The sequence below is a fragment of the Anopheles marshallii genome, chromosome 2 (genome assembly GCF_943734725.1).
Source record: "Anopheles marshallii chromosome 2, idAnoMarsDA_429_01, whole genome shotgun sequence".
In the NCBI taxonomy this organism is placed as follows: Eukaryota; Metazoa; Arthropoda; class Insecta; order Diptera; family Culicidae; genus Anopheles; species Anopheles marshallii.
Window position 1 is genome coordinate 76,782,616 of NC_071326.1, and position 144,179 is coordinate 76,926,794.

Below are 144,179 nucleotides of genomic sequence, written 5' to 3' on the forward strand. Positions count from 1 at the left end.
CAAACAATCTAAATATTTAGTAACAGTTTAGCAGTAGTAATGGAGGTCCAAATCATAGCGCATGAAAAGATAAACATTCGTTTAATTTATGATCACACCATCCAGGAATATGGAGAAACAATATTTGAAAGCGCATTTCAATCGATGTTCAGATTTGCTGAGCCAGATTTTATCCTTTTGAACACCTTTCATAATAAAATTGAAAGAAACTTGTTACCATTTCAAGAGCCTTTTTCGAGCGAAGGATATTCATTTTTCGTGTGCTCGTGGAAGTGTGGCTTTTCTCCTATCTGTTCTAACGCTATTTTTACTCCATACTTACCCTCCTCGGTGTGCGGTATAAGAACAGGAAGGCTCCCGTTGTTTATCCACTTAAATGGCCGCATTAGATCACCAGAATGGATACACCTCGGTATCTAAACGGTAGATAGGTCTAAAGGAGCGTTTCTTCAGCCTTGTTCCGTGCCGAAAGGACAGATAGTATAAACATGATCGTCCTGAGCGCATTGTCTCACATTGCTTTTCTCAAAGGTATCGATTTTATAATCTCATCCATACTCTGAGGCAAACTGAATGATGTCATATCCAGAAAAGAAATACTTTTACAACAACACGGTTGTGCTGAATCCATCATTTGGAATGGGTCATTCATATGATTCTTCTTTCTAGAAGAGAAATTCGTATCATGAATGTGTTCTCTCAAAATTTTTGAATTATCGCATAGAAAAGTTGAACCAAAAAACTCAAATTTATCATTTTATTCTATAAAGTAATTGAATTTGTTTTAATGTAACCTTCGCGGAACATTTTTTTTTTTCAAAGTATTTCTTTTATACATAAACACAAGTAACCGTATGTTACGACTGTGTCAACTTTGGTGATCAACTCCGCAACTCCGAAAGTAGCATGAGTATTCCGTGAATCCTAAAACATTTAAGGTTTCTGAGTCTTTGGAGATTAATCCTTGTTATTCTTGAAGATTCTTCGAAGGTCTACGAATCTTAAGAGAGTTACTAATCTTTAGAGATTGGATGTATAAATATTTGAAGAATCATTGGCTAGTTTAAATGATCTGCAGGGATAACATAGTTTTGTTAATTACTTAGAAGCTCGTGCCTCTTTAGAGATATATTAAATCTTTGGAGATGTAGTACCATTCGAATTAATAGATCTGGGATTCAGATTTACCTCTATACGCACTAAGTGACTCCAGATTAAGCCAGTTCTGGGTCTTTCCTTGTCTATGTCTGGCTGAGATTTTTTACTGGTTCTGTCATGCTCAAAGCCCAAATATTACAAGAATGTAAAGCGTAACGAACGGCGATCGGTGCATTTGTGCAATGTATCGTGCTAAAGAACCGTCTTCGATGCATAATTCTAATCTCATTTGTGTCATATAGCAGACATGGGTGCCCCATAAACCCTATTCGGGTCCACACCAAATAAGGTAAAGCATCCGGGGCAAAACAGTCCAGCAGCCTCGGTAGTAGCCTCAGTTGTCCAGGACTTCAACCTAGAAAATACATTCAAAATATCACGTAACGAGTACAGCAACATTCAAACTTTAAGTTGGAATGTACCGAGTTGACCATTATAATAGAGCCTTGGAGTTGGACTTTCCCCAGGTGGCAAAAAAGGTTTCCGTGTGTGCGTGTGGAGCATTGATGTTTTTTTTTTATTCTACTCTTTATTGCATTAATATTAGTGTTTCCTCATTTTCCGTGTACCCCCCTACTGGTCATAATTCCACGATCTCTTTCGCTTCGGTGTGGGAGGGAAACATTTTTCCTCCCCCCCCCCCCCCCCCCCCCCCCGGATACCACACAAGCAATCGTATCGTGGAAAACGTGTATGCCCCTCACTTGCCGGAGCTGTAGCTTTAACCGTGCGGCAAAATGTTGGTCAAGACAAAATTGGATTTTCTGCTCACACTCCTTTCACCACTCGACAGCGAAACAGTCCCGGAAAAAGGCCAATAGAAAACGTATAAAAAGTATCATATCGAATGGAAATATCTCTTCATTAGCATGCATGGAATTACATCACATGTTGGGTTGAGGGGTTTTGCCCTTTTTTGGTACATATTAATTGATAAGAAGAAAGGGAAAACCCAGGCAGTGGTAAAGAAAAAACACATTTTTACACCACAGCCTAGCTTCTCCATTCTATTGCGTCCGATCAATCATTGTTGCTCTTCTAACCCATCTGTTTCCTCTGTGTGCCGTTCAATCACGTTTCGAATCCGCGTGTCAACATTAAATGTAATGATGAATCATCGACCGTTCGATAAGCGTCTCTTATCATGCCGTGCTGCAGAGAACCGGCCTGGTTTTTTTTTCTTTTGCCACCTTACTGTACAGCTCGATCGATCGCAGATTTTAACTGCGTGCTGGTGCGCTGCTGGGCTTTGACGGCGTACGTCATATCGTTGTTGTTACGGCGCATTTCCCAACGCCCAACGTCTTTCAAACGTAATGCAACCGCACCGCAAGAAGTCGTACAACGGCGGCGGAGTTTTATTTGCCAATTTTCCTTTACCTGTGCAGCACGGGAAATTGTGTGTGTGTGTGTGTGTGTGTGTGTGTGTGTATGTAGTGGTAAAAAAGGTGGTGTTGGGGAAGTTCCCCCCTCCCTCCCGTTTCTGTTTTCATGTCCTGAAACTTGAGCCTCACGTACTCCCCGTATCTAATTAGGTTTTGGGTGGTTTTGGGGGGGGGGGGGGGGGGTGGGTTGTAGGAAAATCTGTTTAATGAAGGCAGGTTTTTGTTGTTGTTGTATTTTGCCTTTGCTGCTTCTTTCTCTGCGAGTGTTTATGTGTGGGATAATCGTAGAAAAAGAAACCAACACACACACACATGCATGCGAAACAATAGAGAAAACGTGATGGAAACTCATATGATACGATAAGCAAGCAGAAATGGAAAAGGGGAAAATGGGAGATGGCGCGTGAGGCGCGAAACCACCGGCGGGGTGTATGTAAATTAGTCTCCTCATTGACAGCGGTGCATGATGGATCATGGATATGATGTTGCAATGTGGCACAATAAGCACGGTCCCAGGTAAGGTCAAGAGGAAGAATACAAAAAACGATTCAACATGGGTAATATTGTGGAAATTTGATCTAAAAATGTGCAGCCAAACTCCCCCAACTCACAGCGTGAAAGGAAATGACGTTGAGATAAACGCAAATACAGTAAAAAACGCGAGTTACGCAGTTAATTTGGTATGTGATTCGTAACGTGGGAATAAGTATTCGATCCCTTAATACGATATATAAACGTTGTAAACATCTTTAGAGGAAACTCGAGGTACGCGGATTCGAGAAACGCGTATTATTAGTTTATTTATTTTTTATTCATTTAATTTCCAGTATGACAGCTTCGACCGTATTATCAACACCGCTTGTGTTGAGTATATTACAAATGGTCCAAAGCATTTCCTCCGTGCAATTTGCCTTATCCCGGGCATGTTCGAATATGCCGAATAATTTAATTGTTTGGCAATTTAATTAAACAAGCACGATACTTTTTTTTTTGCTATAAAAACCTTTTTCTGGTAGTAAAAGTTTCAATTTTACAATAAAAAAAAAAATTTTGCACTGTGCTGCAATTTGGGACCACACTGTAAAACCCACTGGTAGCTTGCGCTCACTGTACTTGGCAGGCTTTCTTACGGTCACCAACACATGCACGAACCTTTGCCCAAAAAATCCTGTACGCTTCACGTGTGCGATGGTGGTGTGCGCGTTTCGCAGGGCTGCGTACGATCGACTTGCACCAGTTCCGCCTCCATGGCTGCGTCCATCACTCAAGGCGCCTGCTAATGCGCGCTGTGTGTATGTACGCGACACGGCAGCTCCACGCGCGGGTTTGTTTTGCTTGGATGCCCTCGCGATTGTGTTGGTGGTGTGCCATGAAAATGGCACACATTCCCCCCCCCCCCCCCCCCAACCGTTTGGTGGGGTGGGAGAGGGAGGCGGAAGGTTCAGGGCCGGGTGCTTGCGCGCGGTTTGATCGAGCCAAAACGCAACGCACATCCAATCGCTGTGTTGCGCGGTTCACGTTGTCGGGGCGCTATTTCGGAGGAGGAGAAGACCCGTGTCCGTGTGCGAGTGGCGCGGGTGCAGATGGAAGATAGGAAGCTTTCGCGTGAGCCTCGACCATCGGCAATCGATGCAGGTCGGTCTGTGCGGCAGTGTGCACACGTTTGCTTGGCTAGCGCGAAGCGAAAGGCAAGCAGAAGCGGCCCGCCTTTTGGTGCGAGCCTGCCGTCGTAGTTGGGTCGGGTCGTGTGCTGGTGAGTGCGTGGCCGTAGTGAGTTGGGTGGTGCAATTCATGTGGTGATGGGTACAATTGGGCCGCAACAGTTTCCCGGCGAACTACATCCGGGTACGATCAGTGATCTTCAGTGTCGATATCCTAGCCATGAGGATGAGTCGGCGGTCTGAGCTGGTGGAGTCTCTGATATACTCCGAGTTCTCCAAAGTCCGAACCATCTTCATTAGTGTTGTGAGACGATAAGATTTGAAATCGGTTTAGCACTATTGCTTCGCATCTCGAAAGTATCCAAAACGACCGATATTTTTTGTGTATTCGGTCGTAACACTCGCCGCGAGGTGCCTCCATTGATGAAGACCCACCATTCGCTTATCTCGCCACAAAACGGCCTTGCGCTAGTGGTGGTGGTGCACTAAGGTGATAATAGCCGCACGAAACTGTTTTCCTTCCACCGCAACCCGATTTTCCGCTGTTTTATCTGTACAGCACAACCTTCGGCACACGTACCACCACCATCCCTGCGGGCTGTGCGCGGACACCGCTTGACATAGTTTCTGTACGAAACCTCCCCACGATGTACGCGGCGGCAGATATGTGTACCAAACCATATCGCGCACACAGGTGTTTTGTGGCCCGGCTGTTTGCCACGGTGAGTCTGCTCAAACAGTGTCATCGGTGTGCCGCTGGCCTAGTGCACTGCGAACCGTCCGCCAGGGTCTACGGGGCGAATTGATGTAGATCTTTCCAGTGCCGTGATAAAGAATAAGGTGCCCAGAGAAAAAGGTTCTTTGTTCTTTCGTTTGTTCTACCTTGTCTTGGGGAAGTGTTTTGGGGGGGGTCGTGTTATTCTCCGGAGGTCCACACTGTAGCTGTGCTACCGATACCGATCGATGAAGTGCACTGCGTGACGTCTATACCGCGCGTACTACCTCGTTGGACGCTAGTTGGAAGTGCTTCACCATTCGTTTTTTCGCGATCCCACTTTCGCACCGTCAGTTAGTAATCACCCATCGCACCCCCGATTGCTGCGCCAGAGAGAAGCTGTGAATTTTCCATCCGTGTCAAGTGGAAACACATAAATAATCATGTGAAATTTATCACCCGCGCATCATTACAAGACGGCGAACCGACGGTGGAAAGGTGGCGTGGTGCTCCATCGATGCGGGCATGTGTCTGTGTGTGTGTATGCGTTGCCCACCCTCTACTAGGTCGTGATGAATGAGGTGTTGCTCAAATTTCTCAATTTTCCAGCCTGTTTGTTGTGTTGCTGTGTGTAGGAAAAATGAATTCCGGCTGCTTCAGCAGTGTTGAAGTCGTTTGCTAAGTACCAGGGGTGTTAAGTGAATGACGCCGATCTAGATGTGTGTGTGTGTGTGTGTATTGTAATTTATCGATCTGATTGTGATCTGAACTAATAGCGCCAACCTGTCCACAATTAAGTCCCGAACTGCGAAAGAGTGTCCACACACTGTTGGCATCCTTTGGGAGTGACTTCCTCACGGTGTGGTGGTTGGACGCGCTATGGACGGTGGTAGTGGTGGTGGTGGTCTAAGTAGTAGCCGCTTTACCAAAATGTGGACCACGGCCGTCCTGAATGCCATCACTAGCCGGGCAACATCGGCCTCGAAGAACCTCTCGGTGCGCTACTCGTCCATCCCCAGTAACGATGGGTCGTCGGCCGGTGGTCCGTCAGCGTCCGCCAGCAATCTCAGCAAGATAATGGGCGGTTCCGGCATCATACTGCCGCTGGATGTCGAGGAAACGGTAACGTGTTTCTGCAGGTTAGTCTTCGCCAATACAGCCAGGCATTGGGGAAGCAGCTCAAATGTGCTCCAACATCTTATGGAGATACCTCAACGCCATATCTCCGTGCTTCTTCAGGCCTTTCTGGAAAAGTTTCTTCATTGCACGCAGTTTTGTTGCGCAGTTTTTTGTACGCTGGTTTTCTTAAACTTCTTAATGCCCCACCCCGAAAACGTTCCATTCCGGGAAGTATTGTGCTCGCAATTATCATCATCAACATCGCTGATGGTTATTTTCAGCTTCGGGTGTAGCGATTCGATACTGCTCCTTGTTTTTTTTCTTGCCATTTGCCAAGAAGCAGCCAAATTAAACAACAGTTGCGAGCAGTTGCAAGTAAGTCAATTTTCAATTTCGTAACCTTCCTTTTGGGGAGAAAGAATCCTCCAAAAACCGTGTGTTTTGGTACAATTATCGTGCGAAGCGGTTAAGAAGCAGAACGTTACATCCTTCAGGGAGTAAAATAGTTTGCAAACTGGATAACAAACCGGAACTTTTTTGGGGGAAATTAATCAATAGATAACATTGTTTAAGAAAACTTTGATGCGGAAACAACTTGAGTTATACACAATGGTAAAGACTCTATTGGGGTTGGAGATGTTTTACGGGGGATCAGACATTGGAGGGTGTTTTTTTTTCCACCGTCTTGCAAATGTTCGAGTGTTTGTGTAAAAATTTAATTAGCTCGTTGAGTGAATGATGGCCGCGTGTCCTTAGCACATACAACATACCATACTACGCACCCGACTTGCGACCCAGAGAACCTTCCGCACGTTTGCGCGTCACCTACCGCTAATAACTCGAATGCAAAAATAGTTTCTGCCAATTCTCGCACGACACCTGACGGATGAGGCTTATTTAGGGATTCTCCGGCATACGGTGGTGTTTCTGTATTGTTGAGGGTGTATGTAGAACCGTACCGTAGGTTCGCAACATTGTGGGATGCACGTATCACGAAGCTGCAAAGAGAAGCCTTTTCCTTTCGGATGGTGAAAAATTTGCCTTGGGGTATTGTTTCGGTTCCTACGCCCCATTGCGGGCCTTCGCTACCGGAAGTGGACAACAGGAAAAGAAACGGAATTAGTCAACGTCCACGGGTTTGTGGGTGTATATAGTCGGTAAAGTGTCGGTCACCACCCCCCCGTTCGTAGACGTCCACGTGCCATTTTTCTGCCCAACAATCCCGGTGAATTATTTGCGCATGGTTTCGCGGTTGCCCACATCCGGGCAAGCCGGTGGGTTGATAATGAAATTCGATTAGGTTTGCCGGGAAGGTATTGTTATTGCGGTTTGGGGTTTTTTTTTTTCGTGTAATTTGTGTCCTGTGGTTCGAGCGGGTTTGGTTCAAAGGGGCAAATTATCTTAATTGAAACTTTAGTTACACACGTATGAAATAATATCACAAAATTTGAGGATTTTTTTTTAATAGGAGTATTTATTATAAGATCAGACATTGAATTTTATATAACAAAGATTGCGGCGACATGTTTAAAACCTCGTTAGAAAATTAGTTTTACAAATCTGATGGTTGGGGGAAGATTCGATCGCATGACCGTCGAAGTCCTATAATGTCGACCTAACACTCAGGGCCGTGCAACCCGTCTAGTAAGCAGTTGATTTTTTACACACTTAAAGTCTCGAAAGCGCTCTCTCTCTCTGTGACAAATACAAAGCAGTGGCAGCTTCGAGTTACTATATCGTTACACATGTAACACGTGTACTTTGTCCAAATCACTTATTGGCTTAAACATGGTGCTTCCATACAACGATAACGATAATGCCGGCAAGGACTATAAACTTTGTCCTTTTCAACTTGACTTATTGTTTCGAACGAGTAAATTAGCTACACTGAAACCAAAACAAGAATTGCATTCTTTTTCATTTGTTTCATTAGATCGCTCTGTTCGTATATTTGAACAATAAATTCTGTAAGGCGTACTTCTTTGCCTTCCGCTCAAGAACGTTTGGGAAGGTAGGGGCGACCCTTCAAGTGCCACCACCTGGAAGGTCATTTAAGGAAGTCTCGCCCACACACTCCACTGGTCAACTTCTATTTCAACGCGGGCGAACAACGCGTTCGTCTGTGAGGACGCAAAAGGCTTCATTTCGGCCTTCAATTGACTCATTATCCTTTCGGGTGTCCGGTTTTCCGCTCCGGTTTTGGTGGATCTTTCCACGCCCACGTTCGCATGCTTAATGAAAGGTGGCAAAAAAAACGTTCATAAAAATAAAGCTGAGTTGCCCACTTGTTAAGCCCATTAGTATTATTACTTCGAGTTATAAAAAGGGTTTTGTTTTTACTTTCATTTTGTGCTACAGTGGTGCATTGCTCTTTTTCTGTGTAATAAAAAATACGATATCACCATTTTTTCGGTATGTCAATCAGTTTTTCACCTGTTTCACCTTTCGAGGCAGAGAGTTAGCAAAAGCTGTGTGTGACCTTTATTTCTTTCTCCTGGCATTAACGTAGAGAAAAAGGGTAGTGTAGAAACAGAAGCATAATAACAAGCTGATATAATATGCGTTGGCGCGCGATGGCTCCTATTAAAACGATTTCAACCGGTAAAAAAGCATTTCCAACTAACAGTAATAAAAGACCGAATCTCGGCAACCTGAAAAAAAATATGGAAGAAAAACAAAACCTCACTTCGCACTTGTGTGGTGTTGTACCGTTCGTTTGGCAAACTTTGGGCGAAATAACAAAATTCGTTCACGATATGAACGGGTGAGCAAGTACCGAGAGTTTGGGAAAATGGTGTGGGTGGCCGAATGGCGGGGGCTGGGTCAAATATAAGTGGAAATCGCGTGCGATAAACAACAGTAGCGCTGCAGTAGCAGTTCACCAATTGGATGACGATACGCACCATATCCTACCAGTTTTTTTTTTGGTCGAAGTTAAATACACGCTCAGAATAACAGGAAATTACGTGTGATAAATCATTTTTAACAATGTTGTTCTGGTGTTGTTTTTTTTGAGGGTTTTCTTGTCTGATGATTTTTTTGTATCTGGTGTTTAGTCATTTTCGGTAATGTTCAGACAGGAAGAGTGTTCAGCTAACTGTCTCCCAGTGTTAGAATCAGTTTGCTTTACGGTGAATTCATGTTAGCTTTCTTATGTTTTGTTAGCTTTTGATTGCTCTTGGCAGCAATCACATGTATGTAAATCTGTTTAAATTATTCAATTTGTGTTTTTTTTTATATTTCTTACTTTCTATTTGCACTTTTTAATTAGTTTTTAATCTAAATCGGTATTCACGTTAATTTAATAACATTACCGGGTTTACAAGGGGCAAACGGTTATTTTTATTGATGATAGACTTTTTATGACTCTTTTATATTGTAAATCATCATTGTGTCATTGTTTAGTTGCGGGGATTTGTAAATAATATAAAAATTATAAATATTAAACATAACACATTCAAACATTGATATTGAAATGGAACACTTATGCGTTTAATTTCTCTGTAATTTTGCTTGGGGACGTCATTCTACCACTGTGCTAGAAGAATATTTTTCGTTTGATTGTAAACTAGGTCAAGGAGCGTCAATTATGTCATTACACTACACTTTGCAACGACAAACTTTCTTCCGATGCTTCGAGTCTCTCTGATGTGTAACACGTTCCGCGTAGCGGTTAAGTTTTTTGAAAGTTGCTCTTGTCGTTCATTTGCATACCTTGTTGGAAAGCGGGATGTGTTTTTTTTTTGCCCACTAAAAGAACATTCTCCTTCGAAAGGACGAAAGAAAGCGTTGGAATGCAAGCTGTTGCAGTGATAGAATGTTTTTTTTTCTTCTTTGCCGTTTTGTTTAAATTCGCATTCTCCGGTATCGCGAAAGTGTCTGATAACGAACACACACATAGATCCTTTCAATTGTTGCCTGAATAAATTATTCGACATGCATCCGTACCATCCGGGACAATAGTTTAAAAAAGGTTGCACTTTTTTTCAACATGATTTGTATTTGCATTATGGATAAATTACTCACAAAATGTCGATATAAAGTACCATTTTCAATCTCTAGCCTTTTCGCTATAAATAAACTGGTATTAGGGGGTTCAAAATATAAAATTTATTAATTCCTATGGGTTTTTGGACGAAACACCTGTGAGAATCGCAATTTTTAGGTTTTTTTAACATTTCAATGAAACCCCTGCAAAAATGTCAATTATTATGTGTGTGAATAAACAAATTCCGCACTTTTCATAGAATATCAGGTTAAAATACTCCTTGTCTAATATTTTAAATAGTGAATCTTTTCAAATAATGACCATATATATATTTTACCTGTATATTCATTTAAGAGTATTTTTTCTGATTTTTGTTGAAATATTTTTAAACTATGCACTCATTTGTTTGGATCTACCGTTGTCCGTTATTTGTTTTAACAAAGTAAATAAATAAAACAAACAAAAAAAAACAAGATAATCAAAACAATAAAATGGCTAAAAAGGAGATGATCCGCTCGGTGATATGGGATGTAGGTGTTTATTTCCTGTCGGTTTGTTTTTCATTCCAACAAAACGTTTTGCATTAGCAGTGTGAATTGTGCCGACAAAGCGTACCCATTCGATGGAAATGGAAGGAAATTCGTCAGGTTCCCATTGCGTAAATTATTCGGGCACAGATGGTAAGACTTTGCTGCATTGTGCGCGTCTAATTGGCCAAGATTGTGCTTTTTGTTGTCATTTTCTATAAATATTTACCTTACGTTCGGTTGGCCAAGTGCACGCGAACTTAAGCAACGTATTAATCCAACCGACGAAAAAAGAGACCGCTCACACAGCCAATCACTGTCTGACTGTCTGAAAGGATGAATTTGGAGCCAATTTTCATCTAAGCCCGGTAAATGCATCGATGAATGTCCGTGCAGTTGCAACGACTACAGAAAGAAGATAACATACACTGAAGATTAAGGTTTTTTTTTTAAAGAAAACACACAAATTTAGCGATAAAAGCATTACATTATTGCGTCATTTAATTCGTTTGACTTTTGACTTCGAAAGCCGACGGTAACACGGTAATCGATATTTTGATTCTGCAGCGGTCCAGATGTTTGTTTTTGATCAAAGCCAGATGTGGATTTTTTTGTTTTGTTTTGCGAAGCAAACTATGAACAAGCTGGGAAGTTGACTAATAAAAGATCATCTCGCGTCGCAAATTTGAAATTTCTTATTCAATTTTATTGAATTAGAAACAATGTTTTAATTCTATGCCCACAATGTCATGTTGCTACATTGCATATTGATTTGATAATTAGCATTACAAAAAAGTATTAAAAAGGTGTTTAAATAATTAAAAATATCAACCCCAAAAACATATGAAGGAGCAGTAATATGTCCATGTCCATAAACAATATCTGCTTCATTTATTTTAAGCTGGCCGATTTAAATTAACTGTTTTGTTACAATTTTATCCCTTGTTTGAACTTATTTCATTGCTGAACGTCTACAACATCCTTTCGACCATGAAACTCCATGTGAAATTCCCGTCGACAAGTTGCGCTACCCCACATGTGTCGGTCACCGGTTGGACGTGCCTACCGGTTGGAAATTAATTCGCAATCATCGTTCGTCATTCTAACGAGCGTAGGCAATTCTAACCATTACTGCTAAATGGGAACGGTTTCCGTGTCGCTGATATAGCGCTCAATCTAATGCCTTTCGCTTTTTTATTTTCTTGTTTTGGCCCGAAAAACATGTCCAACCAAATGGGGGTGGGGTAGTTCACGCAAACGTGCACACACGCAACCCATGCTTGCGAACGGCGATGTGCAGTTCGCGAAGGTTTTATGTTGCAGCATGCGTGTCTCTTTCGGTGTACGACTTAATTGGGATGCTTTCGAATGTTTTATTTTTGCATCTTTTTTTAAATACAAAAAAATTATGTTTGTAACCTTAAAATTGGCAGAGTTGTCATACATTGTCTATTTAGTGCATACATTCATAGTTATCTTTAGAATATAGATCCCGATAATAACCTTTGCTGACATTACAATTTTTCATATACCTTTACACCATATTCTTATGCCTTCTACCCTCTTGAAGCGTATTTTTTGGGTTCATTTTAAAAACATTAATTCAAAGTTAATTTAATTAGCACGTACTTTTTGGTTTGAATTTCTACGGCACAATATGAAATCCATTTCGATTAGTAATTGTAATATTATGCCTAGTTAACGTGACTTTCTTCCCTCTGGAACAAGAAATGTATTTCGCTGTTGGAATGTGTGACGTCGCAATTTTCCATTTTCCAACTTCACCGTCTCGATCTCATGCACAACCAAAACCCGGGTGGATGCTAAATGAAAATGCATCGACCAGGTTGTCTCGTCCTCTCCCCGATAGATTTGCTGCTAAAATTAGACGGAATCCGAATACATCTCTTCTGTTTCCGCGGAAGCAGGCAAACGAGAAACGTCCGCCGGAGTAAAATGAAGCACATCACGAGCGAAATAATCGATATCTGGCGACACTAAAAATAAGACGCATTCACGCAATGTTATATTTTAGCAGTGTCTCCAAGATATCTCCACTTGGATATTACGTCGACAATGGTTCATTGGTTGATGTTTTTTTTTTGGGGGGGATTTTGAATATTAATTAACGTTAGTTTGATGGGATTTATTCATGTTTTTACTTCTGGCCGTATGGTTCCCTTTTATTGTCCGGCATAATAACACAGTGTAATGAAATGTAATTGAAACCGTTATGGTATCAAGAGAATAATAATTTCTGTAATGGAAGAACGAAAAAAAAGACAACCTTGGTGCAACACTTCCCAAGACAACAGCTCCAATCACTGCCGGCTAGACGTAAATCTTTTCGCTCGAAACGTCCCGGTTCGGCGGTACGGCACGTTACGTACTCGTTAAAAAGTCGTAAAAATAAATATCACATCCACTCGACGTCACGCGGCTTCCTTTTTTTTTTTTTTACTTTGCTGCAACATCTATTATCTCCAGCGCGGTAGTTAAATCGACGGATTTCTGCTGGTTAAAGGTCCCCACGGACCAACCCCGAATGGCACGTCTGTCACTGGCAGTTCGACTGCCGTTTGGCAGTATCCATTACCACAAACGGTGGTCATCGAGGTTCTTTTTTCTTCCTTTTTTCAATGTGATGAAAATGACACAATATGTGTAGCGGATATGTTCGGGTTTATGGCATCAGGACGTTAAATTAATTTTAGTTGGGATGTGAAGATTGGAAGTGATTGGGATTGGGTCCAATTTCCCAGTCCAAGATGGTTTATTGGGAATTTCGTCTACGTTCTAGCAAGTTAGCATCTTTGAAGAACATCACCGACGGTTTACTAAATACTTTCGAGACTTACTTCTTCAAGAATTCCTTTCAGAATGTTATCTTAAAGTATTCGTTGGCCGTCGTAAATGGAGCCATCACACAACCAGGTAACGTCGGACGTCAAATCAAAAATAAATCTCAATAAATTTTCGGTAGCCATTCGGTGGGGTAGCGTACTTTTGATCCCTTGCCATTACCCGTTGCGAGTGTTGTATGCGCCCGAAGGACATGCCACCGGGGCGTGTGCGGCAAGGTACGTCTATTTCCATTTGCAAACCATCGATTTCCATCCGTCCTCTAGGCGAAGGGCCGGCAAAAGGTCACCACACCGCCCAGCATATGGTGTGGTGTGGTGGCGTCACTTTGGCGCTACATTTCGGATAGCCGGATTTGTGTACACGGCATGATGTTTCCACACTGGCCTTGGCTCACCGGCCTCACCCCTGCCTCTCTTTCTCTCGCTCTATCTTTCACGCGATTGGTAATGAAATTTATTGAATCTTGTCGCTCGGTGCAAATAGTCTAAAGATTGGTTTTGGCCATCGCGGGCAACATAAATTGGACAATAATCTGCTTTAAATCCTTGTTTGACGGGGTGTAATGTGTGGTTGAAATTGGCGGCTATTAATCGAACAATGATTTGGGTATCACGTGCACGGAGGAGAGTGCGTTGAATGTCGATTAAAATAATTGTGTTTAGCTAATGTGTAGTGCGCTGCGGCTTAGAACGGAAACAGTTCTTTATGGTCGTTGTTATTGATCCTGGATTTTTCTATCCTTCCAGCCAAAGAGTCGGAAATTTTATTTAAGATGTACAAATTAGACGGTCTTTTGATTACGATTTCAATTGTACCTCTGATCGAGCAGTATCAGTTAGCATTTAATATATTTAACTGGAACGAGTTTATGTAAATTATAAATAAGCTTAAAAAAGCCGGAAATAATCATAAGAAAATGAAATAGTTATACAAAATAAGAAAAACAAAAAACATAAAGTGGTAAACAAATGAAAAAAATCTAATCTAAACTAATTAAAACATGACAACATAAGAGATAAAACAACAAAAAGATAATAAATGAAATGAAAATTTCATGATAGGTGTTCTTTTGTAAGAAAAAGTTGAATATTAAACCTCAAACATGGGGAATCATTTATAAAAATTAGCAAAAAAAAAACAAATAAAACAACGTAAGAAAGTAAACCAAGAAAGTTAGTATATCGAGTTACGAAATGAATTCGTGAATGTTAATATTATAAAACAAACAATCAAAAACAGAAAAATATCTGTAAAGAGTTAGTAAAAAGATATCAAAACAAAACAAACGATCAATTTAACAAAGTAAGAAAATACCAGTGCAAAAGGAAAGAAAAAAAAATCATTTCGATTACCTTACCTCTGTAACGGGTATTGTAAAATGTTCAAACGAAATCAACTTAAACCAGCACAAGAAAAGAACATCTTGCAGATACCATTACATCATCTATTTTCCATCGTTTGCCGCACCATGCTATGAGGGCTGCGTCAACCAGATTCATCTTGGCGCTTGGATGGAAACGCCGTGATCTGTTTAGGTTTCCATCTGCGACGATGATGCCATTGATTGCATAATGTGTTTATTGAGTTTGAAGGCGATGGATGGCGCACATTAATGGGGTGTTATTCCGTTACCGGTCGCCAACCGTGCAGTGGAAATTTACTTCCAACGTGGCTACGTATTTGCTACTTGGCGCTTTAAATTGTTCACTTCGACGTGAAGAAGCTACTGCTGAAATTTGATTAGCTTTCTTCTTTGTTTATGCTTTCAAAATCCGTACAATATCCTTTCGTACGGGATTTTCCTCGGCAAAGAAGTGTAACGCAAAAAGAAACCTAATGGCGATCGAACAAACTTCCAGCAGTGACGATTTCATTGTGCATCACAACTTTTGATTGCGAAGAAATTAACTTCATGTAAACAAAATTGCCGGGGACCAATAAGATACGTGGCAAGAAAGGGAAGCTGGGACGGGAAGATGGTTGTTGTCCAGCGGAGAAAAACATCGATCTCTCGTTGAGTGGTGAATTCTTTCGCCACCCCCCAGGTACCATCGAGATTTATGGAACGTTGAAAGGACATCTCCACTGAGGATGAAGCGTACGTGTGAGGCATGCGATAGGTTGGCTGACGATGTGGAAACTTTTGTACCATCGGTTGTCATTATGGTAACCTTGAAAAATCGATCGCACGTGCTAGGCTGCAGGGGAACGACTTGGGGCACCGGTGCGGTTTTGATACAGTGTGTTGCCGAAAGGATTTCTTTAACTCGGCCTACTGTGCAACATCTGCACTGTATTGATGTCCGTTATTTCGTCTGGGGAACGTTAAATCCCCAGATTTTCACGTACAGAAACCCTTCTTCACTACTGAAGAATATTCAAAGAAGCAAATTCGAGCCCAACATTTAAAAATGATTAAATCTAAGTGAAGGTGGCAATGAACTGGATTAGAGAATGTGTTTTGCAAAGGGACACACATTTCAAATTGTCTGTTTGTGGTGTACTTTTTTTTTATCACCTATTTTTTCTCCTTTTTTGCTTTGCATAACATCATTGCCAAAACTCACGCCACCTCACCGACCCTAAAGCGCATGTCCATCGTTGGGCGCAGACGGTGTATTCTGCTGTGTGTGTTTGTGTGTAGCTTTCCCACCTTTCCCCTAAGATAAGTGATTCGCGATGGTCTTTTCATCTTCTCACCCTAGAGCAGGCGAGTGTTCCATCTCACGGTGAAAAGCACATTTGCTCACGCGCTCCGCTGTGCGTTGTAAAGCCTGGTGACAGTTGTGGGGCTCACTTGCTGTCATCCAATCATTTTCATACGGAATGGATGATACTCTAGCATTGGTGTGTGTGTGTGTAGTTTTCCCTCTTTCAGTTGTGTTTGTGTCAGAAGTGGAAAAATGAAGAGGGAAATCTCGTGCGTTCTCTTTCGTACCTTCGTTGTTCAAGTGGTTGTAGCAAATCAGCTGTTGTTTGTTTTTGCAGAGACTTTGGTCGGTTTCTCGGTGTTGTGTGGCTGAGCGCATGCGGGGGGAGGGGAGGGGGTGGGAGGGAGCGGGGGTTCCTTCGATTTACGATCCTGCGTGTTCCGTGTTGCAGTGATTAGTGCTCTATCTCTTTCAATCCCTTTTTCTATTTGTTTCTCACTGTTGTACAGGTTCATACGTAGTAACACTTTCATCCTGTCTCACTGATCGGAATGTACGGCGCATTATTATTTGTTAGATTTTTGTTTGATTACTGTTTAGAATAATGTAAATAAAATCTTCTTTTGTGTGAAAATGAAAAAAAAATTGTTCAAAACAACGAAAACTATAGCCTTAAACTTGAAGCTTTGTTTAAGTTCCAGTTTAAGCTCAAGTTTAAGCTCAACAGCTCTTTAAATAATAAATAATTCGACTTGCTAATGTTGATCAATAAATTCAAATGTCAAATAATGGCAAACTAATAACATTTTCTTTCTTTTCGATTTCATTTCAGGTAAGTGATGCTGGGTATTTTCTCATCAAATTGGAATCAATGAACGCCATTCTACTTCCCAACCGTAAATATGCGACACATTTAAACGCATTTTCCCTGCCACTGGTAGGCAAGTATATATTTCCTGTCAAATTATACATTGCTGCTTGTTTAAACAGATCAAGGTTCCTGCAATAGGGTAGGATAGGAACATCGTGGATAATGTTGCGTAAGTGTAGTTTAACTTTCGGTGCGTTTGTTTATCGGTCTCCCTGTTTTCTGTTCTCGATAAGACGAAATGCTTGAACCAGCACTACCATACCAATCGGTCACTGAACCGATCTTGAGTTGAACGTTTTTCGGGAGGGAGGTAAACAAACATTGAAAACCAAATATGCCCACAGTAATGGAAGCCGTCGATGGCAGTGGACCCCAAACCCATCCCAACTGCTTGTGGCTCGTCTAAGGCCCACCGGATGGGTGACCGTAGTCCCCGTTAAGAGTGTCAATGTCTCATCGGCGCTTTTGACGCAATGCCGCCCGTTGGTGTTCACCGACGATGACCTAACCTCACTACGGGACCGTAAATCACAGCTGGGTGGGTCAGGATGGTTGGCTGTTTGGAGCTTTTTTTTTTTTGGGAGGGGATGAGCTTGAATGGAAGATTTAGGAACCGTGTCTCTCGCACCCGGGAGAGTCGTCGCCTACGTTGATCGCGACATCGGAATTCAATCACCGTATCGTGCAGGGCGATCGTAAAGGTGTACTGGGTGAGAGATGGTCCCCGTTACTCATAAACACGTGCCCATGTCCCGGTGGGCACATTGCTCCGCAAGAATAGCCGTAGGCGCTACAGTGTGTCAGTAACGATATGTTACATAGCTAGGCTTCTTCATATAGGGTACCGGTTACTTGAACCACTGTCCCAAGAATGTTATCGGAAATAATGTACAGAGAAGTAAATTGTTTGTTGACGAACGTCATCAGCTGTGCCAGAACGTTAAGTTGTAGCTACCAACGCAGATTGTTTTCGGGTTTTAGCTATTTTTGCCTATTTCTACTAGCCTCTTACTACCCAAACATCGATCTAACTCCAGAATGCAACACCTATTCAAAATCGCTGTACTTCCTTTAATGTTACTCATCTACTCGTTGTGCTTTCTGTGACTTTCAGCGCTGTTTGTCGTCACAAATCAAAGAATTCCGAACATTAAAGGTACTTTAGTTCATCTCCGTCAACACGAAAGAGCAGCAATGTTAAGCATCACGGAAACTTTTCCAAAGTAGAGCAGACTCCCCCGGCTTCAGAGGTACTTTTCACCGACTAATCAGTCATGTCGTCATGTTGCCCTGCCGGCAGCGAGCAAGAAGGTTATGAAAAGTTTCCCTTCTCAGGAACTTACTCTCTAACTCGGCTAATTTCAAGTCATTTTTCCCGCGTGCTTTTTGCGTGCTGTTCGAGTGTATAGGTGTGTGTGTGCGCCATGAAAGCATATCTCTGGAAGAACGTCAGGCTAATGAAGAACTGTGAACCGTTTGTTACACGTTCCTCTTCCCTGCACCAGTCTCAAAACAAACTGCTCTACAAGGGACGAAGTCTCAACACCTTTTTTGAATTAAAAAAGGGACAGTGCGAACAAATTTCGTCACTGTGTGTGTGTGTGTGTGTGTGTGTGTGGGTTTCATGATAAGACTGTGTGGGAGACAGAAAAGAAAAATATAGAAATCGCAGTTTGGTCCCAGCCAGAAGATGAATGGTCCCGCATCTAATTCTGACGCCGGGCCAGCTTTGCTGCTGCTGTTGCCGCTTGCTGCAGGGGCTTAGTTTGCCAAGACGGCCGAGAATGCCTCTTGACAGGTCGGTAATAATTTCGTGTCGTTCGAGATCAAAGTGTCGGTGTCGGTGGAATAAACAGGCGTAAGATCCTCAGGACCAGGCAGGACCGTTTCTCAGCGCGTTTGTGTGCTGTACTAGCGGCGGAAGGTACAACTTTTCACCACACCATGGCAAGATTGTGCCATTTTATGTTGCTAAATGAAGCAAGAATAAAACGACAACACATGCTTTGTTTTTCGAGCTTTCGGCTGTGAATATTGGCAAAGTTTTCCAACCGCTCGGTACAACTGTTTGTAATTATTTTGCACAACAATATGTGCCACCCGTGGCACCCCCTGATGTGGTAATTACTTTCGAAGCATACTACCGAAATTAAGTGTGTATTCCGTTCCGTCACTACCTAAAAGGTACTGAACGGTCTTGTCAATTTGAGTGAATTATTTCAATTAAATTCCTAACTTTCCCTTTTTCCAATCCCTCCCTGTATAGGGCGTCATTCATGAAGTCACAAAACCTTAGACAAAATGAAAAGTTGAAACCTTGTGATGCAGCAAATTCCATTAGTCACACGTCGTCGAAGGCAAGAAATCAATTCACCGAAGATCCTGTGAAATAGAACGCGCGGTTCCGATCGAAAAATCGTTCAGCACTTTGCGTTCTTGCTTCGAGCGTGTCCCGCAAGCGGAACCCCTCCCCAGAACACTGATCATCCAGGTGCCGGCTGATTGAAGCCTTAGCAGCGGTTTGAAACACCGATGGAAATGGTTGGAAGGTTGGACAAAAAAAAAAAGGGACGTCCTTCTGCTGCTCGTATCTTCTGCAGGGTTGCTGGCCGCCACCTACAGCGTGGTTAATTTAATTGTACACTTATCGAAAGGACGGGATTTTCTCTGTCGGTCCTGCACAACACGAGATCAGGTTTCTGTTTTCTTGGCTAACCAACCTTGGCTAGGATAGGTTGGACCGAGATGAAATGTAACGTACGCGCTCGTGGCTATCGAGTTGATTTAGGTCGTTGATTTCAATTAATCGAAATGCTTTCAACCATGGCTAGGTTTGCATGATGCTTATTGAATGTATGGAAGACTTTTTGGGGCAGTCGATACACCTGAAATTTAATATAAATAATGATATAAAAATGTATTAAGGCACATATAAATAGATTGTTATTCTAAGCGCGACTATTAATTTAGTTTGCACAAACAAGTCATAAGTGAGTAAGTGATGATTTCTGTCCCTCCTGTGAGGAACTGGTGGTCGAAAATTAAATTCAATCGGATAAGCTCCCTTCCAGATTAGGTACCGTAAGATTGGATTTTCCAATTCTCGAATCCTTTTTAACTGAAAGCTCATTATTTTGATACCCTTTGCTATTTAGAGTTACTTCACTTCGAAAGAAAAAAAACGAAATAAAACAATGTCGCCATCCCGTAATCATTTCTTTACCGTAAAGCGATTGATTAAGGTTTGTACCTTTTCGATACTATCCCGACACATTATGCCAGTGCGGGAGATGGTCATTCAATGTTAGGGATCCTGGGTGTATCTTCCCGTTGCAGTTCTCAATGGGAAGTTATCTCCCGGACACCGGTTCCGTTCGAAGTCGAAACAAAGCGTATGGAACGAAATGTAGAAATAGCGCTACGCAAGACGTAGGGACCCGCAGTGTGGAGGGAAAGCTGCACAACGTAACAAAGTAATTTTGCTGACCTTTGGAAGATTCGGATGGAAAGAGCGGCTGCTGAATGACACACCAAAAAAAAGGACGTTAGAGAAAAAAAAATTTAACTCTATCGACTTCATGCCGATTCCTTTTTCTTTTTAATGTAACAGTTCGTAGTGTACGTCAGCGCGCTTCCTGAAAGTAGCGTTGTGTGTGTGTAATTGGACAGAGAAAATCAAACATATTTCTAAATAATAGGAAATTGTTTGCTGAACCAAGCTCTCGAATATGGTTTTTCTACGTTTCCAAGAATCGCCCAAGAATAAATTGCCGTAAAAGCGAGTGCAAAATGGTGTCCTCTTTGGAGTCGTATTTTTAAACCTTTGTGTATGTCCGGTTGCAAAAAAAAATGTATAAAAACCCAACAACAGAAACGGAAAATGGAAATATAAATATATTGGAGAGAAGGCAGCGCGAGTGCATCGTACACTTTTCCACCAGGTTTTGTTTGTTGTTTTATCCGTTTGCTTTTTTTTTTGCTATTCACTGATGTACAGGGTTAATTTTAACTTTGGCTATTTAGTTTTGCACTCTTCTGCACCATTTTTCTTATATTTATGTTTCCATTTGTATATATATATGTGTGTGTATGTATATTTATGTGCTTCCTTTCGAGACACACGAGGCTTTTAGAGGTTTTATTTTTGTTTGACGGATTTTTGTTTGTTTTCCACCCGTTCCATTAGTGCGCAGCGCGCAAAAAGGGTGCCAAGTTGAGAAACAATTTGTCCATAAATTCTGCCGAGTAACGATACACTTGTTTACCGAAAACGATACTTGGGTTTGATATACTATTTTTATTTTCTTTACGATTTCGTGTGTGTGGCATCCGGAAGAGACAATGGTTCCTATTTTTTTGTGTTTTTAATTTTTTTTTGTAGCAATGTTGAGTAATTGGCGATGAAAAAAGAAACCAATCTAGTGACATAAATGTAGCAACCTTCTGGTGCTTCTATTGGGACGGTACGGAACATCATAAAAGGCTATTTCGCATGAGGAAAGCGGAAAGCAAACAATGTACCCCGAGCTCATGTGATCGTACAATCGTTGTCCTGGAGCAAACATGACACCGTTAGTGCTATCGTTTAACATCCCGAAAACGGATGGGATCGGAATTGCGAATGCGAACAATTAGCACTATACATCGCGCGCTTGGGATGGAGTCTGTGGACACATCGCGGGTGGTTGATGTTTATCGATACATCGTAAACATCGTATGCTTGCTCTGTGACACAATCAGCCAGCCAAAGGAACAGCCTAATCCAGCGGAGAGATTTGTGTAATAAATTCTCACCTGTCATTGGAGCATGACATTACTTTTAGTAGCGGGCAGCCATTTTTGTTTGCTTGTGTAGTATTAAGATTGTCGGTTTATAATAATTTTAAGTAGTTTTTATAAATAAAATCGTTATGCTTCATAGGTTGAAAAAGCCGAATTTGGACATAACTGAATATGTTTTCCCTTAGTGCACATGATGAGAGAGTTCATTTGCTCAGAGTTATTTTTGAGGAGTAAAATGAGGAGAGCGATTTGGTTCATTTTCATCTCACCATAGTGAGCACGAGCCTCTTCTCACAAGCTGATTTGTTTATCTCACTCGAAGCATGTGCTCCACGGATGGACGTTGGATGTTTGTTGTGAAAAGGAATATTTATGTTTTAAATGCGTGTTTTCGTGTCGAATATTTCCATTTTAGTTCTCTTCTTCTAATAATTTTCTTTAAATTATTACAAAACCGCGTGTGCTTGCATTTGTGTAACATTGTAGATCAAACAATCACGCTGCCACTGATACATTCATTAAAGTGAGAGAAGCGAGTGAGTAACGGGTTTAATGAGAATGAGAAAGGGAAACAAGGGAGAAAGAGAGAGCGGGAAAGAGAGCGTTGAACGATGAAAACTCAATTTCTTGTGCATTTAGAAGCTGCTCGGTGAGATGACGCACCGAACCGCTCAGTTCATTTTGAGCCGTTGCGAGGATTGGTCGCGAGCCGCGTGTGAATGGTTTCCGTGGCATCGTGGTAATATTTTCCACCCGGTTTTCTGTGTGTGTTCTTTTTTTTTTTGGTTAAACCAGCTCGACCGATCGTGACCGATAGCGGCAATAATTGCAAATGCGTAGCGCTTAATGTACGTTTTTTCGTCGGTAAAAGGGTGTCAAATTTAACCATACGTAAATATTTTAGTGTGGAAAGTGACCAGTTGTGGGTTAAAACGGGTGCCTATAATGAAAATAGTTGTGAACCTGTGCAAAATGAATAATAATTTGTTGAAAGTGGGCCAGGAGGCGAAAAAAAAACCTTCGTACAAAATTTGTGCAAAAGCAAAAAAGCATTTACGATCATGATTTATACCGATCGATGGTGGTTGTGTTGAGGTTTTTTTTATACTATACTAATCGTACACTGTTACGTGTTGACGTACACTGTGTTGTGAGTTGTGGCATTTTAAGTGTGATTTAACACAAAATTTAGAAAACAAAAAGAATATAGTGCACAAACTCTGTCCGTCTGTCAGTAGTAATTAGGCCTGAATACGAGTGTGGTTTTCAGAGGTACAATAAAATCCATCCATCAAACGGTTTCCTCTAACGCACACACCTGTCGCATTACTCGCCTTTTGATCCCATCTCATCTGTTTCGTTTAGAACGCTGGCAAACCAATTCACTCACACGCGCACACACGGTGGAAAGACCGTCTGTATCCACAACCATTTCTGCAGCATCCGGCGTTGTTGTGTGTATATGTGCCGGTGGGTTGGAAAGTACGAGAGAAAAAATAAAACAGCTGGAGAAAATACGTTTGATGTGTGTGCTTGGAAGGAAAGTTCGATGATCGGACAACACATTACTGGTTCACTCACTGAACGGAAAAAGAAATAAGGTAGATTAAAACGAAGCAGTGAGTGATGAGAAGTTGTTCTACCACATCCAACCACTTGTTTCTTCTCATCCCGTCTCGCGGGGAAGCAAACAAACTCCGGAAGATCTTTTTTTAAAAGTGTGGTGAAATGATGTGAAAATTAACGTGCCTGTTAAGGTTGTTCTTCCTCGATCTGTTGTGTGTATCTCTGTGTAGTTTAAGTTCTTGCCATGGTTGGAGTAATACGTTTAACGAACCTGTTTTAAGTTGTCCTTTTAAATGGTGTTTCTAATTGCATTTGAATGCAATAGGCAGGCAAGAGAAGCGAAAAAAGAGGAAAAAGCTTTCCTTATACAATGTATATCCTTTCACACACACACTGGAAAAGCGAACGGTAACACCATCGTGTGGTGAACGACCGATTTAGCAGCAGTTGAAACAATAATAATCAAAATCATGCGAGAATAATTCATGCAACGAGTACGCCCCGGTGCGCGAGCACGGTTAAAATAAGAAACGCACAAAACCGAACGGTTGGGGGGGGAGAGAAAAAATCAAACGTCTTCGTCAAGAAAACAGGAACAGCAGGAAAAAAAAATACCGGCAACGGTCTCTGCTACCCCCGAAAAGCGATGTAGAAGTGCGCGAACGTCTGTTTGTGTGTGGGTTTATGTTTTTATTTCCTTTCGCCTTTGCAAAGCTTGCCGTTTTTTTTTTTTTTTGTTGAGCCATTTTGGACGAGGGGAGGCACATAAAAGTACAGCACCATTGGAAGGTGCAAAACAAAAATGAAGAAAAACGGATGATCAGACGCAAACGAGCTGGAACCATCGATCGTGGAATAATGCTTCCTTCATTTTCTTACACGGCAGTAACAATTTTGTGGTTGGAGGAAGTAGAAAAGAGCACAAAATAAAACTTGCCCACCCTCAGTTTTTTTTTGTTTAAGACTGAGCAAGAATGGGTGGTGATTGATCTTTATGTACCGTTTTGGTACAAATGATAAAAGGAGTACTAAAAATCACAATCAAAAAAAGGTAGTAACTCAACTCAGTGGTTCAAAAATTGCGATATGAGTTACTGATGAATGAAGCTGGTGGTTTTGTCCATTTGTTTCCAGATTCATCGTCCAGTGTTAAAAAGGGGTCACGGCGTTTAAATGAACGCCATAAATAATGCAATAAATCCCTTTTAATCAACGCCTCTGTTTGGGGCTTGAGCAAGGCGGGTAAAATGGTGCCGAAGGTTGCGGAAGCAATCTCACAATCGGAAAATCTCACCATTTCATAATTTCTCCCGCATATAGCAACGCAAAGTTCATGCTTCGGTTCATAGGTGATAAATTAATTTCCAAAAAGCATCCCATTTACCACTGGAGGGAAATACTGTGAGGATAAGGGGCGCCCCATAAAGAGTGTATATTTTTACCCACAAACAGGTCAAGTGCCGACACAAATTGATTGATGATTTAAGTCATATTTTAATGATGAAATGTTTGTATTGGGAAGAAATTTCTTCTCCAAATTTTCTTCATTAAAATTTCTTCCATCCTTAACAAATCCTAATCAAGAAACACCATGCCAGTCTGGAGATTATACTGCATGGTTTTAAACAAAAGGATAATTAAAACCTTCGCCTTTTCTCTACTGGCCCAAATATTAAACTGTTTTCCGATACACATATTCGTGGTGCAGAAAGCAAAATAGAAGATGAAACCGTAGCATCATTTTCAAGGCTCGCACGAATGGAGATGCAAAAACAAAAATGCAAATCTTGCGTTCACGCGGGACATCAATATTCATGCCTATCTTTTCGCCTATAGGTTAAACCTTCAACTCTCGGCATACGTAATAGTGAACCATGCCGAAAACTTCCGGTGCAAATATGAGATAATAGCTGGGAATTACATAAAATGAAGTATAAGTCATTTAAGTGTGGGACACCGTAGCAAGCAGATGGGGTTTGCTCTAAACATGCCCAAAAGAAACATCAACGAAACGATAAATGATAATGAGGAATCGTCTCGAAGTGGTATGGAAATCGCAAACTTCGTGGAACTAGCGAACATGTGATGAGGGTTTTGTTTTTTTGTTTTGGTCCTTACGGTTACCATTTTAAGCGTTTGTTTTTGGTTCAGATTCACTCTGGCACCAAATACGTGTCTATGCATATTTAAATGCATTTTATAATAATGGTTGATATTTAAGAAGATGTTGTACAAGCTTCTGCAGATAATCAAAATATAGTTGAACATAAATTATAACCTTTTATGTTTATAGTTTTAAATGCCAGCATACTATAACTAGCGTTTGTATCAACCGTTGCACTACAACCTCTGTTAGATAATTCATTTAAAATAATTTTGTACCACCATGGGTCTCAATTCCACGTGTTTAACCATTGCAGTTAAAAATTCATTCCTGTTCATTTTTTGTTACTTGGGCGGAGAAAAAACGGAACCCTATAGTCCGTAATCTTGCCTTGTTCAGTCGAAAGAAGAAGGTATCAGTTCATCCGTCCATCACAAACGCTTGCCATTGCATAATTGATAGAGCGCTGGAGCACTGGAGTTAGGGAAAATGATTTATCAAATATGGACGATGGTGTGGAAAAGGATTGACAACTACAGCGACAAAAAGAAGAACCACCACAAAGTGGGTCACCGATGAAGATGGTTTAGTCCCGCACAAAACCACCAGCGAGAGCCAGATAATGGACATTTTAGAATCTGTGGTTATTCCCCGTGTGACATCTTCCCGATCGACGTGTGGTTTTATAAATTAGAAATGGCCAGTTACCTTTGGGAAGGGGTTGGCTGTGACAATTTATTCAATTTGCTAGATAAAAAACATAAATCGACATCTATGGAGTACTAGTTTTTGTCGTCTTTCAAGCAATACACGCAAAAAAATGGTTGTTCACTTAGAGAACAAAAAAAAAAGACATAAGCCATAGATACCTTGTGCATCGTATCGGGAAGTTACATCACAGCAAGAAATCTCGCATCGGATGCACCGAATGGACGGCGGGGCAGCTCAGTCTGGGCAGCTTCCGAAAAAGGATTTGCGCTCTTTCTCCCGACCGTTTCACTGCACAGCAGTTGTTGAGCGTGTGTGGAGTTTGAAATTATTATGCGATTCATGCAGCTTTCATTAGGCACTTCGCCGCCTGTGTTGCTTCTGTTGTATCCGTTACCGCACGAGCCCGCACCCGCGCAACTGCATCGCCGAATGCCTCGAAAAGAGACCCATTTCGTTTGCCGAAAGGGAATGATTAAATTCAAAAACTAATCCAATCTACCCGCGTTCGGAAACTGTCAAACATTATTTATTTACACATCCCGTGCCATCCCCGGAATTTAATCTGATCTGATGATTCGGGTACTTTGATTTTCTTTTGGCACGGTTCGACCGCCAAACACCACCTTGCTCATTTGCAAAACCCCAATCCAGGACTGGCTTTTGGTTCGTTTTTCCACGCCTCGGAATGGACAAAAGAAGCCTTGAGGAGCTAATCAAATTAAGCATTATTGACCTCACACTTTCCACAATCTATCGTTTCGGGCTAAGCGCTCAAATCAACTTCGGATTATGAAGGTCGCTTTGTGTCGCTACACGGACGGCGGAAAGTTTGTTGTCGTTTTGGGGTTGGCGTGCCGACCGGAGTTTAATACCCTCCCGGCCCTGATGTGTCGTTTTCGGTTGACACTCTATGCGCACCCTGCAAAACCCCCTGCCTCGGCCGCGGTCAAACCTCCGGGGCTCAAGGGTCATCAATAAATCATGCTTATCCACGTTAAGTTTCGATAATGGAACACCCCAGCGGGATTGACCAGCACAGAAAATTCTGTTTGCGATTTGTGCTGTATTTAAATACCTTGCTTAGAACATCCTCGCAACGGTTGGAGCAAAAAGGTTTAATTTATGCAATGAGAATGTTGCAGCAAGTTACACGACTTTCCAGAAACGGCTGAGCACGACTTTGGCGGAAATTGTACCGCACCCCGCAAGAAAAACCCCCATCCACAAGCAAGGAAATGAAAATACAGGTCACCAAATGAGGGGGAGACGCTTTCTCTCCGCACCGTGGCCGGGTTTTTTTTTCATAATTTGTGGTGGGCAAATCATTTTCCATTTTCCCATTCAACACTGGCGACGGATTGGCCCAGGGTGACCGATCCAACCTGACCGGCTGTGGAGGAATTTTTCCCAAGTCAGTCACTGTTTTCCTGTTCGTGTTGTTTTTTTTTTTTTTTTTGCTTGAAACTCATCTTTCTTCATCGCGTGTAATGCCATTTTGGATCACGCGCTAATCGCGTCTGGGAATTAGAACATGAGAATTGGATCTCCGCGATACCGCGGTACCAGAGGGTGTCGTTTTTCGTTTGGTTTCTTACCAGTGGTGTGTTGGTTTCGGTTGTCTTTTCGGGTGGGAACGATACTGAACTGCTCGATCATTCGTCGTTTTTTTTTGTTGTTTTGGTTAACAACAATTAATCATGATAGATTAAGATGCTCTGAGATGGCGCGCGTTGAGAGGTCCAATAAATGGGCGTAAAGTGCGAGAAAATAATGAACTTCAAAAGTAAACCAACAGCAACCGTTTTTTTTGTTGTTGTTGTAGATTAATGTTGAGCTCTATGAGACTGTGTGCTAACAAAAAAAAAACGTTAGCATTGATTGTGCTTCATCGACCACCTCAACTATTTGCTAATTGCACCCCAGAGCCAGAAAGATATGCCGCACATTCTATTGTTGGCGCTCGATCATCAACTCGATAATACACAGGGGAGAGATACCTCGCGGAAAGGTGTTAAACAAAAAACCGATGGTGCAACCTAGCTGAACCGTTTGCACATTATATCACCCCATTGCGATACACCGATACAGATGGTGCATTGTGGAATGATCTATTTCTCGATCGCGCGATCTCAATGTCCACTGTTGCGCGGGAAAGAAATGCAGGGTTTTGGTAAATGGATTCCTTTTGGCAGGGTACGGTTTTATGTAAGCCCTTCGAATGGTCTCGTTCGGCGATGGAATATCTTTAAGAGATGGGCTTGGGCACTTTACCTTGCAGTGCCCTGAAGAGTTAGTCTTAGAATGGAATATAATTAGACATCAATTTTCATCTCCAAAACACCGTAACCTCTTGCTTCAAACTCCACTTTTTGTAATAATTTACAACTCTCCACCGTCGTTAGTACTGCTTCTGGCTGATTGCTAATCATTCGTCTGTTGATCTTTCAAGACTCTCTTATACCTACGTGAAGAAAAAGTTAAGCAGTGGCTGCATTATGGCAGTACTGCTGGACGGCACAACCGTGTGCAGCCATGCTTTCAATGTCACTAATTTACAACCCAACACTAAGCAGGCAAGCAAACATCTCCCAAATACTTCCACCCGTCCGAATGCGTTCCTTCTTACAATCTGTCTTGACGTTACTGCACGGGCCGCGTCAAAGCCCCGACTCGACAAGAAATGTGAAGTGCAGGGGGTTTGGTCAACCGCCACTCGGAAAACAATTACGGGCAGTTTTCGCGGTCATCCCAAACGATGTCCATCAGTGTCCGGCTGAAGTGGAAGGCGGTCATTCGGTTTTCCGTTGCCAATGCAACACCCCACCCCAACTACCGAGACGGGGCGGGCAAGCAGTTTAACCCAGTTAGATCTAGCCTTTCAAAATGCCAAACCACCTCATCCGATCGCAAGCAACCACCGATTGAGCCATTCCGGGTGGTGGTGGTGTTGCTGATGATGGTTTGTGTTTGGAGTTTGTTGTTTTACCGTTCACCGCAATTGGACATCCGAGAGCCCTCCGGGGCACCGCCGAGACTTGCTTTTGATCCGTTGTGTTGCGCTGGAGGTACTCTGTTGGCGACCGAGATCTCGTTGAATCTCCCCGGGTAGTAGCTACAATTGTGAAGTCGTGCGATCGGCTGCTCGAATTAAGCGGTACCTTATGAGCGGTTTCGTAGTTCCAATGCATTTCGAAGCGCCTGCAATACACTTTTGAAACCATAATCGAATTAAACTGGAACGGATCGAAATCGTCGGCAAAAACCCCATAACTCGTCAACGAGCGTCGACGATCACCCCGGCGCTATAGCTGTGTATCCAATTATTTCCCCAACTTTTCAGACTAGGAGATCATAGTGATCCACGGTTGTTAGGAACTATGTGACGTTTCCAGAGAACCGTGCATCTCAAGTTGTTATTATTTCCTAAGCAACTCCATGATCGCTATCCCTGGCAGAAAATCACGACCTACATCACGAGCTTCCAATACGAATCAATGATCTTGGCTTCTTTAGCCCAAAGTTTTACCCACCAGCGGACCAGAGTTTATGCTTAAGTGTAGCTTAAATCTTTTATATCCAGTTTTTTTTTTTATGTCGAAAATTGTTTCGGCAAACCTTACATTGCGACTTCCCCTTGGTCTTGGTCCGTCCGGATCCGTTTATCTTGTCGATCATTTCTCTTTCCACTGGCTCTTTGGCTCCGAAAAAAAAAACCGGTTTTCGCCAAAAGCTACCAACTGCAGAAGAACAGCCAGTGGTTTGGTCTCGTTGGCGCCTGTTCCAAAAATAATGCCTCCATCTCCAAATTGACCCCCGGTTGGCGCATTCTGTGCAGATATTCTTGCGCCGTCCACCGTCCTGATGGTTCGTTTGCTTCGCCTAAAGTTCGACGCGTATTTTTGCAACAATAACCAAGCATAAAGGAAGGTGGGCAATACATTACACTAAATCATCCCAAATAATCTGTCCGCGGGCGTAGCACAAGCCCCACTCCAACGTTGAAACGGCAGTACAGCCATTAGCCGATGGCAGCAATGAAGTGCAACGATCTAAACAATCACGCGTCGTACAATTTGTCTGCTGCTCAAGCTGCTGATTCATAATGGACCAGCCCAGCCAGCCTCCCTTTGAAGCGGGGGCACCTTTGCTGGTCGGAATTTTGGCAGGATCTTTGGGCGAGAGACAGCTCAAACGGTGCGGGCTTCAAACATCAATCATTTGGGATGAATTGATTCTCGGTAAACACGAGACGGTGATGATGAAACGTTTGTGTGGGAATGAAAGATGCCGGATGCGTGTCTGAAAGCGAAGCGACCGAAAGACAAAATGGTTTCATTTTCATCGGAATGTGTGTGGCTGGATAAAAAGAACAACCTGAAGCGTCTAGTTTGCAGTGATATGTTGTGTCTGAAACGATGGAACTGAAGAACTTCACAAGAACTCGACAGGCTTTTATTGAGAACTAAGCAAATGGTTTCAAACCTCGGATCTCTTTTATACAGGACTGGATGTTGATGAGGTTACACGTTTCTTCGGATCCTAAACTCAATCTGTCGTCCATCCTTTTGGCTAGGCTTGGACGAGCTGGACGTCTGGTCTGAAAACTTTGTGCCGATCAAGGCTCTATGTCGCCGTTTGCAAACCCCATCAGCAATGCTCGGGATGCAGCGTTACGCAATCCTTCACAACATCAACGGACACATTTGATGGAACGCGTTTGTTTAATGGCATAACAATTCGCTATCCTTGAGGGTAGCGTCACTGTGGGTTTGAGAAGCTTTTAATTACTGCGTCACGTGTCACGCCGCACCATCGCTACCCTTTGCCGGCAGCAGCAACAAAAAAGCTAATAACCTGGGCACGAATAAAAAAATCGCCACTAGATGATGCGCCACTAGCGCTGACTTTGCAGAAGCTTCCTCCTCGCCATGCGGGTAATTATGGATGTACTAGCAGGGTGTGCGTTTTTCTCTTCAGTTTTTCTTCACATCGAAGGATTTATGAGCGTGAGAGAATTGCTTGAAAATTACGTGTCGACGCAAAATAAACGGCGTGGCGTTCAGGGAAGGGAGAAGTTTCTAGTTTCGGTTTGGTTGACGACCTTACCGCGAACGCGTAGACAACACACGCGAAAAGAGGCTTGGCTTTCGCGTATGACCACGGTAACCTTGAAGCTTGTGGCGTGTGTGCTTCACTGTTGTGACAGTGCGGTGTCCGTCAGCAATTTAATTACATTTCTTGTCCAAGGTCCGTCTGGTGGTCATTACCAACCAGGGGGGGGGGGGGGGGGGGGGGAAGTGAAATTCATAATTGAATATTTGCGGATAATGTAATCAACAATTGATGGGGCCGCTGCTTACATGATCCGTTACAGTGTGTTTTGGGTACGGAAACATTTGAGGTTGCTTAACGTATGCATGACTCATTGGCATGTATGTCCTGAGTCCCATTTATCTAACCTCACCGATCATTTGGAGTTGGGCATTTTGTGGTATAACCAAAGATACCCATATAGCTCGACTGCTAGCTAACAGCTCCACGCTAACAAACGATCACGTTTCAGTCAGCAAGATCTACCCCAGATTAGCCGCCAGTTTCGGTCATAGGTGAAAGGGAAACAGAGTTACCGCGACGCAGCAGCAACGAATGACGCAGTACCGGGAATCGCAATCTGTACCCCGACCAGGGTTTACGGTGATGGCGATGAGGCCGATCGTGACGAGAAGTGTCTGATCAGTGCGCCATCGTCCAACACTGGCAAGGCAGCAGCAGCATCCGAGCAATATCCGAGAAGTGTCCGTAAAGAATTGTAGCAACGGACTGACTCTTCGTGTACAATGCGGGGAGTCCCTGCTGTGCTGGGTGCCATTGTTTGTCCGGGTGTTTCTTCTGCCAAAGGGCAATTAATCAGACTCCACTTGTGTTGTCTCGCATTCTGGACGTTTGATGTACAGTGCAGCAACGTCTTGGGGTTTTGCGAAGATGCGAGGTTATGCACGATTGTCTTAGGAGCGTTTGCCTGCCACGTACTGGCTCGCGCTAGACACAATGTCCAGTCCGGTTGGAGATACTGTCTGCACACGAGCGTGAGGTATGTTTCTTCACTTCCTTGACAGCGATCATTCACCGTGTGCCGTTGGGTGGCGGCTGTTGACTACCATCGACTTCGGACAAAAGACACCACAACCAGTACCATTATGCTGCGTCCAGCACACCGGCCAACAACTAGCCTTCCCCTGTATCGGACGGCCTAAGGTATTGGTTTGGGTTCTTCTCGCTTGCCTAGTCGAAGTGTCCAATCCCACCCCTAGCGGTTCCATAATCACCTACTCTCACTTTTACTTCTTGTTTTACGGATCGCAAGTAACAGAGTGGTGTTGGTTGTTGCTGTTGTTCATAATAGTGCTCTGTCCGCCCGTCGGTGTATCTACGTACGGAGGTGTACGTCTCTTTGTCCGGTTCGTAAACGACTTCCTCATTTGCTGTCGGGTGCTTCCCATTTTTGGTTTGCTCGGGGTGGTGGCGCAATGAACATTTGTAATTGTGCCTCGATGCCGGTCGGTTGTTGCCATATGTGCGATGTGAACGGGGATCATTCATTATCAAGAAATCCATGTTCCTGACGTCACGAGCTCGAAACATCCGCAATACTCGCAATGATTTGTGGTTTTTCCTTCTCTCGTTTTGTGTGAAGTTGGAGCCTGGAGCTACCAGGTGCAAGAATGGACAACACACTACCGGCTAAGGTTATTCAAAGGGTTTTTTTATGGGGATTTTGAAAACATTCGGCCCTTTTCAAATTTGGAATTTTTGATTCGCCAGTTAGAATGAATTGATGGAACGCTCCATACGGGGTTAGTGGTGTGGAATTTTGTTTGTAAAACTGACATAAGCAATTCTGTTCGACCAATGTTCGAGATGCTTTGATGGGGTTTTCATCCAAGGCATTCGTCTACCTGTTTCTGCCCTCTCTATTCGCGAGTCTGACTCGAGGCTTCGAATTTTCCACGGCACAATAATCCACGGGAGCGTAGTTGTTCCATGTTCCCACGAAATCGGAACGAATGTTGAAGCGATCCCGTTCGGTAAAGCAAATAATGTTCACCCCCCGGTGTGCGCTACGGTGCAGTGCTACCAACCAGGGCCAGGGTTTAATTCACGCGCAAGTTCTATAAACTAATTTGTTCCACCGTTTGGATGATCCTTGGACGAGTTGCTGCACTGCGGCTGATGAAATCGATGTTCTGGAGCAAATGGGATTACACGCCATCGGGATGGATCTTTGTCGCTACAATGTTTGCAGAACACTCAGAACAAATCAAACATTCGCGGATGATCATGATGGGATGGAGTTTTCCGTAATGGTGCCGTACATAACATTAATGCTTTGGTAGACATAGATTTTTTACATACATTTCCTATTTTCCGAAGGTCTCTTTGGGGGGATTTCGACAACTTTTTACGCAGCGTTTACAATGTTGCTCAGTCGACAGTCGACTCTACCTTGCATGGGTTTGTGTTTTTTTGTTTGCTATAATTGTAAACCAGTGGAACAAACGTACCATCCCTAAATTGCTGTGACTTGTCGGCGCGATGACCTCGAAACAGCTGTGTTACTAATAGTGACCTAGAAACTAACGTTTCCTATTTTTGTTTCCTAACAACAGCCAAAGCAAACAACAAGAAAGCCCAACAACATATCGACACAGTTGATTGTCATTGCAAAATGGTGAATTAACTGCGCTTACTTCAAATGGGAAGCGAGCTTAACAAAGTATTTTCTTATAACATGAATTGTTCCATCTAGTCCGGGAACTCTCGGACGAAATCTTCCCAAAAAAAACCCATTCCTAGTAGAGTTTGATTTATTTCGACTCCTGCTAAAACAACACGATCCAACGATCGTTTCAACAACCCTGTAGCAAACGGAGTGGCGATATATTATTTGCTATATTTTCCTTCTTCCTATATATTTGGCTCCATTTTTCCCGGTTCGTGCCGTAGCCGATGCGAGTTGGGCACGGTTTACATTTTGTAAACATTGCCTTTCCAAATAATATTGCTGGCCCTTTTTGGGTGATTAAAAAGCGGCAAATGAATGAATTTTATGGCGAGGATCGCCGCTGTTCACCCTGTTGGGTGGCAATTGTAGCGTGTTGATGAAGTAAATGTTGGTTGTTTTGCTTTTTGAAGTCACAGTTTATTGAAAGCTGGAAATTTGAGAGATAAATAGATAAGTTTCATTTTCACGGGAAAACGTTATAACTTACCATAAAGTTGCTGAAGGGATTTTATCGATTTGGTGACGTGTTGTGATTTAGACGAAATAATGCTTGGGTGATTTGTTTGTCTTATTACTGTCTTGTTTATTCCTATGTCTCAATATTGCAATTCATTTATTCATCTATTAGTTCATTTTCTTAGCTTCTTTGTGTTTTAAGACTGTCGTTTAAACTGGTCAATTCAGTTCTTATTCGAGTTCTTGTTGGTATTAGCTCTTATATCTCTGTTTTGTTATCACCTTCGTGAGCAGTACCAAATTCGAATCTTTTTCATAATTTATTGTATATCACTTGCATTTTTCAAAAAGTTTGGTACAATTTTAGAGGGGTTTTCATTGTGCTTTGTATCTTTCAATGAAATAAGATCTTAGTTTCAAATGTCCCTTTCGCAGTTGTTTATTTTTCAATTGTACTACCGTCAGTCTCAAGGTAAGATTGTATCTTATCACTTTACAATCACCCAAACAATGGTATACCTTCGTGTTCATGACGGTTGACAGCGCACGGCATGTCACCGAACGTTTCGACTTACTGCGGTGCATTTATACGACTTCCATTCTTTACTGGAACCTGACATAAAACAAAACCCCAACAAAACGCACAGTTAAACCATTCTCTCTGCGGGTAAAAGAGTGTGCGCGCGTGCGTGTGGTGCACTGCGCACAAACGAGGAAGTGGAAAGATTTCAATTTTTGGGGGGATTTTAAGTATCGTATTTTGCTAAAGTGTTTTTTTTTTGTGAGACGCCATTTGTAAACAAATCACTTGCTTTGCACGTGACATTGGGCACCGAGAAGGGGCTAAGGCGCGGATGGAGGAGTAGCAGGGTGAGCTGTAGTATATGCTCACCCCCGTTGTATCCATCTGCTGTGGAGCGAAGGTTTTGCCAGCTGCAGTGTACATGCGTACGGTGACAATAGTGAACGGGCTCAAGTAACTTACGCAAAGTAGCGTAACGATCATAAAGTCGCGCTCGTGTGGTGTGACATTGTGGTTAGTTTGTTTCAAACCGACAGTCTCGCCACATTCATCCGACCCGAAAGAGAGCCGCCTGTGTGCGGTTTATAAATGTCGACCCCAGAAGAACTAACTCCAAGCACCTCCCCCTCCATCGCCCCCTTCAGTGGCCTATCAGGGGGGATGCTCGGGTTTCGTGCGATGAAACGGTTCTATTGTTTCGAGCGATTTCTTAAGACCAGATTATGAACCGAGGCCCGAGGAAAAGGGAAAAAATGGTGGAAAATCATTCAAATCTCCCTTCAACAGTAGGCAGATTGTTGACAGATTGGTTAAAAGCGTGCGTTGTGCATAAGAGGGATTACTTTGCATTTAGCTTTGTTTTCTCAACTGTGTTTGCTTGCAGTGGAACGAAAAAGGGATTGTATATCCCCGAAACTAGGACAGAGATTATTTTGGAATTATGTATATTATTTTATACAGCGCTTCAAAAACGAAGCTTTTTTACAGGGTTTTTCATTTGTTTTTTTTTTCAAATATAATATTTTTTACGATCATCTATCGAAATACGTTTTTTTGAATGGTTTAATTTTCTTTAGGAAACACAAAGCAAATCACGACAATTGCAGGGTTAAGATGCATGAGAAAATATTAAGAACTCATTACTGCGTCAGATGTCGCACTTATGTAACTAACCAAATAGTCTCAGTAGGCTAGCTCTCCTTAAAATTTGGGCCACGAAAGGATTGTGCGAAAGTTGAAACAAATATCAAAGTAAGCCCTTCCACGTCAGCGCACTGTGGCGCCCCTGGTTTCGAGCGGTTAAAGTACAACAAAGTAAATCTCTTGCTCGTGATCATCGCTTCGTGCTCTGAGTAGAAATAGAAGTGAAAGAAGTGGTTCCTTATTGTACACCGATTCGTGACTACCCGTGAGCTCCAGCTCCGAGGTTTAGTGTTGCTGCCACGAACGTAAAGCGTTCCGTCAAAAAGGAGTACAATGTTCGATAACAAATCTTCTCCACGTATAAAAGTACGGAAGATACACTGTAAAACAATATGCCGCGATAGCAATTCTGTAAGTGCGAAAGTGTGTTTTGGACAACCCTGCGAAACGGTCGATAAAACAATCCCCCGGTTCTGGCTGCAAATAAGCGGTAGTGACGTAAAAACGGAACGTCTGCACTTCGTTTAGAAGCCACCCCTCCCATCTTATGGGATGAAGCAAGTAAATGTGCAAGAGCGTTGGCGAAAAAAACTAAACATGATGTGTGTCATATCGTGCTGCGCTGCAAGTGAAATTCAAACGAATGAAAACAATGGCCGCGATCTGTGGCCGTGTGTCTGTCGGACGGGGAAAAATGAATGAGTTAAGAAACGATAAACTGCATTGAATGTAAATAATGCGTACGGGCATATCTGTTTTCGCACTCCGTGCACTTCGTTAACGGCTTGCGGTCGTCTTGATATGGTGTGATATAATTTTCCTTTAATTTCTTACACCTTCTTTGTTTGCTACCGTGCACTACTTCTAGCCACATTGGAGCATTCATTCATTTTGAAGCACAACTTAGCTGCTGGGAAATTGGAAAGTGAGACACAAACACAACCAAACGTATCGCAAGTTTTCGATAGTGTTGTTTATTTTTTCTTCTGCCCACTTTGTTATCGTCTCTATTTTCTAGTTTGTTTGTTGCTCGTGTCTTCTCTTTACTGCTTTTAATTGTTCATTTTACATCCTATTTTCACTCTCCTTTTCTCTGAGCTGCTTTTAGCTGATGGCGAATGTTTTTTTTTTGCGTGTGTTGGAAAATGTTTGTTTTGTGTGCGTAGCTTATATGACATGCCAGAAGGTGGAAGTTGGTAAAATAAAAGCGCGAAATAAGTTATTAAATCGGAGATAATTTATAGTAAACATACAAAAATTGTAACTATAAAGGTAGCAATGACGGTGCAGGTGAAATATTCGTAAAAAGATAATTAAAATGATAACAAAAACCACCAAGAAGAGTAGAAATGTTGCCCGTGCCACAAACATATGCAGTGTACGTCAAAACAAAAACAGTAAAAATTATTGAAAAAAACAATACAATCGAACTGTTCGAATTTCCGTACGTTCTTTTCATTTCCTCAACGATACAATTTTATAATCATCCTCGGCCCTTTTCCACAGCAGTTCCGTGAGTGATCAAGTGCGAAAGAAAAATCAATAGAAAAACAAGTGAAAGTGGGGTGAAAATAAGAAAAGAAAGCAAAAGAAATTAAAAAAGAAATCTTCCCCACCCCCTCTCCCTTTTTGCCCGTTCGTTCGCCCGTCGGCGAGATGTGGAAGGCGGTGCCGGCAAACCCTGTGGAGTGATAAGTGGTGTGGTTCGTTTTTGTTTGTTTGTCGGTTTTGTTTTCTAGTATTTGTTTTGCTGCTGTGTTGTTTTTTTTACACCCCCGACACACGTGTTTTTGCGCGTTTTGATCTTTCGAGACAACTGCACGAACATCGTGCAGCATCCTGCTGAGATATTCCTTGCCCGCCGTCTCGCAAGTGGCAGGAACGGAGCAGATTGATTGCGCGAAGGAAAAGTCTAACGGCAAAGCGTAAAACAAACGTAAAGCGAGTATTAAAGTTCCCCTTGAACGTTAGTGTGTGACGCAGATTTCGAGTTAAACAGCTCCGGTATATAGGCCCGTTACATCACCTTGATCACCTGTCCCAACCGACTGTTCACTGGAAAATCCTCCGTGCGATTCTGCTTTGCGTGGTGATCCGGGTGGGACGGTGGCGGTAAAGGGGCAAGGACGACAACGCTGGAGGATACGCTCTTCCGGTTGAGCAAGTTGCGCGAACGTTTGAAGGCGATGCTTCGCTCACCGGCACATCTGATCGGGCACGGTCCGGGAGCGGGTGGTGGTGGTGTGGTGGGGCTGCACAGTCATGCCTCGTCGCCGCCCCACGCCCGGCCCTCGCTGTTCGATTCCTGTCACAGGAAAATTCGGCTCATCGGCGGTGGTCCGGTCGCATTTCTCGGCGGTTTAGTAGCGTAAGTATTTGGCGAGTCAAAATTGTTCGTTTAATGTTCTTGAGTTCTTTTGCGTCCATATTAGGTTCGATCCACGTTCTTCAGTGCAATGGACGATGGAGTCACAAGACCATAGAACATTCATAAATATTAGTTATTCCGCCATCATCATCCTTCAAAAACTCAATCAATATCATACGATTGCCTCATACTTACTTACTTCTTCGGCGCTACAAGCACTTCGCGGTCTTGGCCTGCTGCAGGAGTTCTCTAAACCGCTCACTTCTCCATTATCGCCTTCGTCTGTCAATCCATTATCCCGGCCTACGATTGCCTCATACAATCATCATGACATCACTTACATCTAATAATTTACACTTCAATTTCAACGTTACTACGCACTAGCAATATGCATACACAGAACAAAAGTCCACTCAGTACTAGAGCACCTTTAATGATATAAACTACGGTGTTTGGAAAAACGATATGTGTGTTTTTAATGTTGACCAAGCGTAATCGCAATTCCGTATGAGTGCCGTTTTTTGAGCTAGTCTGCTGTCGATCGTACATTGGAGCGTTGCATTGCATCTTTCGTACGATGTAGTGATCGAAGGACATGCATAAGCATGCATCCTTGTTGGCCAATCCTGTCATCCAGCTGTGCAGCCGCAGGTACGGATAGTGCTTTAGCAACGCTTGCAACGCTCGGCTAGTTTCCGATGTGTCACTGTTGTCCTGCGTAATAAAGAGCCAGTACCCTTTGATCGAACCATCGGCCTTTACGAAATTAGTGCACTTTTGCACAAACAGTATTCGCGATGCGTAGCCCCAGAGCTCATAGCCTGAGTGGCGCAATATGCACATCCTGTTCCGCGATACATTCATACCAGTACGCAACTCCAGCTGAATTTTACAGCAGCGTTCATTGTCGAAGTATGTGTAATTGTAGTTTATCAACTGTACCGTGTACACCGCACTCACTTGTTGACAGCGGAGTGACAGCTGTAGTTGCGTTCGAGTGATACAGCGCACCACAAGATCCAGGCATCGCCAGTCCACGCCACCGATGCTAAATAATGTATCGGTTCGTGATCCGGTGTTTCCGTATGGTTCGAAATCAACCGGGTACATGTGCCATTCGGTGGTCTGATTACCGTTGGAACACATTTCTTGTATGGTGGTTCTGTTGGTAGGAGGTCCTTTACACTTGTCAACACTTTTCGTTGCCACGATGATTGTGATGTAAAGCAGCAACAACCAAACCCAGAGCACGACTTTTGTCAACATGTCGCGATTCTAGTGTTTTACTCGACGGATGGCCACTGACGAAGTGAATACTGGTGGATTTAGGTGACGCACAATATATATATATAAGGCTTGGATGATTTAGAATTCAACCAATCAATACCAATTTCACCGACTAATGATGTATTTTTTAGTAACCCCACTTAGCAGCAACCCATTAAAAGTTCCAATCCTTCTGACGTTTAACCACTCTAAAAGGATGAAGAAAACCTAATGGAGTTTTAACAGCATCGATGTCCTTAGAATATGTACGAAGATCTTTGCTGTATGAGTCGCCATTACTAACAATGGGGTAGATCACGCTCTAAGCCAGTTTTTTTGTATGCGTTTTGACGTTTCCAGGCTTATCCGCTTACAGCTCGCCATACAAATGGCAAGCCTAGGAAAGAAGGATTAGATTGGTTTCTCAATGAAAGTACCCAAGTACCCAAAACCCAAACTCGACAAATGTCAAAACAAAGAATTTTGCTAGCTGGTCTGAGCCAGGTTAGGCCATGTTTTCCCGTGTGCGAAAAAGGTAAACAATTTTTTTTTAACGAAAACAACTAAAAAAAGATATTTTAATAATCAGACTTGTATATTATTTCATTGCATTGAAATTAAAATTAAATTACTAAACTTAAATCAATTTTCCTCAAATTGTAGTTTACAAAAATGATCCCTTGTGTCATTCTTTATGTCAAAATGCTATGTCCTTTACGAATCTGTACAGAATGATACAGCCCGGTACCTGGATTATTTGGCAGATACAGGCTTAAAGCTTAAGCTTTCTAACTTTTGGGATGATCTACCCCAATGTTGGATCCATAACCTTCGATGTGTTTGACCAGAAGCTATAATAAACACTGAAATACGTATTCTTATCTGTAACAAGTGCTGCTTTTGCAGAAATCTCATGTTATGATAGTGGGAATTCCCTATCGTACTGTGTAAAATACATTTTTTCACACTAACATATTTCCTTCGATATTTTCCCAATTTTCCACTCTTGCACTCACATCTGGGGATTTTCTTTTCTTTATTTCTATCCCTACTCGATCTCGGTTTGGTCATTTAAAATCAGCCCACGATCTACATTCTTCCAGCTGAATGATTCCATCCACGTTTTTATGCATCTCAGATGCATGAGGGCGGTTCAGCTGTGAAGGATAGAACAAATCTACTCTGCTGATTTTTATGCCATTTTTTGCTTTGCAATCTGAAACAACCCCTTTGCGTCAAGTGAAAGAATTTGTTTGTTTTTACACACAGGAACAAAAAAAATGTCTCGTATCAATCGACAGTGCCGAAGTAGCACGGGTGGAGTTTAAGTTTCATTCCGCCTCCGCCGTTATAACTTTCTCTTCAAGCTGCACCAATTGAAAAGTTAAAGACAAAGATCTTCCATCCACAGCGTTGGTGGGAAGCGCTTTACGGTCGAGAGACTTTTCCGCGCGCGTTGTGTTTTGTCGATCGTTGTGCCGTGTGCGATAATCTCTTTCGTTTCCAGCTGGCAGGTCTGGTGGAACGTTGCGCATCATCGTAATGACATTTTCCACCGACACGGCCAACCTGCTACCGGAACCGGCTTTGAGCGTCCCGATTTTCCCCGTCCATTTTTGTGTTGTGGTAGCTTTCTGTTGTTGCTGTGTACGCACCGGTGTACACGGGCTCAGCTGCTCATACAGCGTGTGTCCGCACACGGGGGAACAGCAAATGAGCGGAATTTTCTCAATTTATTTTCCTGGAGTTTGTTTCTTTCCTTTTGCTTCCGGAGGGAAGGGCGGGTTCCCGTTACCGGTGTGGATACATCAAAGAGACACTGCAGCACCGTCCGACAGCTGACAAATGGACAGTAAAGCTTATTGCTGCTGATATTTTCTGTGAGCATGTCTGTATTTTTGGTGTAACGTACATTTTATTTGGAGCATCTTTTTCTATTCGATGCAAACAATTACTCTGTGGTTTTTATTTGTTGGGAATGTTGTCGAGCGAAAGGGTGTCTTTAACATTTATTCATGTCAATTATTAAGCTGAAAAACACCGAACATTGTACGTCATACCATTGCTGATGCACATCGTACCAAAACTATGTACAGGGCAGAGTAGAACAACTTCCACCAGAAGTGATTCATATTAGAATTATTAACACTAGAACTACCGGACCAATCATTTGGACTGGAACGCTTCTTTTTCATTACATTAAATTATGGGGTAAAACCATTCTACCATAGCTGTTGCATGACTTTTACATGTCTTTTTTGTAGTATAAACTCAAAAACTTATTAAAAAAATAATAATGGACATGGGAATTGTTTATAAAGTGAACGAAAAAAAAATCATCAATGAAAAACGTTTAAAACGCTTGGTAGTTCTAGTGTTAAAGCATAAACTGTGCAATGACCGATCGCCGATCTTCCAGACATTCCGCGAAGACTCGTAACGCAAGAACCATTTTGAAACCATCGTAACGCAGCACCAGCATTGCTGACGACGCAGTTTCCACGCTGCTGTACGTGTATTGATTCTTACACCCGATCGATGATGTGGGAAAGCGAAGCATTGCAGATCGCAGCAATGAGACGATGAGTGTTTGTTATTATGGCGCATGATTTTTTCTCCGAAGTTTTGTGGAGTTTGCTTTTGCAAAATTATTGCTGTGGGAAATTCGTATGGCACCAGGGAGAAAGAGTACTTTGCCTTTGCGTTCTGAAGAATTGCGATGTTGGGATCAATTTTCTATTGTACGGTTCCCATGAAAAAAATGAGAACTATAAGCTAGTAGATGTTTAGTAGTAGTAGTTTAGTAGTTTAGTAGTAGAGCTAGTAGACTCCTCATATGAGTTGAATACTCTTAAGTGATTTTTTTTATTTAACCCGATAAAATTGCATATATTATAAAATTGTAGTCCAATAAAAGATATTTATTCCGAACACTATCAATTAATATTATCGATCGTGTTATACAGCTGATTACAGTTGTTTAATGTCACAAAGCCCAGATACTAATGTGTATTATAAGTGACTACTACTACATCAGCTCAGTTATCTATACCTCAATTGCAACGTTATTATATATCACTATTATATACGCACAAAACAACATACCATTAAACACTATTATACCTTCGATAACATAACCTACGATGGGTGGAATAATAATATGTATGTTTTTGATGTTTACCAGACGTAATCCTGTTGGTTTTTGTAAACCCGTACTGGCATTGTTTTCCTGAAACAGTTTGTACATTGGAGCGTTGCATTGCATCTGTCGTGTGATGAAACTGTCGAAAGACTCACACCTGCAAGCATCCTTGTTAGCGAATGCCGTGGTCCAACTGTGCAGCCGCAGGTACGGATAGTGCTTTAGCAACGCTTGCAACGAACGCCTAGTTTCCGATGTGCCACTATCGTCCTGAGATATGAAGAGCCAATATCCGTAGTTGTGACTTTTTTTCCCCAATATGTTTTGGCACTTTTGCACAAACAGCATCCGGGACGCGTGCCCCCAGAGTTCATGGTCTGGATGCCGTAATATACACCTAACGGGTCGTGATACGTTTACACCAGAACGCAGCTCCAACTGGATATCATAGCATACATCACCACCTTTGCATAGTTGTTTGTTGGTTTTGCTCAAATCCACCGTATACACCGCACTAACATGTTTGCAGCGCAACGTCAGCTGCAGTTGGGTCCGACCGGTACATCGCACCACAAGATCAAGGCATCGCCAGTTGACGCTACCGATTTGAAAGAGCGTATTGGTACGTGATCCATACATATCGTAGGGTTCGAAATCAACCGGATACATGTGCCATTCGGTACTGCGGTCCGTCTGATTACGGTGGGAACACATCTCATGTACAGCGGTTCTGTTGGTAGAAGGTGCTATACACTTACCAGAACGTTTCGTTGCTACAGTGGGTAAAATGTAGAACAACAACAACCAGAGCCACAATGCCATTGCAGCCAAGTTGTAACGTTCCTAGTGTTTTATTCAATTGTCACCAACACAATAAGTACTGGTGGATTTGAGCCACGAATAATATACATTAGGCAAGCATGATTAAGAATTCATCCAATCAATATTAATGTCAATCATGTCTTTGATAGTAACCCTAGCTTAGAAGCAAACCATTAAATGTCCCATTACCACAAACGTTCGTTTTACCCGAAGAATTGAGAAAACTTAGAAGTGTTTCAAATGCAACGACAAGGAACTGTTAAGTGGTAGTCGTTTACGTCTTATTATTACATTATTAATTAAGCCATTCAATGCGTGATATGTACAGGCCTGAGTCTAATCCTTTTTCCTCTCTTTCTTCTACTTTTAGGTAAGTGTCCAACAAACTTGACATGAGGAAATATCAACCCCCGAGTGGTTTATTTTTGGGGCAACTTTCTCAACGGATGGAGTTGCCGTCTATAAAGTACTTGTAACAGCATGCTCTGTACAGGCTTAGCAGAGCGATTATAATTGTCACCAGTCGGTGGTTCAACGCCTATGCACGCTGCGTTCTACCCGGGAAAAGGAACTAGTTTGCTATCCGAGACCTTCAATTACAACTCCCTGCCTAGCTGTGTACTACGGTGGAAGAACCGTAGCTCGCCATAGACCAGTTTCTAGTGTATCAACCAAAGACACACCGCGTACAAAACTGTCACATGTGTTTTCACATGCAAGTTACTTGATCTGGGCAGGTCCGTTGTGTCGCACTGCTGTACGAATCACGATCACCTCGCTCGTTCTAGAGCCAGCACCGCGCCGTATCCGTTCTGTTCTGTGGGTGCGTGCTTCGTTGATTTGCGATCGCGTGCGCAACACGACCGCGCGGCCAGTATCCGCGCGGAGCCAGTTTGGTGTGTACGTAGGCAGTGCGAACTCGAAAACCGGAAAGTCACTGTTCCAGCCACTGAGCAGAGCGTCAATGGGTACGACGGGTAGCCATCCGGACGTGTTGTCGGGTACCGGGATCGGTATTGTTTTTCGCTGGAGTTGTTCCAGAGCACTAGCGCGCAACCAAGGAATCGAAAACTAGGGCGAGTCGCAAAGACACACAAACGGGTTAATGGAGTGGACCGTACTTGGAGGCATGGTCGCCAACTTTATTTTATCCGGAACGAGGCTAAACGTGCCGTGGATCATGGGACAATCGATGTGGATTAGGTTTATTATTACACTATCCTCTTGCAACATAAAGCTGTTTCCTTGCAATGGTCTATTCCTTTCTCACGAATCAAAAGCATCATCAGATACAGATAAATCGAGACGAGCCTTTTGATAGAAAGTGTCCCACAGCTGTCCCGCAATGCGCGGTGATGCTTGGTGGACGAGAAGATGCCATATAACACAGTCAGACAAGCATGCGGAGAGAGCGTTGCGCGTGAAGGTTAATTGTTTTGTTTACCAACGGAACCACTTCCCGTTTGCTGCTGCTGCATCGTGCGGGAGAAGAACGTGCACCATCACCACCAGCTGGAACCAACGTGATTGCGTTCTGCCTGAGAGGATTTAGCGCTAAGTAAAGGGAAAATGTCTTTGTCCTTCCTCGTGGCAGATTGTTTTGCGGCGCGTTGCTTTGAAGAATGAAAGCTGTGTCGCGGTCGCCTGAGCATACGACAATGATGCGGATAACGACAATATTCATCCGCAAAGAATTTTCAAACGCAACCAGTTATGGCCATATTCGTCGTTTTCTAGTTACGTTATCTCTCTTCTGGACACACTTTTGCTGCATGCAAATTATTTCGACAGCGAAATTATTGTTGTATTATTATTGTAAATGCGAATTCCGCAGTAAGTTTTCAAACAAAAGCACGGCTCTCTTTAAAGGTCGATGTTTGTTCGTGTTGAATTAATTGCGGGCTTACACCGCAAACTAATGAATTGCAATTGTTGTGTCCTTGGCCGGATCTTAATGCATTCCGGTTCCGGGAGAAATGCATCTGATAACCTTCCACCAAGTGGTCGGACCCTTTCCCGCCGCCTGTGCTTAGTCATCCCCATCGTAACACCCCGCACCAGGTCATGGGAAAACTGCATTATGATTCATTTGTAGAAAGCACGGCTTCTTCTCCATTTCTGCACGGTCATCGCGGTTAGGGTTACGCGTAACGTTTTTCCTTCCATTCGTTTGCATAATGCGCGCATGTGTTAACCCGTTGCTGTGCGGTTGTTGTTTTTCGCACAAAGCTGCATGGCCGGTTGGAGGAAACGTAGCTTCTTTTCAAAAACCAACACCACACAACACCCTTGCCGGGGTTTGCCGATGGCGGCTGGTTTATAAAGGTCGTGCCGTTGCTTTTCCTCGCCAGCTCACGGGGACGGAAGCTATTGTTATGATTTGACCGCACGCGCGCTACGCTTTCTTTCGTCTGTGCCCGTGCCGTTGCACGGAGATTGATACAAATTGTGCCACACTGCGAATGGTCACGAAGCGCGTTAATTCGTTTTCTTTTGCTGCTTTGGAATTGGAAAGGGTTTAGCAAAGGGACGACAATGGCAATACAAAGCTATTTTGCAACAGTGTTCCGGTGCAGCACGGGAAGGCTTTTGCGGTGGCTTCTAGCCCACTTCCTGTAGCCTTCTGTGCGTCGCGCTGCCATGTGCTGTAGCAGATTGGTGAACAGATTGACACGAGGCAAGCCTTTTGTTGCCTTATCGTACAGAAACGTTTTCTTCTCTTCATTGCTGATATTAGCGACATAAAGATAACCCTTAAAGCTTTACACACGTTTCATCAATGATTATCGTGTGGAGGATCATTGAACCAATTAGCAACAATGATATTATATTTTATTATGAATTTGTAAATGAAAAGTTCATACTAAACATGGTTTGAATTTCGTCTAATTTCCCGGCTAATGTAAAAAATAATTAATGCGAAAGCTTTTTGCAGGAACCGTGCTTTTCAATTCCGTCTTCCTTCGTAAATAATGAGGAAAAAAATCTACACATCCCGCCTTACCAAAAACGTAAAAGGCAACCGAAACTGTCATCATCACTCGATCACATCCTGCCTTTGTCGGATTTTTTTTGCCTCAAAAGCCCTTAACGAAAACAGGATGAATGGCGAGAACGGCCGTCAAAAATGGGTGGGTTCAAAAAACTTGCCAGAATGTTGTATGATGTAAGACGACGGGAGGGCTTTTTACAATGTAAAGCCTTCTCACCCTCTACCGAAGGTAAACCCGCGTTGTGTGTGTATCGTGGCGGTAAGCTTGTGCCAACATCCGACACCGGGAAGACGGTTCGGGAATGGGATGCTTCCAAGAACATCATGAAAGCAAACGGATACTGTGCAAATATTGGTGCATCCGCTTGCTTTCCGTACCTTAGGGGCGAAGGAATGTAGCATAAAGGTGGAACCGTAGTGCTACCGCGAAAGGTGAGGATGCGAACATCTTCAACGGTGCAGGTGACGTTCGAAGGGATGCTGCCGGGAAAAAGCAGGAAAAGAAAATGTAAATACCATTCTTTGTGACTCAATACCTTCAAAAGGTGGAAGACGTTTTTTTGGTGAGTTACGCAGTGGAAGGGCGAAAATAAAATACAGTGGGCGACAGAGTGCAACAAATTTTGGATTAATCTTTCAAGGTCCGCTTCTTGGTTGGCAAAAGAGCGGATGTTTGTAGGAGATGGGGAAAAAGGAAGCGTTAGCTTTTGATTCCGAACACAACATGAGGAAGGTTCGAGGATCAAATATTTACCCAAAACCGTCAGTCATTCCATTGTTCCGGAACGGAACTTTCCATTCGGTAATGGATGGATCATGAAGAAACAGTTTTTGTTTCCAAGAGAAATGTGTTTTTTTTTACCCTCCGGTATGAGAGCACTCGGAACAAAATATATAGATATCATACAGAGAAAGGCAAGTTTTGCATCAAACGCGTGATTATTGCTGATCTTTATTACCCGGATATTGTCGACATTGCTTTGATCTGCATCTAAAGCAATGATTCTGCAATACGGTACGGTACGGTACTTTGTCCTCATTTGCATCACTACAACTTGTCGATTGTAAATGATTCACCTTCACCATTTAAATGTCACGCGAATAACAGTTTGGAAACGTTAAAGCTTATGCACAAGTACCATTTCAAGCTCATCGCTCTTTTACAGTTCCTTCGTGTGAGCGGGCACCATCCGCGCGTGAATTGAAAAGCATGATTGAGATGTGAATAAATTTCTCGAGTGTGAATAAATCAACTGAAACTTCAAAGAGAAGATGGTGCTTTCAATGGTTGGATACGTCGTCAAAGCTGTTACCTCCAAGGGCACGCACTCCAGCTGATGCAGAAGAAATACTTTAAGACGCTTTAAAGCTTAACTTATTTAAATGAATTAAAAAGTTGCTCTATTTTTGCAGGTGGTTATAACCATTTAATGGTTATGTATCAATAAGATTGTGGTGTCCTAATGATGTCTAGCGATGATTAATTGCTCGAAATCCGCTCGCACTGTTGTAACAATCTAGTGCCTAGACTTCCACTTATGAAGAATCAATAATGTCATTCGAATTTCAACTTGTCGACTGGACGTATATCACCTGAAGCTGTAGCGTATCCCTGGAGACAACCGAAGGTGATCAACAGCAAACAGCTAACAGAGATGTAAGGGAGCATTAGACACACTCTCATTGATGATGAACATCGTTTCAAGGTTTCCGAATGGCCGTAGAGATAGTTTCGTCGAGATACGACACTTAGCGTAGGCACTGGCATCCCCTCCAGGAGGAAAGTTGATTTATCCACGATTATTGCAGCACGAACCACAACCATACACCGCAAGGAGACACATCGCCACCTACGCTGGGGAACCACCACCAGTTTTGCATTCTGTTTGTCGTACGATTAGAAACACCCACTCTTCGCTAGCTGCCAGTGAAGTTGTCGTGGCTGTTGTTGCTGCTAATGCAAGTGACGCCGAATCTCCTGATGTAAACACTAGTTCAAGGGAATACGTGGCTGACCCTGAAACTTGCTACATGCATAGAGGAAGTGGCACACTCAGTAACTGGGTTTCGATAATTGTTATTCGTCGCCAAGGAATTGCAAAATTCGTTTCGCAGCAGCACTTCTAGGGCTAGGTATGGCTTGTGAGACCTTTGATGTGACGTAGAACAGAAAGCGATATATCAATCTACTAATGACCCACAATCGTATATATCGTAGAACTTTCTGTTGTCGGTCTTCGTCTTCCGCAAATTACCTTCAAGCATCCTCCAGCACCTCCTCCTCTTTATTGGCACAACAACCTCAAGAGGACTAGGCCTATCATTCCGGGGTATCTTTGACTTAATTTTCCCGTAGAGCTAGATGGTCAGAGAGTCCTGCGTACGGAGGGGATGTCCAGATGGGATGGGATTTTTTGTCCCAGTCCTGCCGTGTGAAGATCGGTGCCCCTACCAAATACACCACCAGCCCCGGTTCCGCAGCTTGTCGATTCATATTTGGCATGGCTCCAGTATGTTAGATAAATCTAGCATGTAAGAGACATGGGTACCCAGCCGAGATTTGAACCCAGATCCGATGTGTTGTTGAGTCGTACATAACCGACACGGCTATTCGTCTGGTCTCGTTTTCCTTTGATAGCATTCCTAACAATGCTGATTACGAATTGAACGAATGGAAAGGAACTACAAATTACGTTCTTCTTGTTGCATCCGATAGTGGATCCTCAGCAGTGTGTCAGCCGACTACCGATTGACATTATTCAAGCTGTCAGTTTTGCCGGCAGCGATTGCTGGGGTTATGTGTCGCGGACACCGAGGCACACCACGCTCCATCTCCACTGACAGCTGACCGGTTTGACTTGAGTTTAATTTAGGTCCACAGCTGATGGTAACGGTGATGATGATGATGATGATGATGATGACGATGATGATGATGACGATGCGGTTGCATGCATGGCCGCCTTTGTGCCCGTTGCACGCGCCGGTTGTTCGCATCTCATCTCGTACGTAGCAGCAGACAGGGCTGTCAACTGATGTTGCAATCGGCTTTACTACTTGCCTAGTGACCGCGACACACGGAACCTACTCACATGTGGTGGCGCGAAACCATCGTCTCCGTGTCTGAATTGGTCGTTATTTGACCTACTCACACATGTAACCATCGTTGCGCCGCTACAGGGGTTACTCTTATGAAAGAAGAAAATCTAGCGACAGCAATACTGGTAGTCAACTTTTCAGCACCTCGCAAGCATTATCTGCAAGTTGTTTCTCGCCTGTCAAACGAAATTTAAGCATTGACATTTCGTTTTTAGGTAGGGAGTAACCTCTCTGTTCGATGGTTGTAAACTCGCCCAGCTACATGCGTTTACCGATTTTTGGCAATGAGACGACAGCGAATGTTGTTGGTGTTGAAATTGCACATGTTTCTTTCGGACCGGTGAGCCTCTGTTGACAGGTCACCGCGTCGTAAAATCGACTGGACCAAAAAATATAAGAGACAGGCGCCGTAGCATTCCTCCCTGTTCCCGCCACGTGGTGGACATCTCGTGCGTTGCTCAGTTTCAAACTAGTTTCAAACGGCCAAGGTAACTCGACTAGCACACGTCTGACGTTCAGTTTTAACTTTTGGGATGGTGTGCTACCTCCATCGTTCCGTTTCACGCTCGTCCGTGTGGAGTGGTTGAAGGTTTGTTTCCTTCTCTAGAACTCTCCAAGCACTCCACATATGTTTGTCTTCAACCACCCGTGTCCCATCGCGCTAGAGCTGTAGGCCAGTAATTGATACTGGTTTTCTGGTTTTATTTCTCCTCACGACACTCACTCGCGACGAATCGTTGCAACGAATCACCGCTAACCTGGTTCTAATGTCAAGGTTGCTTCTAAGTTAATGCCGGCAGTGGCAAATGGTGTGTACACCCTTCGAGAGGTAGGCAAGTGTGTTGTGGGGTATCGGAGGTGTGGACATGATGATAAACGCATGTCAGCTAGGTATGCCTTCACCTTCACGTTGGTTTCTGCAAATACCCACTCTGTGGTGTGCACGTTTATGTCCAAACACTCCCGGAATGAGTAATTCTATCGTAGCTGCAGGACATTTTGCCGGAGGCACCTGGCTTGTGATATGCTTTTCCAGGCGAAGTCAGTAAAATTTTAGTTACACAAGGAATAGTAAACTACCGAAGGTTGTCGCTGGTTGGTATGCAGTAGAATATTGGGCTATTAATTTCCTTCACACCCAGTTCGTTTGGTTTCGTCAGCGATTCGTTACGTTATCTTTGATTTTTCCTGCGCCGACTGTTTTGTACTGATCTTGATGTTACGCCTCAATAGGTTTGAGTATTTTTCGTGCGTTTTTATAAACGTTTGCATTAACAACTTAGTTCAGTGTCCCACGTGGAGGGTAATTAAATTAGCAATGGCTTTTGGGTTTATGTTGTGAAGCATGCAGCGAATTAATTTGCACTCCCAACAGCGTTGTTGTCCCAACTCCAGACAGAATGAGTGATGAAATTAAAAGAGATTTTATTGTGGAACAAGCGAACCCCATTCGGAGGTTTCTCGTCGCTTACCAGTCGCTTATGCAGACGAAGGTTAAATTACGCGGCGTTCGACTAAGTGTCATTATGATTGATTTGTTTACGCACCCCGGATCGAGTTCGCGTTAGTCATCGCCTGGTGGGTTGCTGTTTCGGCACGTGCTTTCCAAACGTGATTTCGTGAAGTGAAACACAGCTGGAGTGTGTTATTTTCACCGTTACGATCCAATTACTTGCGGGCGCGCCTTGGAGTGGTTTTGTTCATTTAGATGAATTTCGAGCAAAATGCGGAAATGTCAAGCAATGACAATAAATGAAGCGAAGTGGAGCCGAAATAGTTTATTTCGTGATTTCCTTTTCCACTCTGCGTTAAAGGAAACATCAGCATACGTTTAACTCTAGTGACCAAACCTGATGACAGTTGGATTAATTGCTTACACGTTGAAGAAGTAAGAATGTTTTAAACTATCGCATTTAGCAAAGCGTAAATTGGCTTAAATCCTGATGTTGATTTTTCTTCGCGTTTTAAATTAATTGCAAGATGTTATTGATATTCTATGTCGACATTACGTCCGAAGGTCATCTGCATTGCTAGTGGCGCAAGCGGTATTACGCGGATTTTAAAACAATCCAACAACTTCAAGCCACGGGAATGTTTTGGTAAACATCACATACAAACAAACGGGCCATTTTGCTACTCTTGCAGCTCCGAGCCTATTTCACCCTGGTGGATGAGTGCAACAATATTGAGGGTTAATTTAAATATAGATTAAAATACACCCAAATTACCACGCTAATATCTTTGACCTTCTAGAGCAGCGCCGAAACATTCCAGATGGTACCAGCCATTGGTAATTCTCTAGGATACGAAAAAAAAATACATGGAAACACACAAAATAAAGTTAAAAAAGGGTCTAATCGGTAAGCACTTTTTCGCTCATTTTTATATGCGCCAACTTCATTATCTGCTGATTATGATCGTTATCATCACATGACCTTTTTTTTATTTTCGTTTAGTGTTTGGTGCCGGCCGGCCAACACTCATTTTCTTCCAGTGCCATGGTGTTGCGATTTTTCGCGAGCAACCGACATAATTACATCCTAGAAATGGGGTTAAAAGTTCAATAGGAACTTTGCTTTTTGCACCAATTTTCCCTTTTTTCCGTGTCCTCTCTGCTACATGCCAGCCAAGTTTTATTCAGCGCGTGTGTGCGTATGTGTAAAAAAAAAAAAACAAAAATGGAAACCTCACCTCAAATTGCTATCGAGGGAAACGAAACCACGAAGCCCAAAAGGAAAACAAAAAAAGCCAGCAAAAGGTGCTCGAAATTACTTTGCGAAAGCAAACACTGTGCTAAAGTAAAACAAAACGAACCACTGTACGGAGCGTTAATTTTAAGTAACGCAGCTAGTCTAGGATGAAGCCGCTCGCTCAGTACGAGTATTGCTTCCGGTTAAAGCTTTGACGGGCAGCTTTGGGACGTTGGAAATGGAGAGAAAATGGGCTGCCCAAGCAAAAACATGATCATTGGGAATTACTTTTAATTTAATTTTTTTTTCGTTGTTGGCTTCCTCCCGTTTTGCCCGTGTGCCCGGGAGGTTTTAGTTACGCGCGCTGTATATACACGCTGCTTGTATGTTAATAATAGTTGCGCTGTTTTGGCAAGAAAAAAGTTTACGACCCTTTTTGGGAAAGGAAATAAATGATAGTTAAAAAGTAATGGAGTTGAATAATTAATAGCTTAGCGTTTTTGTTTTTCATGTTACAAATCAAGAAGGATTTGTTTGCGAAATGAAGTGTTTTGTAGCAACAGTTAAGCGTGGGTTTAATTAGACAGAGAGAAAGGAAGCACAGTACTTAGTTCTGATTATACAATCAAAACATTAATGTTGTCTAGCCTCTTTTTTTTAGCAGTGCGTAAAAGATGTGAAATATTAAAAATGTGAAATAAATATAATAATATTTCAATTGCATTTGCAAATGTCTGTTATTACAAGTGTGACACTTGTATACAACTCAACACTCTCATTGCCTTATTTTGCGTACTTAGTTGGTTAGTAAGTGTATGCGTTTATGTTACGAGATACACCCGAGTTGTGGAAATCTGACAGCTGAATTTGTTTATAGCACACAATTCAGACAAAAAGGTATAAAATTGGTTGAAAATGCCTTCCTTTGTCATATCAAACATTTGTTTTTAAAGGTTGTTAATGTTTTTTTTTTCAAAAAGCAAATAAATAGCAGAGAAAGATGTCGACTCTGTAACTATGAAGAGTAAACGATATTGCACTAGGATTCGACATACGCGGATCTTTCGCGGATTATATGGGTTTCGTTTTAATAGTGTACGGGGACTAGGACTGGTTGTACTAAGAAAACCCAAACGATATGTCATTTCGTAAACCAAACATGCCCAACAGAACTCAACCGGATGAGTGTAAACAGATCAAAGTAAAATTTAAATTAATCGATACACAACAGTTTACCCACAGGCAGCAAACTTTTCCTCCATTTTATTAACCCTCCCTTCGTGTATTTTTTACCCCCAATCAAAGCCACAGTGTAATACCCACCACTTCCAACTTTCTGCCATTGATTTTCCAACGTTAAATGGCACAAATGTCGAAAAAAGTACGGCTTGCGCTTAATTGGCGTAATTACATGCTAACTGTAAATTTAATGAAGCTGCAATTTATACTCTCCACCCATGGTTGCCCCACGCTTGGGCGCTAGTGGCCACGGTTCTTCCCGTTCTCGTTGCGCCCGTTTTTCCGTAACTGGGTTAGATGAATTAAGCCCAAAGAGTGTATGTGTGTGTGTGTGTGTGTGCGTGTGGTATGGTTGGATGCGATCCCTATGGTGTTCCGAAGGGCACGAAAAGAGTGTTTCGATATACCGAAGACTCTGATGAAATATGCTGAATACATGCTCGCAGATGGTTGATTCTCGCCGAGGCTCGGCTCGTTAGTAATCGATTCCATTTTGACCATGACCATCCACGGATTTCTTGGGGCAATACGGAGATCGTTGATCGTACATCGGTAATGTGTTGTGAGAGCTAAACGCTAACACGTACATTCATCATGTGGATTTTATTAATGATTTACTGTAACTAACTGAAGCACAATTTGTCCGGTAGACGTGTGTGATAAAATTACATTTAGGCTTTTTTTTTTGCTACTCAATGTCCGTACCTGACACTTCTTGTACCGCTAAGGGTTATTGCATTGCAGTATTATAGCACACGACTTGTACGTTGATTGCACCAATTATCGATCGTCGGTAATTGTTTGATTTGCCGTCACACACAATCGCATTGGATGGGCGCCGGATCAGCTGATGGTACGTCTAGTGCGCTGTTCTTTTTTTCGTCGTTTTATATATTCCTACCGACATCCAATCATCAAGAGCGAACGAGCAAAGGATCATTTTGTCGCAGTGCTTTAATGCCGTTCGATGCTCGAACGCGAGATCAGCACACAACGCTTTTTGTTTCGGTGTGTTTGTCTGTTGGGAAGTGGATCGTTTTACAATTTCCGCCCCTTTTTTCTCTGTGTGTGGTGTTGCCTTTTCCTGTCCATTTTCATCGGTACACCAGTTCTTCCTGCTTAATGCTGCGATGATTTTGGGCAAAACCACATAACGGAACAGTGTATCCACGGATAACGGAAAGGCGGAAATTGGTTGGTTCTATAAAATTTATTTCTTTGCTGCTCAGACATATCAAATATCATTCACATTTCGAAGTGATGCTGTTTCTTTCTCTATTGAAATGATTGTATATTTCTCCGTTTGACTTGTTTTTACTTATATTTTGTTCTTTTTTCCGTTTCGTTTTAGGTAAGTGTTATGGAACGACCACACTGTATAACAGTCTGCAATTGTGTAATACGCATCCAGTAATATTACTGTAACAACACAACAATCCAGAACATTTGAAGAGTTCGCCCTTTGACGTAATGTAAAGGAAGCACGAATATCTTAAAAATCGTATCGACAATCACTGAAGCAATTTTCAAACCCAAAACAGTAGAAGGAACCAAATAGCAATGTGCTATAAACATGATTAATTGTGCTATAAACTATGATGAAATTTTAATCGATATGGCGTTGACAGAATGCGTTTATTGAAACGCTTCCATTTGTGTTATGATTCCACATACGATGTAATGCAACGATTGGCATGGATCGAATCTGAACTGGAAGAAACCTCTGACAATCAAAGCTTTTTAAATTGTATAAATCACCCACTGAGGAATATGTAATTAATATCTACTCGGAAAACTCAGTATAAATATCTCCCATGCAGGATTAAAATCTTGACCAATTATACGGAATCACTATTCGACCATGCAATGTTATTGAGGCAAGCTTAAATCGATAAAAATGGTTTAATCACTAGAGTAAACAAAAGAATTTCTAAACGGGTTTGTGTTAAAAAAATTAAACTAACAACATCGCTTTCAAAGTGATCAAAACATTCACGGTTGCGAGCGGTCACAATTTCAAAAGAAAAGTGATTAGAAAACAGCATTCCTTTGCTACGCTCTTTAGTTCGCCATGGAATGCCTGGCTCAAAGAGAACAGATCTAAATGGATTTTATCTCACTCATTGTTTCTCATCCATTCTATCATCGTACCCTTTTTTTTTTTGGGGGTTGGCGGGGAGTGACTTTTTGTTCACGACCTCCTTTTCCGCTTGAACAATAGCTGCGAATGAATGAACCGATGGTCAACGGCAGAGGATTTTTGATGGATACACATTCAGCTTTTTCGCACCGTAACAACCAACACATACACGCTGTATGGCACCCTAAAATAAAGTGTCAAAAAGTGAAAGCGCATCCGTTGACGTGACTTTTTCAATTATGACTTTGTTAAAGAAAAAAAAAGAACGGAAATAATAGTCACACGCACACAGATAGCTAGGTAGGAGTGGAAAAGAATGGAACCAATGATGATGAGCTGTTGATTATATGGTTTAATTTTTTGAATGAACAAAAACTTCGAACCTTGTGCGTCACACCTGTGCGTGTGTGTTGTACCTTTTCTTTGCTGGTTCGTCTTTTATAAGTGATGATGGTGAGGAAAATAAAAACAGAAGAAGGTTTGTAGCAATGGAAACCATTTAACAGCAAGCGAAAAATGTGCAGAAAAGACGAACAATCACTTTTCGCGAAGGTCAAATCGACGACAGAAGAGAAATTCATTCATCATGTGCCCGGGTGAGTGTGAGCATGTTTGCCGCGGGCACACCATGTGACATTTGATTAATGTATTTAAAATGGGTTCAGTGTTTGACCTGTTTTGTTTTTTGCTATAACATGCATGCTTTTAGAATATTGGAACCATATTAGGTTACAATATTAAATGAAGCGAATATTATTGGCAAAAGGTGTGTTACTAAAACTGTAGCCAACACTGTGGGCGAAGGAGCAGGTTGTAGGTCATGAAAAATCTAGACTAGGTGAAAATGACGTGCTTTATTTTTATTATTAGTTTCAGCGTGATGGTGTAATGCCTTTAAACGAAAATGATGGATGGGGTCTTACCCGATAGTACGCCTTTTCAATGCAGCAGTACAATTTTTCTTGTACACCGCCATATCTCGGTACGGTTTTGTGAGCGTTTCGTGTATTTTTTGTGGTGGAAAGTTTGCTGAATATTCATAAACGAACGAACGGTACTGGTTCTCGATCGTTCTTTTTCTATGATTTTTTTAGGTTGGATTTTTTTTCAGTCCCGACCGTCACTCATCGTGGAAAACCGATCGTGAATGGACAATTGCAGGCACAGCGCACAGTGGGATTGGAACTTATTTTTGCTATAAAAAAGTCAACTTACAATTATGCATGCCATAATTGAAAATGGTTTAAATGTAACTATAAATAGTTATTGATCTAAAAAATAATGGATCCCCACTAGTTCGGAATCTCATTGAAATTTTCATTGGTTGTTTTAACTCCCACTGTGAATGTGTGAGGTATAACGTGTAAGAAAAATATGAACACCAACGGACGGTGTTGTGATGATCGTTCAGAGGTTTCCCTAGGCGGAAAATGGCACGTGATTGATTGCCTACTTCCTCGCGGGGTTTGCCAGCCAACCCGTATATTTTGAAACGAATCAATCCTATCGTCAAACGAAAAAAAAGAGTCCCCCTTAAGATGGTGCAGAAGCAGAAGGGGCAAAAGGAAGTATTCGACCACCCTTATGTGGGCTTATCGATCTCCTCGATACTGTCGAGTGTACACCATCCATAAGACAGATTCCGTTTTCCTCCCCTCCGTACGAGGTTGTGTTTTACGATGTCCTGAAGCGGCTCCGGGTGGAACGGAGTTTTAATTTTATGCACATGACACACACGGCCATAATTACCGGAACCGGTACGGATGTTTGTTGTTTGCTGTGTTCCTTTTTAAGTGCGCTCATCTAACCTGCATTGCCATATGGATGTAGCACCACTTTGTCGTGTTTCTTTACTACGAGCGATATGGTTTATTACACGGCATGGTCTATTGGGCATCTCAAACATCAAGTGTATTTGCTGTAAAAGCATTATGAAACAAAGGAAGAAACGGTATGTACACAATATTGATGATTTAAAAAAAAACATTTATGAAACGGGTACAAAAACTGCCGAAATAAATCGTACTGATAACACACTATTGCTCAGTAAAATAATGGGTTGCAATCCGGTTGTTACATTTTCCACATTAATCAACAACATATTGAGACGCTTTTTCTAGCCCGTTCCGTCGGATTGCGTGTTGCACTGGGGGTACCGAGAATATTTGCATTCTTATTTATTTTTACAACAAAAGGTAGAAGGTACAATGTTCCGTGCGCCCGCAATAAATAGCATCTGCACAAAGATGGCAATAATTATTCCGGTTAAGCAGCCAACCAGCAACAGCGAATGGGTCGTACAAGTGTTGCCAAGCACACCATGTCTCTCATGCTCTCCCAGGTGCAATCCTGTGCAACCGATGGGAAGTGTTCGAACATCGTTAAAGCGTTTCCATTTCCCTGGCGGAAGGGAAATGCCATGGCGCTGAAACTCCGAAGAGCGACAAAGAACAAGACGATGGTATTTGGTGAACAATTTATGGAACGGTATTTTACGATATTCGTCCATCGGTGGGTTGTTCCGTGCTCAGATGGGTTCGTTTACATTCTCAGCGCCGAGAAATAGCAAATCGATTCCAAATGTTTTGAAATTATCCAATATTTTGTTTTCCTCCCCTCAGAATGGCGGTGGAAATCGATCGATCGATCGACGTCGCGGGAGAAGTCTTCGAATACTTCTTCTACTTCAAGCAACGCGGGTGTTCTAGCCTCGACACACGGTGGTCATTCGCTGGTCGGGGCGTTATTAAATTAAATGTAATAGCTTGTTTTTATAGTTCTAGCATTTTTGTTGCGCTTGTTTTGCAAATGGAGCGCGATCCGTAGACAACTTTATTGGTTCAGTTTGATTGCTTTGGGGGCCAGAGAATGGGAATGGCCAAGGACAAGCTTTTTCGATGTCGTGCAATTTTGTACCTCGGCCGGTGGCCTCTGTAAGCGAGAGAACGTCACCACCGGCACATGGTTGTTGCGAACCGGGACACCGGAACCTGTTTGATTTTTTTGACCAGAATCGCTAAGCATGTGCGGCGGAGGAATTGATACCGGGATTTAGTTTCCTTGGCTCGTAAAAATGGAAGTATTAGACGAAGATACTCTTCGCCGAAGGAATGAACATTATGATGCAGATGTTAAAGCGGGAGGGTAAAGTTGAATTTTACAATGTCTATTTTCTACTTCTCACAGAGTTTTTATGTTTATGTGGCGGAGCTAGATATCTGGACTCTGTTCAAGATGAATCAGTCCATGTGTGTCCAAAATATACCTGAATTCATTCCAACTTTGTAGAATTTTTCCAAACTAAAGTAGTTCTGCCTAACTGATTCTGTTCTGTTGGACTGACTCATTGAAAACTTAGCAAATGTGTGAACTGAGCCAGTTTATGAAGAGCAGTAGTAAATATTCTAGCTCAACTGAAAGAGAATATGGCAATAGCTCCAACTTCGCCACTTACAGTTGTGACCCCGGTAACAATTGCTGTGTGCTATCACATTTTTCGAAAGATTGCTATAAAAAATATTAACTGCAAAAAAGAAGAAGCGATCGTTTCTTATACGCGAGCAAATGACTCTCGTTCTCCAACAGTAAAGTACGATCGATTCCCCCAGAGAATAGATTCTTCAACATCAACAGGACAACATGCGATGGAAGAGAAAGCCAACAAGTTCGACAGGCTGCAGTGCCGGATCGGACAGAACATGGAAAATAACTTCAACCTATCCCCAACATGGCTCAATATGGTTCGGTCGATCTCTTTCTCTTCCGATTCCTTCCTTCATCATCGTAATAGGTTATGCAACGGTTATGTCTTTCATCTTGCAATTGCAGTGTGTGTTTTTTTTTTGCAAAACACGTGCAGCTCTGTGCGCTCTGTCTCTTTTTCTGTGTGGCTCAGACGGTTGTGTCTGGTCGTTTTCCCTTCCCGCCGGCCCAATCGCGAATTGCTGTACAAGCTTTGCAAGTGAAATGTGTATGTGCGAAGAGGAAATGGGTGAAATGTTGCTCGCGATATTTGATGGTCAACTTTGATAGGTGCCAGCACTTGAAGGTACAGGTTTTTTGAATGTCTTTTTCCGTCTGCTTTACCTGCGCGGTCTTGCAAGCACTGTTTATTTGGCATAAATTTAGTAAGCGTAGGCAAATATCATCACAATGCATCGGATATTCGAATAAAGGTGAATGTGGACGCAATAAATGTTGCCAATATGCGACGCGACTTCTGGCTTTGGTTGCAGGTTTTGTTTTGTTTTGTCCTCAACACGATCAGCATCATCATCATCATCATCATCATAATAAAAACCCTTAGTTGAACTTGCCCTGGCCATGTATGTGCTTCTTCTTCACGATCCACACTCGATTATTCGGCCGAGTTTTGCTCGAGTTAGTCGCAACCGTGGCACACGAAGCAAGCGAAGGAAGAGTGGAACAACTCGTTTCATCTCGCCCAACCAAACGCAAAGCAGCGTGGTTTTAACGGTTTCCCGGCATGTTTCTTGTTCTTTTTTTTGTGTTATTCCTCGCTTCTGCACACCATGCGAAAAAAGAGGAAAATCAATACGCGCCTGCGACGCAGACGACGAGATGTGGCTTTTGAAGGGAGGCCGGTTTTGGCCCCCTAAGACAGTGACCCATTTTCCCCCGGCAGTCGCTCATGTTGGGTCCGTTTTTTTTCTTGCCTTTTCCTCTCGTTCTTTTTTCCTTTCCAACGACGGGTTTTGTTTGTGTCTACCTTTTAGCCCGGACCGGCCGCTACTTAGAAGGAGCAGTAAGCACAATATCGATGATGGTGGGCCGAGGAAAACGAGAAAAACCAGCCAACAAACCGGGCAACGACAATAACAGAGTGCAACTTATCTTCTTTGTACATGCGTTGCGTAATTGTGTGAGCCTTTTTAATGCGACGGCTGAGTGGCAAAAAGGTCATAAAGACATTTAAATAATCATCGAACCGATGGGGCCAGTCGAGCCTCCACAGACATTGTAGAAACGCGATCAATAGGTGCTAATTATCGCACCGATTCGTCATAAATGTTGCTTCTCACCAAAACAAATCTTAAATATTAAAATGTTTCTTAAAGTCTGAAAGCTAATTGGGAATTTTTATTCAACATTAATTGGGGAAACAAAATAATAATAATAAAACATCGTTAACAAAAGCCTTTCACCATATTAAAAATGAAATAAATATATCGTAAAACATTTCCAAACCGGCTGTGACCTTCGCTAGCCTTTTTTTTTTTGTTTTGAGGTTCAACGTCCACGTCGACGCAAATTTGTGTCAGTTAGTTTTTTTTTGTTATTATTTTACTGCCGCTTGTCAACGGACAACCTGCTGCATTCTCCAGCCCATGCCCAAATGTGACAATAAATTCCAATTGAAGAAAATTATCGAAGATATCTGATTGCGCCCGCACTGATTGCCGTCGATTGTTGCTTGCTGCCGCTGTCTGCGAGTTGGGTTGTTTCTAAAGTTCACTGTCACTGCTTTGGTGGCTACTGTTTTCTTCCTTCCCGATCCATCTAGACGTTGATAATGTCATAAAACACGAAACTTACCATTTTGATTGGCAGCCGGTCCGAGGCAGCAGCGGTGGTAGGTTTGGCTGAAAAGTTTCGTTTGATTTTATCACCCTCAGAATCAGTGGAGTGATAAAACTCATTGGTGTTTGGTAGATTGAAAGAGTTGGAGCATGAAATGTAGATCTAGAATTTCACCACTCAATAAGCAGAAGAATTGGGTCTAACGGCGGGATTGGAGCTATGAATAAAAACAATTTCATACAAAATTCAAAGTTTTGTAATATAAATATTTAATAAAATAAAATTAATATATTATAGCTCAACTTTAAAGAGAGGCTAGAAGAAATCAGCATAAACAGTACTGGTGTTTTAGTACAACAAGACTACTATTTTTGTTCCTGGGTCATTAGACATTAATAGCTACTAATTAAAAACACCGAATTATTTGGACATGAAATGAATTCTTATAAAGAACCGTCCCTACCGATGAGCCACGCCAGTTGCGCTCGTTTAATTATGCTTTTAATTAACTACATACAGCTGCTTTACAGTGTTGAAATGTGAGCTACCCATCAACAACAGTTGGGGCCGGCCTGATGGGTTGTGTTTAAAAGCAGGAATTCAGTTCTGCAACCGGTGAGTGATGGTAAAGTGTGTCCTCTTATTTCCCTCTCCGTATCGCTGTGTGCAGTAAACAAAATGGTGTAACAAAACGAACTAAATGTAACAACCTGTCGGTGTCTAGGTCTGTCCGACCTTCAATTTAATGCACGCCATATTTCGTCGTTCGAAGCCCAGGGTAGAAAGGAGAGTTTTTTTTTAGACGAAGAAGCTGTTTTAATATAGATCATTTTTGAAACGAAACATACACCCTACAGCTAGTCTCGTTAGCAACCGGGTATGCCCTCAGCCGGTCGGTTTGTTTGCGTGTAACATTTTAAGAACATCCCGGTGTGTCCCATCGCCGTTTACTGAAGGGGGTTGAACAAGATCGCATGCGGTTGCGAGAATTGAAAGTGCATTTACCTTCCTTTCTCTCTTGGCATCGTCAGCAAATGGCGCACGTAAACAAATTAATCATATACCAAACGATCATCAAACTTAACCAAACAGCTACGGCACCACCGCACACATGCACAGTGCTGCGGGGCCAGACACACCCCCTGCAGAACATCGATGCGCTGAACAAATGTCATCCACCCCCTGAGAAAGGGCGGGGGTAATGGGCACTGGGTGGTTTGGCGAGCAGCGTCACAGAAATATTCATCCAAATGTGCCAACCAAACAGCAACGATGCATGCGAAAGGTCACATCACAACGAAAACAGATCGGGCAAACGAGTCGGAGTCGGTTGGAGTGGAGCGAAGAAGGGTATTTTTGAACGACACCGCAACGCGGCAAAGATGGTGCTGGTACGGAAGAATGTCTAGGTCTAGGTTTTCGCCTTTTTAAAATGCCGGGTTCATTAGAAGTGTCGTCACAACAGACACCACACCGCAACGAGAGACGCCCTTTCCGTGTAACTATTACCAACTGTTCAATCAACTCGCGAGCGACATCTAGCGTAATTTGAGAAGAAGTGATCGATTTTTTGACAGATACAATTACTCAACGGAAGGGAATACCTAGCGAGTTAGCTGCTCTTGTATGAAGACTGATACAAAAGGTGTTAATATCACCCAAGCAAATTTAATAAATTGTGGCATTTACGTGAGAGAGTTTGACAAAAATTGCACCAAGATAACTCTTAAACATTTTTTTTTCAATTTATACCTTTGCCCAATCAATCAATCAATGGTTTTATTTATTCGATGTTTTTGGTGATATCATCATGTGCCCTTTAAAATGCGTCTTTAAAGTGGTTTTGAATGTTAAACCAATCAACGCATTCATTACTAACGTATGTTCTCGGGAGGCATGTGGCTCCATCTAGCGTGGAAAAACGTTGTTAGACGTCAGACTTCCTCTTATTTGGTTATGCAAATAATTACACCGCTTAAAGCGCTAAATTAGCACAATTTGGAAGGTTTTTAAGCTGTGAAAAGTTAAAAATCATTTCTGCGCTCATTCATATGGGAGTTGCCATGAATTTTCTCACCTTCGATTTGCAGCACCATTATTTACATGCGACCTTGAATGGAGGTGACATTTTCCAAATGAGAAACAGTGTAAATAACTGTTTCCCCGTGGCACACGGGATCGGAAATGGCGATGTGCTAAAATTACCGTAAGAGGCTATTTTCCCCAAATTAGTAGCGGCTCTCCTATTCGCATAATACTCCAACGCAATCAGCCATCATTATCGTTCGCCGCCACCAACAGCACCATGGATGACTGACCGCCGGGTGCTGTTAACAATGACTAATCACGCGTAAAGCTAGATAAAAAAGGGCACAGGGAAAGGATGGTCCGCAAACCGGATGAAGGGCGTCTCGTGCTAGGCCAGCGATTTCCACACGTAACCACGATCAAGAGAGTGTCCCAGTGTCGTATGCAAATTGGGGAGCGATATTTCTGCCCGAGTGGTGCTGATGCTGCTGATATATGTCGGTCAACCTGAAAACGGGTTGATGTCGTCAGTGTGTGCTGTCCATTCGGTGTAGGCATTCGTTGGGGAGTGGGGAATTGGGGTTGTGATTTCTCAACCTGAAATGATAGCGAGTCTGTTGATGCCGGTAGGGAATTGTAATCCTCCTGTAAGACCTTAACCTGGTTTTGGGGTGCATTCGTTGCTTTAGTTTCGTTAAGCATTTTCGAAGTCAAAATCTTATGTTTAGAATGTATGTGAAATTTAGTTCATGTACAACGAACGAATTTGTTACTAACTTTTGTTCCGGCATCTAGTGGCTCCATCTAGCGGAAACAAAACGCAGTTAGATGTCATTATTTATATTTCATTTTTGTTTAATTTGCAGTTATTAATTTCATACCATTTTTTTGCAATGTTGCAATTGTACTTATTGCACCAAATAAATAAATCCAATCGTTTGCCCCCCATTCACGCAATATTTATTCTAAATTGCTCACCGAAATTTGCTACTTGCCCGTTCAGCTGTTACGGTCAGGAAGCTTGGGGTGAATAAATATTATTTCTCCAACCCGTCGCCCTGACCCTTTGCCGCTTTGCGCTCATTGCATGCGATTGCTAGTAAACGCAGCCAAGTTGGCTCAATTTGTTTGTTTACGCTCGGTGTGAAATAAACGCAGCTCATCACCGTGCGCTACCAGCAGTGCACCAACCGCGTAGTCTTCAAACCACGTCGACCGTCAGTGCGAACAGTGGAACACTGGCAGCAGCACCAGGAAAAAAGTGCGTACGAGCATTAATTTAAAATGCAAATTTATCTGCTTACATGAACAAAAGGTTCCACACTCGTCGTGTCGTTGTGGGGGCACTATTTTCGAGGTTTGCTAGCTGATGCTGTCCAATTCCGTTGAGCGCTCCCTTTCTCCTGTACACTCGGGTCGGGAACATACGGATTTGTTTGTTGCAGCGTTTAAGGGTAAATATAGGGCCGGGCCGCACTGTACTGCAAAATGTACTACGCGAGGGTGGCAAATACACTTTAAAAAAGGTTTGAGTACCGCCTTCGCCACGTTTATGCACGCAAATAGGTCAATCTTAAAACCATCGAACCGTGTAAGCACTGCTTTGTTCCAATGTTCCAAACTCCTCCGAGATGGCGCTCGGATTGGCGTTAGTGGGATGACCTTTTCGAGTTGCCGTTTTCACTTTTTACCTTTTTTGTTTTGCTGTGCTATTTCCAGTGCACTTGAAAATCGATCGGCTGTAAGCGATGGGAGCGAAAACAATTCCCGATTTGTGCCACTGTAGATGGTCGAAAGTGAAGTTCAACGCGGGAGAAGTTCACGAAAAGCTCTCGTTTCAAACCTACCCCAAAATTGGGCACTTCAAAAAACCTTCAATTACGAGGTCAAAATGCAAACAACGGAAGGCTAAATGGGTTTCGGCGTTCAGGGTGAGCTAGCTAGTGATGATGTTGGTGTGCAGCAAACTTTCTTTTAAAAACCGGAAGCACGCGTAAATGCGCTCCATGGCATTTTTCATACGGGAAACGACAACTAACTGCGGGTCTTCGAAAAATAGGCTTGGTAAATGTATTCCCCAAACCCCACTCCCTCATCGAAATTATTCTATAATTTTTTTTTACAGAAAAAACACTATTTTGAATATATTTTACTTCGTTTCATTATCTACTTCTGTTATGAAATCATAAATATACGGGTAGTTCTTGAGGTACGCGGTATCTGACAAAGGCGGAATTTGAGAATTCATATTTCAGTAAGTTTATTTTACAAAACGGAGACAAATAAGGGAATAAATTCTAGGCCCCTAATGCTCGTTCCAATACATTTGTTCAAAATTTCACCCCAAAAAACTAAACATATTGCGAGTAGATAAGTAAAACCGACTGTCGAACTCGCAAGAATAAACAATATAGCAATATTTTTATACTTTATAGCATCCTAAATTGTTAACTTGCTATAAAAAAGGAGTTTTTTTGTGGTAAGGGCAGCCCCCGAAGTACGCTGTTGCCCGGGAAAAATTCGCGGAAGTCGCGGATCCGATAGAAAAATCGTTCATACTCCAATGTTGGATATTTGACTTTCTTTGCTGCACTTAATTTATTCAACAAATCAAGCGACTTTTTGAAAGAATACATGAAAACAAATATTTTATATAACAAAGGAAGGTATTTGTGACCAATTTCCCAGTTTTTTACTTAGTTTTTGTACTATAAACCAACTCAACTGTCAAATTTCCGTAAACCACGTATCTCCGAATCCGCGTATAAGAGGAACCGCGTAGCTCGAGGACTGCCTGTACTATGTCATTGGAGAGTTTTAATTTCATCATATGCTATGTTTTTTTTTCCTGTGTATCGTTTTTACCTATCTCTCTGCTCCGTATGTCCCGTAGTTTCATCACCAACAGACCGTAAGCCCCTTCTTGTTCGGTTATGATGACCTGCAAAAGGTGGTCTCCCATTACAACCACCGAAAGGGGGAGAGAAATAGAACACTGCACTTTTAATGCATCCGGTTTCCGGGCGCTTCAATCGAGAAAGGACACACATGATCGTTCTTTGTCCTTTCTTTAACGCTCGTTTTGTTTTTGTTTTATCGACACACACAATCAACTGCTGTTACACCGGTGGGACATGTAGTTGAGTCGTGGTAACAAAAAAAAAAAAGGGAAAAGAAATACACAATACAACTACCATCGAACTGTTAATCATTGGTGGTCGGTACGGTGCGCATCCCTTTACCCCTTTCATGTCCCGCGGCTGCGGCTTAGTGTCTCCGTACCACGGCAAAAGACCTGCATCGCACGATAATGGGTTTTGTACTGCGCGCTCCGCATAATGGTGACAACGTGTTTGGTCCATTTTCCCGCAATAGTGGCAACCCGTACGTTCGCACATGTGCAAATCGTGCGGTGAGAAGACCCGCACAATGTGCTAAAATTGCATTGTGTGACCTTCCCACGTGCACATTTACCTATGTATGTGTGTCCAGTGGGGCTTTCTTACCTCCCATGTGGATAACACTTCACCATTACCATTAAAAACCATATTTGCTACTTTAACGTTATGATAATCCCGTTTCATGTTTATAAGAGCCCGGCCGTTGTAATGTATGCCAACGGCTTTTTTTTTTGCTTTTCTCTTTGGTTCTTTTGCACCTTCACCTTTAAGCTTCCGTAGTGTGTAAATCGATAAGTACCACCGACCGCGCTTCTGTGGTAGATGCCATTTTGCATGTATGCAATTTGCAGACACGTGCATCGTCCTGGGATCGAATGTGCGCGCTCGGTGGCAAATGGAGCACACTGCACATAGGGCACGGTTCATTTCGTTGCCATTTGCTTTTGGCAGTCACAGAGCCATGCTGTGTGCATGGTAAGAGAAAAGATAATTCTATATAATGGCAAAAGGTGAGATAATTTATTAACTGTCGATTAACAGGTAAACGAGTTCGACATCTTCTGGTATTTGGTGGTTAGTTACATGTTTCGGATTTAGATTAAAATTGACTGGATATAAAAGTTCCGAAGGGAGCTATAATAACATTACGTAAGAAAGTTCACTAATCTTCTAAAGTATAATAAACGTATACTTAAACCCTACAATAGTGTGCTTTTTATCCAGCAGATGGTGTTGCATTTAAGTTTATATTTTATTCCATGATGTTGGTTTTTTGTGTTTAAACAATCATCCGATAAACTGCAAGATCCTTTAGCTCAGTAATAACAGTGTATGTCTTCAAACTACACGAATTAAACTAACAAATAGTAACACAACCAAATTAGCACTGAGAACTGAATATTTTTGGGGAATTTCCTACAACAATGCTTCTGTAAACTGTTTATAGCGCTATTAGAACCTTACAAATGTCCCAAAATGAACACAAATCTGTCAAATCAATGTCAATTTTGTTGGAATCTTACAAATGTTCCAAAAATGGACAAAATTCTGTCAAGTAATAGTGTGTAAGTTATCGATTTGACAAACTTCTAATTATAAATTTATTCATTCGTACTAAACACCGAATAAATACTTTATCGTATATATCCTCTAGTCGGTTTCTTTCACCGTTATCCTAAATCTTCTCTATGGCAAATAGCTTAACGCGCATGCTAATAAGTAACATGTTTCAATCATCATCTTTAATTGACGGGCGCCAGACGAAAAAAAAAAACAACGATCCTAATCGCCATTCGGCATCAATTGACAACTTCGCCAGAGTTGCACGGCCGTTACGGGTAGCGAGAAAAGAAAACCACATCCACATCAAAAGCCATCAAAATGGTTCCGCTTCCATGCGTGCTAAATAGATGGCGCCCCGTGAGATATCGTTTCCAATAGCTACCGATCTTTCTGTGCATGGCCCGATGCAAATCACATCAGATCAGACCACAAGGGAACAGTGATGCTGTAATAAGTTTGTTGTTGATTTTTTTTCTCAACAAGCATTTAAAGGCACACATTCCTAGTGTGTACTTTATGTGTTTATGTCGCGTCAGCTGTCTATGCACTTACTGTCCCAATCGGAGATCGTGACGGCTGGCGACCGTCATAATTATAGTTCTAGCTCACTCGTAAATTAAAGATGGCGTCTAGCCGCAGCCATTGCCAGCAAGCAAAAAGCGGTTTGTGAAAAGCTTCTTTCCGAAGAGGAGGAACATTTCTCCGAAAAAGAAAACAACCCCTAACCGGATGAGAGGAGGACTCCAGCTAACGGAGTTACGGAGCCGAAAACTGCTTCATGCGTTTGCGCTTTGTAGGTGGAGTTTTACCCCGAGCGGGGTCCGGGCGATCATTACTTGCCACTCGCTCTCGGTTACTTAATCACTCGTACGATGCTTATCAACGTACGCCATCTGGCGAGCGAGATCTTCGATGTGGGGGGAATAGAAAATGGAGGAATGGTAACAAAAAAGAAACACAGAGAAGCAACGAAATGAAACGTGTTAACCTCACAAAAATGTAACACATGACAGAAACGGGGGCCTGCAGGAAGTGTAGCAAGGAAGGAAAAACGGCCACTAGACGATTGGCGCCGTTACTTCGTAACAATCTTCGATAAGAGTGCGTCTCGCGAGCAGCAGCAGCAGCAGCACACTGGTTAGTTGTCTCGATAATGGGCAAAACCACAGCTTTTCGCTTTCGCTTTATTCAAATCGGTATTAGGATTTTTCTTTCTTCTATCCCGTCTCTGTTGCTCTCTATTCGTGGCGACTCCGCGGCGACTACTAGCTTGCACATACGCTCGTGTGAGGTGTGATAACGGGGGTGGTATAATGATAGTAAGAGGTGTTCCAGTCGAAAGCCTCCCTCACTAGCGTGGCACTTTAGGTCAGCGTTTTCCGTACTAATAATTCCATTTACTACCCACCAATTGACACCACTCACCTACAGTAGGGGGGAAAAAGGGAGGGGGGGGGGGGGATATGTGTTGCACATGATGGCACGATCTATGCAAATCTCAACCACACAATGCTTCTATCTCCGCCTCTATCACCCGCGAATAAATGCATCTGTGGTGGACAAAACCCCCCACACAATCTGCACGTGTGGTGCGATGATGAATAGGTCGCATTGTCGGCGGAGAGATGATGTCCGAAGCATCTGTCAGCGGTGGTCTGTGGGTATGTGGGCATAGTCAGTGCGATCAGTGCTGGCTTATTCGAGCGTGTTCCGAACCGGGCAAAACCGTGTTGCATAATCGAGCGGTGTGCATATGTGCACACACCGACCGTTGTGCAAAAGCCGCCCGCGATCACCGCAACAGTAGCAATTTCAGTGTTCTTTACCGACAAACCGACATGCGCCCGGGGATTGGCGATTGCGATTATCGTCATCGTTCATCGTGATGGCAATAGACTTCATGCGAATGGGAAGGAATGGTGGACCGGTGACTGGTGAGGAGGAGCATCCATTGACAATGGGTAATTTGAACAGTGAAAAAGATCTATTTGTTCTGCAGCGTTACGATACGGTCGACAGTATGATGTAGGTAGTTGATGTCTATTAGTAATGTCTCACCAATGAAAAATGGGATTTATCTGTTTATTATCGTGAGGAATAGTTTATCCATTTTATGTCAAACTACTGCCTTTAGATTGTAATGGTCACGCTACTATAATGGAAACAGACCCCAATAGAGATCCCAATAGCCTCTTATTGTCTAATTAACAAGAAAATCATGTGAAAATAGATGTCATTTAAATTATTGTCTTACGCCAAACAGCTCCTCATACTCTGGAGATCCTAGCTGTTGTTAAACTAAGCATTTCTGCAAAGAAATATATCATATTGGCATGAGAACATCAAAGATCTCGATTGAATTCAGCTGGAATTCGTCGATATGATGCATCTGGCAATTGCACCCCTATTAAAATCACCCGAACCACGCCGGACGGACGCTATAAACCATCCAGCTTTTTACTGTCGACAAACTCTCGTCCTCTCTCAGTCTCTCCCTCAATGACCCGACTTCCGGCAGTGAAACTCCGGACGTTCCTAAAACGAGAACAGTGTGTGTGTGTACCTTTCGGTGGTTTTTTCACCCCCGGAACTCAGCCTTCTCCATTCCTTTGATGTGATGAAGATGTGCTGGCGCACCCGTCCAACTGGGAACGTTTCGAACAGGGTGTTATTAGTGTACATCTTTCACTTCTGTTTGTTTTTTTTTTCAAACTTTCATAGGCGCCTTCTCAAAAGCCCGACAAAAAAAAACATAATCCCATCACACTCCGCTGCGATATGTCAATAGGCGGGAGTTTCTTTACTGGCAGACCAAAACACAGCCACAAACATGTGTGTGTGGATGGTACCAGTGATCCAATTTCCTAGCTCCCCTAGCTTCATCTGGTCGAGCTTGTCCCCAATGCAACAGCCGATTCGCGCTCTGTGGACGACATCTGTGCGGGGAGTTGTGGAGACCAAAATAATAGCTTTTGCCAGTAAACTCGGCCTTCCGTGGATGTGTACAGTTTTTTGTTTGTTTTGGCCTTCCCCAAAAGGGGTTTCATTGCCCGTATTGCACATACACCGTGCTGTGGTTGTTTATTGATTGTTGGATCGAGATTTTACAACATCATCTATCCCTTGATTTGGGCCTTTTTCTTCGGGCTGTGGTTGTTTTTTTTTTGGAGCGATTTTTATTGCACGTCGCACCAGACGCGTACAGCACGCGGGAGTGTGCAGTGTGTGCGCACATCAATCGATTTCCTCTTGTGAACGAAATAAAACAAAAAACAAAAACATCCCCCAAAAAGTCTAGAGGAATATCGATGCATCTGGTTCTCGGCGTTTAGAAGGGTTTAGAACCGTTTCAATAGCTTGGGTTTCGTTGCGCAACCATCCACAAGTGAACGGGCCCAAAAGTTCATTCTTGGTGGGTAAATTTCTCAACACTCCACCTAGGGGCGGTGGTGGTTCTCCGTGCGTTTCATGCAGCAAACCGCAAAGCACTTTCGCCAGTATTGTTTCGTTCTCCTTGCAGTAACACACATAAATGTCGCATTTTTCGTCATCCCAACTCCGAAAAAAAGACCGCAAACAGAGGGAAGGGATACATTATTGTCTCGTGAATGGTGTGATGCAGGGCAATCATGTGTAGCCGCATACTGTTTTTGAGGGCCTCAGCTTGATTTTATTGCCCACAAGACTAGGGCATCGTTGCGTGACATGGTGTAACCGGGGACCCAACCCTCCTGTGTGCTACATGCATCGATGGCAACCTGGCGGTGATATCACTTTACCATTTGATTTACTGCTACGGTTTTCCAATAATGTTTTAATTACTCGAACGTGATGATTTTGGACCCCCACCCCCCCTGGTTTTCTTCTTTTCTCGTTGGATGTTTGAATGTGTGTTCCGCTGGAGCTGGAGATGATGACAAATCCCTGTCAAATGGCGGAAGTGTAGTGCCTTCATTTTCTACTGCACCCACCATTACACTACACACGCTAATTACACACCAACCAACCAAGTCTAAACGTGTCTAAACACCTTTTGCTTCACACCCTATCCACCCCCTTCCCCACCTCGTAACCTTGGCAGATGTTTGTGCGGTGTGACATTTTTTCAAGATCAAACATTCGTAAGCCGCGTTGTCAGCTTTCAAGTTTGCTTTACATTTAAACAGGGGCACACAGCTACGCTGTACCGATGGGGCCCCGTGCTGTGTGTTCATCATTAGTGTTCCCTGTTTGGCCCTCCAGTAGCGTTGCTCATCGGTCACCGCCAAGTTGCTTCATTTGCATTCCGTTGAATTGATCTCACCAAAGTGGTGTTTTGTTGTATCGCGCAAGCTGACCAGAAGTCAATTGGGACGACATTGACGTTCCCCAACCCGGTCATCGCACACTGTCCTGCCGCTGGTATGAGGCAGTAGAGCGGGAGAGCGTGGAGACATACCAAGGGAAAACAGTGTGTGGACTTAAGCAGCTTTTGTTTGATTAAGTCTTTGAGGTGACGTCCACCTGTCTGAGCTAATGCGAGTGGAAAAGCGCTCCCAATATCCAGTTCCTGCTGACATCATTCATTTTTGGTTTGCTGTGTTGCGTCCGTGCTACTGCTGCCACTGCGCTGTGCATTTCTGTACCTCGACGCGCACAGTCGAATGTTTGCGTCCCCAAACTGTCCACCACCTGGGTCGCAAAAACTTCGTGTCCACTGTCCTCCGGTTGCGCGTGGAGAAAATTCACATTGTACGTGCAAAGGATGGCTTCTGGTACTCCTCCGCTCGCATAAGAAAACAATTCATCACCCTCAAATATACAAGCGGCGGTTGTGTGTTTTGTGAAGACTCAGTCAGTCGGCGAAAAAGACGCCATTCTGTGGCCACCCGATATCTTGCCCGGGTGATGCAACAGCAGCGCACAGTCCTCCGCTCTCGAGGTAGGCACGTCATCGCTCGGAAAACATCACTTCCACGCTAACCTCTTCACCTTCAGTTCGCACTTTCCTGTTTCGTTCGTGAAACAACAAAACCCACCAAGCATCAGACTCCACCGTTTCTGACGGCTTACGTTTGCATAACCTCGATCTCTCTCTCTCTCGCACGCTTCCCGAATCTGACGTAGTTTTTCAAGAGCTATTTGTACTATTTTTTGTGGTCCTTTAACTTTCCTTGCTTGCTCAGACTTCCGACAGAAAGGTGGCAGAAGTTGGTGTGTAAGTTTTGGCATCAGTTTCTGTGGAGGATGGTTTTTTTGTTGTATTTCTGCACCATGATGTACATCATTGTTGGGTTTCATTGGGCGAGAGTGACGCATGCGGCGCGAACCTGAAGTCCACTAAAATCAAGTGTACCTTCTATTTCACCATCTGAAACCTTTCAGTAAGTAACCGATGCGTTATTTATTCTAGCATTTGCACCTAATTGTACACCTATCGATTATTCGCCCCAGAAACCCACTTTTCCGGTAGTGATGGTCAACGTTGGGTACTGAACCATTCCTATATTCCCCCCCTTCCAACGAACAATTCCCACTTGCATGTATCACACATTGCGGTGGTAACAGTCTTACCTTATCCGACTGGTGGTAGAACTTTCCACCCCGAAACATCGACCTAGTGGTTCCAAAAATCTAATCACATGTAAACAGTCCCAATTTGCCTCCGACCTCGATCAGGTGTTTGTACGGCAAACTATTTACGTTAGAATGGTGCATGCGGCGTGCAAGTCCACTGCTATGTGTAGAATAAATCCCTCCTGGACCCCGTAGTGTCGGTCTTATTCTCGGTGCCCGGTGCTTCAGCCAGTGGTCATCGTGGTGCCACCACCACCTCCCTGCCATGCGGCAAACAAGAACTCTCCGGCAAAGTTTTATTTAGATTGGTCCGATTTGAAAGTTTAATTGCCGCCTTACACTGCCCTTTCGACCGCCACCAGTGCGCGGGGCGCATTCCATCAATCCCGCCCCCCCGATGGGGTGGTTCTGTAATTTTTTACTCCAACTCTCCCTTCACTAACATCGTCACGAAACGTTAAATTCAAAGAACGTTAGGAAATGGAGAAGCGCGCGATCGGTACGGTAATGCCCGCCTGCACGAACCAAACGTTCGTCCGGTCATGGTTCATGTCGGCATTATGCAAATCGAGCGCAACCGTAACATCGAAGTACAATTACTTCGGCTGTCACCGGCAGTACCTCGTGCCGCCTGAATGGTTCGCGTCGAAATGAATAACCATGACTTTGTGGTTGGGACACCAAATAATGAGTGTGTGATAAATTGTATCTGGACCATACTTTATTTCTTTTCGATTTGACTGTATGGATTTTAGCTAATTAATCTTGCTGCATAAAATAGAATCATTCTAGCACAGGGTGTTTTTCTCTTGGTAGAAACCTAATAGAACCCTACAACAGCAATAAGCTTAGTAAAAGGAACAACAAAGCAGTCGTCGGGTCGGTCAAGTTTGACAGCTTGGCATTTACTGACGAGAAGATGCTTACTGTTGTGGCTCATCAGCAAAAACGTCCCACTCGGTTGACATTTCGCAATAAGTATCTCTCTCTCTGTCCTCTCTTTGACCTTTCACATTTAGCCAGTGCCCTTATAATAATGGCGGATTCTTCTCATTTCACCTTGCCGTGCAGGTGAAAGTGATCCACCTTTCGAGGGTTCTTTAACACACGTACAATAAGACGGTGGAAAACCTTCAGATAGAATAAGCTGGAAACTTTGCAATGCTCTTATTGCGCGTTGTTTTGTGGTTTGTGTGTGTGTGTGTGTGTGGGTATGGTAGAATCGCAGACAATACCCGTCACCCTAATCACGTTTTGTACTTCAGGCCGTCAGCATACCCAGCCCCATTAAAATGAATCCGCCGATCAAAGAAAGCACCGTTTGACTTAAAGCAAATGCAGCATTTTCTGCGTTTGACTAATCGTTTTTTTGTTTTGTTTATTACGATTCGTTTCGTTTCTGCCCTTGACAGTGCTGTATGTGTGTATGTTTCAATGTGCTTCCTAGGAAAAGTTTATTCCACGAATAAAGCATGTAACGGCCGGGAGATGGAAGGTGGAACATGGAGGAAACGTGTCACTGCGGCACATTACTTCCAATCGAGTGAAGTTAACGAACATCTCCACTGCCAACCGTCCAAACAACAATGTTACTTTAGTGGTGTGGTTATTTTCTCGGTGGGTAGTCACTGCTCCCGGCGCTGTTCGTGTACGACTTTGTCGGTTTAATAACAGCCACTGTGCCCATATGTTTCGAGGGGTTTGGCGACAACAGTCGGGCGTTACTTTACAAATTAGGAAATATGTTTTGTACGTGGCTATCGGTACTCGATTCCGTTAGCTGTTTGTAATGTGCGACCAGTATTTAATGTCATCGTGGCGTGTCATTGATCGCTTCTGTCGTGAAGAATTAGTGGCGTTTACTTTAAGTTTAATTGATTCAACTTTGTTTCTCTAACGGTTACGCCATCGAACAACACAAAGTATTCATATTTTGTCTTTTGTTTCTTTCTACTTTTAGGTAAGTTGTCAATTCATTCGTGATGTCTGATGTAATGTGAAGGATATATCACAGCTGGGAAGTCTATTCAACGTTAACAATGAAATATCAGCTTTATTGGAGAAGTTCTACCGATTATCCGCTAAGTGTAACACATGCCTATTATTAAAATAAGTATTATATCTACTTCTTCTTTACTGGCACAACTACCTGAAGAGGTCAAGAGGCCTGCTATTTCTGACTTTCTTTGATTTTATTCACCCGTAGAGCTGGATAGTCAATCCAGCGTACTACGAGGAGGCAGAGAGATTAGTTCATTAGTTAGTTAGTTATGGGATTTTATATCGGTCCTGTCGTATAAAACCGGCTTCACTACGATGTACATCATCGAGCTGCCGCAACTATAATAGATGTAATAGCTTGTTATGCAAAAACTTGGGACATGTTTTTATTTAAAATCAATGAAGTCTCCAGTGGTTTTAATTGGGAAGCGTAAGTTTCAAGGCGGCTTCTGTTAAACATTCGAGTGGTTAATTGAAAATCAGAATTTGTTTGGTTTTGCTCGAAACTTTTTATCTGCTGTGATCTGAGATATCTATGAAACATAACGAATTAAATTCTTGATGAATTTCCCTGAAAAATCTTGCAAAATCCTAATGTTAGCTGTAGAAACATAGGGAAACTGGTCAGATCTTGAGCGGTGGCGTCCTGGGAAGTTACGAACCAATGTCTATTAGAGATGCTTGTATGATTGACAACTATGATTGATTGACTACACCAAAAAGGACACTAGAGAATTTATGTTACTTATCACGAAATCGATTTTTAAATTATTAGGTTAATGTGATACTAATGTACTAATGTACTAATGTAATGTAAGAGTGTTTGTGGAATGTAAGAGTTTTCATAGATGCATACAAAGCAAAAGCAGAGCAAAAGAATAGTGGAACTTATCATCATCATTTCAATTAGTTTCTATTAATGTAAAATAATCGTTTGTTTGAGCAATAGTTTATTAACCTTTTGTTTACTCTTCCATGAGATGGCAAACAAAACCTTGTCAAACGACTTGGTGAATTTCAAACAAAACTAACCTTAATTTTACAATGCCAGTTTGAATGAAAATTTAGTAGTGTTGAGTACCCTCTAAATGTTCAACCACATCCAAAAAATTGGCTGAAGGTATTAAAGACTCTGGTGAAAGACTCTAGGAGCTGGTTAAAACGCGTTTTCAACTACCAAAACCAGTCTATTGTCGAGTCTATTTGAATTTCCTCCAGAGTTTACACAATTTTCTTCCCGGCACCATGCGTCTCCATCGTTATTTTATGTTTAAAAGTCTCCCTTTTGTCTCACCTTGTTAGTATGTTGCAAAATGTTTCCTGCGGTTTAGTGAATTCGATCGCAACAAAAACAAAACAATCAAAACATTCGCACGAAGCATTCTCCAGTCGTGTGTTTTCCCGCTGAGAACAAAATGCAAGAGAAAAACAAACGTAGGTAGAGCTTTTATATTTTGCTCCAAAAAAAAATACTCAAAAAAGCTCCCACACGATTATTCTCTATCTTACTCACTCTTTTCCCAACCGCTCTTTATGCGCTAACAACTCGCTCACAACTCACCTCACCAGTGAGACACATGCACCAGTCGAATGAACTCACCCAGCGGATGAGCTCACCCAGCTTTTGGCTTTGCTGTGCCGTTGCCACAACAAAACAAAACAAAACCCACCCCATTCGTCGTCGCATCGGGGCGGCACGTTCACTAACGAATAATTGAGCCACCCTGTGCAAAAGACCCCACCGTCGCATGAGTGTTGTGAGTTTGTGGCACCCGTGTTCTCTCTCAGTTGCGAATGAATACTTCCCCGGGTGTGTGCTGGTTACAGTTCGTCGCGGACACACGGATGTTGTGTGTGCCCGCTGGTTGCGGTTACTGGTACTGGTACGTTGCTGCCTTCCCGCCCCGTGTGGGGCCCAAGTTGGTGTCAGCTGATTTACCATATTCGCGATTTTAAAATATCGCTGTCCAAGAAACCCGGAAACCGCGCCGCGGGGTGCCAAATAAAAACCGGCGAACCAACTAGACCCAAACCGCACCGCCCCTTTGGACAAGCGGGTTGAGGACAATTTTGTGTCACACTTTTTTGTGTCCCCACGAGTGTATGTGTGTGTGTTTTTGTGTGCTTGTGTTGTTGATTCTAAAAGTCGCCCTTGCTGCATTGCAGTGGCGAAACGAAACGAATTATTAGATTTACGGGGTGTGAGAAAGTACATCAACCGCGTAGGGCAAAAAAAAGCAGTGCGGCTGTGTGTAGTGTGTTTACGAGTTTGGGGTACAAGCGCTCTGCTAACGGTATTTGTGTGTGTGTTTTTTTTTTATTCCGAATTGGAACCGGAAAATGGAGAAAAAAGTGAAAAACTCTTTATTGATAAATCATTGAGAAAGTTTGTTTTTCCTGCATCAAAGCAAACACACACACACAGGCACGAGCCACGTGAAAACAGGTGTTAAAAAAGTGAGTGTTTAGTTACGGTCTTCGGTACGGTTTCGGAAAGTGAAGTTCGGAAATGAAACCATTGCGAAAAGTGAATTTAAAAGCGGGAATTAAACAATGGAACAAATGATTGACTCCCCAATGTTCGTACTTTTCAGAACCATACGCGATTCTGCTTCCTTAAAACGAGGTTATTAGTTCTAATTCCCCGGATATTATTCCCCCGCGCATAGTTTCCCGTTTTCGAATGGATGAGTCATTTGGACATACGCGTGTACCGCTGCACCGGATCTATTTGAAACCCGGATTTTGGCAGTAATGCGTATGGGTGATGTTTTTTTTTCTTGGTGTGTGCCATTCACCACCACTAATACGCATCATAAAGCGAAGTTACAGCGGCGAAAGTCAGCCAAACAGTGACAGTGGCAGCGGTGTGTGCGTGTTTAGTGAGTACACGCGTGAAAGCTGACTAAATGCGCGAAACCCACTAAAAAAAAAATAGCGCACGCACGTGAAAGTGAGGTGACGAGCAGAAAACCGCACTGTGGACACTTACTCCATGCGCGGTGGTACAAGTGTCTCATTGTTGGGGAATTGTTTTTTTTGCTGGTTATTAATCGTGAGGAAGTCTTCCATTTAGACGACAAAGTAAAGGAGAGTCCTTAGGGTGGGCCTGTCACTTGAACTTCACCTGTTTGCTTTGAGCTTCACTGGAGCGGATAAGTGAATCGTTTGTGTGTCGGACGGGGCAGATGATTCGTCACCGTGCATGAGTCATCGTGAGATGTGTGTTTGACGAGTGGTATGGCAGGAGGCTTGTCACCTGTAATCCGCCAATCGTAAACTTACCGTTTGGAGATTCCCCATTTGGGTTCACCGGAGAGGATTGAACCAACCCCAGTGACTCATGGCTGTGCTCGGTGAATATTAAGCTGAAGTTTGACCACTAGAGAAAGTAGTTCGCCAACACCCCATTGGTGGGCGTCTTTTTTCACCCCTTTCCGAAGAGTGAACTTAAAAACACTTCAGTGTCTGGGGTACGGTGTCGTCAAGTGCAGGTTACTGACATTCAAATGGATGATTTATTAAGCGTTTGATGTCATCGCTGGCAGTTGGTACTGAAGTTTGGAACGAACCTCTTGCAGCATACCTCTTAACGGGGACACAACCATCGGTGCCGTACTTGGTCGTATCGGTTCATTGCGGATTGGCATGGAATTACAGCCGGGTGACCTTCCGGGAGCATGGAAACCCTTTTTTGCGTGCAAAAACTAAATTCACTCCAGTGACTCATGCAGGTGTAATTGTAAGGTCGAAATTGCGGTCTCGCGTTCAACCTTTGTGCCACCACGCACCGCGAATGGTTTGTGGTCACACGAAGGAACAATCCTCGGTGCCCACACACACACACACACAACCCCCTGGGGGTGTCACAATCGGTACCACTTGGAAAAGTCGTTTCTCAGGTCAGAAATGCTCAACCGAGGTGAGGTTGTTATATGCTTGCCACCATCGCGATACAAAGAACATATTCCACACCCCGCATATGGGAAAATCAAGACCACCGAGAAGAAATCTCATCATTATCCAGTTAGTTTAATTTATTACCGGAACGGTATCATTTTTCCCCCGAACAAAACGATCAACGTGACCGAAAAGGGGAAGCGTGCGTATTGCTTCGCCTTTTATTGTTGTGCATTTTTGCCAATAAATTTACCTTTCATTCGTATTGCTTCCAATTCCAAATAATCGAAACACCGGCACACGAATAATAATAAAGACATTGTCCGGCTTTTTTTTATGTCGCTGGTATGAGACGACCACTTCTCTCCCCAGCCAAGGAGGGTGACCTTTGAAGACTGAAGGAAACTGAAGGAAAAAAAACTGAAGGAGCTCTGAGCCCTGAGTTTGGCAAGATGCGGAAAACACAAAACCACCTTTTCCGACCATCTTCCCTGTGTTGCGCAACTTAAAATTGTACCGATGCCGGCTTGCGTTGCGAGAACCAGAACTCCTCGGACAAGCAGCGAAACCAAAGGAGCACCACAAAGAAAACACTCGAGCTTCTTCTGCCCTCGAACAGCTCTGCTCTTGCTCTACAGGGCATTAATATGTTTGGTGCGACGTTAAACCGGTGGAAATGGAAAAGTGGGCTTAAATCACGTCCAATTAGGCGGTGGGATGGGTTGGTTTTTTTTTCATCTTGCTGGTAGTCTTAGTTTAAGAGGACTATCATCTTTTTCTGCCACTGATATAGCACCATTTTACCCGCCGTAAATGGGTCTTCTTCTTTGGGGGTCCGCACACTTTTTGGGCGAAATTCTTTTACTGTCTGCCTTTCTGGCCAACAACAGAAAAAAAAGGCAAGAAAAGATGAGCTTCTACCCGCGTACTTCTACCCCACCTCCCCGGTGGTTGGAAGGGGGATTTTTCTTTTTTCCACCGTGTGGCCGATGGGTGGTGGTTTCCCTTTATTTCGCTGCGAAGGTTCTTCAACCTTTGAGTGGTGGAGAATAAAAATTTCTTTTTTATTGCTGTGCCCTGTACCGGAACGGAAGTATATGATCGGTGTTGCCTTCTGTACGTGCGGAGATGTAACGGTGTCGGGGTTTTCCTGCCCGGGAGGATCTGTCCAGTGAGATTATGCCTGTTTTATTCGGCTTTTTGATGATGTGTGATTTGGTCGAGTGGGGGGGCGTGCGCGTAAAACCCTTCCTTATTTTTTTGGACAATAATTCCTTGACAGTTAGTTTACTTGCATGAGCCGCGGAAATCATAAGCACTACAACTATTTTCGCTATTTATTGGCTGCTATTAGAATTAGAAAAATTTTCATACATCACATAGCAAAAGTTCGATACTCTCAGGGAGTCGCATAGTTAATATGCTAACATAAGTATGCGATAAAAAAAAAGAATTTGTCAAGATGGCAACTTAATGATCGTTGTCCGTAATGTCCAAACTACAATTCTTTCGGGACACACGTTCCACCATCGAACAGCTGGCCTTCACTAACCATATGGTGTGTGGTGGGGTGTTTTTTTTTTTGGGGGGGTGGTGCGAATTTTCCGACCCGATACCGCACCCCCTTCGTTTGCTAGTCCTTTTATGTGTTTGTATTCTCAACCTCCCCCTCTCCCCCCCTCCCACCATCCCCGGTGCCTATTGTTGTGTGTTTTGTGAAACCAAGTCACAAATTGTGCTTGTGTGCCGCGTTCCAAAATTTTGCCGCATGATGTTTTCCCAGGCCTCAGCATAGAAGACAACAATAACAACAACAAAAACGCATGGCTATACACGCTTTTCCCGCGCCGGTAGGCATTTTTCGGTTGGGTTTGGGAGCTTGCGAAGAAGAATAATAACTGCGCAATAGGAGGAAACCAACAAAAGGGGGGAAGGGGAGGTGGTAGCGGAAACTAAAAACGATAAAGCTATCCAAGAATCCAAGGTCATTAGTGTGTTATTCTTTTTATTTTCGGGGGAGGTTGAACAAGTTCACGCTGGGGTTTTTCAGCAGCTCACCCCACCGGTGGGAAGTTGGGGCGGAGCGGAGCGCGAAGCGTTACGTTACGTTTGGAAACGATTTTCCACGAGCATAAAACATTATTTTCGTTTTGCTTTGGCATTTCTTCTCGGCCACCGGGCTACAGTACCGGCACACAGCCACACAGTTCCACCACCAGCACCTATTTTTGGGGTAAAAAATGCTGTATGTGTGTATGCATCGTTCTAGCCCGTTGTTTATCTGCAGTGGCCAAAAAAAAAAAAGAAGCAACAGCAAAACCCCAAAAAAGAAACTATGAAGAAAAATTGTGGCAAAATAGCCACAGTGGGAACCTTCGGAGGGCAAGACAACTGAGGTGTGGTAGTGGAAGGCAAACACAGCCTTAAGTTCGAAGCAAGCGAAACCGTCAGGCAAGAAGTGTTTGGGTTTGCTTAAAGCTTCGGCAACCGTCTATACCGTCTCGAGAACGTTCTCCTTCGAAAGCTGTCTGTCTGGCTGTGTGCGCCCGTGTCGTGCCCGATCGGTTCCCCCGAGAAAAAAACCCCATGCCGAGGAGTACACGTGCCGGGTACGGATGAAGGATAATTGATCCTGTTGATTGGAGCTGTCAGCTGCGCAGTGTGTCTTTCTAGCCGTGCCCCCATTGGGACAGCGCAATACAGCGTCACCGAAGCAAATGCCGGACAGAGCCGGTCCGTGCAGCTAATGAGCCGTGCTAATCTATTGCGAGATGAAATTTACTGCTTCATTGGCCGCGTATTCGGTTTGTGTTGGTGAAAATGTGACGCAAATTTGCAGTGAAATCATTGATAAATTGTTTTACAACCAATGAGCGGCAAATTATTGCAGGTAAAGCTCCATAAGCATGGTAATGCACAATAGTTGACAGTCATGATAAGTTGCGCCTAAGCTGCCTATTTACCTTTGGCGATAAGGACCCAAGAGAGATAAGCCTTTACAACCTTTCGGTACCGTGCTGCAAAATATGGTGCGGAAGCTGGAACCGATTTTCCAGCAAACTCATATTTCCCTTTTGACGTTGCTCTAACTAACGCTGATTTATAGCTCCTGCTAGTTATTGGTCCGCTGCTGGGTGGTCAGTGTTAGATTAGCAATAGACGAAAACAAACCCTTTCCTTGCGTAATGTTGTTACATAATAGCGGCACAGAATAGAAGCAATAGCAGTTGAAAATTCCACCATCCTGCTAGAACTCGATCTGACCTTGTGCTTGTTTTTGGTTGCGGGAGAATGGCACTATCGGATAGCATTTGCGTTATTTCTTTCTTCCACCCCCCCCCCAAGAACTGGCAAAGGATATGAATTATTGAAGTCCCCACCATACGCCTTATGCCTACACGTGGGAATTTAGTGGAATATTCGCAACCACACGCTGTCCCATGCATTTTACTGAGGCGGGGGCTAACTCTCGCCATCCTAGATTTGCCCAAGGTCGGCCAGTTGGCTACCGTCCAGCGGCATCCTTTCGGTATCGGTGGGAATGATGGCGTGGGAACGGATCGTTAGCCCCAATGACTGGCGATCCCCATGTGGTGCACGTGCACCGGGATAATGAAATGAAGGGTTTTCGCTTCTGCTTTTCTTGCAAAGTATGAAAAGACAGTGACCACAGCTGGAGTGCTTGGAATGTGTTGTGCACAACATTATAAACATCCCAGTGGTGTGTGTATGGTTGTAAATTTTGTTATACTTACTCATCAAATAATTGAATTTAGGAGATGATCTGCTTGTTTTTTACTGACTGGCCTGGACTGGAATCATACTTTCAGTTAGTTTTTTTGTATGCATTTTGACGTTTAGAGACTTGGCCGCTGTCAGCTTCCCAATACAAAAAAGCAAGCCAAGTTTAGGAAATGAGACTTCAAGTAGTTTTCCTAATGAAAGCTTCAAACAGCTGCTCGACAAATGTCAAAACAAAGTATTTTTCTAGTTCGTTTTGAACCAATTTAGGCCATATTTCTCGTTTGTTTCAAAATGTAAACAAAAATTTAAAACATAAAAACTACAAAAAATTTTTAAATGTTTTTATAAGTCAAGTAACATGCATAATATTCCTTTTATTTAAAAAAAACCCTTCTTCGCAATCGCAATCGTTCTTTTAACATGTCGTTTTTTTTTTATTTGATCGTAAATTACGATTCATGATGTGTCATGTTTAAAGCACTAGGTTGAATTCTTGGTTTAACGTTTGATATTGATTAAGTCCCATATTGTATGTATTTCAATCTTTATAAATTATGAAGGTTAAAGTTACAATAATGTTGTCTAAAACCTCATCTTTGAATCTGTTTTTAATTTATTTAAAAATTAAATTCTAAATTCTAATCAATCAGAATATTCAGATCGTTTTATGTATTGTTTCAAAAGAATTTCTAATGAAATTGATTTAAGTTAAGTTTCTAAACGTTAATGAAATTTCCTTAAATTATGGTTCCGAAAAAAATATACCTTACGTCATTCTTTATATCAAAATGTCATGCCCTTAACAAATATCATCAGAATTAGAAGCAATCCGGTACCTTGATCATTTGTTAGTTTAAACTTTCCAACACAAAGTATGATGTCCCCCTCAATATTGACAGTTGCCTTTAGTTCGAGAGTGGCATGATTCGTTGCCCCCGAAAAGCCCACTATTTGTTTATTAAATTCTACCGAACTGACGACATTTTGGAACTGTTTGCGTCTGCTCCTATGCTATGGACGGTAACCTAACGCACCCTTCGCAAATGTGAATCACACATCCGTGTGGAGAGTGGCTTATCTCAGGCTTAAACAAACATACACACATGCACTAGTTGGCCAATCTTTGCCTATCTTTGGTGCGCAAAAAAAAAAAACAACAAGGTGTGGAAGTGGTTTTACGACGTCGCAGAAAATGTCATCGGCTTTTTGGGGTGGATCGCGCCACAGTAAGCCTTCCCGTTTTATCCCCGATAAATTATCCCCCCCCCCCCCCCCCCCCCAGGCTTATATCTCTCTGTAATCTTTTTCTTATCGATTGGTTTGGCTAGTACAATCTAAAAAAAAACCAGCCACCCCTCCTATTCGATCCCAGGAAGATAAGCATTCGCACCCTCGGTGAGTTTATTTGCGATTTTAACTCTTCCTTAGCTTCCCGTACTAAATGGCTGATAGCGTGATAGTCACCTGATCTGTTCGCGACTGGGAACCGCACCGAGGCTCTTCGGCGTTGGATCGCACCGAAAGCCGAACGTCTCGAAAACCGAACACCGAGCGCCCGCCAAAACAACACCGCACTGTTGTGCGCTCCCCCCCCTCCCCCGGGTCGGGTTATGTTGGCGCAACCCGCAACCGCACCGTGCGTCATCCGCTCCATCCGCGGGGCCCGTGTTGCGGGAACATACCGCGAAGCGTTCGCGATGCTTATCGCAACGTGACAGGGCAACATTCGCGACATCGCAAACACAGCTGCGATGGGGTCTTGAGCGCCCAACCAACGTTATCAGTTGACGATTTGATACCGTGCGCGAAGGAACCAGAGTTACCCCGCAAGGTGCAGGCAACACCTTCGGTTTTTTGGGAAAACGGGGGAAAACGATTTAAAATAAACCCCGTTTCAAATTGTTGTTGCTTGGTTTGGGAACTTTTTGCAACATATTTCGGTGTGTGCTCAGTTTGCTGTTTGCCATTTGCTCGGTAGGACTCGGAAATTACCTGGAAGCAGAATCAGTGTATCAGTGGAACGAGCCAGACATATTAATGCGCACAAGGTAGGCAATGTTTGTGCACGGTTAATGTTTGTTCCGGTAGCAGTACAAGTATGATCCATCCGATGAGGAACCAGCGCTGGTGCCCGTTCCATTCCTTCCACTGCGAGTGCACACTACGCCATCGGACGTCATCGGCATTCAAGTCGTCCAGGCGACGCAAGTACATTCAGCGATAATATCGCACGTTGTCGCGCGTGAAACAGTGTGTAAAGCGAAACAAATAGTGTGTGAAAAGCCCAATAATTTGGGTATTGGGTAGTATTGAACTCACCGCCAACACAAACCCGTCTGTTTAAAACTTAACCTCTGTGATACGTTCGTGGTGTTGTCATACAATCGTACAAACGGTTCCTATACCTAGATAGTGTAACTAAACCTCACTCATCAGTAATCGGGTCGAGTACAGTACTAGTCTTGTAGAACGGTTTAGCAGAAGAAAAACCGCCCGCCGGAAGGACCTGACGGCGCGGTAACTCACCAAAGTGCCAATGAAAAGTGTGTACGAGCGTTCGTCACCTTCCAAGCTGGGCCTGATCGAGTGTATACTGTACCTGCGGAAGCCTATGTGGCAGGTGGGCATCGTACCGGCAAAGCTGACTGACGCACTCGGATCGCTCGTGCGCTATGCTCAGGAATCTCTCAACATCTTCTTCTGTCCGACGTAAGTCCGACTTTTGGGTGACATTTCATTCATGCAGCACTTGTGTCAGCAGTTTCCTCCTTTTTTTTTTCTTGGTGCAGTTCCAAATTCTTTAACGTTCGTTTCATTCAAAGTTACCCAATTAAATAGCCGTGCATCGTTGTCAGACATGTGACAAATATGCAAAGGTAGGAAGGCACTTTACCTTTTTAATATCGCCCCAAACAACACGGAACGATTGATGCCAACTCTGCGCCATAATGTCCATGCTATAGTCGTGTGTGTCCGTGTTTATTCATATTTACTTGCCCAGAATCGTTTGAGGTATCTCTCTTCCTCGGTAATAATTAACCATATGCTAAGAAACCGGCAATAAAATGCAGTCGAGTGGATGGGAAATCTTAAACACGGTCGGCAACGGTGGGAACTCTTGTAAAGAGGTGGCTTTGACATTTAGAGTAGCTCGGGCCAATGAAAGGGAAGTTCTTACCGCAATCCCATCGTAAACCTTGAACCTGGAGATCCTTGTTGGAAGTCCGAAAGTAAAAAGTTGTAACCCTTTTCAAGAAGTTCCTCAACATTTTACCACTGCTGTTTGTGATCTCTGTTACATACCCACACGCGGGATCCTTCTCAAGAAGCTAACGACTTGTGGCAAATGTACTCACGTGTACTCAGCGGTTTAACTACGCAAACAATCCACACATCCCGGGCCTCCCGACACACTGTTGTTGTTTACGGTGTGACACCATACCGCAGACCATTATTCGCAATACCGTACGCATCCTTCATTCGTCCACCCGCGCCCCTGAAGTTGGGAGCGTAATGGACGTGCCCACGACGCACTTCCTCAATCAATTGGGAAGAGTTGCTATTTTTTCACCACCGCAATCAACCACAGCTCATCAACATCATCAAAACAATCACGAACCAGTGGGACCAGGGAGGCGGAAGCAAGGAGTTCTGGCGATGGACCGGGGTGGAGACCTTGGCCAAGAAGCTGCAGCACCACATTTGCCCGTGCCCGTACGTCTTGGTTGCCGTTGTTTACGCGAGTATGTCGGGTGACTTGTCATGATCGTACGATCCTCAACGGTGTGTGGCGCAAAACGTCTCACCGGACTCATTTAGACTCAATTGACCTCTGGTGGAGCGGAGACCGCACGCTGTTTAGTGCTTTTGTTTCCTCCGCTCCTCACAACCGTGATGATACGCGTGAGTAAATACGCAAGACTACGGAACCTAGCGGGGCCCGGTGATACGTCAGCGATAAAGAAGGCCCCCATGCACACGCGCGCGTGTTGGTGGTGCGGCTGTACGCAGCAGTGTCAGCCATTATTATTACGTGCCCCGTTATAATTTGGCGTGCTTGTGCGGTGTGGTGTGTTATGCCATCCCCGGCTCTCCGAACTGCTTGCAGCACGCGTTGATGAGCGATGTGATTAAAGAGAGATAGAGAGGCGCGAGGTGTATTGTACACCCACGCCAACACTTTCGGTGTACTTCCTCCCTGTTGTGTGCGTGAGCGCGTGTACAGGCAGAAGAGTCGGGGCAAGGCGTGGTGTGATAGTATACCCACCTGATATGAGGCGAAATGAGAGGTGTTTTTTTTTTACGAGTGATATCCATGTTTGATGATCATCAAACATTGGAGAAGTACGGCTGATACCGTTTTCTTTTCATTTCGCATGTTTGCGGTCAATGTGTTATAGCGGGCGGGATGGTGTAACTAATTGAAAGGTAGCGGGAGGGTTTGATGGACGACCATTAAGGCGAAGAAGCGAAGTGTCGCCGGTAGTCTTTAGGGGGTTGTTTATTTTACTGACTTAATTCCGGAGTACGTCAGTGAAGTGTAGAAGTTGAAGAATAAAATCTCTTGATCACTGGATTCTGATCGAATGATACGTGCTGGATCAAGAATTTTATTGGAGAGCATCTAACGCAAGTACCTCTGGCGTATAAAAATTCTTCCCATATGTCTTTATACACATCACCTATCTTCAAATGTCCGCGTGACGTCCAGATCTAGCAGCTCCAAACCCCTTCACGGCGAGTGTTCTCGATTGAAACTTTATCAGTTAATTTGACCAAACACAAACCCCAACGGCCTCTCGTTCTTTATCGAAACGGGAAGAGTCTCGTGATAATGTGTTTTTTTCCCCCTCTGTCTACTTCTCCATCGATCCATCGACTCCTTTGTCGTCTCGTGGCGGCCTTTTGCAAGATACGATGAAATGGCAACACATGCTGGCTAAATCAAACCTTGCCCATTGTGATTATTTTCCTAGTGCGCACATCATGAATCGGATGATAAAATGTGGTGTGAATTAAAATTCAACCCCCCCGCCCTTCCCCCCTTTCGCCTCCCCTTCCTCTGCTTCCCGCAAGTCCCCACAACACCCCGCCGATTCGGTCGGGTGACGGTGATGACCCAAATATCTGTTGCGTTGGAAAACATCTGGTTCTCGGCCGAGTTTTATAAAAGCAGGCAAAGAAAAGTCAAATCGTAGATCAAAGAACTTCAACTGTCGGACGGAATATTGCGAGAAAAGCAGGAAATAGCGGCAATTGGGGGTAGATTTTAAGATTCCTGATGGGGAAACGTGTAAGATAAGGGCCGCAATAAAACCGAAAAAAGTGGAACATTCACAGTTCATTACCTTCCATCCGCTTCTGCAGTACAGAACGCGATGCCGTGTTTCGATGCTTCCTAATCGTCTTGACAGTGTGCCCAGCCGATCCGAAGATCGGCAAGAAAACGCTAATTTACGATCGCTTAGACGTAACCACTACCCACTCCTGCGGCACATTAGCCTGAACGGCGAGACCCACGTTGCTCGCCTAGAGAGGAAGAAAGGCATTTCGTAACGAAATGCTATCGAAATCAAATTCACTTCCCTAGTGCAGCTTTCAATTTCACGAACACCATCCGCGTACGAGATCGTGAACACGTGTTGCGTCGTCTCACCGCATCCAAGAACTTCATAATTAAGCAACGGAGTTTTGGTTTTGAATTAATGCCCATCTTAATGGGGGGGAGGAGAAACCGCTGATGCAACGGAATTCAAATGAGCTGTTCTATCGAGATGTTGCTGTGTTTTTCCTTGTGAAACGAATAATTTATGATATTGCAGCATGAAGTGAGCTGATTGATTGTTTTCCCACTTTTTCGCCCTGTGACTTTTTTAATCAAAGCAATCACTGTCTACATTGACAGATGTCATCGTTACTAATAAACACGTTTTTAATGTTTGTTCTTTTTTTTACGTTTACATTTTCATTACAGAAAAGCCCGACGCAAGGAACGAGACGGAGATTCGAATCAGGGCGACACAAAGCTTTACCTCGAGGAAGGTTTATTAGAGCGGAAGCTACCCGATGCCGACCTGCGGTTATTAGTGGATCTACCTGCCGGTCTCGACTACAACGAATGGCTAGCATCGCACAGTAAGTAATAATAGTGAAGATATTCTAGACAAACATCACCAATACTAAAACCGTTGCGAAAATCTTCATTTCGCCATTTTGAGAGAGTGATGTTTCCCTACATTTTGTTATCAACATAGCACCACGTTGGTTTAATATGTAAAAAAACCCACGTTACTAGCTGGGTAATATACCTCAGTTTGTGAGGTCTTCAAAATATCTTCCATAACCTGTCATATGACACCTTTTTTTTTAGTACTCAGACAACTGAAACCTTCTTCCGTAACAGCACGAAAGCTTTTACTGGAGCTATTTAAAAACGCGCCATCGTCGTTAAATATCTCCGATATTGCCTAACTAGAACTATAAAAAAAAAATAACTAACGATTTGGGGATCACCATTCATCATATACTTCCCACGTCTCAGGGGTTCGGTTTAACAATCGCCAGACATGGTGTCGCCCACCATATATTGTAACACAGGGATGATTTGCTCGATACCCGTAAAAAAAAACCCACTTTTTCAAATCCCATCTCCCTCTCTGTTCTCAAACATCACATCACCCTACATCATTGGACAATATGTGTGCGCAAAGTTGACAGCAGTGTCATCGTTTCCTTTTTGCGCTTTTCGATTAAATCGCGGCTATTCTTCAGTATTGCTATCTCTCCTTCTGACTGCCATCGTAAGATGTTGGAAGAAGCGTCCGAGATAATGTGATTCACCATTTGCTGGTGTAACTCGTCATCTCACACGTCTAGCTGGCCAATGTCACCGTTTGATAGAAGCTGTCAAAAAATGGGATTTTTGGATGTCTTTGTTGCCCTTCTTTCTTGCCCATTTGGAGTGGCAGAGTTCACGCGGTGGAATCGTCTAGAAATGGCACAGCAGCAGTAGCGTATCGTACTTAAAATTGAGTGGCCATCTTCGCGTTTAGTAGACTTACTTCACTCCAATCTAATCACCAAACGAAAGTGACCGATAAAGAATTCGCGATTATTCTGTGGTAACAGCTGGAATAATAGCTCATAATCTTCTGGTGAGGTTCACACTGTCGCCGGGGGCTCGATTGTCATCAATCACAAGTGGGCGTCCTTTTTTCCATGCTATTAACCTCTGGGGTAGGATCCGTCTCATACTCTCTGTCGCTCTGTCTCATTGTATTCAACATGTTTCAGGCAGACAGGCGAATAAAAAGCAACCTTTTTTATTGGTGCAGACTTCTCCACTTGGCCAAACGCTGTAGAACCGGCTACCCGAGACAGCTGATTCCAAATGTCAAATGTCCAAAAAGTGTCTGTGAGACAGTGTGGTTAGGCACTGGCTCCATCTCTGGTGAAGGATATCGTTCTCCAATTTAGACAACTTCACCAAAAAAAAAACGTTGCAAAAAAAACCCTATAGCCGAGAGAGATTCGATGCCAATCCAAACTTCTTATTCAACAAAAACCGAAGACAAAAAGATATGCAAAAAACACACACCAATAAAAAAAAGATACTCGAACCATCGATGGTCCATTTAGAGACTGCGCTATGTCTCTGGCTGTTGGTAGGAGTTGTTTTTTTTCCGCTCGCATGTCCATTTCATTTCGAACTCGTTTCTGATATGATAAATGATGGCGAAGGTCGCCGCCAGTTGGTTTGGCCGATTTTGCATTTTCTGCTGTGCAAATTGTTGTTGAAAACTGAACCACCATCATATCTGCAGAGTAGTTTTTGCTTTTGTGTTCTCACACTTTCAGTACCCGCCCAGTACAGCTCTACTTCACCAAACTACATTCTATTTTAATTGTCTTTTAAAAAGCAACCTGGATACTAATCGAAACTTCCATTTCCTGTTTTGTTCTGTTTTCCCTTTGTAGCACTTGCGCTGTTCGAGCACGTCAACCTCGTGTACGGTACCATCAGTGAATTCTGCACTACATCCGGCTGTCCAGACATGACCGGCCCAGGAACTAGGTGAGTGTGGGAGAGAAAGAGTCACCTCTGCCGTGCGGTGGCGTGGTTGTTTGAATGCACGCAAACATATACATACGATATACATACGCATATTGTTACGTCCACTTTGCATATCTCGAGAGCGCGATAAAGCAACACCGTAACGATCGTTGCACGCACTGTAATGGGCTTCCCGCATGCGGCGTACACTAACTTTGCCCAAACGGGTGTCAAGACACACGCGTATGTGCCGTACGCCTTTTTCGGTGTGCGCTTGTAGTGGTCAAACGGCTGCAGCACGAGGTAGTAAAGCCTTGGACAACTTTCTTCCACCGCGTAAAATGGCGTCCCATTTCGGTCACGTTTTAGATTCCGTCTGACAGATTCCAGATCTTTACCTAGCCTCATTAAGAAGGCACTGCACGATCGGACCTGAAATCAACGACCTCGTTGTTGGGTACAGCCCCTGCTAGAACTTCTTCTGCTGGGTAAAGTAGTCGCGTCGATCAATTCAGGTCGATCATATCACGATGATCAATAATAGTGTGACGCCTGTTAAAAGGGTTCCACAATCCGTGTACTAAATCGATCCAGCCAGCCAGTTTCGATGTTTTCCTTGGCACAGACCTCGATTGAAGATTTATTTGTGGAGCGCACATACACCGCTCCGGAAACAGGATGTGTTCTGAAACAATAAATCACGCTCTCGCACGTTTAACCTTTCTTCTTCGTGCCCGCCGGCCGACGAGTAACAAATAAACAGCGACATAAAACGATCGCCCGTATGGGATGCGATTTTGCGATAAATTAATTTACGGCCGTAATGAAAATAAATTAAAATCCAACAGTATGACGAAGTTCAGAGTCAATCTAATCTTCAACATTTGGTTGGAAGAAAGTTCAACGAAATGTTTGATCAAGTATCACGCAATACACGCACTAGGGAAAGGGTCGGAATATGGCTTTCCACTTTTATTGCTAGACATTTTTATATCTTCTCACGTGCTTATCGTAATTTCGTATGCACAAAGTATCAGCATTGGTAGAGAAACGATTTGACCCCTTTTAAAACCCACACCCTCTGCCGGAACATCTCTCGCGCCTTTAGAGCACATTGTTCAAAGAGACAGTTTTTGAACCCTCACGCACGAGATACATCGCGCGCATGATAAAGCAAACAGGAACTCAACCTTCATCGAACGTTTGTTCTTTGATCGTCCGACCCGGCACGAGAACTCTTTTCATTTTGTTTTCCCTTCCAAAAATTCCGACCTCCCATGATGTGCAGCTCTGTGCTTTTGTGTACCGCGAAAGAGGAAGACGACCGTGTGGGCATAAGGTACTTTCTCAGGTTCGAGAGCGCGCTTGTGGGTATGCATGACGGTGCACATTCCAGTGATCAGTGTACCAATAGTGTACGCTTATTACCTCATCATTCTAGATGAGTTGTGCCTTAGAATGTAACTCTTGTTCTTTATTGAGGGTTTTCACCTCCAAAACGCAAGTTCTTTTGCTCCTTCCCTTTTTTTTGAATAATTGATCTCAAGTGTGATCTTAACTCCTTCTATTGTTGCGTCATTGATCGCAGTCGTGTCATCCGGCATGATTCATCACCAGCACGACACATTTTAATAAAGAATAAGCTGCATTACGCTGTTGAATAAAGCTAAAAGAGTGTGAAATTAAAAAATGTGACATTTAGGTTGTCACACCGTTCGATCGACCGACAGCTGTCAACGGTGACAATATGATGTGTTTTCTTCTACTCAAACTAATAAGTATTCTTTTATTGTGTTTCTTTCGTTTTAGGATGTACCTCTGGTTCGACGAGAAGGGCAAAAAGACGCGGGTGGCGGCCCCACAGTACATCGACTATGTGATGACGTTTACGCAAAAGACGGTCAGCGACGAGTCGATCTTTCCCACCAAATATGCCAATGAGTTCCCTAGTTCGTTCGAGAGCATCGCTAGAAAAATCGTACGATTGTTGTTTCATGTGATTGCGCACCTGTACGCGGCCCATTTCCGCGAGGTTGCCCTGCTAGGGTTGCACGCGCATCTTAACCTCACCTTCGCGCATCTAACCGCGTTCCATAGGTAGGGGAAAATACAACAGCCATCCTTAAAGAGGTTTTTTCCGTTTCATTCTGTTCAACTGTTCTGTTTCTACTTTTAGGCGATATAATCTGATAGAATCCAAAGAAACGGAAGTTTTGCGCGATCTGGAGATTGCGCTCCGCCTGACGGACGATCCGACGGCTCCGGCAGCAGTCACCGACGGCAAGGCGGACAGTAGTGCCTCGATCGCGTCCACGACCTCGGCCTCGACCGGTACGACCAACACGTGCTCGTCCTCGTCCACGTCCTCGACTGCTTCCTGTTCACCGCCGCTACTCCTAACCGCCGCCGCTGCAGCCGCCTCCACCGCCGTGCCGCCGAACAACGGTACGGCGAACAGTTGCAACACCCCCTCCCAGCTACCTTCCTCCAACAGCTGCAGTGCGGACAACAATAATAGCAGTAGTAGTGAAAGCGGGCACGCGAATACCAACACCGTCCTCAACCATGCGCTGATCGATGGGGATGCGACGGCCCAGCCGATCTGCAAGCAGCCGCTCGAATCGGGCAGCGTTGTAAATAGTAATAGTCATAATCATCACCCGCATCACCATCATCACCACCATCACCATCCCGGTGGTGGCGGCAAGGTGGAACCGTGTGCGACCGGTGGTGGAAGCGGCAGCAGCACGGGCAGCGTCGGTGTAACCGGTTGCGGTGTGGGCTACAGTGTCGGTGGTGGTGGCGGAGGTGGTGGCGGTGGAGGACATTCAGGGGGGCCAAGTTCCCAGCAGTCGTCCAACACGCAGACAACGGCATAGTGGATACGTTGGACCGCGAGCGTTGGGGCCGGCGCCGGAACCATGTTCCTGCTGGGCGGGGCGGCGTGTTGTGGAGCCCTCCAGGTGCCCACTCAAATCTGACCAAAATGTGATCTTAAAACAAAACAAAACAACATACAAAAAGGAAACAATGCGAAAGGGAACGAAGGATGGTAGCAAACGTATAGACACACAACACACATACACCAGGGAAGAGGAGAAAAGGCCGCCTAAAAGATGCGACGACGGTGGAGTGTGTGACGCTGTGAACGGTGTGTGGCATGGGGAATTGTTTGTTTGTTCCCAAATCTTTTTGCCTTTCATCCGTTTTTTTTATCAGAACACATGCACCCAACCACATCCAGACAGAGACGCACACACACAAAGAATCGCAACGGTATTGGAGCCACAAAACCACACAGAACAGAACACAGAGGCGTTGCGTCAATCTTACTTGTTTTTTTTTTACGAAACTAGGTACCATTTTTAAGCGTAGAACGTGTGAACGGTTGCTCCCGAGAATGGCTGAAATCAATTTGTGTACGTATGTATTACTGTTCATGCCCAATTTGGCGAAGCGTCCTGTAAACTTTGAGGCCACCTCGGGGAGGCATAGTGGTTTTAACTGCATATGAATTACGAACAACTGCTGCACTTCCACAGTGGAGTTGTCTTTTGAAAAGCTTGTTGGCGTTGTGGTAGTAATGTGTTATTTTTGTTTATCTTTTTACTACTGTTTGATTATCGACGTTAACATAAATTATTTGCTAATTTTCTTTTTTCGTCGTTTACACCTTTCATCTACTCTGTGTTGGGAACGTTTTATTCGTTTTTTTTTGCTGCTGCTTCTGTTATCTAATTCTAATTCGTTCATTTCAGTTTTTTTCTATATTACCTCGAAAGAATTGTGTTGTTTTTTGGTTGTTTTGCTGTTAACGGTTTTTATCCACAGTGATTATTTTGGTTTCCTTTTCCTCTTCCTTTATTTCATTTACAACCAATTACGATTGATCGCTCCAAGTACGGACCGCTTATGAAAGTTACGGGAAAAAGATCTTCTTGTTGCTTTATGGATCTTATTGCTGTGAAAATAAAATAACAAATGAAACGAAACAAGCTTACAGAGAGAGAAATCCTCCCTTATAGAGCCCTTCCTCGTGGTGGTAAAGCGGAAGCAAAGTTCAATTGTTAGGTAAACAATATAAGTGACATACACACACATACACAAGGTGATATACGTTTGTATCTTCTTAGCCGCTGTTGTTTATTCTTCATTCTAGCGTTTTTTTTTATTTCTTTATGTTCTGTTTTATATTTAATTTACCCTTTCTATGTTTAGTTTTTCGCTCCGTTTCGCTTACTTTTGTTTAATTTCTTTCTTTACAATTTTTAATTTACTATTCTAGCCACTCTTTTAACTCCATTTCTTGTTTTGTGTGTTCTCTTTGCGCTCTTGGTTGTTCAATTCAATTGCGTACAGTAGATTTACTAGAGTTCTTTCGCCGTCTTTTTTGTTTTGCTTTTGCTCTATCGACTGCCCTCAACTTACTGCGTATGTGGAGAGAACACTGGTTTTAGCTGTCGAACAGAGTCAGTAGTAATAGTCAGTCGATGAAAAGGAATTAGTTTATTGCAAAAACCCGCTACCAACCAACAAAATGACCTTAAACTACTAATAATTCACACGTGTTAGAGAGAGGAAGAAAGTATAATTGTTAATAGAGACGCATATAATATAAAAAAACACACACATACAAAATAGGATATAGAGACCGACGCGTGTGTGTGTGTGATCATTTAGTTGAGCGGCTGTAACAGCAAACAGGATATAGAAGTGAAAAAAATAGCCCCGTTTAGCATAAACGCGCGCACGCGGCCACATGTTAATAGGTGCGTAAAAATGAAACCGTTTTTTCACCCCCCCCCCCCCCCCTCCCTCTCCTTTCCCCCTCCGTGCGCGTAAAACAGCGATCGACACAAGCAGTTGGAATGTTTTCACATTAAAAGTAGAGATCATGTTGCAGCAAACTATATCAGCATATAGTTTATAGTAGTGTAACACGCGCAGCGTACAGTGATTAATTCCTGTTCCTGTCCTGAGTCTGTATAGAGAGATCAAGAGAAAGATAGTACGAGCTATACTAAAAAAAAAACCCGGCTGCAGTGCAAAAGAAGCTGAACCTAAAATAAAACATAAAACGCTAAACAAACAACACTGTGAAGAAAACACACACAAACAACACAAAAGAAGGGTGAGCAAGGAGGAAGCAAAAATTAACAAGAAAAAAAAAGAAAAAAAAACAATTAGGTCTATAAAATAAATATATATATATATTTAATACAGAGGTTATAGAGAGTCAACTTATAGAAGGCCGGAAAAAATAAAACGAAAAATTATAAACAAGAAGGCGAGCGAAGAAGCAAAAACAGTAAACAGATGAAGAAAGCGAAAGTTGCAAACAACATGTGGTTAGAGAGCGTGATAATAAGCGAGTGATGAACGGTACGGTGTTACAATAAATGTGAAAACAACTGAAGATGGTGGGTATGAGGACACAAGTATAAAAGAAAATAGTGAGAAGCGGGAGTCGACAACGATTCACTACCGCACACGCACGCTCTAGTATGCAAAGAATAATAATACAAGAAGAAAAACAAACACCCCTTTTACCCAGTCGAGAGGACACCAGAGGATTGGGATTGCTTCAGTAGATGAAGTTAAAGTGCGTTGAATGGAAATGGATTGCAAATGGTGAGAGAAAAAAGAAGAGAAAACCCAAAAAAAAACACACAAAACTTTGATGCAAAATACATAATCCTGCAAATTGTTGTTATTTCACGCTGTTGTACGGTGTGGGTGTGAGGATCATCGAAAGAAACAAAGCACACGAATCGGAATCGTTTTCGCGAGCGAGCACAAACAGAGTGAAAAAAAGAAAACCAAAGTGTATTATACTTAGTAGTGTTTGGCATCATTGTCCCTAACAGCGCCTAATAAGAAGAAAGAAGGTAAACAAAAAGCATAATAGAAGAACTACAAGAAGGTATGATTGGTTTTTCTGCTTTTTTTATTTTTGTCGCCTAACTACTAACATGAAACGTTATTAACTATGTTTTTCTGCCCTTTTAATTTTAGTTTCGTTTCCACTCATCCATGGACGCTTCATCATCATCATTATCATCAGCATCATTATCATCATCATCACCACCATTACGATCATGGCAGTAAATTCCATTCCATCCAACCCTGGGCCACCCTGTGCTGTGTGTATAATGTACTTGTTCTCTATGCTCCGAGCTTGAAAGAGCCTAGAAACTTCATCCTCTTCCTGATGGAGCAGATCTTGTGTTTATATCCTCATGTTAATATATTTATTAATTTATGTTTTGCACTTATCTTCCTAGTCGTCATCCCGTTAAACCGACTTAGCAGTTATTTAACAAGAAAACACATAAACATTGTGATAGTGCAAACGAGTGATGATTATATTTGCCCATTCATGCAACAGGCAAGGAATAGAATGAACGCGATAGCAAACAAGAAAGTATAGCTGTATGCTACAAAGAGGAAAACAAATTCAAAATAGCATATTTGTGTTGTTGTTTTTAATATCCCTCAAGCTTTACGTTGATCTTGAAAGGAAAGGAATTAGAAATGAAGAAAAAAAAACATATAACTTGTAGTAAACAGCACAGAAAGAAGCAAAGAAACAGAATTAAACAAAACAACATCAACGGTAAGAGTATAGTGAATAGTGAAAATACATTCAAATGATAACAGTTTATTACTTTAGTAGAGACATGGATGATAATCGTGGCGAATAAGAAATTTAAAGCAAACAGTATCGAATGAATCAAGTTCTTTACGAATCAATTGAAAACAGTGTATAATTTCAAGATAAAAAAAGGAAATCATACGATTGAACAAAACAAACTGCAGCGACTCATCAACTAGCGATAGACTAACATTGAAGACTCATCCAGCTGTGTAGTTCACTCTGTTCCCAATTTCATGTGTTTAGAGAAGTTGTGTTTTCGCGTTGCGCGTTGCTAATATAACAAAGAGAAGGAAAAGAAGAACGAGAAAAAGATTAAATGCAAAACAAATAAAGTAAAATAGAGAGAAAAAGATATAAAAAAGAAGATAGAAATAGGACAGAGAGAGAAGAAGAGGAGAAAAGCAAAGCATACATATATATATATATACACACGTTGCATAACTTTAGGCTGATTGACAAAAGTGGCCTTTAGAAGAAATAATTGTCTATTGCGTCCTCGTCGGTGTTTTTTTTTTGTGTAAAAACAAGTTCATACATTTGGAACTATTACGTATTACTCTGGTAACCATTATTTAAAATAACTATTTCATATAGAAACCTAATGGAAACCGAGAATGAAAGGAACTTTTTTTCTTGTAAGCTTTTTTTGGATCGTTTGTTCCTCTTTATTCACTTTGTTTTTCGTGTTTTTTTTTTGTAATGACATGTAAGGAAAATGAAAATATTTTAGCTTGTAAATAGAAGACTTCATAAAATAAACAAAACATAGAGTTGAAAGTTGAAATAGTTTAAAGAAGAATTGTAACAGTCGATAGCGGGAGAATGTTAAACCTTCCCATACACACATACACCATATCAGTCTAACATTCGCAAACCTTCTCCAATGCCTCGGTTACAACACTGTTTCCAATCTTGTATTTTCATTTAATTAAACGTTTCTTTCGTCGCTTTGCGTTTCAGCAGTCAATTGAATAGCAAAGGAAAAACATATAATATAAATCGCTGTTGTATGAAATCGCAGAAAGGATAAACAAACACTACACCACACAAGAACATAACACTTACACACGCACACACACAAGAGATGAGAAAATGAAGCTACATTAACTAAAAACCTAAGCGTGATGCGTGACACCGTGCACTGAATGGTGAAAAGCGAACAGAATAATAAAGTTTCTTTAATAAAAAACCTTTTGCAGCTTAGTATGTTAAAATGTAAAATGGCAAGCAAGAAGAATAAAGAGAGCAAAACAAAATGGAAATCGCTGCGATTTCGTGCAAAAGTTGATCGCCGATGGGTAAACCGATGAAGCTACTTAAACGATTTTGCAGTGCGCAAAAGAAGGGAAGGAATCATCAAATCACACGAAATAATTTTCGTGTCACATTGTCGCCTCAAATAAATTTACGGAAACAATACCATGGCGTAAGAAAGGAAGATAAAAGGTAGCGAACAAACACGAAGAAGCAAGCGGAGAATATGTGCGCCTAGTTCTAAACATCTTTCTCGGCATGAAAATAATAATAAAATACATAAAGAAATTTAAAATCCCGTGCATTTATGCTCCGGAATGCTCCGAACTGCATCGAACATTTGCGGTGTAGCACGCAACACACTCCAGATTACTCCAGATCCTTAAATTTTCAGGTGATTTTAGTTCTTAAGTATCGATTAGTTATTTGCGGTTGTCCAGCAATTTTCCACGGGGTTTTTTTTTTCTTCAATTTTCCTTTGCTCCTTGTATTAAATTTTTTAAAATGTATATAGCTGTCCTGCTCTTGCATGTTATCATCGCACATGACAGAAGATCATCTCACGACGGATCACATACTGTCAAACACTAAAAAGTGATCGGTAGTGTAAGTGAGATAGATGAAATGGAAAATATCCTCCATCTCGCTCAAACTTTCCATTGGTGGACTCGAAATCCCATACAAACGGGCCGTTTTGTGATTTTTTGTTACCAGGAGAGAATTTTTTTTTGCGAAGGTGTAATGTTAGTTCCCTTACAGCGTGCACATAGCTGTTCCCCTCTTGCATGTGAACGTGATAACACATCTACTCATACCGGATCGCATGCTGAGAAACTCATGAGAACGATCGCTAGTGTAAGTGAGATTGTGCATGTGGAGCTACAGGGTGTACGGGATAAAATTGTCAGTTTCGTAGGGAAAATTAAAATTCTATTAAATTAGTATCTGTTCAATTTTAGAAATTGACAGCCAAAAAATTACAAACAGAGCAACTCTTCATTAAGAATTCATATGAATGAATTTTCTAGAAACACTACTTTCGTCCGATATATGAATTTGAGCTGTTTGTCTATTGAATCCTATTTTGTCCATCGCGTGGCTTACCGTGAATACAACTGCTGACTTGCGGTACATTGGATCGGTGTTGTTTGCGCGGGTGTCGTGTGTTACCGTTGAATATTGTAATTTGACATCGGCAGGAACCCGTGGGAACGATGTTTTAACAATACTGCATATCTCGCTCGGTAACTATATTTATGTACACATCGATCACTGTGCTGTACAGGGTAAATTATGTGACACTCAAAGCAAAAGAAATAATCTTATTTAACAAAGGGATAAATTAAACGCAATTTGATAAAATCGACAAGTTAAAATTATTTTAAATCATGCGATAAGATCTATCTGTTCTACTAGTTTTGTAATCAATATCAAGGGCCAAAATTGTTAACCGTTTGGGAAGGTTCATAGCAGCAAAAAAATTGCCTTGGATCCGGTTATACCATGCTCATCGCGATGGGAGGGATACGGAAGAATGGATGAAAATGATATTGATTCCAAATTATCACTTTACGCGCTCATTATCACAACGCGGTCCACCTGCAACGAATGAGGGCCTTTTGGCAGCAATTCAGATGTGCTTCACCTTTCTCAACATGGAGAAGCAAAAGGGTGACACGTTCTGAAATCACGCCATTCAAGTAGAAGTAAATTAAAGGTTTTTTTTGTCTGTATTTATTTCTTAATCTCATCTTTATGCCTTTGGCTTCTACTTCTATTTCTCCTTTGAATTTCATCCAATTCTGAAACATAAAGTTAAACACAAATTATTACAAACGATCATAACGAGATACAGTCAACCTAAGGATACTTACAATAGGGCTGCACCAAGCAATGACGCTCCGGTAGATACGCTTGACTGCAGTGAGGAACCGATAGAACCGAGCGCACCAAGGGGAGAATATCGCGAACTGTTCGGTCCCGAAAAACCGCCTAAGAATCCATCTAAAACGAAACCGAAAGGAATGTTTTACCGAACACTTAACACCCTCCACAATTTATAAACGAATAGCTGGTATGATGGATGCGGCCGTGGCACAGAGCACATCAATAATGGTCGTTTCTGCCATAACTCTTCAACCACAGTAACAGTTTCTGTTGTGCATACATTAAATGTTATTGATGCGCGAAATTTGGTGTCACGCAGCTGCGTGCCTCACAGAAACCGGTTCTATTTTTTGTGCGATATGTTTAATCGGTGCGACAATCTTACTGTCTGCAGCCATACCTCTTTCACCCACTGGACGGACACTGGAATAATAGGGACCAGCGGGTTGAGACGAGTAACCGGGTGGTGGTGCCGGATATTGTGCGGGCTGTACATATTCCGGTTGCTGTTGGTACACTGTCTGATAGTAGGGCTGATACTGCGTTTGTTGCGGTGCTGCTGGTTGATACTGGATCTGGGGTTGTTGAGCCACCGGCTGTTGATACCGGATCTGAGGTTGCTGCTGTTGTTCCTGAGGTTGTACCGGCGGGGGGCTGTTGGTATTCACGTCTGAAAGTTTAAGCACACCTCGCATCAAACTCTTTGTGGACAAAGCAAATTCCGCTCACTGCAACACTCTTCACACACTCACCTTTGTTCTCGTCTACAACGACGAAGTTAAGATTCCCATCTGGGGAATATGCGGCTGGCATGATTTCTATTCCGGGGCCCGATTTCAGCACCGGAACAGCGGCGACCATCCGTACCACGCTTAAAACCAAACAAATAACACCGAACATGCATTTCAACAACTTTGAATTCGTCATCTTTTGCGTAGAGAGAGAAACACAGTGGCGAACTGTCCTGCCCGCGCGCGACCTTACTGCAGTAAACGAATGGATCAACTGATCGCGGATGATCTTCGCTTCTGGTAGATGACCATCAATCGGGGTGAACCGTGGGTAAATCACTCGTTTTGTAAAAACCGGTTTCATAATGCTGCGTACTTTTACACCTGCTTTCAACACTTCCACAGCATGATGGCAATGTTTGTTTAATTGCTTTGTTTTAAGTTAGCAAAACATATGTTACTTAAAAGCAGTTCTTAAAAACTTTTTCGTGAACTCTCTGTAAACACGTGATTTTTTCTAAAACATTGGTTCACATTAAAATTGAGTACACAACTCAAATTTTATTAAGGTTATCATCTTGCTATTTGAAAAACAACAACTGACCATCGATTCAAATATTTTGCGCCTAGTGAGAAGTGAGCTAGTTCTTCTCACAATACTGAGATGAATGTTATACTCTCTCACTTGAACATCAGGCAAATTTTTACATTATATTGCTGTTTTTTTTTTTTATTTTAAGACGTCCATTTTCAACATCTCATTTTACTTGATGAAATATCCTACTGCGTACACGTTTAATGCAACAATAAGCCACGTTTCTGGTACACACAGAAAAATTGTACAGAGGTGACGCTTCTCACCAGCGTGAATCCAGCCATTTTGACGTTTCCGCTCGTTTGACATGTTTTGACGTCGCACAAGCTGACAGGCAAAAAAAAACTGGCAAAGTTTTGTTACGACGAAAGAAGGAAAACATTCTATCCTCCAAAACGAAAGGAAACTGAGTGGAACCGTACAGTGAACAGAACGGACAGCTGGAGAATATATTATTTTATGTAAATTCGAGATTGTATCGTGGTGTAATTTAGAATATCGCAGAAAACAAGATGCACTATTGAAACAACCTTTCGACGGCGTGTGTGGAGGGAGAGTGTATCGCAGCTATCATCGCTAATCTAGGACGAGTGAGTTGAGTGTTTTGTTTTTATTTGGAGCAACAAAGCGTAGCTGCCGCAAATCGGTATCACGAATGTGACTCACCACGTTCCACTTGGCACACTGGTACCGCTTTAGAAAGGATTCGTTTGGAGCAAACATTTGAAGGCTGCGCATCAACAGCATCGGCAATGATCACACTTGCCCGCAAGAAGAAAGAATCGGGCAATGGAGGCAGTGGCGGAAATGGTGGTTCCACAACCGGAAGCAATGGTCCACTGTCCGATGCACCGAAACGGATATCAATCCGCGAGTTTCTGCTTGTGAAGGAGGTACAGGAGCTGGAACAGAACTTACCTTCCACCTGCAAGGTGACGTTCCACGATCCGAACGTGCTGAGCGAGTTCACGCTAGTCATCAGTCCAAACGAAGGGTTCTGGTGCGGAGGTCGCTTCAAATTTAGCATTCTCGTGCCGGAAGAGTACAACATGGCGGTAAGTGTTCATGGTGTGGTGCGCCAAGGAGCAAAACAAAGGGGGTTGAAGTAATGAAAGCGAATCTCTTCGTCATGCAGCCTCCGAAAGTGAAATGTCTTACCAAGCTATGGCACCCGAACATATCCGTCGATGGTGATATCTGTCTTTCCTTGCTTCGACTGAACTCGATCGATGGTCTAGGATGGGCACCGACACGCCGCCTCAAGGACGTCATCTGGGGCCTCAACTCACTCTTCACCGTAAGTCACTTAACACTTCCCTCCGGGAATTTCCGTTTTACTGGCCCATTCTCATGCCTGTTCCGAATGTTTTAGGACCTGCTAAACTTTGACGATCCGCTCAACATTGAAGCGGCGGAACAGTATTCCAAAGACAAGGAGCGCTTCCAGGCGAAGGTGCGCGAATACGTATCCGCTTACGCGAGAAGATAATAATTCAGGACGTCCACATCCTTCCCATCCCCACCCCCGAGAGACTGTGACCCTCCCGTTCCTGCCTCCGGACTGGCCCTCGGGACAGAGAGAGACAGAGAGCAAGTAGAAGAAGAAACGGTGGACATAAAAGAGAGACAAGAAAATAATTGGAATATTAAAATACGGGGAGAAAATGCAATTTCTGAAATAGTAGAACGACACCCCAGGGGGAAATAGATATGCACAGCACATCAATATACATTTAACCATAAGAACATATTATTGGTCACTTATCAAAGAACTAAACGTAGAAGCTTCAAACCTAATCCGTTTGCCAATAGCTAAAATATGGAAATATCTAAACGAAACTTGCCGACAACACCCTCCAATTGCTCAACATAAGCCAGCACATCTCTTACGTATATAGACATATTAGCAAAGCTCCGTTGTGGATAAGCAGAACAGATTTGTATTATCATTTATCCGTTCAAATACCCCACCATTTAACGAAGAAGATTAAATGCATGCGACTTGGGAAAAGACTTTCCCGTCCGTTATACGCTTTCTCCCTTTTTGATGTCTCTCCTTCTCTTTGTCTTGGCTCTTTCTCTCCCTGTCCCAACAAACATGGGGCACCAATTCAGAATTGTAATTATAATAAAATACCGGTAATACTGATAATCGAATTTCGCATGTAAGTTTAGCAATGTCTAGTAAATAAAAAAAAAAGTTTAAAAACGCTGTGACTCTGAGAAAAAGAAACAAACATGAGTCTTTTTTTGTGGGAGTAAGAAAAGAAACCATTACAGCATGATAAAAGAAACACAAGCGAACGTTTAGATGCCTTTTTTTTGTTTGGGTTTGTTACTCAACGTGCACTCAACAAACTCGCAAATGTCAGAATTCTGTTATATTTTCAATATGTTTCATATCAGTTTTGTTTTTTTAAATGATTTTTTTTACACTTTGCGCTGTTCACTCTCCCTATGTAGTGGGTTTTTTTTTCTTTTGTGTGATATTTTGCTGCCTATCATGTGTCTGTATCGGGTAGTAGTTTGATTATAAGTTAACTGTTGCATTCTATCGCTTCGCTTCTTTTCCCTTGATTTTAAGTTATGACGTTCTTTTTTTATTATTGTTTGCTAGTGTCTGTGTTTTCATGATAATTTTACTCTTGATATTATTGATGTTGCAGATGCTGCGGCAGCGGGAAACGAACGGGTGTTGAAACATGTACAACATGCTTCCTTTGGTGCTAAAACCCACGTTTAATCACCCAATCAAACATTTCCATGGAACAGCTGTGATAAAATCTCCTTACGATTGGGTGTGAATGTTTGGGCGATTGGGAGATCCCGGTTGGAAACTACATTTAAATATATATATTTATAGCGATATCTTCATAAACACTAACGTTGTTTCTCCCTATAGCACGCGCTTTCTTCGCAAAGCTCTGCCAGGTCTGCTTAACAATTTCACCCATTACAATGTTTTGCTTGACTGCTCCTTCCTTTTTAAAACAGAATAGCTCTTTAAAAACCAAAGAAAAATAGATACGAATTCAAATCCATTCAAAAACCCATATTTTCCAAGTTGCATGTTCACCTGTTAGTGCATACACCGACCAACAGATGGCGCATTGAAATCCTTTTGTTAAGGAGAGACGACTGCAGAGAAAATCTTTGTCGATTAAAAGTGCCGAAAAGGTGTTACACGCTCTAAAATCATCTGAACACCACAATTGCCACCAGAGTATCCATTCCGTATTAATTAGTTACAATAAATTAAGAACCTAGGCTCTTGGTAATAGCCTGCCAGAGAGGTTTTACTACCAAAGGAGGATGTAAAACGGAAATGTTTGTAAGTGATATTCTTCAACTATCCTCAAAAATCTGTATCTTTCATCTTTTATACGGGGTTTCTCAAATGGTCTCAAGCATTCTTCAAGCATTCTCATTGTTCCATTGCTGATTGAAATGACTGTTTGTAAAATAACCGCAAATTTCACACCCCAAATTCCTGTCGAAAGAGCTAAAGTTCATGAAACAAGCACCGACACCAAGGTTAACCTGGGCTGAAAAAACATCCTTTTCTATATTTTCAATTCAGTTTCAATGTGGCCGCGTACTGCGCGTAGGTAAAAGCAGACGACCCTTTCCCCAACGACGCGGCACCGACTGTTATTGTTTAGCCTTACAAAATAAGCGAAATCCTAATCCGAATAGCCTACAAACGAAATATTACACAACAATATTATTAAATGAACATATTATACAGTATACCGGCGCGCGTAGGTTTTGTTGCTTGCGATGTTTTTTTTCTCCCTGTCTCGCGCTCTCTATCGACTACACCGGCAGGATAAAACTCGGCTTCCTTAGCATGGTGGTTAGCGTGCCCGTTTCTTACGCAAGAATATTAATTCGTTTCAGATTTTGAGAAATAAAAATTATTTTACACCAGCAGAAACATAGCTGGTGCGTAACAGTGATTCGAGCGTATGGGTGTATCATTCGTGTGTGTATGTGACGTTATAAAACCGTTAATTCACTTCAGCACATGGTTTGAACCACAACAAATACTATGAAGTAAAGATTATTCTACTAAAGCGAACCAACAGTGGCGCTATAAATAAGAACAATATTTTTTACGAAAATTCAAACAACTCGGTAGCATCACTTCAATTCAAATAAAAGTTAAAACAGCCTTATCACGCTGCTTGTTAATAAAGTTTAACTGAACAAAAATCTTCGTGTAACTATTTCATGTTGTTTCATTTGTAGCTTGTTGATTTTAACTCTGCCCAGTTGCGATTAAGCGCTAAGGTTTATGTGCCTTTTCCTGTTTTCTACTATTTTTGTTATCTTATTTTTTATTCCAGTGGATATTAATGGTTTGCAATCATTAAAATACGATCATTCGAGTAAACCTCATACAAATTAGCATAAATTTCGTTTCGCAATGTGATGTGATCTTCTTCTTTCTAAAAAAGTTTGATCGTGTTGTAGCAATTATCGAAAAAAAAAAGTTTCCTTTTACCTTTTCAACGATTTCTTTTTCATCTGTCTATTTCATCATTCATCATTTACTATTTCATCTATCTTGTATCGTTTACATTTCGCTAAATTTCTGTAGAACAGTAAAGGGGGGCCGAGAAATAAAAAAAAATAGTATGTAGTATTTGAAAAGAATTTCCTTCGCATTTAATTCGCTTTCCATTTGTTTAAACAGAAGATGTTGTTGAAGTAGAAAGAACTGAGCTTCCTTAAACATCCTTTTTCGTTTTGTTTGCGAAACACACACCCTTGTGTCTAATACCAGTCCACATGCTGCAGCATGAATCTACTATCTGAGCAAATTCTAAACTCCTTCCGCTTCCTGCTAACGTCTTTTTCTCATTTACAAAGTGCCCGCAACAAAAAAAAACACCCGCAATGAAACTGCTGCTCAACGCGCCCACACGCAACACACACGCACGCGCACGCTAATATTATATATCGGTAATGATCTACATATTATTAATTATAATTATTATGTGTATCACTAATCCTACGGTAGCTATGAGAAAATAATTGTTTGTTAGCCATCCATTTAGGTTGCATTCCGGTTTCTGCCAGCTTCTGCTACATTTCTTCTTCCTTCTTCCATTCCGGTTCGTCCTCACATTTCTTGCTCTCTCTCTCACACACACGCTGGATATCGGCTAATTATTTCTCAGTGAATTAATGGTTGTATGGTATAGCTTGAGCGACCCCATTCACAGTCTTTGATTTTAGTACATCGTTCTCGTAGGACATAATGGTTTCCGTACCATTCTCGTACACCCTGCAAAACATGCAAAAAGAGGGGAAAAAGGTTTGCAAACGATTAAAAAAGGATCAATCACGAAAAAAGGACAGTACTGGAATATTGCTTACTTTTTCGTCATCAGCTTCTTGCCATTGACGAAGGTGGTCGAGGTGGAGGTACGCTTGACGGGGCCACCGCCACCGTAGCTGTACTCGGACACGGAACTCATGCCGCCCCGCGGTGCCATGTGCCCGTTGTTGAAGAAATCATCCATCAGACCGAAGCTCATCAACGGTGTCATGAACGGTGACGAGATGACGTTTTGCGGGTGCGAGTGTCGTTGATGGTGGTGATGGTGTCCGTTGGTGGCGCCATTCGCCCGGCGCGCATGCTGATGCGCAGGTTGACTAACTGGTAAGCGAAACAGAAAGAATTAATACCAAAAAGATAAAAAATGACTAGTCCAACAAATTGATAATACATACTTCTAAACAACTCATCGAATGGTGAGCCACCGAAGAACTCTCGGAACACATCCTCCGGGTCGCGGAATGTGAACGGGAATCCGAAGAACTCGAAGTCATCCATGCCACTGCTGCCATTGTGTCGTCGATGTCGCGTATTCTGATGATACCGGTCGGATCCATTGTTTATCAGACCATCCTTGCCGTACTGATCGTAGATGCGTCGTTTCTTTTCTGTAGAGTGGAATAGGGAAGATAACATTTTAAAAGCACTTTAAAACAACAGCCATTACGTTCCATCCAAGACGCTTGATTAGGAGAGCATGCCCAAATTATTCGAGAGTTAATTTGTTACAACCATAACACATGGATGGGCTATATCAACCGCAGATCAACGTTAACAAATTTTTGAACAACCAGCCCTCAGCGATGAAGGCATTCTCTTGCAATTCTTTTGCAATTTAATCGAAGTAAAATAGTTAGTACGACAGTCACTACCACACAAGATTAGTCAACTTTGGGTCTCTTAAACGCAGAAACAAACCAAACAAATATACTGCCACATGAAAGCACATAAAATCACCCTTGCAATGTCATAAAAATAAGGGTTCAGAGTATGAAAAAAAACAGGACCATTTTGCAATCGCCACATGACTGCGCACACTTTCGAGTATACACACGCAGAAAAAGCAGCCGACATTTTCGTGTTCTTTTCGCATTTTAGTAGTTAGATCGGATTGGGAATGAAGTACCGGTAGGTAATGGTATTTGTTTTGCATGCGGAAGCAAAAAACGCATATAATATGTACAACTACAACTCTACCAAAGAAGCGGAAAAACGGCGTCGTCTCAAAAAATCCTTTAAACGAAAACGTACGACTGCTGCTACTGTTCTCCCGGCCACCGGTCGACCCGTACCGGCTTCCGCCGGACCCGTAGCGATGGTGATGATAATGGTCATAGCCTCCGTTGCGACTGTAGTCGCGGTTGGTAAAGGCGCTGTAGCTGCCGGCAGTACCACCGGTGCCGCTGCCGGTCGCACTCTTCCGCGTGCTCCGGTTGTCGTAGATATGGCGTTTGTATGCTAATGTGACAAAAAAAAATCATAACCTCATGAAAACCAGGTTCACCGCCAACCGCTCAAACCACACACTTAAATATCGATTCTTCCATTTCTTCAAGCACTCTCCTCCAGCAATCCTCCCCCATCTTCGTACCATTCTGCGTACCGTTAAAATTAATTCAAAAAGAAAAGCTTTGCAACGATTTCAAACTTACCATCGGACAGTACTTCGTAGGCTTCCGAAATTTCCTTAAACCGTCGGTTGGATTCTTCTGGATTGTCCGGATTTTTGTCTGGATGCCATCGAAGGGCCAATTTTTTGTATCTAAAATATTAACCACGGGTTCGGTCAATGTTTACAACGGATTTCTTATTAATTATGATATGACACACTTACGCCTTTTTTATTTCAGCCTCTGATGCTGTTCTGGATACTTCCAGTACTTTGTAATAGTCCACCATTTTGTTTGTTACGGGTCACAAATAGTTCCTATCGGTCCGCTACGCACACGCACGTTACCCTGTTGCAACAGCTACTAGATTTGGTCGTTCCGCTCAATGATTGCCAGCACTCAACTAGCTCCTACTTCACACTTGGACTTAACGATGATGATGCATCTCTACCAGTGTCGCTGCGTCAAAGGACTACGGTCGTCGTACAGTGGCTAGCTCGAGCCCGTGTTGAATTCAAGGCAGGTTGTATCGACTGATGAAGCTCAACGATTGGATTTGGACAGCTGAACCGAATTATCCGCTCGAATCTGGCGAAAAAACAGGAAAAAATGGGTTACTAGATTTTGCTAGCTACAATAAGTGTGTCAGATGACACATCAAGCAGGTGTTGTACATCTTTGACACATCTGAGTTTGACACATGTTTGATATTGCGCAATTAAGACAAGGTAAATTTGGATTTTTTTTCATTTTTTTCACCTACTGATTTGTAAACAATGCATATGTTCGAATATCAATATCAATTATACACCTATGATGAAGATTACTCTGTTTTAATCTGCAGCTGACAATCTACTCAACATAACATTGAACAGCTAATTTGATTTAGACAAAAAAAATACTTTTTCTCCGGAAGACGAAAGTACGCAATCAGAAACACTACATCAAATACGAAACCAACGACCAGATCCTAATTTTAATGACAAACAAAATGTAATGAATGAGCCACAGATCCAACCGGTGTGAGTCACGCTCCTGAAACGTCACATTCAACCATATGGTTGCGCGGTAGTAGAGGTTAGTGACACTTTTTCTTCACAGTTCCAATAAAACAATATTATACGCTTTGCAGCATCCACCCACCCACACCGACACGCGCGTAAACTTAACGCACTGTACCCCAAATACAGACGTCCTTCTTTCGTGAAGTTGCGGCATCGTTCCCAAACCTGTCGAAACCTGACCCTGCGCGTGGTTTTGTCCATGACAAACGTTAGCATTATTCATAATCCGCTTTTGGAGTTTCAGTATTATTTCCTACCGTTACTGCCAAAGACCTTCGCAGAGATCAGCGTTCGGATCGAACCGTGATCGGGCGAACTACAGAGCTGAAGAAGCTACCACGCGTGTGTGGTTGTTGCGTACACGCGCACCCACTTCAACTGTATTTAACCGAAAAATGTTTGTATCATCACATCTGATGAACTTTAGACATAGGAGACCGGTAATGAAACAAGTTCAATGTCCCCTTCTGTTAAAGACACGTGTTCCAATCAAATGCTCTGCCTTGCTCTGCAAATGCTTCCATGGGTTCGATCCACCACTGCTTTGATGATTCACGAATATTTTGAGAGTCGATTCCTGATTTCAATGACTCCTCTGATAAAGATTCATATGTATGACTCCTCTCGAATCTTCAGCTTGTCCATAGAGGGACGTCACTTCTCTATTGTCGCCCAATCGATAGAGAAAGTTTCCCCATTTGGTAATCCCCAACAGCGATAGCACCTTTTGTGCAACCTTATTTCAACATCTCATGCACTTCACTTCCCCAGTCACGATTGACTTTTCAACGACAAAGACGTTTCTTTCCGTCATTGAAGGGTGTTTCTGGGTTTTGATCAACCGCAAGCTCGTGCGATACGAGGGGAAGGTATGACCACAGAGGTGTACATTTCGTACGTCACACACCAGAACGGCGATATGGCTACTTTACCACCCCTCTCTGTTAGCCATCGTGTCACGTTGTGACGTTTGCCTTTCGGTAACGATATTAAGGCAGTCATAACAACACGAACTCAAAAACCGGTATTTGCAACGGGATTGAAGCTGGTACGTTCGCCACTCACCGAATGAGCAGCTGCTGGTGGATATGATGATGACAGAACTGCACTTCCACGATCGCGATCGACTGTTCTTGTTCTGCATCCTGCTCTGCTGTGTCGCAATGCTGATGAAACTCTGCGAGACTTTACAACCGGTAAGTCAAATGGCCAACCAGTATTTACTTTCTGTTCTGTCTTTTTTCGGTACAGCGCTTAATGAGGCCACTAGGGTTACTCACGTATTGTTGTGCAATGCACTAATTCCCGATTCGATTTTTTGGAGTGGAAATTCCTCCCAAGGAAATCCCACCATAGTCCGAATCACCAACGATCCACTGTACCAACGATGATCACCAATGATCACACTGTTGTGATGAGTCACAGCACAATTAGTTTTTCCTTTTCTCAAATATTACCACTACTTCACTACTCACTGCTACTTACACTGGCAACACAACGTATATCAGCGTACAATTTTTGCAAACAAATCCAGGGACGCAACATTATGAAAAAAAGAAGCCTCATGGCCAACATCCGGCTGCGTTTAAATACAACTTACGGCCGAGAACTTTTAATTGCGAAACACATCCACCGACCAGTTTCACTTTGGTTGGCTTATCAGTGTCACACGCAAACACCCGCAGCACGCTTATCGGGTAAGTCAACGATAAGATTTATATTAGTACGTGTGCGTAGTAGAAAGCATTGCACCATATGTACGCAACACGTTTGCACGATCGGTATCGAGTTGAGCGCGATTACAGCCGTTTGCGAACGTTTCCCCATAGAGTGTGTGAGAGCGGCGATGTGATTGGCGTTCGTATTCTTACGGAAACCCAAGCGTTGACCCAGACCTAGTATGCACACAATGCACGCTTAATAACACTACTGATGATCCCATGAACCGATAAGGTGGCATCATCTCACACCACTGCAAAGAAATTACCTTCCGTGAGACGCTGGCCATTCGGTGTTCCTGATCTTTGTCTTTGGACTTTGGCACTGTGTCGGACATATTGCACGGACGTCGTACTGAGTTTTCATGTCTACTTACAATTGGCAAACTGTCGTTCTGCAATAAACAACCTCACTGACAACGGGTTGCGTGCCACGAGGCTGAGAAAATGGACGCGTTACGTCACAGTACACAGCGACATTGAAACACTTAGCCACGACAGCTGCACACCGTGCGCGCACACTCACCGCTTCACAGATAGTTAAAAAACCTTCGAGATAATGGAATCGGCAAATGGTGCTGGTGTCCGTATGTATCAAATGCGTTACGACCTCCGTTTGGTCAAGAAAATTATACCTGTTGCAGCTGAGTTCCTCTCGTCTAGGTGAGGATCTATGCCGTTTAACAACCATGCAGAGTCAAAGCCGGTGTTCAGCGTGCATGGTGATGAGTGATAATACAAACTGCAGCTAATGAAGAATTACACACCCACCATTGCTCATCACTGTACTGCACTTGCACTGGTGAATCATCTCCACGTGAAGTTCCAGCATTATCGAAAAGGGAAATACCACGCTTAAGTCTCACACAACATGTCGTGGAATGCCAAACTATTGAGTTGCATGGCGATATCTCACGTACTTGCTGTATCTGTTTTACAGATGCTACTAAAAGTTTCTGTGGCGTTAAACTCTGGCAAGATGCACCACACCACCTGGAGTGAAATATTTTCATCCGCATCCTCGAAACATCTAATGATCCTTTCCCTTCTGAAAAACCATTATCTCCGACACATTGCAAGAATCTGCAACGTGTTTCCTTCCACTCACGAAGAAAACTCAGAAAATACCCTTCGGGGTACGGCGGGACATTAAGCTTAGAAGAAGCAAATGGGAGTTCAAATGTCGCGGCACACTCTCCACAAGTCCTCCCCCCAAAAAAACACTTTGTATCCCAACCGACTCAACAAACCGACCACAAACACACTTTCGTAAAAGCCCATTTAGCGCGTCTTTCGAGTGGTGCCGCGTCGTTGCCTTTTATGTTGGGCCCCGGCTGCATAGTTGCCGCCACCCGCAACTGTTATTGCTCACGATTAGCACGGCAACGCAGGGCAACGCTGTTGGTGTACGGATGGTTCGGGTGTTGTTGGGTTACTGTACTTAAGACACCTTCCTGCCCTTTTGCAACCATGTGTGTGTATGTGTGTGTGGGTGTGTGCGAGCGCATAAGATTCATGGAGGCATTTATTAAGAAATTGCCATATATGCGAAACAAATGCGCCCGGTGGTTCTTTCGCGGTTTCGGACAAACACCAACGCAAAGAGCACGATTGGCAACACCGTGTGCGGTTTTATCGACATGAAAGCATGCTGGGGGGGGGAGGGGGGTAGGAGAAATTGGCACGTCCCGCGCACGTATGTTGCATACACCTTTTCCGCAGACATTGGCATCCGATCCGAATGGATTAATATGTTCGGGTGCGGGTGATGAGGTGATGTGCATTGCCTACCCAAAGATCGTACCCGTTTGCAGTTGCACATGCATGCCTGACTGGCCTTTGCCTTACAAACATTGGAACCACTCTTAGCCGCCGGCCACATTCTTTTCATGCTGAATTTTCCACTTGCCCTCCTTGGTTTTATTGCTGCTGCTGTCTTAAATTGCATTACACCGCAAAGTTTGCGAAGTGCAAAGTTCCGCATGTCCCCCAAAGGGGCAAATTTAATTCATTGAGGTGAAATTGTTGCGATGCACAGTTCGCTTGAGACGCTGGCGAACGGGAAGCAATGGAGCGCTAACCAATTTCTAGCCTTTATCGTTCTGAAGGACAAGGCATACTTTCTCCGGTAAGCTGTAAGTGGGCGATTTAGAAACTTTTGCTTCACTACGTCCTCAGCTTTACACATCCTAACATTCTTGTTTAATCCACATGTCTACAAACATTAAGCTTGAAGTGAGCCTTGGCTATGTTTAATGGTTAAGCGTAAGACATAATAAAATTATAGGTGTCTTGACTTGCAAAATGCAGTACATTCATTCAACAATGCCTCACAGCTACGCAATCTTTTATGCTATTGTCAGAGAGTGTGCAAATTGCGACACACTCTCTTCATTTATGCTGCTACTGTCGCGCGGAAACACATTACATAGAATGAGGACAATGGTTTGTAAGCTTGAGGAATCCGAAGTCGCATAAGATATAGATCCGCACCACCCGGCAAAGGAGTAACAGGCACAGTAATTTCGTGTCAAACAATGAAATCCACCGTGTTAACTGAGGACCCCCCTGGGAGGTTGCTTTCTAGGCTGTGAGTTCTTGTACCTTTGAATGTCTTACTTACGCGGCTGCAACTGACCCTTATATTGGCCGTAGCTAACGATTTTCCCCAAATGGATTTCCTCAACCTTAACACACAGGTTTCATGCATGCTACGCATTAAAGAAATTTTAGAAGGGCCTCTCTGGAGCTATGAAGGGATTGAAGGTATACCAGCCAACCGTCTCAAAAGCAAGGTTCCGTTATCATTATTACGCACTACTGTGACGCCACAATTCAAGTACACGATAGTGTTTAGCTTTTCACTACAACAATACCGACATTTTCCCACTTTCATAATCGTTTTTCCCCACTCCGACAGAGATCTTTTTTCCATTGTTTTGTTTTTGTTTTTTTCATTTCACGCGAAGGAAAACTGAGGGCAAAAAGCCATTACGCACCGACCCACGCTCACACTTTGTGTCCCACAGTGCGCGTTCGACAATCTGGGCAGTGTCAGCCGCCGAACAGGTATATGAAAAACGCAACCAAAAATGAAGTAGGCTCCCGGTTTTGACAGCATGGCCCAACCGCCAATCTTACACCTCCCTGAATGCCACACCTATTTATCTTTCCTCTTTCCAACAAAACAAGAAAAAACTTATGCAACACAGACTGGAACCTAACTATTATGGTGGGCCTAATGCCTTAAATTATCAACCGCTAGAAAGTATACGATATTGTTTCCACGCCTAGTGCGACATGCCCTTTAATTTCATTTTCGCTTCCAACGTACGAGCGCGCGCGCTCAAACATCGAGGAGCTACTGCAAGTTTTAAATTCAATTTTACCAAGGTGCTGACAAACGACCCCGGACGCCCCGACGGCCTTCTACACTTCCTCCCTTGTTGGCCCGTGTGTGGGTCTAACTTAACCCATTATTTAATCTTTTTTTTTTCTGTACCTCATTTTGCATTTGTTTATGAAATGTGGCGGCCCATTAGTTTCGTGCACGATTAGACACTTCCACCGGATGTCCGATGGAGTTGCTTTGACATCAGGTTTTTGCATTGTCAGACAGTCTGGCATGGAGTGGCACGTACGTGCTCTTTCTCTGCCCCTCGTGCATGACAATCTAGTTCTAACTGTGGATGGGTGTGGAGTAACCGTTTGCCCTGCGAATAATTATGTTGAAAAAATAACACTTACAGCACCACGAAAGTGTGTTTAATCATACCAGCTACACGAGCAAAGTAATGAGGATGTATTTTATTCCGTATTGAAGCTTAAATTCAATAAAAAAAAATGTCGAAATATTGATCTACCAATACAATTAATAGAAGGAGACATAGAATTCACTTCCATGGAGGTAGTTCCAAGCTTTCGTGCCTTATTGTTTCGACTTGTACACCAACGTCCCTAGGCAGAAACTCATCCGTACTTCCTAAAATCTTTGTGTTGTCTCCGTGTTATATTAAAATCCTTCTAATCTTCTATAACCCAAACATGGTAAACATCCGAACAATAAGTACTGTGAAGCTAATAAGTCTCTTAAAGGTAGGTTAAAGTTCTAAAATACTGAAATTTACTAATCAATACTCGAAAGCAATAGGTGGAAGTCAGGGTAATGTAATAATCATAACAAATATATTGAAGGGCACTCTGCAACAGTAATCTTCATATTCTGTTTACAGCACAGCAAATGAATGATACCTTGGCTAAACAACAGGTTCGATGTTCCACGGCAGATTACTTACAGAGGATTATCGCAAAATTATGGACTTGCTAAGGGAGAGAAAAAAACCCCGTCCCTCAGATCTCATCCTCGCCTCCCTTTTGAGACGAAGCGAACTAAAGAAGACATTATTCCACAAAAGAGATTGCCAATAATCACGCGGAACCATTAAGAAATGGGCACTTCTGAGGGATGTCTTAAGTCGATGGTGGATTAATATTCTTTCCATCTCGCTGGCACACAACGGCAACGACTGCGAGGAAAATAATAATTATCAACAGGTACAGGTACGTACAATGCCAATCCAATATTTGCACCAGCTGATTCGACGTTTTAAGCTGATTGGATGTCTTGCGAGTCTTGCGATTAGCCTATCCCACACGAATGATTAATTACACCAAAGAAATTTCAGTGTCACGCATCGCAACTGCGAAGCGGACACGATCCCTGTAGGCAAGCCGCTCCACTGCAACGAACGCTGGGAAGAAAAACCACACACCGAAACTTAATAATAGTACCATCACGAACTTGACCCCATGGTTCGGTTTTATGGCAAAATCGTCTGCTGCATTTTGTGAACCGCGGGTGCACATAAAATGCCTTCACAGTTTAGTAATAGTAATTGCTTTGCACAACTTAGCTTCCGGGGAACCTCTTTTTTCCACCGAACACCATCATGCAACGATGGGTTGGGAAAATGGTACGGGAACCGTTTCCTCGCCCCGCAAGCGCGATCGATTGTTACATGAAAAGTGAAATAAAATTTAATTTCTACAGCACCACGACAGATCGTGCCGTTGCAGAGGAGGATAACTAAAACGCCCCGAACTCCTACCGAGATCCATCACCCAAAAACGGTACACGCCAGCAACAAACTATTAGCACCCGACGACGGTGGAAGTTTGTCGGTTTCCATATAAAGGTACACGATCGTCGATTGGGAAGAAAATGGACGATGATATCTCGCGGGCACGACAATAAGGCCCGACTGGCTTATGATCGTACGATCGTAAACAATCTGCTGGGGATGAGAGACACAACAACCAGCGCACAGTGTACGGGAGGAGAGCATCTTTGACTATTGGCGGGCGCAGTACACGATCACTTCAAACCCAATCCACGGCAAGATGTCGAAAGACAACGCATGCGCCTTTTCCGACAATCGTCGCTCGCGACGATAAAGATATCGTTAAAATGAAGATAAACGGTCTATTGTGTTCGGTGCTGTTTGTTTTTTCTTTCCTGGATTGATCGCAGCGAGACGACTAATCGATCGTTTGAACTAAGATGTACTGACACGCTACACACAGACGTCCATTCGTGTGTCAGTAGATTTTAGGAGGAGCTGACAGGGACTAGCCCTATCATTCGAAGATGTAATCCAGCACATGCTGTTGAATGATACACCTACATGAATCTCAACCCAAGACCGCACAATAACAGTGCAAAATCTGATCTTTATGTTAACCGAACCTATAAACCATTCAATCGTTCAATTCCGCAAACGGAACCAGCATATCTCGATTGTTGCTTATTGTCGTCGTTGTCACAATTGAAGTACCGGCTTGCAAATGTCGAGTGCATCCAACTGCTTCGGTTTGTTTATTGAAGTAAATCAAGGCCAATCGGTTGGATTGCCTGCGCATACAAAAAAAAACACACCCTCGGGAGGTGATGTTGGCGCTGTATTTGCACAAATTGTTTTAATGCTCGCGCCACAGTCTTGTGTTGACTGTGCATTGCACTAAAGGGTGTGAATTGATTTAACGTTTCACTCTTTCGGGCCCGTCGCAGGAGGCAAAGGTCACGGAGGCGCGTTACGAAATAATGGCTGCACTTCAATGTAAACAGGAGCGTGGAATGAATCAACGGTTGATAAAGCAATTCCTTCACACGTACAGTTGCAATGGGTTTGTCACAAAGAATTTTCTGTTTCTGTATAGATTTTTTGCCTCTCGAATGGGTCGACGATATTTGGTGTAGTTCGGTTCGTACGTTGAACTCCCCCCACTTAAAGCGACCACGTGCAACACACGACGAACAGAATGCTATGACACCATATGCTGGACACCAATTTGTGGCTAATCGATTTGCGCACAATCCACTGGCACTGTGTTCATTTATTAGATAGTTTTCCGGTTTGCTTTTGCTTCATGGTTAGATTGTTCCCTCGTGTGGTGTGTGTTGCTGACTCATGCAAGAAATTCTTCGTTTCATCGACTTGCGCAAATCCTCGAGGTCACACAAACGATCATTTCATTACTTTTAGGTTCCATTTGCAGGCCTAAATAACCTGCCCTTGCATTAACTTAACACGCTTTTTAACGAAAACTTGATGATTCCGCGATGTTCCGTGATGTACTAAAGAGACATAGTCAATCGCTCACACTATATTTCTGATTTTTTTGAGAACAAATAATTTTCCAGCAGGTTATAGGTACAAACATTGAGGTTTGAATATAAACATTTGCTCGATAGTTGATAGCTGAGTTAGAAAATAGCACAAGAACTGATCAAAAATCTCTAATCTCAAAATAAATTTTGACCAGAGCAACAACATGTGCGGCCAAGTCGAGAAGTAGTAACAATTTGCTGATGTACAGCACGGCCTCAACTTTTGAAATACTCTGGAAGCTAACCGGTACTTCCAAATACTGGGGTAGATCACGCTCTAAGCCAATTTTTTGTATGCGTTTTGACGTTTCCAGGCTTATCCGCTTACAGCTCGCCATACAAATGGCAAGCCAAGTTAAGCCTAGGAAAGAAGGATTAGATTGGTTTCTCAATGAAAGTACCCAAGTACCCAAAACCCAAACTCGACAAATGTCAAAAAAAAGAATTTTGCTAGCTGGTCTGAGCCAGGTTAGGCCATGTTTCCCGTGTGCGAAAAAGGTAAACAATTTTTTTTAACGAAAACAACTAAAAAAAGATTATTTTAATAATCAGACTTGTATATTATTTCATTGCATTGAAATTAAAATTAAATGACTAAACTTAAATCGATTTTCCTCAAATTGTAGTTTACAAAAATGATCCCTTGTGTCATTCTTTATGTCAAAATGCTATGTCCTTTACGAATCTGTACAGAATGATACTGCCCGGTACCTGGATTATTTGGCAGATACAGGCTTAAAGCTTAAGCTTTCTAACTTTTGGGATGATTTACCCCCCTATCAGGAAAAAGTATGACACGACGTCAACGAACGGAGTAAATGGTTACCATTCCACCAAAGCCATCGCACATTGCGAGGATCAATTTAAATTGTTCGAATTACAGCAATACCAATCTGATATCCAATAGATTAAATGGCTTACGATAAAAAAAGAGTAAAACCAATGCGCATCAAGAAATGCGATTGCAAAAAAGAAAGAAAACTAACACATAAATTGCTACCGTATTTCATCGTCTATCGCCTTCCCGACACGGTTTCAGTCGTGACTGGTGACGCGTGCCGCGGGAAATAAATAATTGCCCGAAAGAAGCGCTCTGCAAAAGGGAGTTCCTCCCCTTTTTTCCTCCCCATAAGTCATGACCGAGATTGCAACGTACCCACCAGGAACGAAGAAGATGAACGATATAATCGTGGGAAGTATGATTAAACCCTTTGGGAGATGGAGCTTAGGAGCTTTTGGACAACATTGATCCCCAACACCCTCCAAAATTGTATTACTTCAACGACATACACTTCTAGTGCCCCGTTTACCTCTAACACACAGTACCTAAACCTGTCAGGAATTGTGACTTGTGAACAAACATAATCAAAAATTATCTTTCCAACGATAGATTGTAATCTTCTTACACCGATTACAGTGCCCACAACGTACCACCGGAGTTCGATTGCTTCCACACGATACCGGAGAGGTATGGCAAACCCGTACCTTCCCCTAGGGGGGTTAATTTCCCGGCGATTGATGAAGTCTATTAAAGGCAATGGGCCACCGGTCGGTCGGCTTCCAGAAAACCCACCGTCGGCCGGCGATCATCAACAACGGAGAGCTACTTACACTCCATTATCCGCAATAGCTCACCCTTGCTATCCATCTTTCTATCTATCTAGCTTTCCGCTGATTGCTTTTCCTACCTTTTGCAGACCGGGGAGAACGAACGTGCACTAGGCCGGCCATGGGCAAGCGAGTGTGCGCGCGCGCGCCTGGGCCCAATTGTTGTGTTTTTCCATGACGGAATGAAGAACCATCCGCAAAGACCGTGCTCCGTGCAGCCAAGCGCAGGCCGGGAGAGTTGGTGCAAGGTGGGTGCGCATCGAGAAAGTTACGGACGAACTTTCCCATGCACTTATCTACGTCGCTTGCGCACCCACGATCGATCCCGCACCACGACGGTCGGGTGGCCCAACGATAAAGCCACACATTTCCCTCGCTGTGTTGGATACCTTTCATCATCTTGCCACCCGCGTGTTCCCTTCCATTTTAGTGTAAGCGAACCTGTACTAAAACTCATCCACAGACCATTTCCGTTTTTTTTTTGTTGTTGCGTTTACTATGTTTACTATGGGCAGGTGATGAAAAATTGAGGTCGATCGGACACAGCGCGCGCACGAACCACCGAAAGGGGAGAAAAACGAATTGCTACAAAAATGCATTTTGCAAAACACGTGCACACGGGAGTGGGTGCATTTGCAATGTCTTTTCCATCCCTGAGAGGGGACGGGGAACAGAGATTCGGTAGCTGCGTCGAAGGGAGTTGGCGATGTGCATTTAAGGGCCGCCCGCACTGTACAGGGCCCTGATGAACTAAACACAGCCAACGAAACAACTCGGGCGTATTAGGAACGAAACTCAGCCGCACTTCTATTGGTGGGAGCCATAAAGAAAATAGAAAGATTTAAGACGATAAAAAGATCTCCTGCTGTCTCATTACAGTCACGATGTGGACAGATGAGAAACGACTATTAAAAGGCATTAAAGTAAGGCAATTAAATGTCGGTGTGCTATCACTGCGGAGATTGAAAGAAAGCAGACCCGTAAGATGTTAGACAACTGAAAAAATGTTAAGTGCTATCAATGCTAACTGACGACCATAAGTTCACTATCATTTTTGTAGTTTAACCATTAGAAAGCGCTAGTGGCAAATATATGTAGCTAATTCTTGATGTACAATTGTCCGCTGTTTTCTTTGTGGCTTCAATCATTTATATAGTAAATGCTGTTTCTTTCTTCTCTATACGTCCAGCAGATGACAAACCCACAGAACAATGACAACTATAATTTATGTCCACACAGAAATGTAACTGTCTGCAAGTAGCCAGCGCACGAAACAATGACCCACATAAACGGGAAGGAAGCGCCGTTTGCCCGTTCAATTCGTCTGACAATCGGGCGAAATAATGGTACCGCGGATCGAACGTGGTCAGGTGTATACGTCGGTGGTAGCCATAATCATTTCCGGTGCCAATTCCAAACAGCTTTTGTGCGCCACCCATCGAACTCCATAAATATGGAAGGTGTCATTTGAGATGGATTAATGGTCGCCAATAGACCCAGATAAGCAATAGTGCTTTCATCATCGTAATGCTTTATAACGTTTGAACAGTTGCCCTTCAAGCACGTGCTTACTCCACCAAATCAACACGATCGGTTTCTTTTGTCAGTAATTCTAGTTCATCGATCGATCGAGAGTGGATCTAAAAAGAAAAAAAATCATTAAAAAGTTACATTTGCATTTGATTGCTCGCCAATGCCACCGAACGTTAATATCAACCATTAAATCCTTACGTTCTTGTCATTTTTTTTGGTGCTCCCGAACGATCAAGACACTTCCAGCTGACATTAATTGCCGAGTAGCATAAGGAACTGCTTGTTTTTTTTTCTCGTGGAACGTTCTCCTCTCCTTCACATTATTCATCCTCCTGCCATCTAATCCCACCTGTGCAAGATACCAACTTGAACGAAAACACTCCACAATTCCCTGGAGTTAGGAAAAAAATGACAGCTTTCTCTTCTATCTCCAACGCGGTCGCCCAGGGGACGCGCGTGAAGATGAAAAATTGGGCATGAAATTAAGAGCTTTGCCAAATCGTTGCGCTCAGCGAAACATTCCCCCTACTGGATGCAAACCGCCTGGATAGATATGCATGGATGGATGGAGATGTTTTCCGCACTAATGAACGGGTGGCCTAATCATCATTATGATGTTGATTCGCTCGGGAAGGTCTCCCGCCAGCTATTAGAGTTTACCTGTGACTTTAAGGTCCGGAAATCGACGCTAATGCACTCAAGTGTTCCACGCCGGCTTACAAAGGGAGATCGGGCGATTTAAATCGCTATTTACTACGTAGACAACCCTCTGTGCGGTTTTCTTGTATTACAAAAGGTTATATATGTTTGCACTTTCCATGCTTTTATTAAAAAAAAACCATCAAATTGAACATCAATTGATACGGAGAAAAAAGAACATTTTAAGATCAGTTTTTGATTTTAATACTTTTGATGTTACAGGGTTTTTTGGATGATAAAACATCCCTTGCGCCTATGACAACAATCGCAATCTTCTTCACAGCCAGACACAGCAAATCGCGGATCTTCACAGCCAGACGACGATTGTTTGAAACATTTACAGTATTTGCCATGAAATTAAGCATATTCAATTCGATAAATGCAATAAATTTTTCTTCGGTTCAAAACAAGCATCGTTTTTCTTTCAAAATCTATCCTAGAGCGCGTTTATACTCGGCAAATCGTACTTCACTCATACCGTCATACTGATGTTGTGAAAAGGTGAGCTGCCGTTTTGATATCATGTGCGTCTACTTAAAACTGTCAGATGTTGTTGTGCTGTCTTCTATGGTCAAATGGTATAATGCAAAAGTTTCATTCATAATATCATTGCTCTGGTAAAACTAAAACAAAAGTTTATTGTTGTGCTACATGGATCTTTTGAGAATAGACATTTGTATTAATCTTCAACAAGGAGCCATTCAAGTCATTTATAAGCCGATTCTGAAAAGATCAATACGTGAATCATGAATCTCCAAAGATTTATAAACGTTTAGATGTTCAAGAATCCTCGGAAATGTATCCACGTTTGGAAAGTAATAAAACTTCAAGGAATCATAAATTTTCCAAAACAGTATTCAGAGCCTTCAGTCCCAAGTCTCCACATCCACCACTAAACTAGCGCGTTAACTGTATCAAACACAACTCAAATAACTCATATCAATGCGCCATATTATCACCTCAAACAGGCCCCACCAAGGTTTGAAGTATGCCCAAACGCTTGAAAGAGAAATTTCCCTCCTTTAACCTTGTACATCCGACACTCATACGAAAGTCCATAATTGATCATAATAAATCCATCATCATCATTCGCTCCAAAGGTGCTCTCCAAACACACACACATCACCTACAGGATGACCAAGTTCGACACAAAACGTTCCCCGTGGAGTGTTAGAAAGAGTGAACAGTTTTCCCATAGTACCGGGGAGCATTCGCATTAAACGCAACATCACGCAGCCCCAATTATGATCGATCAGGTCAGTCAGGTGATGATCCCTTTGCTCGCTTGTACACAGTGCCGGGGGGTTTTTGTGCAACTCGTCTCCGCTTTCTTCACTTTCAACTCCACGTCCCAAGATGCCTTGCGTCGTCGTGGTTAATTATTTTATTCACATTTACCTTCATCTCGTAAATCATCCCGACACGTTTGACCAAAACGGCGGCTATTGAGGGGTGAAGCATGTGTTGGGAAAAATAGTAATAAAAAAAACCAAGCAGGTTGAGGTGCCATAGTGTTCTGACCTCCGCATCAAGTTCCTGTGGGTGGCATTTGTGGTTAAGAGCTACTTTCAGACCGGTGTCATCACCGGTCGTATGACAAGGTGTCTGATTTTACGATAGAGTTTTACGGTGCAGTATCGCATAAAAACAGTACATGACATACACGACCGTATGTTTCGCACGTAAGGGATTTATGTGATAGTGTTGGCAAACATAAATGTACTCTATGCATGTTCTGTGTTCGGCCTGGGAACAAAATTTATAGATAGCTACAAAATAAAAACATTTTCTCACCGATACTGTCACTTTTCTTCCACACCTGGCAGACACCGCACCACACTGACGTATGGTGGGAATTCCAACAACGTTAAAACAGATGAACGATAACGTGCCGATAAAACAATCATGCAAGAAAATACAATCAAAGCTAACATATCTCAACCGATACAAATCTGACTGACTGACCGACCGACCCAATGACTGACTGATCTAAACACTGGATGGATGCTTTCCAAAGCTGATTTTCCCTGCATTGTGCAAAAAAAACACACACAAAACTGCATTCACTATCAACTCATCTACTACCCCCCAACTGGCAGCATCTCCGCTGCAAACAATCTCAGCAATGGAATCGGAAAAAAGCAAGGTCACCGGGTTTTTCACTCCTCCCACCCGACAACATCTCATCCATCAGCGTTTGCGAAGCGAAGGAAACTGAAAACGGAAAATCGCTACAACCTAAAGGAAACGATGTGCAACGGAGAGAAAAACACACGCAAAGCAAGGCAGAAACACAAGGCCATAATAATTAATTAACGATGCACACCCACTCGGGTGCCGGCTTTGATGGAGGAAGGCCACGTGTGTTTCGAACAAGCGTTAAAAAAAGGTTCAAATGAAAAAGGGAAAACATATTGCTTTTATGTTGCCATTTTTTGTTTCTGCTTCATTTGTTTTTATGTTTTTGCTTGCTTCATTCAAAAGGTTCATCTGCACAGGTGTGTCCGCATGTGCATATCAGTCAAAATACTCGTTGGAATGAAAAATAAATTTGCATTGTGCCGTGTTGCTTTTGCCTTCCACCAATTGGCAAAACAATCCAGGTGGAATTAAATAAATATGTGTTCAATTCGTGTGATAAACACATGTTTTATATCACACACGACTGAAGTGCATAACTTCATCGCATAACAAACAAAAATAATAAAATTCTCATTTACTCCACTTCTTCTTTATTCCCCTATTAGTTTGAGGCACGTGTACGCGGATACGTTCAGCTTCCAATGCAGAGCACATTTGCACATCCCTTGTAAAGTAAAGGGATGCTTCAAAAATTCCGACCACCTGGTACAGCTGTTTGAAAGCATACCAGCGGACGGGGACAGGGTAAAAGAAAAGGACACACATCCTTTCTTTTGCAATGGGTTTGTCAGCATCAATGCCCTCACTATACGTTCACTGGACATTATGCTCCCCAAGACAAGGAAGGGCGAGCGAGACAGATCGATCCGCTCTTCTGCACCGAACGCTGTGCTACGCTAGCGATGCGTATCGCGAAGCATAGCAACGAAGCGACGTTAGAAAGAGAAAGAATCTGTTCGGTGTTCTTGTCGCTCGTGTCATTATTACGAAGCAGAGTGATTATAGCGTTCTGCCAGCTGAGTAAATGCAGCATTATTTGCACGTTTAATAATGTTTTATCCGGTTACGATATCACTCAAATTAATTTGAGGAAATTAATTTCAACAAAATATATATGAAGTTTTGTGAAACATTATATAAACCAATTTACCTCACAGTACATGACGGTTTTAGCGCTTTTGGGCCACAATTTTATCTGTAAAGTAAAAGAAACGAATAAAAATTATTGTTAAAACTATTTCATTAAAGAAAGATATAATACAGTTAAGTTTAGTTATTATATCAACTGCACAAAAAACGACCCCTTTCCCCCGCAAAACATATTTCCCTCATTTCATTAATCACATATAATCGCTGTCCCGGTGAAAACGGGAAATCCATTCCAGGAAAAAGCATTAATATCAGTTAAATGACTCATCCGCTAATGCTTCTCTGCTTCGAACACCCATAAAATGCTAACATGATGTTTCATCCCTTCCTTCGGCCGTTGCATGCGCCTTTGTGTCCTGGGTAAACGGCAAAACGATTGACATTCGCCGGTAATCAAAGCTGATTGTGAAACGTGCCGTGAACATTCTTACAGCCAGAGATGTCTATTCACACCGATCGCTAAGATGACAGCTCCTGCCGGCGTGTCTCATTAAAACGTCTCACTTTCTACACAAATCCGTCAAGCTATTCGGCTCCTGGAAAAGCCAGCACCACCCCGCTACAGTTGGTCACGAGAGATGCGAGCTTTTGTCGCTTTCCTCTATGTTGATGCACAATTTTAACTCTTAAATGATCATGCCTGCATATTTTTCTCGTTACTGTGGATAGAAAGTAATACGACTTGTAATCGTGCCGCACCAATAATAGTACTGATTACTGTAAAATCAACGCTAACATTGGGAACACATAATTAAAAATGATAATTCTGCAACACTTCGTCATGTAAAGGTTTATGGTGCCGCAGCCTCAATCTTGATAAACATCGCTTGTGCAGAAAAGACCAAGAAGATCCTGCCTGTCTGTGTGTGTGCCTTGGGCCCATCCATTTAATTGACGTTGACTTGAGCTATTGAATCAAAGCCTCCGGAGGCCAAGTCCAGCGCATCGCCGTCATGCAGAAAGCAAAGGGCAGCGCAAACAGGCAGGAAAAGCTTGATGATAGTTTCCCTCCCAGCACAATTTACAGCAACGCCTCTTCGGCCACCGGCAGAAACCTTTTGAGATACAACACGGCTTTACCACGGCAAGAAAGAAGTGACTATGCCCCGCATCCACAGACTGGCTGGCGCGCGCAAATATCGTGATTGATGTCGGAATGGAACAAGACACCGCCGCGAAGTGTAAACTTTTATCACCTTCTCTCCCGTTGCTTTCGTTTCCCTTTTAGAGAGGGGGGGGGGGGGGGGGGCAACAAACAAGACATGACACCATCAATTTTCCCTGCCCCTAAGATGGATGATGCTCGTCGCTCTTTTCCGGCCACAAGAATGGCAAATGAACCTCGTCCTCCCCTTTCCTTTGTATCTCGAGACCATCCGAGACGGTCCCTTATCCTACCCACTATCACCATTTAACAAACCTCCATTTAGCTAAACACGACCGCGGATATACATCTTGTGCTATTAATTCGCAATGAGAGTGGACATTTGTGGTGCGCATTCGGAAAAAGCTGGTTCGCGCGGAAACTCGTCTAAATGGAATTTAATTTATTCCAACTTGAAAATGACTCACGGCTGAGAGGTAAGCTGAAGTCAAGTAATGAAGCACTTTTGAAAGTAAAGGTATTTGTTGCGAATTCTTTGGCAATATGAAGATCTGGTGAACTTCCCATTTCTTGATTTAACAACCTACTAGGTCATGCCGGTTACCGCCATGCAGATTGAGGTTTTATAGAATTACTTTCACCACATAAGCTAAACATTATGCTATGTAAAATGGCTCAGTTGGTTTTAGTGTCCTTCCGAGTCCTGTCCTGAAGACCAGGTACAACAAAACTTACACGGGCACCGGCGAGATAGGTGAGATAGTTTCCAAACAAAAATTGAAACATCTGGAAACGTCTAAGGGATCCTTTGGATTTAATGTCTATTGATAACGTCTATAAAAATATATGCAAAAAAATATTAGAAATTTTAATTTAATTTTTCTTCATAGATGCATGAAAAATATTCTGTTCAGAAAGAATACCCAAAGGTACATTTTTTCTCATGGTATCTCACTCTAACACTATGTTGTTGTCTCCTTTTTCTGGGTCTTGGATTTTGTAACATCGCAGTTTGTTTTGGGGATGTACGTTCAATAGTCAGCGAGAAAATTGCGAAAATTTCGGACAAATCTGTACGAAAACGAAAGTATTTTTGTGTAAACCATCAAAAGTCGCTGTTAGTCGTCAAAGTTTGCCGTAAGTTGGCGAAACGTTTTTAATTTATATACCTCGGCAATAGACCATATCTAACTACCTTAACCTATCCTACCACGCAATAACCTTGAGAAAGAACAGTAAAAAAAGAGAAATAGAAAAAGCGCCACGGGAAACCCTGTCCCCATGTGTGATCTCCCAAAAACCCTTTAGAAAACCTGTGGAAACCTTTAAAGATCCTTGTAGTTTACAGTTGTTATATGTACCATTCACAAACAAAATATATGAATCAATAAAATACGCTGAAGTCTAGTAGATCTAAACGACAACCAATGATGGTGGCTTAAATCGGCGGAAGCATAATTTATCGTTCGCTGTAAATATCACTATTAATAGCCCTCATTCGTTCTTCTTAAACAACTTGGATGATCCGTACGTATGGTGGTACCGTCCCATCTCATTTTCAGCAGTATTTTGTGTAAAGTATCGTAACCCTTCATGTCTGCATCCCGAGGTGGAAAGAAAACCGAAACTCGTACGGGTGTAGTTGTCGAATTTACGAAATTTAATACCACCGTGTAACTCACTCAATCTCTTCTTTCCCTCAACATACTCCACCCACACGCTACCGTTTTCAGACGTTCACCAACCAACACATCGCGAAGTATTTTGTTTCGATACCGACAAAAGCAACAGCAGATCAGCATCAACATAAGCGCACCGGGCAGCACTCTCTCACACAAGCGCAAACACAAGTGAGGCAATTTGGATTGACCTTCGGCGCACCGTGATTCGGAAGCTTGTTGCGAGAAAAATCATCTGCCCATATCTAAAATAAAAGCCCATAACTCATCCAAAAAAAGGGCAGCAGTTGGGATGGAGACGGAAGGAAGGAGAGCAAAATTGTTATAAAGTTCGCCTGAGAGGTGTTTTCAAACATTTGGGCACGGTTTTTTGGACTAACTGAACCGATCGTTGCTTTGGGCGAATGGGAGAGGCAAGACAGCAAAAGTTTGAAGCCTCAAGTAAGTGCTGGTGCTTTGCACAACAAAATCTTGCCATTCTAAGGTACTCTACTTAGCAGTGGCGATGAGTGAGAAGGAACGTTGCACGCTAATATTTGAATATTCAAATCAGATTCGAAGGAGTTAGAGCACGCTTGAGTGGAACCGCCACTTGTAATTAATCTTTTAATGAAGTGTTATTCTGCCGGGAATGAAGCCGATCGCTTTCGACGATTAAGCATCCTTTTCAATACAGGTTAGAATCAAATCAGCCACTTGGCACGTTACAACATGCTGCTTGGTTTTATTTCATATTTAACTGATTTTTGGATCATTGTGGGTGACACAGTGCATTATTTCATGGGCGTTATCTAAATGACTAGATAAATTAACGCTAACCCTTAGCTAAACCCAATTACAAGCAAATCCTTTTTTGTTGTAGCACACTTGCCGAAATTTTTATCATAACCAGCAGGAAATTTGCTAATCACTTAATTACGGCGAGCCGTTCCAACCGAAAGCAACGTTTCAATCAAACTACAAATGTACCAGACAAACCAGATAACGCATCACACACCACAATCCGCTGCGTCCTGGACGGGGGTTTCGATATTTGTCGAAGCTTTCCTAAAGATATTTTATCTTTTTCCACGGCATAAGCGGAACTCCACACTGTTTGCTTTCGTTTTCTTATCGTCAACACCGCACACCCGGGGTCTCACGGCGGTCTCGTTTGCCCTGAGTGGATCACCCGTGGACAGAAACCGGGACGTTTGTCCGTACACTGATACGCGCTACTTTCACCTCCAAAAACGAACCACCCATTGGTGGGGTCTGCCCTTTCGGGGAGGATATACGCACAAACGGTGCCGGTTCAAGTTTGCGAACTGAGCCCTCCGGCGATGTGATTTCCGATGCGAAGGAGAAAGAGGTCCTACACACCGGGGTCCAACTTTCCATTCCACGACGCATTCTTCTGCACTGGATGACTCGCTCCCCGAAAGCTGGCGAAAGAATTTCCTACCCGGCAACCGAGGATCGAACATGACCGATTGAGATTGCGTTGTTTTTTTTGTTTTTTGCCAACGTCCTCCCCATTATGATTGGGTCGATATCTAGGGCGCATGATACGACAACCGTAAAACAAAAACTGCCAATCTACCGGGTTGCTTCGGACGGGGATCTGCGTCATTCCGGCCCGCTGCACGACACCCTAATCTGACAGTGGACTGAGCAAAGGCTTAGATCTCTGTGATTGGGAGGGCCTTTTGGAACCTTTTTGAACGATTTTGCTGGAAACGAAATCCATTTCACTTCGAAAAGTTGACAGGAGAGAAAGTGGAGGTTGTCTTTCTATTTCGTTTCAGAATTTTGCTTCCAGTTGTCATTGGGATGATATAAGCTTCACAAGGTGAGGTGATGGACTTAGTAACGAAAAGACATGTGCATCTTATTGACGGTCCTGTCATAACTTCCTTTTCAATTCGATATAACAATACATCGAAATTTGTAGGTCAAATATCATCTGAATCGACGATTTCTAGCAAGGTCCCTGATCATATCCGTAACGTAAACAACAATTTCATTAAGCCATCATGTGAAAGGCATTACCTTTTATTTCGTCAACCCAACATGGAAAGATGTTTCATAAAGCAGCTCTATAAACTACTCCAATCATGCACAATGATTGTCCGAAAATGATGTTTTAGGACACAAAATCAGAGTTTAAGGAAGATTCTGCAGGTTACGGACAAAGTTCCAGGAAATACTACAAAAACTTGATATAAATTAAATTGAAATTGAAATTGAAATTAAATAAATTAAAAAGAATTGAGAGTCTTTTTGTCAGAAGATACCATAAGATAATTTATCGTAAAAATTCTATTCCAGCAATAACAAGTGGCATACTCTGCAGATTGCTGAATTGCAATTTTTTGAACTGAAAAAGAAATTTTTGAATAATTCGTTACAGTTCTCAGAATCCCTGTTTTGGACAAGTAGGGAAAGTGCGAGTAAGAATACCTCAAGGATATCTTCAAGATATGTTAAAATTGGCACTCAATGTTTATCTTGACCATCTAATACTTTCATGTAGAGAAATATTAAAGAAGGTTCTCAACAGTTCGCAGAATTTTTCCATTGAACAAGTTGAGCTCCCATGAGCTCGAAGGATAATATTTCATCACCAGCCTAGCCCATGACAACTACCCTCATCAGAAACCCATTAGTGCTTTGCCCCCTTCTGGGTGGTCATTACAGGAAAGAGGACGAACGGGGCGACATAAAAAAAAGAACATTTTACAAGATGATGATGATTGACGCGAGATGTGATGAAAATGTAATGAAATCATGTAGCAAACCCACCCGCGACCACTTTCCAGATGTCAAGAAGGAAACCACCGTTACCGCAGTCGATGAACGATAAAGTTTTCCAACGCTACAAGGTTAACATCGTTACGGGATGAAACCCGCATGTTTCCTCCGTCTTGCGGCTTCCTGTGCTTTTATTCTCTCACGCAAATAATGGCACCAATGTTTCGATGGGGCCATACAAGGATCAGCTGGAAATGTGTGCACGGGCACGGAGGAATTGAACGCGAATGGTGTGTTTAACCAACAACAAAAAAAACGCCAATTTAAACCACCAGCTGTGGAACGATATGCGGGTCTGAGAGCGTACACAATGTAGGGATGGATGTTCGGTTACGATTTTCCCACCGCCCATACCGGTGAAGAAAAATGGTCAAGACACGAAAAGAAAGACTGGCACACACGTTATTGGTATGCGCCCGCCCGCCCGTACGGTGTTTCGTGGCGATTGTCAATCGATTGGCAAAACTTTCCAACCGGTGACCCTTTTTAGGTGTGCAGCCCCCGATCGCATCTGGGGATGGCGTGCGGAACCGAATGTGCAATAGAAATAAAAACATCCATTTAATGTGGTTGTAGTTGCAATTGGAAATGGACACTACTTGGGGAACAGCACACAACACATCGGGGCAGAATATCTCTTTGTGGCCATATTTTAAAATAACAGCAATTTATTGTTTTAATGGTTGGCAAGAGGTATTTATTAAAGCTTTATCAAAATGGATAAAACGTGTGCCGAGCAGTTTAATTTAATAATTTTTTTATACACTTCGTTAGGCAACATCCATTCACCAAATTAAAAAGTGCATTTTTTCTGCACTTTCTCTCCTTTCGGTTTAAATTAACCGATGAACGAAACCTAGCCCCAATGGGTGTCAACCGAATTGGCAAATAAATTGGTACGAAATGCAATGTAGTCGCCGCCCCGCACCAGTTTGCGGCAACAAGCGTACCGAACACGATTGAGATGAAAAACCTCACCGTATCATCACGGATCTTTCTCGGTTTTTTTTTCACTTTGATAGCGAGACAAACATTTTGTTTCTGTATCCTGCCACCGCCTATTCTGTCCTTGTGCCATCGGATCGTTTTGGTTTTCGCTTGCTGTCGTAGCACAAGTCTTCGACAAACTGTCCACATACACATATCCGCGTCCAATTCATTCGATACCGGTCGCATCACTTTGATGTGATCATGTCCTCCCCGTTTGTTCTTTTTTTTTCTTACTCTCACTTTAATTATCTGCGTTCCGGACCGGTTGCCGGTTCGCGGAAGACGGACACACGGACAAGGGGGGAAAAGTTGTAGGTGTCGTCTTGTCGTCTCGCTCGATAAGGCACAGTTTTTTTTTTGCTATCGTCGAACCATCAAACGGTCCGATCTATCGGCAATCCGATTGATAGGCGGTTGACGAAATCGGACGAGTGAGATGTGATGTGCGAACATCAACTCTGATGGTCGTTCGTTACCATCGGCACACACGTTGATTAAAATGCATTCGCGATTGATTTATGTCGAATCGTTCGATTGGTGTGGAGTCTCACATGATGTAGCTGCTTAGCGTGGCAGGATAGAAACGATCACGTCATAGTGATTGACAGTCTGATAAACTGGCAGGCGTTAAAAAATCGCCAAATTCTTCATTTTGTGCTCAAAGTCTCTATAAATACAATAACATTCTTCATTTTGACACTACAATACCCTCAGGAAATCTGAAGTTTTTGCTAGGTCTGTGGTCTGTTTGATTCCATTTACACTCCCTTTTATATAGTCAATCTTTAATAAGTACGAAAGAACGGTCCGGATGGGATTTGGTATGGGCTCTGACGTGTGAAGACCAGCACCCACTACCACTAGCCCATTCAGCCTCTTCGATGTAGGACCAGTTAGATTGCAAATATAAACTTGTAACTATTACTCTACTACTGCTATGGTAGCCTTGCCTATTGCACGTCTATTAAACATTGCGCTGTGTTATTTCTTCTAAAAACTTACTAAGTAAAAATCAGCTTTAACAATACCCCAAACTAAACCATATCAAACCGCAGTGTTGCACATACGAAAAATATGTAAACATTACCATATGTTTTCAGTATCCATTTCAGCTTTCACTTTCCACCGACAGGGAGACAAACACAACCATTAATGGGATGTGGAATGATCGCGTCTTTTTTTTTGTGTTACTGTCACCAACATACACTCCCAATTACGCATCCACACCACACACAGATCGCGCATTCAATTCCCAGCTGTCACCGGTACATCAGGCGAAAAACTCTTCCACCCGTTAAGAAAAAGTCAACGAAATCACCCCCGAAATTGTTAAAGTCGTTATTGGGTGGCGGAGAAGGATTTAAAGCAACGCGTAAGCTTGAAACGCGATACTTATTTCTTCCATTCGGTTTCACACACACTCCATTCCTGTGATGGTTTTTTTTATTTACTTTGGCAAAGGGCAATAGCCGGTCGCCGGGGTGTCAGGGTGAGGTTCATGGTCAAGTTGAGTTAAATGTGGGGATCGACACCAACACCATTCAGCGATTTTTATCGCCCTAGAATGGGGAACCTAAACGACACCCTTTTTATGAATTGTCCATCCACCCTCCCTAAAGAGGCATTTCTATTGGACAGATCTTTCTCATTCTTCACCGTCTAACTCCAGATGTAGACCCCCAAAACACCCTTTTGTTGTTTAAACACCTTCATACTCCCTCCCTGGCGGATTGTGTCAAACGGATCTCACTCCTCGCAGCGTGCCATCCATGTGTTGTTTTAGCGTTACTTTTGGAAAAAAAAGAAATCGAAAGCAACAAACGGACCTGCGGCTGTTGGTTTTTGCCAACGATGCTCTTCTTGTTCGAATCCAACAAATCTTGACAACCGCAGTGCGTGCGGGACCACGCGGGGAAACGTCAAAACAGGTTCCATCTGTTCTGGCTTTTCGCAGCGCGTTCACAGAGGCCCGTATCTCATTTTCCGCATATCCGCAATCGTAAAACCGGGAAGAAACCGACAGTCTTACGGGTAGTTTCCTCCCTGAGCGTCGGAGGATCGTTTTCCTCCACTATTTTTAGTCACCTTCGTGCGCGGAAGGTGTGGAGAGTGATATTTTTGGAAAAATGTCGACTATGTGCAACTCTCCCAATCTCCCTCTTCCGCTTCCTGATGGACACACACCTTCACTTGATTGCTTGCGTGTACGATTGGTTTACTTTTCACACACACGCACACACACATACACACGACCGAAAATGCCGCAAGCCAAAGCAAATGATGATCTTCGTATGGGAGAAGAGATCTTCTTCACCGTCACCGTCACTGTGTACCGGGGTTGGGTGGTGTTTCGTACCGCGGAGTGGCAAGAAGATCGGAACAGTTTGGCTTTAAATAGATGTGAGTTTATTTTTAGTGTGCCGAAAAAACCTGTCGAGGTAGTAGCCGGTGTAATGGGCCGGATTCGTAAACGCCAGCAGCATATCTGGCACTCACGAGCGGTGAAATTTACTTCAGGTGTACAAAGCATTTGGATCACAAAATGCTGACTGTTTGAGGATAGTTTATTTTAAAATGTCCCAACAATTGCTTCTAGAAACTAGGATAATTACTGTCTGACGGTAAAAAGAAAAAATATAGAACTAGATTCCATACTACAACTACCAAGCATGTTAAGCTTGATTGAATAATCAATTAATTTCAATTCATTCCATTCAAATCTGAACAACGTTCACAGTGCCCAAAAGCCAAGTTATTAATTTAGTCACATCAATATAAATGCAATAAATAGATGCACAAGCGAAATGCTGCGCTAGATCCATAATGCCACCGGGATTATCTGCCCTCCTGGAACTAATGATTCGCTTTCTACACAGAAAACACTACTGTTATTGTGCTGTATCAATTATTTTGCCGTCCGAATGGAACCACACCACACAAGGGCTGTGATAAATTCTAATAGTTTTGCAAACATTATACCACCATAGCGCTACCAATTAAAACCGGTGGCGCACTGTTGAGATAATTCTATGCACCAGCGGTAACCCGATTGTCTACGTACTGTGGTTGCAAAAAAAAAGTAAATAATTCAAACGTGTTGGGCAAACCGGTTCAAATTATGTGTGCTTACACAATGTTTAAATTATGCACGCTTAGCATCGCTACTACGTGTGTGCTATCCAAAATGGGCTGCAAACATAGTAATGCTTAGATCATTTGCTATTCCATAGTGCAGTACGTGATTCATACCAGTTTGCGTTAAATTTCCTCGCTTTATCTGACGCACTCCAACCAACAAACCACACACAAGCAATGTTAAACAATATTTAATTGATTACGATTTGTGTTAATATTTACCGAAACCCCCTTTTTGACTGGTTCTTATTCAAAGCATTCTACAGGTTATTACTCAATGCCCAGAACAGTTCAAATATGTGCCCGGCGTCGCTTGATCAAGTTTAATCGACGTCAATTAATTTCGTTAAACAATTTCACCGACATACCGCCGTGGATGGTTTCAATTAGATTTCATCATTTGCTTTTTCCTTGCAGTAATTATACGTTGGCGATCCATGGTAAACTCTAAAAGAGGGAGGGAAAAAACCAACGGCAAATGTTTGCCGGCATTCCAATTTGCCTTATTGCTCATAACTAACCTTTACAAGGAGAAGAAAGCTGCAAAAGAATGGTACAAGTTTGATGAAAACGTCAATGTTTCACCTTAACAAGAGATGTATAACGAACAAGAGATGTGTACCGTGATTGTTTCATATCTGATTGTGCGTCTCCATGCACCAGTGCGGCGCTGTCATGTTTGTGCATAGCAATTAAAAAGAAACCCGTAAAGATATCTGTAAATGATATAAATACACTCAACGTATTTTTTAACCTTCCTGGCGATCAATTGTCAATGATAATAACAACTTCAAGGTGATAATCTTCTCACCAGTAGATATTGTATCGATATCGAGCAGTTGAGGAATTGTTTTATCTTCTGCGATAAAAACTTAATTCTATGATCAGTAATTCTATGAGGTCTTTGGGAGTTACATCTTCCGAGGCATCTTTGGGGTATTGTGTTTGAGGGGTCTGAGAACCTGTCTCTTAAATGTTTATTTTTTCTTCTAATTTTTGAATTCTAAAGCAAAGGCAAAAAGTTGATTCATGAATGACACTGATATCAGTAACTTCTTCCATATTAGACCAAAATTTCTTCAATATTTCGGCTTGTACACCGAGCAACACTCAAATATGCCCTTTGAAAGATGTATTTTTGCAGTATCTGCTATAGAAGTACTTCACACCAAAAATTATTGTGATTGAAAAGAGACACTGGTAGTTCTAGTGTTAATTTGCATACGTAAAGCTATTACTTTGACACATACCGCTATAGTGCGAGGCACGCGACATCGAATGTAATGTTTTAGTTTCTCCCGTTTTTGTGAACGTTTGTCACCGTACCTTTGTGTCGTTGAAGACGGTACAGAATTCCTCCACTATAGAGCTACACCAGCGCTAGGTGTACGAATACGTTTCGGCGCCGAAAATAAAGATGTTCAATGCTAAAATGATAAAGAAAGAAAATTTCTATTAGTTTATCAGTTGAATCTGTGTAGTTTTGTTATCTTATGTGTTTCCATTCGACCAGTATGATTAATATTCTACCTAAAACGAGCCAACATTTGTTTGGTATATTAAAATATTTGAAGAAGAACATAAAACATAGCGCACCAAGATTGTTATAAATCATTCCAAACAAAAAAAATACAACATTCTTCCCCACCGTAAAGAGGCAAATTCCGGCATTGGCACCGGCCGCAAAGTGAAGTGCACCGAGATGAAGAATCGTTCCGTGTCTGCCGCGGTCGACGGTGGTGAGAGATGAAGAAACATTTTTCCGTTTCAAAAGGTGCAACATCTCTTTCTGCAGCTTCGGCCTTTTGCTTCCTTCATTCCTAAACGACGTATGTCATTTGCCTACTTTTAAAGGCATGTCTGCGGCGCTGCTGTGCTCGTGCAGCCCTCTGTAAGCATTATTTATTGACTTTAGCTGCAGGTGATGACCGTAAAAAGTGGTATTTGAAAAACTATGTGAGAGAAATGCACTTAGGAATAGATGGGAAAACGTGCAACCATAAAAGCTGCAACACTTCACGCGAGAGTCAATACTGAAAAGAAAGGTGCTAAGAAATGTTGCAAAAAATATCCTCCTTTCATCTGTTACCGATGACAGGATCCCTATTCAGGACATTCCTGCTACGAGAAGAGAAAAGTTATTACTAATGCAATTCTTTATCTCACCTCCTTGCTTCGTTGTTTACCATTGGATTTTGGGCCATCATAACTCTTAGCAGTATATCTTTTAAACCGCTGCAGACACCACAAACAATGCCAGAAATCCTAACAGTACTTGTGTTTTCAGTTCTTCAACATTGATGGAGCTACTTATCCTCCCAACCAAGCTAACACCTTTCGGAAGTTCTGAAGAAAATGGGTTCATTTAATATTCCGTACACTAAAGAGACGCTTGAGACATGTAAGCATTTTGATTATGATTACACACGTAAATCACTCAAAAGTAAGGTTATTGACTCCACTCATAACCAACATTCTACTTCCTCCCTTTTGGGATAAAGACTCAAAAATTACAATCATCCCAAACTGAGGACCCATCAAGAGACAAAGGAGAAAACGATGGGAAATTCAACGCTTTGTATACAGGAACAAGCCAAAACAAAAGTCAATGGTATTTGCTGAAGCAAGCAGGAAGTGCAAAGAATTTTGGAGAACAGACGCAACAAAAATCTTTTCCCCGTGGGAGGCCCTACAGAGATTGGACACAATTTTCTCAGGCAATCGTGCGCCCCCTTAATTTAACCGCCCAGAAAGAAAACAAACGAAGGCTCTTCGCTGTGTGTGTACATGAATAATTTTCAATTTATTATCTGGGTGCTGTTGGCCAAGGCAGTGAAGCCCACCGGGAAGAAAGACACCAGCGTCATGCTGTTGTGGAGGGTGTTGCCACTTCTTGCATTGGAAAAAACGGAAATACAAGAGCCGATAGGAACCTCATGATTTTGCCACAGAGGAATTAATTTACATTTATGCTCCTAGACCGTTTTGGGAGCACCTGATTCTTTACTCTGAGTGGGATTTTCAGCGACACTAGATACACTTTTATACCAAAGAATTTGTGTAGAAAATCATCCGCTTCTGATAGATTGCGACTAAATGCGTAATATCGTTGGGAAAATCTTATCGCTACTTGCGCCATTTACGCTCGAATTCAAACGACACGAGATAAATTATTATCTTTGGCGGAATATATTTACCTCCTTTGCATCGGAGTACTTTTGTTTGATAAAAAAAAAAATTGAGGTTAGGGTTGTACTGTGAATACAAAGAAGAATTTCTTTTACTTTGTCTTTGTCTAAGTTGCATCTATAACTAATAACAACGAATAGCCGGTGGTGTAAATGATTTCAGCGTCAGTCTCATGCAAAACCCATCCAAATTATTTTTGAGTAAAATTATTCCGCTAAAGCTAAATGTGCTTCATCGATACAACAACCTCAAGAGCTTACAGCTCTACAATTTCTAGCTTTCTTTGATTTAATTTTTACACGTTAGGTTAGTCAATCAGGAGCACAGGAGATTTAATCGGTTGGGATTTTGGACCGGTCCTGTTGTGTGAAGACCGGCGCCGGTACTAATACTAATACTAATACTAATACTTCCCTATTGCTAATTTAATTCAACGAAACCCGGATATTGTAGGATTTTTTTATCTTCTCCGTTTGTAATGACAAAAAAGAAGACATTTTGACAGCTCTAAGTAGAAATGACAGCCCTAAACTAAATCTTCCTAATTAATGCTTAAAATATAAATTAATTATCTTATTAAACTAAAGAAATACAACCTAGATAAGTAGATACCTCTTAGTTATACTGTAGTAATTATTTTCAACGCCAAGGAAAACCATTCGCCTTATCGTATGCTGCTCTTTACAAAAGTGCTAACGGTAGGGCAGTCCTCCAACTCGTTGACTTGACCTCTCAGGCTCATTTACACTTCGGCGCCGATATCTCACACCATGCCCCCGTCGAATGAACAAACCACTTCAGGGTGCACAGATACATACCCCACCAACACACACACACTCGCATAAATCCGATGGGGTGGTACAAAGTTATGGGTCAGGTTTTCCTTTCCGTTACGTCTCGCTATCTCGCTGCTTCCAACCGGCAAAACCCCGTCAGTTTGCGTAACGTATTTATAGAACACATGGTATGCGTATCGTAAGTAAAAATAATTCCTACCTCCCGCGTCGCGTGTGTCGCGCCGGCGTTGTCAATACATACGGCTTTAAAGGCCGGTCTGTGGTTGTTTGTGTTTATACAACAGGGTCCCCCCGAACAGCCCAAGCAGCGTACAGTGGTTGGAGATAGGAAGAAAGGGAGGGGAGGGGGAAGGGAAATGTCATAAAGTAAATCAGTCAACACGACAAAATACATCAACGAATTGTAGCAACACATCGCACACCAGATAGCGAAGATGGCAAAGAGTAACATTTGTTGAAGAAAAAATATTAAAAAGTCTATAAAAGAAGGAATTACAAGAACTACTTTTCAAATTAATTACTCAGGTAGCTCAGTTCATTAATATCTGAAACAAATGTGCCTAATATAATATGATAAATTGTGGTCACCGTTAGTAGGTGAAGAAAAGTTTTATACTTCGTGACCAAATTTGCTATTAACTAAAGGGACCCCCCATGCCACTCACTTCACTCCATCATCAAGAAAGTCGCGTGGTAGACCTAGATTCTTAACCCCGAAAGTTGCCACAGAAAACCATTACCCACGAATGAGGTTAAATCGTTGACCCGACACACCGAATATTCACGACCTCAAATGAGGCCACAGAGTCACTAACTAATACGAAACAACTATGCATACCATAACTCTGCAGAGTATGGCCAATATCAATCCGCGCTCATTACTAACTCCACCTTCACATTGTAAGTAAGGTGAGTAAGTTTCCTTTAACTAAGATCATTGAACTCTTCAACAAAGCGACAATCTGCAGTTCGTAGCTTCCTTTCTGATTCATTAGCCAATCAATTAACATGGGTAGATTTTGTCAATCGGTTAACTCGGCAGACGTGGTACCGGCGGCTATCTTACACAGCACACGCGGACAACAGCGTCCATTCGATGGACATTAATTGAATCCACTATCTCTGCAAACGCACCCGAAAACTAGGCAGCTATTCTGCCAAGAAGAAATACGACCCCGATAGACCGCGACCACCAAGCCAAGGACCGTAAACGACTAATTAATATTTATCAGAAACGATTCACGCTGGTGATTCCTTGGTCCACAACATTGTCCACAATCCTCCCGGTTTTACCAAGGCAGTGAAGAATTCTCCCAATTGAATTACCTACAAATTGGTCTTCTTCTACCAACCGGATTGGTAGGAAGTTGTTTCCCGGACAAGACTGCATTTACGCTTAATGAATTTCCAACCGTGCAAGTTGGATGCGGGATGCTTGAGAAGACATACCCAGAATACAGCTAACGCACAAGTGTACAATCGAATTAACAACGTGGTCTGTTCGATTGCTCGATTAGTTAGTTGCCCAGTAACTGACAATACAGCACACGTAAGTGTAGTGAATAAGTTATAATCCAATTAAAATCTTTCCATGAATTCTAAATCTTTCGCTGTTCATCAGACATCATTGACGTTGCTGCAAAATGCCACAGTTAAAGAGCGTATCTTTCATCTGACTCATTGGATGCCGATGTTCGTTAGGTATCGTACGGACGCTGTGGTCGTGCAAAAATGTAGATCACAATCAGCCCATCTAAAGGCGCTTGTAGGCCGTTAATCTTCCAGCTTCGTCTTCAGGTATTCAGGAACTTCTTAACGTACCAACTAAATACACCACATGTACAAGTACTCATTGCTGCACACTTCTCATTAAGGGATAGAAAATAATTGACGATCTCTCTTCTTACGTCATTTACGTCTTCTTCGTTCGTCTGTCCACAATCTGAATCGGAGAAGCTGTCTGTTCTATCGGACGGTAACATCTCACCTATGGCGTGAGTTGGGAGGTGTTTTATGGGCTTCAGTGCACAACAACTTTCTGAGCCTGGGGCAATGTCAGTTACACATCGATGATTCATTGGACAAGTGAAGTTTACTTGCCGCCAACCATCACCCAAATCAACCACCATGCACATTCCGAGTGCAGTTGATTAATAATCACCCAGATCCTAGGTTCATATGTAGTCGGATAAAGAAGAGAAGCAGCAGACGATTCGCAAACCAATTTAAGGTGTAGTATATTGGAAACGCACTCCTTTTCGTACTTTCTTTGCCCAAGGCATTTCTTGTTACCCAAGTGCATATGTTACCTCCGGCAATAAACTCAACGTTGATCGAATGGACATATTCACCAGCTGGGGCATTAAACTTTATATTATAAATCTCACTGCTTCTTGCTCCTATAATATGTCTACTGTTATAGAGTATCGCATATCGCATCCATATAATTAACTCCTCAAACTCTCTAGTGTAACTGTCACCCTTGTAAAATACACCTCCCCTAGGTATCTAACCAAGCACAGGAGTGTTACCTAGCGATAATGATAGCACTAACGTAAACCAAAAACAAATTAGTTTCAAATTACTACCGCTTCCAATGGCTAGCTACGCCGGCTTCACGTTAGAAATAATGGCGCCACCTTAACGAGAGATATGCGAGCTCTAAACAAAAAAAAAATCTACCAACTTCAAAACAGGCTCGCGAACCACAGAAACCACAACGATGCCCTGAGGGAGATTGCTCTAATGATACCGATTCAAGATGTAATGGTGCACTTTCCTGCTCCCGGAGTAAAATCGATCAACGGGCCGCCATTCGGGTGGTCTGCGTCATGAACATCGATGTGATAGGGTACACTCTATTTTACATTAGACAAAAATCAATTTACTGCCCATTGTTTCAATCAAATTTCTGTGCAGCACTCTGATCAGATCAATCAGAAAATAGTGTAATGGTAAGTGTCTACAGTGTCATTCGTAAGCGGACCCCCTTCACTATCCATCGTTGCGATTATGCGGAAAGTTCAGGTCAGTTCTTTCCCTCCAGGGACTACGGCACTTTTCAATGCGAGGGCTACAAACCGTTCGATATCTGCAAGGCGTTAACGCAATTTCATGTAACCAACGCGTTTTCAAGCCTCTTGCAGGGTGCTCCATGATTGACGTATTGGTTCGATGCAATTTACTCCAACACATCCAACGTTGCTCTGTCACCGTGGGGTATAGTACACCTTGAGCACTGCAATTTGCACTCGAACGATGCGTAAGCTTGCCGCAACGTATGTACAGATAAATCAATCATGCAACAGGCCTACCCAGACCGACAATGCACTCATAACTTCCTTTCCTAAAACCCGTCCAGTTCTCACCTCACGCCGCTTCCGATGGCTTGCTCCGCATGGTAATGGGAAAGGTTGTCTGACGGCAAGCAAATACGGCAGCTGCAACACAGCGGCTATGCGTGTTATATGATACCAAGCCCAACTCACAGGCGCGGTTAGTCATCCTCATTGCTGTTAACCAGCCACCGGGCGGGACAACAACACGGATCATTGTCGGGGATTTGCGATTCTTCCAAACGGTGGCTTCGCTAAACCGATTGAATTAAACACCCCGTCCCCGGATACGGTAAAGAGGCGTCACCGCATCATCATATCGCGTTCACCGGTACCGAACGGTAGCGCCTTTGGTCGTTAGGCTTTTAAAAACCACATCTGCAAATCTAGGTCATTGCACACGCCGGTGAAGTATCTCTCTTGGTCGGGTCCAATTGGCTGATCAAATACAACGGATTCTTCGTTATAGCGGCACAAATAGCAGCAGCCAACGCTAACGTGACATTAGACACCGTTCGTGAACTACACTCATCTACCATCAAACGTGCACACACACACACCATACTATTGGTATTAGTCGTCGTATCGGGTTGGCCACGACAACAATGGCTGCGCTTTGCAAAGGCGTGAATTACAAATTTATGATTAAGCACACCATCCTTCATGCCTAAAACGAGAAACAGACCTTTTAAAAAACACTTCTGGTGTGAGGTTAGGAACGATACAAACTTACCATCTGCTGCCCCCACTTGCTGGATTGATAATTTATAATCCCTTGATGAAGCCTTCTTTCCCATGCACAGTCACAAATGCAATCGAAATCGTTTTCTATCGGTGCCATGCCATGCGTTGCGAAGGTTCAGCACCCGCTGATGCACCATGTATCGGACATAAAGGTTCAACACGACCATGATGACGATGGTGTTGGGTGTTTCACGTTTCTGGTAATGCTATTCAATATTATTTTCATGCTGAAAGTGTGGTTTCCGGTCCTGGATCTATCGATACCACGCACAACTACATCTCATCGGTGGTACGAAGGGTCATGAATATTTCAAATGTCCTAAAACAATCAGCTTTCCCAAACGCCGAACATAAACGCTCATTAATATTCAATCGAGTTTGAAATGAACAGATGACGAGCTCGGAGACCAGGGGATTTAGTATAAACACAGATTTAGCACCTAAGTAAACTTTCCTAATGCCCTATATCCCACACAATGCCCACAACTTTTTTTTAATTCAACCTGGAATCCGGAAGGAATACTTCTGGATGCGATATTTTCACCAACAAGAAAGACTAATCATATCATCTTCCGGGATCTCCCGATTTATTCAGGGTAATGATGCCTCATGAACGTCCAAATGTTCTTGCACATGACAGGAATTAAGGACACCACGGCACGTGAAATCCGGAAACGAACGAAAACAAGCCCACAAATCGC

General features: G+C 42.7%; 4 protein-coding genes and 1 non-coding gene across 5 annotated transcripts; 2 read left to right on the plus strand and 3 right to left on the minus strand.

The window, feature by feature from the left end:
• Positions 1-5,798: 5,798 nt before the first annotated feature.
• LOC128710439 (MOB kinase activator-like 2) lies at positions 5,799-94,049 on the plus strand. Its single transcript, XM_053805491.1, has 5 exons — positions 5,799-6,058; positions 88,971-89,131; positions 90,974-91,070; positions 92,859-93,146; positions 93,226-94,049. Exons 1-5 carry the CDS (start codon positions 5,799-5,801, stop codon positions 93,926-93,928), a joined length of 1,509 nt encoding a protein of 502 aa, XP_053661466.1. The 3' UTR covers positions 93,929-94,049.
• Positions 94,050-100,753: 6,704 nt separating this feature from the next.
• Positions 100,754-101,775, minus strand: LOC128718612 (uncharacterized). The gene is made up of 4 exons (XM_053812234.1): positions 101,601-101,775; positions 101,249-101,536; positions 100,836-100,965; positions 100,754-100,763 (listed from the first exon to the last, which is right to left on the minus strand). The coding sequence occupies exons 1-4, from the start codon at positions 101,773-101,775 to the stop codon at positions 100,754-100,756; spliced, it is 603 nt and encodes a 200-aa protein (XP_053668209.1).
• Positions 101,776-102,926: 1,151 nt separating this feature from the next.
• On the plus strand, positions 102,927-103,663 carry LOC128719356 (NEDD8-conjugating enzyme UBE2F-like). Its single transcript, XM_053812980.1, has 3 exons — positions 102,927-103,229; positions 103,310-103,471; positions 103,547-103,663. The coding sequence occupies exons 1-3, from the start codon at positions 102,927-102,929 to the stop codon at positions 103,661-103,663; spliced, it is 582 nt and encodes a 193-aa protein (XP_053668955.1).
• Positions 103,664-107,364: 3,701 nt separating this feature from the next.
• On the minus strand, positions 107,365-109,420 carry LOC128715618 (dnaJ homolog subfamily B member 6). The gene is made up of 6 exons (XM_053810531.1): positions 109,356-109,420; positions 109,174-109,283; positions 108,719-108,979; positions 107,917-108,129; positions 107,560-107,842; positions 107,365-107,467 (listed from the first exon to the last, which is right to left on the minus strand). Exons 1-6 carry the CDS (start codon positions 109,418-109,420, stop codon positions 107,365-107,367), a joined length of 1,035 nt encoding a protein of 344 aa, XP_053666506.1.
• A 15,823-nt stretch (positions 109,421-125,243) lies between these two features.
• Positions 125,244-125,410, minus strand: LOC128710525 (U4atac minor spliceosomal RNA). The gene has a single exon (XR_008409902.1). It is a non-coding gene; the product is annotated as a U4atac minor spliceosomal RNA (small nuclear RNA).
• Positions 125,411-144,179: the final 18,769 nt, after the last annotated feature.

Coding starts and splice junctions, on each gene's coding strand:
- LOC128710439 (XM_053805491.1), top strand. CDS start 5,799: ATGGACGGTGGTAGTGGTGGTGGTGGTCTAAGTAGTAGCCGCTTTACC. Junction 6,059..88,970: donor ACGGTAACGTGTTTCTGCAG/GTTAGTCTTCGC, acceptor TTTTCATTACAG/AAAAGCCCGACGCAAGGAAC. Junction 91,071..92,858: donor ATGACCGGCCCAGGAACTAG/GTGAGTGTGGGA, acceptor CTTTCGTTTTAG/GATGTACCTCTGGTTCGACG.
- LOC128718612 (XM_053812234.1), bottom strand. CDS start 101,775: ATGACGAATTCAAAGTTGTTGAAATGCATGTTCGGTGTTATTTGTTTG. Junction 101,537..101,600: donor CGTTGTAGACGAGAACAAAG/GTGAGTGTGTGA, acceptor GTTTGATGCGAG/GTGTGCTTAAACTTTCAGAC. Junction 100,966..101,248: donor CCGTCCAGTGGGTGAAAGAG/GTATGGCTGCAG, acceptor GTTTCGTTTTAG/ATGGATTCTTAGGCGGTTTT.
- LOC128719356 (XM_053812980.1), top strand. CDS start 102,927: ATGATCACACTTGCCCGCAAGAAGAAAGAATCGGGCAATGGAGGCAGT. Junction 103,230..103,309: donor CGGAAGAGTACAACATGGCG/GTAAGTGTTCAT, acceptor TTCGTCATGCAG/CCTCCGAAAGTGAAATGTCT. Junction 103,472..103,546: donor GCCTCAACTCACTCTTCACC/GTAAGTCACTTA, acceptor CGAATGTTTTAG/GACCTGCTAAACTTTGACGA.
- LOC128715618 (XM_053810531.1), bottom strand. CDS start 109,420: ATGGTGGACTATTACAAAGTACTGGAAGTATCCAGAACAGCATCAGAG. Junction 109,284..109,355: donor GAGGCTGAAATAAAAAAGGC/GTAAGTGTGTCA, acceptor TTAATATTTTAG/ATACAAAAAATTGGCCCTTC. Junction 108,130..108,718: donor GCCGTTTTTCCGCTTCTTTG/GTAGAGTTGTAG, acceptor TCCACTCTACAG/AAAAGAAACGACGCATCTAC.